Below are 140,322 nucleotides of genomic sequence, written 5' to 3'. Positions count from 1 at the left end.
GACTGGAAAAATAAAGCACATGTGCGTTTAGAGTGGGCATTTACGCTCCCATTAATTTTTTAAAATATAATTTGCGGTTACTGGTAGTTTCACATGGTTTTGTAGTTACAGTCAAGTTCTGATTATATGTGATAATGGCCAGAAGGCAAAAATTGATTGAGTCCCTCATTAATTAATTAATTAAGGATTCATTGAGAGAAATCTCTGTTCACGGACATATACTTGGTGCTAATTGTATCGAATCACTTCCCACCCCTCCCCATCCATACTTTTGCCCGAATTGCCATGAGTATAAGTGTTCATTTGAATTTCATCCCATTACATTTATCACCATCAAAGGACACATCTTTAGAAATAAAAAGGTTAAAAGGAAGGAGAATTGTCGTAGGGATAAGGGAGGAAAACAGCAATTCTAAATTGCTAAACAGTTGACTTCTATATAGGAGGGTTCTGTATTATGGTTCAAAGTATCTGATGTTGAAAACTATTTGAAAAGTGACAAGAAAATTGACATTTTGCTTTACCTAATGACTCGAATTGATAAGGTTTCATCATAAATATCACCGTATATGACACAGATCATTATCAATATCTTGGCTTTTCATTTTCTATTTTGAAAGTTAAATCCACTTATCACAATTACAACTCTGTACAATCAATTAAAAATTACCTGTCAGAGATTATCTGAAGTCCAGATTATCTGTGTAGGGTCAGAATTTATCCTGTTCTATAAAGAGCAGGCTCAAAGGATCACATTTCACCTTTGTGCCAGTGTTGGTTTTAGCTACCTTCAAGAAGCCCTGAGTGATCATGGTTTACTTCAGAAAAAATTAAGGGGAAACTACCATGAACCTCATGACATTAGGTTGGTTGGAAAGAAAATATCATCTGAGTTATTAAAGTACTAATTGTGTACTTTAAAGTTGATTTCATTAATTTTAACTATTTTAATAATATACTTGATAGTCACAAACTTGATTTACTCAACATTGTTGCCTGGTAAAAGTCCTATGAAGATGTAATACAAAGATAAGACTTGATCCAGAATTTGCAAATCTAAGTTCTATATGGTCTAGATGTCCAAATCATCATTTTCTTGGAGATCAGTAATTCAGTTGAACCCATGCATACTTTTTTAATTGAAATGAAATAAAGTTCCCGAGAAGAGTTGCTTAACCGTTTCAGTTCCCTGATCAATTTAGCACATTAACTTGTATAGTTGATGAAAAAAATTTTGCTGAAAAAGTTAAATTTTAGGCAATCTGGGGAAATTATATAAATTTGAAATTTAATTCAAATTATTAACAAGAAAACCTTATATTCGTTTTCCCCTTTAATGTGAATAAATGCTTTCACATAGTGTAATTCTCTTTATTTCTCTTTTGGTAATATTTTCCTTATAATATTCTGCTGTGGCTATAATCACGCTGATGGGAACTTCACACACAATTAGTTCAAATTAGGGGAGGCTTTAGGGTAAATTGAGCAGATCACCAAAACTTTAGGAATCGGAGGACACCATGAATGGCTTATTTAGCTGTGCTTGGTGGTGTTTCATACTGTAATCATTTAGCTATTTGGTTGTATGTCTCATTTCTTAACAAGATAAAAATTGTATCTTTTCCTCAGGAAGGCAAAACAGTGATATAAAGAGTTTACAGGGTAACACTTCACTCTACTACAAATAGGTATCTCCATTTTGTGTCAACATATATCTGAAAAATGACAAATATTCTTAGCTGCTGCTTCTACTAACCCACAGTCGCCTCCTTAAGTAACGTAAACTTGGGATATGTCAGGAGATCAGGATGTACACGATGGGCACAGAGCGCCCTAAAGAGCAGCTGGTATGGAACCAGGCTTCTGGACCATCATACCCAAGGTCATTTTCTATACACACTGAGCCTAAGAAATGTGTGCAGCTCCTCACTTTGATTTCACAAAGCAGACAAGCTGCTGTAGAAATTGTCAGTCATCATCTGTTTCTGCCCATTTTCCACATTCCTGTGCCAGTCATCAGAAAGAAAATTACATATACACTTTATGACTCCTGAACTGACAAAAATTTGCTGCTCTTGAAATACTTGCATGGTTCTGTAACAGTGAGTAAACCCAGAAGTAGAAGTATATTTTAAAGAAAAAAAAAAGCAGTTATCAGTGAGTTGCCAATTTCATGACCACCACTTTGACTTAACTTTTTTGGTCCTGGGGCATTCTTTCCATTTTCCAAAACATTTCTCATTACTCATTAGGAGGGTTTAGCCAGAAACTCAGAAGGCATAAGCTGTTCAAAAAGATCACAGTATGTTTTTCTTGAGTTTCATTCAGCAGCAAGGAATTTTCTGGTTGTTTTAATTGGTAGCTGGCTTCCCAGTAGTTTTCCAATGCAGTCATACTACTTCACTCCACTTAATTTAAAAGACATCCATTTCTGTGTCTCTCACACATCTACTGAATCTCTCCTACTTACCTTAATGAGTAAGTATGGTGGCCACTGTGTCTCCAGACCTTAGTCCTTTGTGTTATTAGCTCTCTGTGCTCTTTCATTCCATTGGCCCAAGACCGATGAGATGCGCAAAAAGGCTAGATTTGCAGCATTCATTCCTTAAACCAACAGGTCTCACCAATCTTTTTTTTTTTTAATTTTATTTGGTAATATAATGTAGCTTCTTTTTTTTAACATCTTTATTGGAGTATAATTGCTTTACAATGGTGTGTTAGTTTCTGCTTTACAACAAAATGAATCAGTTATATATATATATATATTCCCATATCTCTTCCCTCTTGCGTCTCCCTCCCTCCCACCCTCCCTATCCCACCCCTCCAGGCGATCACAAAGCACCGAGCTAATCTCCCTGTGCTATGCAGCTGCTTCCCACTAGCTATCTACCTTACGTTTGATAGTGTATATATGTTCATGCCTCTCTCTCGCTTTGTCACAGCTTACCCTTCCCCCTCCCTATATCCTCAAGTCCATTCTCTAGTAGGTCTGTGTCTTTATTCCTGTCTTACGCCTGGGCTCTTCATGACATTTTTTTTTCTTAAATTCCATATATGTGTGTTAGGATACAGTATTTGTTTTTCTCTTTCTGACTTACTTCACTCTGTATGACAGACTCTATAGGTCTATCCACCTCATTACAAATAGCTCAGTTTCGTTTCTTTTTATGGCTGAGTAATATTCCATTGTATATATGTGCCACATCTTCTTTATCCATTCATCTGATGATGGACACTTAGGTTGTTTCCATCTCCGGGCTATTGTAAATAGAGCTGCAATGAACATTTTGGTACATGACTGTTTTTGAATTATGGTTTTCTCAGTGTATATGCCCACTAGTGGGATTGCTGGGTCATATGGTAGTTCTATTTATAGTTTTTTAAGGAACCTCCATACTGTTCTCCACAGTGGCTGTATCAATTTACATTCCCACCAACAGTGCAAGAGGGTTCCCTTTTCTCCACACCCTCTCCAGCATTTATTGTTTCTGGATATTTTGATGATGGCCATTCTGACTGGTGTGAGATGATATCGCATTGTAGTTTTGATTTGCATTTCTCTAATGATTAGTGATGTTGAGCGTTCTTTTATGTGTTTGTTGGCAGTCTGTATATCTTCTTTGGAGAAATGTCTATTTAGGTCTTCTGCCCATTTTTGGATTGGGTTGTTTGTTTTTTTCTTATTGAGCTGCATGAGCTGTTTATATATTTTGCAGATTAATCTTTTGTCAGTTGCTTCATTTGCAAATACTTTCTCTCATTCTGAGGGTTGTCTTTTGGTCTTGTTTATGGTTTCCTTAGCTGTGCAAAAGCTCTGAAGTTTCATTAGGTCCCATTTGTTTATTTTTGTTTTTATTTCCATTTCTCTAGGAGGTGGGTCAAAAAGGATCTTGCTGTGATTTATGTCATAGAGTGTCCTGCCTATGTTTTCCTCTAAGAGTTTGATAGTTTCTGGCCTTACATTTAGGTCTTTAATCCATTTTGAGCTTTCTTTTGTGTATGGTGTCAGGGAGTGATCTAATTTCATACTTTTGCATGTAGCTGTCCAGTTTTCCCAGCACCACTTATTGAAGAGGCTGTCCTTTCTCCACTGTACATTCCTGCCTCCTTTATCAAAGATAAGGTGACCATATATGCGTGGGTTTATCTCTGGGCTTTCTATCCTGTTCCATTGATCTATATTTCTGTTTTTGTGCCAGTACCATACTGTCTTGATTACTGTAGCTTTGTAGTATAGTCTGAAGTCAGGGAGCCTGATTCCTCCAGCTCCGTTTTTCGTTCTCAAGATTGCTTTGGCTATTCGGGGTCTTTTGTGTTTCCATACAAATTGTGAAATTTTTTGTTCTAGTTCTGTGAAAAATGCCAGTGGTAGTTTGATAGGGATTGCATTGAATCTGTAGATTGCTTTGGGTAGTAGAGTCATTTTCACAATGTTGATTCTTCCAATCCAAGAACTTGGTATATCTCTCCATCTATTTGTATCATCTTTAATTCCTTTCATCAGTGTCTTATAATTTTCTGCATACAGGTCTTTTGTCTCCTTAGGTAGGTTTATTCCTAGATATTTTATCTTTTTGTTGCAATGGTAAATGGGAGTGTTTTCTTGATTTCACTTACAGATTTTTCATCATTAGTGCATAGGAATGCCAGAGATTTCTGTGCATTAATTTTGTATCCTGCTACTTTACCAAATTCATTGATTAGCTCTAGTAGTTTTCTGGTAGCATCTTTAGGATTCTCTATGTATAGTATCATGTCATCTGCAAACAGTGACAGCTTTACTTGTTCTTTTCCGATTTGGATTCCTTTTCTTCTCTGATCGCTGTGGCTAAAACTTCCAAAACTATGTTGAATAAGAGTGGTGAGAGTGGGCAACCTTGTCTTGTTCCTGATCTTAGTGGAAATGCTTTCAGTTTTTCACCATTGTGGACGATGTTGGCTGTGGGTTTGTCATATATGGCCTTTATTATATTGAGGAAAGTTCCCTCTTTGCCTACTTTCTGCAGGGTTTTTATCATAAATGGGTGTTGAATTTCGTCGAAAGCTTTCTCTGCATCTATTGAGTTGATCATATGGTTTTTCTCCTTCAGTTTGTTAATATGGTGTATCACGTTGATTGATTTGCGTATGTTGAGGAATCCTTGCATTCCTGAAATAAACCCCACTTGATCATGGTGTATGATCCGTTTAATGTGCTGTTGGATTCTGTTTGCTAGTATTTTGTTGAGGATTTTTGCACCTATGTTCATCAGTGATATTGGCCTGTAGTTTTCTTTCTTTGTGACATCCTTGTCTGGTTTTGGTATCAGGGTGATGGTGGCCTCGTAGAATGAGTTTGAGAATGTCCCTCCCTCTGCTATATTTTGGAAGAGTCTGAGAAGGGTAGGTGTTAGCTCTTCTCTAAATGTTTGATAGAATTCACCTGTGAAGCCATCTGGTCCTGGGCTTTTGTTTGTTGGAAGATTTTTAATCACAGTTTCAATTTCAGTGCTTGTGATTGGCCTGTTCATATTTTCTTTTCTTCTTGATTCAATCTTGGCAGGTTGTGCATTTCTAAGAATTTTTCCATTTCTTCCAGGTTGTCCATTTTATTGGCATATAGTTGCTTGTAGTAATCTCTCATGATCTTTTTTATTTCTGCAGTGTCAGTTGTTACTTCTCCTTTTTCATTTCTAATTCTATTGATTTGAGTCTTTTCCCTTTTTTTCTTGATGAGTCTGGCTAATGGTTTATCAATTTTGTTTATCTTCTCAGAAAACCAGCATTTAGTTTTATAGATCTTTGCTATCGTTTCCTTCATTTCTTTTTCATTTATTTCTGATCTGATTTCTTTTCTTCTGCTAACTTTGGGGGGTTTTTTTTGTTCTTCTTTCTCTAATTGCTTTAGGTGCAAGGTTAGGTTGTTTATTCGAGATGTTTCCTGTTTCTTAGGGTAGGATTGTATTGCTATAAACTTCCCTCTTAGAACTGCTTTTGCTTCATCCCATAGATTTTGGATCGTCGTGTCTCCATTGTCATTTGTTTCTAGGTATTTTTTAATTTCCTCTTTGATTTCTTCAGTGATCACTTCATTATTAAGTAGTGTATTGTTTAGCCTCCATGTGTTTGTATTTTTTACAGATCTTTTCCTGTAATTGATATCTAATCTCATAGCGTTGTGGTCAGAAAACATACTTGATACAATTTTGATTTTCTTAAATTTACCAAGGCTTGATTTGTGACCCAAGGTATGATCTATCCCGGAGAATGTTCCATGCGCACATGAGAAAAATGTGTATTCTGTTGTTTTGGGATGGCATATCAGTAAAGTCCATCTTGTTTAATGTATCATTTAAAGCTTGTGTTTCCTTATTTATTTTCATTTTGGATGATCTGTCCATTGGTGAAAGTGGGGTGTTAAAGTCCCCTACTATGAATGTGTTACTGTCGATTTCCCCTTTTATGGCTGTTAGTATTTGCCTTATGTATTGAGGTGCTCCTATGTTGGGTGCATAAATATTTACAATTGTTATATCTTCTTCTTGGATCGATCCCTTGATCATTATGTAGTGTCCTTCTTTGTCTCTTCTAATAGTCTTTATTTTAAAGTCTATTTTATCTGATATGAGAATTGCTACTGCAGCTTTCTTTTGGTTTCCATTTGCCTGAAATGTCTTTTTCCATCCCCTTACTTTCAGTCTCTATTGTGTCTCTAGGTGTGAAGTGGGTCTCTTGTAGACAGCAAATATATGGGTCTTGTTTTTGTATCCATTCAGCCAATCTGTGTCCATTGGTGGGAGCATTTAGTCCATTTACATTTAAGGTAATTATCGATATGTATGTTCCTATTCCCATTTTCTTAATTGTTTTGGGTTCGTTATTGTAGGTCTTTTCCTTCTCTTGTGCTTCTTGCCTAGAGGAGCTCCTTTAGCAGTTGTTGTAGAGCCGGTTTTGTAGTGCTGAACTCTCTCAGGTTTTGCTTGTCTGTAAAGGTTTTAATTTCTCCATCAAATCTGAATGAGATCCTTGCTGGGTAGAGTAATCTTGGTTGCAGGTTTTTCTCCTTCATCACTTTAAATATGTCCTGCCACTCCCTTCTGGCTTGCAGAGTTTCTGCCGAAAGATCAGCTGTTAACCTTATGGGGATTTCCTTGTGTGTTATTTGTTGTTTTTCCCTTGCTGCTTTTAATATGTTTTCTTTGTATTTAATTTTTGACAGTTTGATTAATATGTGTCTTGGCGTATTTCTCCTTGGATTTATCCTGTATGGGACTCTGTGTGCTTCCTGGACTTGATTAACTATTTCCTTTCCCATATTAGGGAAGTTTTCAACTATAATCTCTTCAAATATTTTCTCAGTCCCTTTCTTTTTCTCTTCTTCTTCTGGAACCCCTATAATTCGAATGTTGGTGCGTTTGATGTTGTCCCAGAGGTCTCTGAGACTGTCCTCAGTTCTTTTCAATCTTTTTTCTTTATTCTGCTCTGCAGTAGTTTTTTCCACTATTTTATCTTCCAGGTCACTTATCCATTCTTCTGCCTTAGTTATTCTGCTATTGAACACTACTAGAGTATTTTTCATTTCATTTATTGTGTTGTTCATCATTGTTTGTTTCATCTTTAGTTCTTCTAGGTCCTTGTTAAATGTTTCTTTCTTTTTGTCTATTCTATTTCCAAGATTTGGAATCATCTTTACTATCATTATTCTGAATTCTTTTTCAGGTAGACTATTTCCTCTTCATTTGTTAGGTCTGGTGGGTTTTTATCTTGCTCTTTCATCTGCTGTGTGTTTTTCTGTCTTCTCATTTTGCTTATCTTACTGTGTTTGGGGTCTCCTTTTCGCAGGCTGCAGGTTCGTAGTTTCCGTTGTTTTTGGTGTCTGTCCCCAGTGGCTAAGGTTGGTTCAGTGGGTTGTGTAGGCTTCCTGGTGGAGGGGACTAGTGCCTGTGTTCTGGTGGATGAGGCTGGGTCTTGTCTTTTTGGTGGGCAGGTCCACGTCTGGTGGTGTGTTTTGGGGTGTCTGTGGACTTACTATGATTTTAGGCAGCCTCTCTGCTAATGGGTGGGGTTGTGTTCCTGTCTCGCTAGTTGTTTGGCATAGGATGTTCAGTACTGTAGCTTGCTGGTCGTTGAGTGAAGCTGGGTGTTGGTGTTGAGATGGAGATCTCTGCGGGATTTTCGCTGTTTGATATTATGTGGAGCTGGGAGGTCTCTTGTGGACCAGTGTCCTGAAGTTTGCTCTCCCACCCCAGAGGCACAGCACTGACTCCTGGCTGCAGCACCAAGAGCCTTTCATCCACACGGCTCAGAATAAAAGGGAGAAAAAGTAGAAAGAAAGAAGTAGTAGAAGTAGAAACAAAGAAAGAAAGAAAGGAGGGAGGGAATGAGGGAGGGAGGGAGGAAGGAAGGAAGGAAAAAAAGAAAGAAAAGATAAACTAAAATAAAGTAAGATAAAATATAATAAAGTTATTAAAATAAAAGAATAATTATTAAGAGAGGAAAAAAAAAAGGACGGATAGAGCCCTAGGGCAAATGGTGGAAGCAAAGCTATACAGAAAAAATCTCACACAGAAGCATATGCATACACCCTCACAAAAGGAGGAAAAGGGGAAAATATCATAAATCTTGCTCTCAAAATCCACCTCCTCAATTTGGGATGATTCGTTGTCTAAAGGAGGGAAGGAAGGAAAGAAAGAACGAAGATAAAGTAAAATAAAGTTATTAAAATAAAAAGTAATTATTAAGAAAAAAAAATTAAAAAACCCCCAGAAAAACGGACAGATAGAACCCTAGGACAAATGGTGGAAGCAAAGCTATACAGACAGAATCTCACACAGAAGCATACACATACACACAAAAAAAGGAGAAGGGGAAAAAATCATAGATCTTGCTCTCAGAGTCCACCTCCTTAAGTTGGGATGATTGGTTGTCTATTCATGTATTCCACAGATGCAGGGTACATCAAGTTGATTGTGGAGCTTTAATCCGTTGTTTCTGAGGCTGCTGGGAGAGATTTCCCTTTCTCTTGTTTGTTCTCACAGCTCCCAGGGGCTCGGCTTTGAATTTGGCCCCGCCTCTATGTGTAGGTCGCCGGAGGGCGTCTGTTCTGTTCTTCGCTCAGACAGGGTGGGGTTAAAGGATCAGCTGATTGGGGGCTCTGGCTCACTCAGGCGGGGGGGGGGGGGGGGAGGTAGGGGCACGGAGTGCGGGGGGGGCGGGGGGAGGGAGGGGCACGGAGTGTGGGGCGGGCCTGCGGCAGCAGAGACCAGCGTGACGTTGCACCAGCCTGAGGCGCACCGTGCGTTCTCCGGGGGAGTTGTCCCTGGATCCCGGGACCCTGGCAGTGGCGGGCTGCACAGGTTCATGGGAGCGGGGTGTGGATAGTGACCTGTGCTCGCACACAGGCTTCTTGGTGGCCGCAGCAGCAGCCTTAGCGTCTCATGCCCGTCTCTGGGATCCGCGCTTTTAGCCGCGGCTCGCGCCCGTCTCTGGAGCTCCTTGAAGCGGAGCTGTTAATCCCCTCTCCTCGCGCACCAGGAAACAAAGAGGGAAGAAAAAGTCTCTTGCCTCTTCGGCAGCTCCAGACTTTTACCCGGACTCCCTCCCGGCCAGCCGTGGTGCACTAACCCCTTCAGGCTGTGTTCACGCCGCCAACCCCAGTCGTCTCCCGGAGCTCCGACCGAAGCCCGAGCCTCAGCTCCCAGCCCCGCCCGCCTCGGCGGGTGAGCAGACAAGCCTCTCGGCCTGGTGAGTGCCGGTCGGCCCTGATCCTCTGTGCGGCAGTCTCTCTGCCTTCCCCCCCGCACCCCTGTTGCTGTACTCTCCTCCGCGGCTCCGAAGCTTTCCCCGTCTGCCACCCGCAGTCTCCGCCCGCGAAGGGGCTTCCTAGTGTGTGGAAACCTTTCCTCCTTCATAGCTCCCTCCCACTGGTGCAGGTACCGTCCCTATCCTTTTGTTTCAGTTTATTCTTTTTTCTTTTGCCCTACCCAGGTACGTGGGGGATTTCTTTACTTTTGGGAGGTCTGAGGTCTTCTGCCAGCGTTCAGTAGGTGTTCTGTAGGAGATGTTCCACATGTAGATGTATTTCTGGTGTATCTGTGAGGAGGAAGGTGATCTCCATGTCTTACTCTTACGCCATCTTCCCGGAAAAACCTCTCACCAATCTTTTATCTTACTATGTAAGCCCTCCAGTGTCAATCCACCCGTGGAATAATAAGAATATCTCTTCTCTTGTTGCCTTCTGCCTTCCCCTCCCCGCCCCTGCGTCTTCTCCTGGGACCTAAGAGGGTGTTTCCCAATGGCTATAATAATAATAGGCAGTATTTATTGAGCATTCTCAAGCATTTCCCAGACAATTCAAGAACTTTACACGTAGAGCAGGCCTAGGTATTGACACCTCTGCTGCCGCTTCTATGCCATCACTCCCATGCCATCAGGGGCTGAGACCCCAAACCAAAAGTTCTCCTGGGGAAGAACTTTTAATTGCCAGACTTAGCAAGTAGAATTACAGAAATGCCAGTGAAACTTGAATTTCAGATAAACAATGGGAAAAAATTTAGTGTAAGCATGTCCCAAATATTGCATGAGAGGTACTTATATTTGAAAATGATGTATTGTTTATATATCCTTGCTTCTCCCAAACCAGGTCACTGGCTCTACCTCACTCTCGAACTTTTTGTGATAACTCATTCCCAAAACATGGGGAAGTGAGTGTTCAAAAAGCTCTCCTTGGAATAAACAATATAAAAATTCCTTGATTGTACAATTCTAGGTGTGTCCAGGAAGCCCATGTGCAAACGTAGGTTTGGAGGCAGCATGTTATAGCAACAAGCACGTGGGCTTTGGAATAAAACAGATCTGTGTTGCCTGACAGCCCTAATACTACTGCCTGTAGGACTCTGGGTAAGGGCTTTAATCCTCCTATGATGCAGTGTCCTCCTTTATAGTAAAAAGAGAATAAGACTTAAATTGTAAGGTTGTGCATTAGTTTTCTAGGGCTGCTGTAACAAAGTACCACAAACTGGGTGTCTTAAACAACAGAAATGAGTTGTCTCACAGTCTGGAGGCTGGAAGTTTGGAATCAAGGTGTTGGCAGGGCTGATTCCTCCTGAGGCTGTGAGGGAAGGGTTTGCTCCAGGTCTCTGTCCTCAGATAGTAGACAGCTGTCTTTATATTCACATGGCATTCTTCCTGTGTGTGTCTCCGTGTCCAAATTTCCCTTTTTTTTAATAAGGATATCAGTCATCATGGATGAGGGTCTTCCCTGATACATCACCTTGACCTAATTACCTTTGTAAAGACTATCTCCAAATAAGGTCCCACTTTGAGGTACTGTGAGTCTGGGCTCCAATGTGTCTTTTTGGGGGAGCAAAATTCGACTCATAACAGGTTGCCAAAAGAATGGAATATGGTAATTTACATGAGGCACCTAACAGAAACTCTGGATTATAATACTTAAGAAATAGCAGCTTTTATAGTTATTATTAACAGTTCTGTGTTCTGTTGTTTTGTAATGATCTTATGAATACACAGTTACTCTCTGGGATTAACGGACACATATATAGAAGGTCTAGGTGGGGAAAATGTGTAAGTATCTGGAAAATGTTAGACGTAAGAATCAAATATTGAGGACTTCCCTGGTAGTGCAGTGGTTAAGAATCCGCCTGCCAATGCAGGAGACACAGGTTCGAGCCCTCGTCCAGGAAGATCCCACATACCATGGAGCAACTAAGCTTGTGAGCCACAACTACTGAGCCTGTGCTCTAGAGCCTGCGAACCACAACTACTGAGCCCACGCACATAGAGCCCATGCTCCGCAACAAGAGAAGCCTCCGCAGTGAGAAGCCCATGCACCGCAATGAAGAGTAGCCCCTGCTTGCCACAACTAGAGAAAGCCTGCACGCAGCAATGAAGACCCAACGCGGCCAAAAATAAATAGATAAATTTATTTTAAAAAAAGAATCAGGACTTCCCTGGTGGCACAGTGGTTGGGACTCCGCCTGCCGATGCAGGGGACACGGGTTCGTGCCCCGGTCCGGGAAGGTCCCACATGCTGCGGAGCGGCTGGGCCCGTGAGCCATGACCGTTGAGCCTGCGTGTCTGGAGCCCGTGCTCCGCAACGGGAGAGGCCGCAGCAGTGAGGCCCACATACTGCAGGGAAAAAAAAAAAAAAAAAAGGAATCAAATATTGAGAATAAAGGACTTTATGTTTCTGTATGTGTTTGGGGTAGAGGGGAGAGAAAGAGCAGGGACATAAGATAGATGGTGAATACAGGTGATAGGATTTAACTGTCCAGACTGACACATGTTGAATTAACACTCCATTTTACTTCACTTTGAAAACAGAGTCAGTGAGAGACAGAATCAAAGTTTACCCTTGAAAAATACAATCTGCCAGAAACAGAATCATTGTGTTTTTTAGAGCAAAAAACAAAGTCATCAGAGAACCAGTCACTCGATTCTGATGACAGAAAAAGTCAGACTGTAATTATTCTACAAACAGCATTACTTGGAAAATGTTTACTAAAGCAACAGTTTCAAGCCTCTGTGGGATTTAAAAGTGGTGCATTTTCTGTGGCACCTTTCATTTCAATGTATTATTTGAACAGAGATTCTCACTGCTAATAAAACTAGAAAGAAGAAAATTGCATTTGTTAGTTTGTGAAGAGAGACACCCCATTTGATCTTGGACATTTCCCTCCAGGATACCCTCTGTGCGGCTGGGTTACTAAGACAACGGAGTGGAATGTGTGGCAGGGAGATTGGGTCTTCAGTACCATGAAGAAGGGTGATTATTTAAGGAGTCTGGCCTCCGTTAAGAATAGAACAAGAGGGGGCTTCCCTGGTGGCACAGTGGTTAAGAATCCGCCTGCCAATTCAGGGGACATGGGTTCAAGCCCTGGGCCGGGAAGGTCCCACATGCTGCGGAGCAGCTAAGCCCGTGCGCCACAACTGCTGAGCCTGCGCTCTAGACCCTGCGAGCCACAACTACTGAGCCCACATGCCAAAACTACTGAAGCCCGTGCACCTGAGAGCCTTGCTCCACAACAACAGAAGCCACTGCAATGAGAAACCCACGCACCGCAATGAAGAGTAGCCCCTGCTCACCACAACTAGAGAAAGCCCGCGTGCAGCAGCAAAGACCCAACACAGCCAAAAATAAATAAATTAATTTTTTAAAAAAGAAAAAGAATAGAAGAGGAAATATGTTTGCTTTGCAGAAGAAAGGATTTAGGCTGGATCCAAATACTGTCTGTATTGGTAATCAGTAAAACAGATGCCCAAGAGGGGCTAAGTAATACCAGTCCTAAGAAGATCTATAAAATTATGATAGAAATTGCATTTTAGTAGTATTTGAAAATCGTATTGCCTTATGAATCTTCTATCCAGCATATGAGATTTGCATAGGGTAATGCAGCCTGAGGCTCTCATGTGTTTGCAGATTCTCAGGGTTTTACTTCCCATCTCCTTTCTCCCATAGGTCAGGCTAAACAGAAGAGTTTCCTTTAAGTCTCACTTTGGGAGGGGATAAATGTTTTCAGTTCTCCCCTTTCACAGATGTATAGTAATTCAAGGGTTCTTTATTTGAGGGTGTTAGGTCCAAATTTCTGCCCCTCGTGGACCCCAAAATTTGCCTCTTGTACTTTCATAGACATTAAAACTCAAACCCATTGTTAAACCCAGAACAGTCAAAATATCAGTTTCTGGAGTATTTCCCTTACTTTACTATTAGCGCTTAAAAGCATACTTGTTATATTTTTGTCCAGTACATCTCAGTGATCTGTAGTAAGAGGGTTTTCAGGTTATCTAATCAGCACTATTGCTAGCAGTGAAAGTCCTGTGTTGTTTTTCATGTATTTATACTTTGAACATTTCCTTCTTATTTTTTGTCCAGATTCCTTTGTGTATATAGTCAGTTCTGAATATGAAATTGCTTGATAACCACTTCTGATCCTATATAGACTTACACTGAAAATACCTTCTTAGGCAAAGTGTAAAGAAGATTTGTGCAAGGTCAGCTTCAGGTTGCCCTCCCTCTGGTTTAAGGTTTGAATTTGGACTGTCTGGAGGGCCTAGATTCCCTAACAAAATAGTTTGAAATGCAGTCTCAGGCCGATAACAATCCTGGAGTCTTCAATAAAAGTTATTAAAAGCCTTCTCTAGAAAGGTGTATTTTCAGCTCTACACAGAATTCCTATAGACAGTCTCACCAAAATGAACTTGCAATTCTAAATTACAAAATACATGAAAGAAACAATCCAGAATCATCAGTAATAACAACCTGTATAATTAGACCTTAAGAACTTCAGGAAAAATATTTTAAGTACATTTAAAATTGTTAAAGAGAAAAAGCAAACGCTGAAATATTTACAAGGAGTAGTTTTTCAAGCCTACATAGGGGTTAACTTGTAGGCTCTCCCATAGGTCATTTTACTCAGGGCCAGAGTTCCGCTTATGGGCAGGAGGGCACCCTGTTATTTTCAGAGTGAACCCTGCACATGCTAGGGTTCAGTAAGCAGAACTAAACTTGGGAACGGGAGCCACTGCTGGCCTTCAGTCGTGGGCCTCTGAGCAAAGGGAAATTTAAATTTGTATTCCAGCTGAAGTCAAGTTTGGAAAGCAAACTGATTAATTCCAAAAGGGTAGAAAGAGTGAGAATCAAGCGAACAAGAAGCAAGACAAAAGCCAGCGAATTTAGGAGGTGGACAAGGTGCTGTTCCTTCAGTCAAAAGCATACAAGTGGAAGCAACCTTCATAGGTCACCTTCACAGGAGGCTGTGGTTGGGAACTAGCTTGGGGGATATTCAGAAGTGTTGTTTTGACTGTGAAGTAAGGCCGGATCTGCTGAAAGAAATCTAATTTCAGAAAGAGACTGTGTCTGCTAGGGTGTTAATAGGAGATTCTAATCCCTGGAACTATACATATTTAACTGGGCTTGGTTTCTCCTGTCTCTGCCCCAGGAACTTTTGTCCTTTGTTATGTGGGTGCTGGACACAAAGCTACCAGAGACTCTGTCTCAACTGATCAGCTTCCAGATGAATGGGACAGAAATGTTTCTCAGAACTAGAATTGGGCCAGAATGTTTTAATATGAATCTAGTGCCACGTCAGGTCTGTAGATAGCAAGTCATGATGAAAAGAAATAGGCTGGGGCTTCCCTGGTGGCGCAGTGGCTGAGAGTCTGCCTGCCAATGCAGGGGACACAGGTTTGTGCCCTGGTCTGGGAAGATCCCATGTGCCGCAGAGCGGCTGGGCCCGTGAGCCATGGCCGCTGAGCCTGTGCGTCCGGAGCCTGTGCTCTGCAGCGGGAGAGACCACGGCAGTGAGAGGCCCACGTACCGCAAAAAAAAAAAAAAAAAGAAATAGGCTGAAGTCATGTGATAGCTACTTGCATCCACATTTAAGTGTTTGGAATTTTTGGTACCTGTTTTTAGGGTACAGAATGGAATAAATAGGATACAGTTAAATAAATAAAATCAATTCAAACTGCTTTTGCGTAAGAAATTTCCAGATTTCCAGAGAGGAAAGAGCTGTCTTCATGAATGAAATCCAGCTCAAAAGTAAAAGCCAGATTAGCATAACTTGATGTGTGTGGGGGATATGTCTATGAGTTGGAAACATTCTAGTTGAACAGGGATAATTTAGAGCCAGTTTCCAGGGGGTCTAGAAAATCATCAAGCAGCTGTTTTTTCTTCCTTCCCTCCACCCTCTTCCCCTCCCTCCCCTCTCCGTCTTCCCTGTCACCTCCCCCTCTCTCCGTCCTGGTTGCTCCTTTTCTCTCAGCATCTGCCTTTGCAGACAACCTCTCAACCCCAACGTCTGCATCTGCCACAGAGAGTTTTGCTGCCCTGCACCCTCTGTTTCCGGGTCAGCCTGTGTCAGGTGTTAAATCAGATGCCTCTTCCAGCCTGAGGCAGGGATGGAGGAGGTTGAAATAATCAAGAGTCCTAAAAGTGATGGAAAGGTAGAGAGTGGAGTTGCCTTTTACTTCCTTGAATAAAAGTGGAGCTGCACTTCGCCCCATGGGGTAATTGTCAAGCTACTCTGTGTGTTTAAGGGCAGTGGGAACCCAGGTCTCTCTGTGATGCTCTGTGCAGTTCCATGGAACACTTCCCCATTTCTCTCAGATTATGTCGAGGCTGGTGGTCTTTGTTATGGCTCATGGTTAGTGATTCTTCTGGAGGTTGAGTAAGGAATTCTTTTCCTCACAGCATGGTGAAGGGCAGGGGGGATGTCCCCTTTATAGATAAGAGGAACCATGAAAGTGAAATAGTTAGACTCAATACTTTGCAGATGGAATTCTGTTTTTCTTCCTGTTTCACTTCTATATGTTATTTTTTTCCAGCTCCAGAAGGTAACAGATAAAAAAGCAGTTTGCGCTGAGGTGTAGTGCATTATTTAGAATGGCATTTACAACACAGTTCGCGTGCTCTAAGGAATATTATATCCAAAAAAATAAGGAATTCATACTAAATAAATTTGAGAAATAATTAACAAAGTAAAGCAGGATCCTTTACTGTAGGACTTCTCAGATCCTTCAATATGCTAATGGCATTGGTTTTCCCAAATTCATTTGACCATCAGAAAAGCAGCCGCAGGGACTTCCCTGGTGGTCTAGTGGTTAAGACTCCACGCTTCCAATGCAGGGGGTGCAGGTTCAATCCCTGGTCAGGGCACTAAGAGCCCACATGCTGTAGGGTGCAGCCAAAAAAAAAGTAAAAAAAAAAAGCAGCCGCAGAAACAAAAGCTTTTAACCTTGTTTCTGCCAATGCAGTCATCCCTGCTCTCTTGACCCAAAGGTTCATCTGATGCTGTGCTTGACCAAGACACTGCCCACCCAGCCCCCATCCCTCTCCAGACCTTCCCTTCTCTACTCTGTTTTGTGACACAGGGGCCAAGACTCTGGAGACCATCCTTTGTGCTGGTCAGGTGGCTTCCTACTGATGCACCCAAGACGGAGACTGGGCAGCGGAAGGGAGAGGGGTTTTCCTTCTTCCCTTTTGTTTGCTGCTTCTGAGTGTCAGCCTATCAATGGCTCTTTACCAGGCAGCAGTGGCTGGTTGCTGTCTTCAACCTCTCTCCATGGTCCCAGAACCTCACTGCGATCCATCTGAGTAGCAGTGGTCCCAGGGAGTCAGAGCCCCAGATCCAAGAGGCCTCTCCTCCCACCTCCTGAGGTACCAGTGTTACTGAACTCAGGTTCAGCTGCTCGCTGCTCAAAAGCCAATCATTGGAGAGGCAAGTGTCAGTAGAGGGGAAAGGTGCTTTAATCAGAAAAGCTGGCAATCTGGGGAGAAGGTGGACTTGTGTCCAGAGACCAGCTCTGAAGATTCTGCTCAGCCATGACAGTTTTTCCAGGAGAAAAGGGGGAAGAATCTCAGGGAATCATCAAGGCAGGAGGCTGGGTTCTGCATCTCCATTGCGTGCAGACTGGCTGAGTCTCTCTTCAGATGGCATCTTGTCTGAGTGATCTGCCAGCAGGATGGCTAAGGGGGCTACTGCGGGTAGACAGCTAGTCATTCTTTAACTACTTCATTCTTCATTCTTCTTTTTATCTAGGAAAAGAATCAACAGGTCAGGCAAATCATGGTGTGCATTCAGGAGAGCATAAGTCAGGGTGTAGTTTCTATTGGTTAGTGACCTCATTCCTATAATTCGGTTTTTAAGGTTAAAGAGGGACAGAAATGAGTAAACAGGAAAGGGGCAAAAGAGCTGCTTTCAGTTCCCCACTGTTAAACATCATCCCATTTCTGTGGAATTAGGGGCGAATGTCCATCTTCTGTAACTGCTTCATGCTGACACTGGGCGCCTTCTCAGAGTGGAAGATGTCAACATGGGTATGTAGCATCTCTTTGCTGACAATTCTAGTTGCCCGTTTACATGTACGGGTAGAGCAAGCTATAATTATTTTGATGCCACAAAGGTACAGATTATTATGAGCAATAATATTAATGCCATTCTCTTGAGGCCAGTGCTTGGAACTGTGCTAGCCACAGATTCAGTGCTGCTCAGGGTGGAGCAGCTTGTGTCGTGCCCTCTGGTGGCTGTTACAGTATCTGTAAAACAGCTCAGGAATACCCATCAGACACTGAGTCTGTGACTCTGTTGTCCTAATCATTAACTACTGGAGCCTACGCTTTTGTGACTCAGGGAAGCCTGGGAGATGAGCTTTTCCACAAACAAGAGGCAGGGGACATGAGGGGCGTTTGTACTTGTGGGGATGGGGCTGCGGGGTTCTCTGCATTCCACCAGCAGTGGCTCAGCCAGGCCCTACCCTGAGACTTGGGTTCCAGCCCTATGTGGCCCTCAGTCAACTTCCAGGTCTGGTGACTCCAACTCTTCCCCAGGAGTGGAAGCTGCTTCCTACCTGTCTCTGTATCCTAGTGTCCTGTTTTGCTTTTTTCGTCTTCTAACGTCTGTAACAGACTTCCTGTATCAAATCCCCTCTGTTGGAATACCTAGTGTGGTGTCTGTCTTCCTGACTGGACCTCGATGGAAAAAGAATGCACATGAGAGCTTCCTCTGCAGAGGAGTGTCTTTGGAGACGGAAGGAGGGTGGGAGAGTGGATAGAGGGGGCAGGGAGGAAACTCCTGGAATTCTTTCCTTGAATCTAAAGCAGTGTTTTCCAAACCTTACAGGTTTAAGTGAACTCAAATGAATTTAATCTAGGAAATTTCACAGCATGCCTTGAGATAGTAGGAGACATTCTGGGGTGCTATTAAAATAGAATTATTAATTGCTTTCTCATCTCTTAAGTTACTCAGCAATTTTAGTAAAAGTGGAATGAAATGTCTCTTTCTGCACGACTGTATCTGCCACACCTATAAACTGCGAATCAGTCATTCCAAGACAGTGGAAGAAGACACTTAGTAGAGGGTTGGAATTGGGAGTAAAACACAAGCAGTACCTTCCAAATGGAACCTCCAAAGATACATTTTTAAATATTTGGTTTTTAAAAATAACTAAACTAGGGCTTCCCTGGTGGCGCAGAGGATAAGAATCCGCCTGCCAATGCAAGGGACACAGGTTCAGTCCCTGGTCCGGGAAGATCCCACATGCCGCAGAGCAACTAAGCCCGTGCGCCACAACTACTGAGCCTGTGCTCTAGAGCCCACGAGCCACAACTACTGAAGCCCACGCGCCTAGAGCCTGTGCTCTGCAACAAGAGAAGCCACCGCAATGAGAAGCCCGCACACCACAACCAAGAGTAGCCCCCGCTCGCCACAACTAGAGAAAGCACACACGCAGCAATGAAGACCCAACACAGCCAAAAGTAAATAAATGAAAAACAAAACAAAACAAAAAACACTAAACTAAGTTCTAGTTCTCAAATATGGATGATCATTAGAATTATCTGGGGGAGGATTAAAAATACAGAGTGTAGAAACTGACCCTATGACCAGGATTCAGACTCTCCCAGTTTGGGGCCCCGGAACTGGTATTTTTTGAAACCTCATGTGAACAAGGGGTTCTGATAATCAACAGGTTTAGGATCCATTATTATATAGAATTTAAAATTTTCTATTTTTGTTTTTTTAACACTTAGATTCAGAATTCAGTCTTTTGGGATTTTTTCCACTAAAGGTCTGAGCGAGGAGCAGAGCTGACATTCTCTGTCCTGGCGGGGCAGCTGGAGGAGACAGAAGGCAGCGGAGCTCCCCTCTGAGACTGGCTTTTGAAGGGCTTTTGATCATCTCCACCCCCTGCCAGAGCCAATCACGGATGTCAGAGCCCAGGCAGCTGTGGCAGCTCAGTTTCCATGGCAACACCACCTCTGTCAGGAAGCTGGGATTCCCTGATCCCTGGGCCTTTCCCCCATCAGCGCTGAGCTTTTCCCAACTGTGGGATCCTAAGAATGACCAGGCATCTGGCTCCTTCAAGAAACAGCCTCAAATGTCCATAGATCCTTCCAGGAGCTTATCAAGTCCCTGGAAAAGGAAATAAAGGAAAGAACATAGCCAGGGTCAGCAGCAAGAAGGAGTCTCATTTACCTGTAGCCGGGTCAGTTTTCTTGCTTGGTGACTTTGAAATGAAATACAGAGCAGAGGAGAGCCTCAGTATGAAAAACAAACCAACAAGCAAACAAACACCTACCGTTTATGAAAAGAGTGCAGAAGGGTGTCCCCTCTTCCTGCTGCCTCCTGGCCACCTGTTGCAGCATTGAGGAAGTCAGGAACTTTCTGCTCACAGCCAGAGGAAAGGACACCAGGTCTGTTAAGATCAAGAAAAATAAGGATCACGTGAAGGTGGGAGTTGGGTGCAGCGGTGCCCTTTACATGGTGGGTGTCACAGACCAAGGGAAGGCAGAGAAGAGAGGCAGCCCTGACCTAGGGTTGCAGCTGAAGCCACCAGTCCTGCTGATTTAAGTATGTTAGAATTTCAACAGTTCAGACAAGCTAATTTTTTAAAGGGATGAAGAGGCTGCTTGTCTTCCAGCTGAGCTGGCCGGTCACCTGTGCCGCCCAGCATGGCTGATGTTGGTGGGGACTTAGAGCGGAAGAGCAGGTCCTGGATGTGATCCGGAAACTCACCAGGCGTGTGGCTTTGCAGTAGTGGAATCTGTCGACATGAACAGTCCTCAGCACGTTGGGTGATTCGAGTGCACTTTCATGATTCCCTCTCATTTTACCCCCTTGCTGTTTCCACACGCCACAGGAATCCCTCACTCCCCTCTGAATTGTGTGCTGCTGGAGATGGATGCTCGGACCTCCCACTCAGACGGGGCAGTCCCAGCGCCACCAACTCACAGGACCTGTTGTTCGTCCATTCCTTACCCAGTGCTGTCACTGCAGCCCGGCGCTGCAGCCCAGCCGGGAGGGCAGGAAACCAGTCCCCCAACAGCCATCCATCACGCTCGTAAACGCTCTGTATTTTACTAAGTTCCATCAAAGTTCACGTATACACCGAAGCAAAACAATCCTCCTCTATGCATTCTTTTTTTCTCAACCTATATGCAGCCCACAGACGCACATGAAATATTCGTGGGTGTGTGCTGGGAGCGCTTGAAGCCCTGCGTGCATCTGTGCAGTGGTGCATGTGCGCACCAGGCCGCGTGCCGGGGCGCACAGGACACCTGGTGCTGGGCGGGACCGCCTCCTGCACAGGCTGCACATGGAGGCCGAGCTGCTCCTAGGCTTGGATCCTCATGAATCACTCTTTGGCACTTTCCTCCCCAGCGTGCCATGTGTTGGTTTTTTGTTTGTTTGTCTTTTTCCTTTTAATAACCATTTCTTTAAAACTGAAGTGTAGTTAATGTACAATGTTATGTTAGTTTCAGGTGTACAGCAAAGTGGTTCAGTGATACATATATATGTATAATAATATAAATATATTACATATATATAATTTTTCAGATTATTTTCCATTATAGCTTATTGCAAGATACTGACGGTACTTCCCTGTGCTATACAGTAGGTCCTTGTTGGTTATCTGTTCTGTATACAGTAGCGGGCACATCCCATGTGTTGGTTTTAACTGTCTCACTCATCTTAGCATCTCCAAAGACTGTGTGATCAGTTGGTGTCCCAGCCTGCTGCTGGCTCTCTTCTCCCCCTCTTCTGCTCCCACGTTTATCGCTCAGTAAATGATAAGGGATTCCTTCCGCGAGTCCAGGAAGACACGAAAGGCAGCTGTCTTTTGTGTTAACGTCAACTCCGGCTCTCCTCACCATCTTCTTTCTACTTGTAGGCCCTCTGCCCACTTACTTTAGAAAAGAAGCAAACGTTACCTGAGCTTCCCAGACCATGCAGTCCTGTTCTTGAATAACAACCTTCCAGTGGTTTACTATGTAAGATACCCAGAGCAACACACACACACACACACACACACACACACACAACGTGTGTCAAAACCAAACAGTTTGGCATCCTCTCCTTGTTTTTAATCAATGGCTGCTTCCCATCTAGTTTTCACCTTGTGAAACTCATGAGAAATCTGAAGTCGTCACCTCAGCTTCAGACTGAGTGTTCTGAGCAGTTCTAGAGGGCAGATGGGACAGGAGTTTGAAGGCTGTTTCTCCATATCCTTGGATCCTTCAGTATGCATCTTTTAGCCCGACGCTTGGTGCATCACAGTACACATCTGAAGCATCAGGTTAGGAAAGTACCAAGAGTGGTAGCTTTGAAGCTAACGAGAAGTACCTGCAGATTCCTTTCTCGTTCAGCTCGAGGATTTTCTAATCTCCTTCAGTGTAAAAATCCTCTTGACTGGAGTGAGGCTTCTAATATTACCTCTTACGATGAGTGCTTTTCAGACCTCTTTGAAGGCATCCTAATAGTCGAGAACAAGAGAGAATTACCACAGAACAGGAGGGAAATGATACAGGACTTGTATCAACAGGGTTGGACAACAATGATGAAATTCCACATTTTTATCTAGAATCATCCTGGAATGATTAAGGCTGAGAAGACATGAGGAAGGCCAGGGGACCGTCCCGTTGCAGCCTGTGGTGCCAGCATCCAGACCAACCTGCATGTGCTGGTCACCTGTCTTTGGAGAGTGAGCCCCCAGATGCAGGGAGGCTGGAGAGAGCAGCGTCTGTTTCTCGTCTCCAGACATCTAGGGGAGAATTCGTGTCCTGGGGTGATGCTTTTGCCTTGCCTTTATTGATGACTTTCTCCTCTGAATTCTCACATTACTTTTTTTAAAATTAATTTTTATTGGAGTATAGTTGCTTTACAATGTTGTTAGTTTCTGCTGTACAGCAAAGTGAATGAGCTATATGTATACATATATCCCCTCCCTTTTAGATTTCCTTCCCATGTAGGTCACCATGGAGCATTGAGTTCCCTGTGCTGTACAGCAGGTTCTCATTAGTTATCTGTTTTATACACAGTAGTGTATATATGTCATTCCCAATCTCCTAATTCATCCCACCTCCCCTTCCCCCTTGGTGTCCATACATTTGTTCTCTACGTCTGTGTCTCTGTTTCTGCTTTAATCTTCATGCATAGTTTATATGATCCGTGCAGTGTGATAATACGCCGTTAGCTTTCTCTCTGCGTTTCGAGGACAGAGTTTGTTTTTAGGGCCACACTGACTTGCAACAGTCATTGTGGGTGATCTGTCTCCATCTATCCCGCCTTAAGCATTCTCTGCATGAGAGGTCGGGAAATATTTTCTGTAACAGGCCAGTGTGTTTGGTTTGAATGTTTGTGTCTCCCCAAAATTCAGATGTTGAAACTTGATGTCCAAGTGATGGTATTTGGAGATGAGAACTCTGGGAGGTGACTGGATCATGAGGGCAGAGCCCTCAGAAGGGGCATTAGGGCCCCCTCAGAGGGCTCCCTTGCCCCTTCTCCACGTGACACACGGCCAAAAGGTGGCCGTCTCTGAACCAGGATATGGGCTCTCTCCAGACACTGAATCTGCCAGCGCCTTGACCTCAGACTCCGCAGCCTCTAGAACTGTGAGAAAGAGATGTCTGTTGTTTGCAAGCCTCCCAGTGTATGGTATCTTATTGAAACAGCCCAGGGGCTTCCCTGGTGGCACAGTGGTTACGAATCCGCCTGCCAATGCAGGGCACACGGGTCCGATCCCTGGTCTGGGAAGATCCCACATGCCACAGAGCAGCTAAGCCCGTGCGCCACAACTACTGAGCCTGCACTCTAGAGCCCGCGTGCAGCAGCTACTGAGCCTGTGTGCTACAGCTGCTGAAGCCCGCACGCCTAGAGCCTGTGCTCTACAACAAGAGAAGCCACCACAATGAGAAGCCCACACACCGCAACAAAGTGTAGCCCCCGCTCGCCACAACTAGAGAAAACCTGCGTGCAGCAACAAAGACCCAGTGCAGCCAAAAATAAATTAAAAAAAAAAAAAAAAAAGCACCCCAAACAAACTAAGACAGCCAGACAGGACACATTTAGGCTTTGTGAAGCACATGGTCTCTGTTGTAACAGCTCTGCTCTGCGAGAAAGCAGCCAGACACAATCATATGTAAATGAGCAAGGCTGTGTTACAATAAAACTTTATTGACAAAACAGGCTGAGGGCCAGAAGCGGTCCTTGGCAATAGTTTGATGATTGCTGGTCTAAGTCAATGCCAGTTATACCATTTCCCTTATTAGTGATCAGACCAGGCAGGCATGTGTGTGTATGACCTTATACTAGTCAGGAAACAGGAGGGAACATCTGGTGCGGGCCTCTGGAAAAGGCTTCCTTGATTCTAAGACCTCGTCCCTTATTTCCCTCTGGACCTTGCTGTGTTGGGAGCAGCCATCATACTCCCCGGCTGAGGATGGCCCAACACTGGAAGGAGGACAAGGCTGAGAGGAGCACAAAGAGGAGAGAGACCCTGACATTCTCACCCAAGCCCGCTCTGCTCTGGTCTCCAAACTATGCAGCTTAATTGATGTCCTTCTTGGCTAAGCCAGTTAGCCTTTTTGTTTGCAAGAAAGCATATTAATTGATACAGCTCTACCCCTGAAATGTTTAAAATGATGTTAAATTCATGTAAATCGAATCTGGCTTCTCCTTGGGGAAAAATTATATACTTCATACTACATTTCTGATAAAGAGCGCAGTGTCCAACTTTTTACAGAAATGATAAAAAATGCCATGTTGAGTCAAACATACATGGCGTGTTTCTAGAAAGTTGTTTTTACAGTGCATATAACTGATGACTAGGACAGAATACAGTGAGTCGCTTCAGATTCAAATTCTCATGAGTGTGTATCACATGAAGTTCTCGTCTTACATCTTCATAATTCCTCCGTCTTAGTGCAGGAAATATAGTAAACACTCAGGTCACAGAATCGACTGGAATTTTTAGGGAACATTTCACAAGACTCTTTGAGGAGAATTTTAAGGATATTTGGTCCACATGATAAATTTAAAGGGTGTAAAGGGGTCCAGGACCACTGACTTGGAAGTATACTTCATGAAACATGAAAATATGGGAAATAGAATGTCGGGGGTAAAAAGTAGAACACTGAAGTGGACACGCAGGGACTCCAACTATGTAAAAAGTATATGTGCACAGAAAAGGAATAGGATGAAACTATAAAATAATAATAATTTAGGTGATTTCAAGTTTTGTTTTCATAAAATTTCCAAGTTTTCTACAATAAAAAAGTTTTGCTTCTGTAATCGGGAAGAATAAAATTTCAGTACCGACCACAGAGCACACATTTGCCTTATGATAGCGGCTGCCACCAAAAGAACATCATTCATTTTATAAGTTGTGTATAAAGATTTAATATGTCTGACTATAAGACAGTGAGATTTTTAAATAAAGGAACTCCAAAATCAAATGAATGTATTTCTTCCTGGTAGTTCCTTTAGGAGACGATATGCTTATTCAAATGACGTTTTTTGGAGCTCCTATGGAAGAACTGTCTGTGAAGAGTCAGCCACGGAAGAAATGGATCTCCTGTCTCTATCAAGGCATAGCATTCTCTCTCCTCCCTCCTCAGCCAGCTTCAGCTAATGGTTTGTGTGCTTGTTGACACTGACCTTCAGCGCCATTGGGAAGGGCTGTGGGGTCATGTGCGCCCTCAGTCTCCATGTAAAAGCAGGTCTCTTTGTGGATTCCAAGATCCTTTAGGAGTTAGCATAGGTTTACTTGGCTGTACCCTATAAAGGTGAATTAAAAGAAAGTGAGGAATTAATTGCACTTCCCTTTTTATTTTATTTATTTTTAATTTTAATTTTTTTAACATCTTTAATGGAGTATAATTGCTTTACAATGGTGTGTTAGTTTCTGCTTTATAACAAAGTGAATCAGCTATACATATACATATATCCCCATATCTCTTCCCTCTTGTGTCTCCCTCCCTCCCACCCTCCCTATCCCACCCCTCCAGGCGGTCACAAAGCACCGAGCTGATCTCCCTGTGCTATGCGGCTGCTTCCCACTAGCTATCTATTTTACGTTTGGTAGTATATATGTCATTGCCACTCTCTCACTTCATGCCAGCTTACCCCTCCCCATGTCCTCAAGTCCATTCTCTACATCTGTGTCTTTATTCCTGTCCTGCCCCTAGGTTCTTCAGAACCATATTTTTTCTTTAGATTCCATATATATGTGTTAGCATACGGTATTTGTTTTTCTCTTTCTGACTTACTTCACTCTGTATGACTCTAGGACCATCCACCTCACTACAAATAACTCAATTTTGTTTCTTTTTATGGCTGAGTAATATTCCATTGTATATATATGCCACATCTTCTTTATCCATTTATCTGTCGATGGACACTTAGGTTGCTTCCATGTCCTGGCTATTGTAAATAGAGCTGCAATGAACATTTTGGTACATGACTCGTTTTGAATTATGGTTTTCTCAGGGTATATACCCAGTAGTGGGATTGCTGGGTCATATGATAGTTCTATTCTTACTTTTTTAAGGAACCTCCACACTGTTCTCCATAGTGGCTGTATCAGTTTACATTCCCACCAACAGTGCAAGAGGGTTCCCTTTTCTCCACACCCTCTCCAGCATTTGTTGTTTGTAGACTTTTTGATGATGGCCATTCTGACTGGTGTGAGGTGATACCTCATTGTAGTTTTGATTTGCATTTCTCTAATGATTAATGATGTTGAGCATTCTTTCATATGTTTGTTGGCAGTCTGTATATCTTCTTTGGAGAAATGTCTATTTAGGTCTTCTGCCCATTTTTGGATTGGGTTGTTTGGTTTTTTTTGTTATTGAGTTGCATGAGCTGCTTGTAAATTTTGGACATTAATCCTTTGTCAGTTGCTTCATTTGCAAATATTTTCTCCCATTCTGAGGGCTGTCTTTTCGTCTTGTTTATGGTTTTCTTTGCTTTGCAAAAGCTTTGAAGTTTCATTAGGTCCCATTTGTTTATTTTTGGTTTTATTTCCATTTCTCTAGGAGGTGGGTCAAAAAGGATCTTGAAGTGATTTATGTCATAGAGTGTTCTGCCTCTGTTTTCCTCTAAGAGTTTGATAGTGTGTGGCCTTACATTTAGGTCTTTAATCCATTTTGAGTTCATTTTTGTGTATGGTGTTAGGGAGTGTTCTAGTTTCATTCTTTGCACTTGCCTTTTTATCCCTACTCAGTACACAGCGCCATGCTGAGCACAAAGCAAAGGCTCAGTTAATTGATGTTAATTGGCACATCTGTGACACTCTGCGGAGTCATCTAGCTGGGGACTGGATTGTCTGTGTTGACATCACTCAGCTAAAGAGAAGCTGAGAGTTATCAGCTTGTTTAGACTCATAGATGATTCAGTTTTCCCAAATAGCCTAAAACTCGGTCACTTACTGAGGTGACAAACTCTGCCCAGTTTGCCAAGGATATTTCTCATTTTAGCACCAAAACTCGTTCATCTCAGGAACCCCCTCAGATGCAGGCTGACTGAGGTGGTTGGTCACTCTATCCACTGGTGACCCAACTTTATAATGATGCAACTTCCCTTCGTTTTAGTCTTGGCTTCTCCAGCCAAGCCATTCACCCAAGGCTGGATGGAGGCATCCAGTGGCCCAGCCATCTGACCTCTGCTGTGTGTTGTTGTCCTGCAGACGAACAAGCCAGAACAAAGGGATGAACTGCAAAGAGACAGGGCCCTACACATATAATCTGGTTATAATTTTCCTGGGAGAGTTTGGGTTCCTGGCTTATCCATCCATTCCTTAGTTATGTATGTATGTATGTATGTATATATTTATGGCTGCATTGGGTCCCTGGCGTATCTGTCCACTCCTTATTCATTCATTTATTTGTTTGTTTATTTTTGGCTGCCTTGGGACTTCGTTGCTGCGTGCAGGCTTTCTTTAGCTGTAGTGAGCAGGGGCTACTCATCATTGCAGTGCACGGGCTTCTCATTGCGGTGGCTTCTCTTGTTGTGGAGCATGGACTCCAGGCATGCAGGCTTCAGTAGCTGTGGCACACGGGCTTAGTTGCTCCACGGCATGTGGGATCTTCCCCAACTGGGGCTTGAACCCATGTCCCTGGCATTGGCAGGTGGATTCTCAACCACTGCGCCACCAGGGAAGCCCCCGTCCACTCCTTGTAAAGAACAACTGCCTCTCAGGTTGGCTCATCACTTCTGTTTTGCCTGCGACATACAGAAAGGCAAACCAACCAGCCCAGCATGACCCTGCTCAGAACAAGGTTTTCTGCCAGGTTTTCACATGCTGGAAAACTTGTGCCCCTCGGAAAGAAACCCCAGCAAAATGAAGCCTAATTTTTATTTATTTTTGCATTCAGAGAGGAATGGCGATGTCGTCCATGTCCTAGACACATCTTAATTTGTGGTTTTTTTCTTATTTGACTCTCTTAATAGGAGGAAAGTATGCCAGGGCTGATTTATGGATCTCCAGTGGTGCCAGGCATCATTTCACATGTGCACAGCTGCTCCACAGTAGTTTAACTTGGCGGATAGCATTAAACCCTGGAATTGTGTCATCTATTTGTACACGCGTACAATAGCCTCCTTGTGCAGGTTCTTCAAGAATCCTTGCAGGCATGGTTGAGACTGGGCGTTTACGGAGTCTCACAGAGTGATTTATTCTGTTGGAAGCCTTTCAGCGTTTCAGAATGAAGGATGAGATAGCATTTTGTGCCATCGATTAAGTTCCCTGGGGAATTAGAGTTGGGCTAACGTGGAGACGCCTCAAGCCCACGGTGGGAACTCCCGTTTCAGTGGTCATCCAGGCGATGTGGGACATGTGACTGCTGACAGCAGGCTGGCTTTCATTCTGACATGTCGCAGGGAAGCAGCTAAAAGTGGGGGGGCGGGGTGATCTAATGCAAGTCGCCGCGGGTGTAAATAACTTGAGAAGCTCTGTTGACAGCAGAAAGTCCGGCCTCCGCAGTAGTTAACAAGGCTATCTTCAAATTCAAAGGGCCCTGACATTTGTCACAGTTGTCCTTTGTAGTCAAGGGTGCTACTGCGGACACCGTGTTTATCCCTGCAGCCGAGTGTGGCTGAAAATACCCGTGTGTGACAGGTGATAAGGCCTTTCTGTGGAGGGGGACAGGGCGGACGTGAGAGCCTGGCTAGGGTTTGTGTGCGGGCCTCCCAGCACACAGCTTGGCATGTCACAGAGCATCTTGTCTCCATCTGCAGCGACCTGGCCGCTCTGGCCTCGGCCCCTCGGCTCCAGCGGCCCGCAAGTGTCTCCATTCTTGAGCGGCTTTCCCTGGGTCTTGCTTGCTGTCTCCCTTGCCCGCACAGGGCAGGTAGGCTGGTGCCAGGCTCCTTCCTACACCCTGGCTCAGGGGAGAAGGCCTTTGGGGTGGGCTGGGTCCCTCGACACTTTTGTCGATGGGTGATTTTATTTTGCTACTTCAGCACTGTTTTCAACTGGAAAGACCTTTGAGGCTGAAAGGACTTTCCCCCCTTTCTCGGTGTCACCTGTCTTAGGACAGGGAAAGGCAGAGGCAGTGCTTTGGGCTCAGGTGTGCCTCTCCGTCAGTGGACTAGGTGGACACTTACACAGCTTGTTGCCTTAAAAAATGCTACCTCACTAGCCTATTCTCAAAATCCTTTTTTAAGGCTAGAAATTCCTAAAGGCTCATCTTGGAAGTCTAATAGTGGGTTCACAAGCCAGCGACAGGGCTCGGAAAGCCGTCTTGCTCGGGTGTCTTGCTGGGGGCAGCAGTTAAGTTCAGGCCCGGGTGGCGCTGGTGGCCTCAGCCCATGGCCAGCACTGCGTGACTGCTTATTACGTTGCCTCTTTGGCAAATAAAAATCTTTTTACCCGTGGGTTCAAGATGGGGCTTAGGAAAGAGAATAAAAGGGCTTCTTGGTGATGCCTTAGCCTTAAAATCTCCTATGGGAGGAACTGCTAATTGTCTTGAACAGGGAAACCCCAAGAATCTTACGAGCTCCTTAACCACTGAGTGAATCGCCTTATCAGACCTTCTTCTAGAAGAGTCTGGTGCATAAGGAAGTTGTGATGAGGATGACTGAGAGATGAGAGTGTGGTGCCTGAGACCAACCCTGGGCACTGGACTTCCCCGGGAGGGAAAGATGACCTGAGCCTCCATGAGCAGCTAAGGGACACTGGTGTCCAAGAACGGACATCTTCTCGGGAGGGAGAGGGGGTCTGGAATTGGGAGGCAGGGGAACTGAGCACAGCCTTTGTCTGCTTCACAGTTCTGCCTCTGGTTTGAGGTCATCCAGTAGAGTTCCATCCCACACAAGTCTTGAAGTTGTTTCTCCAAGGAACATCTCTGAATCAGCTTTCATCTCTTCTTGACCCTCTAAGGACGCTGGGAGGGAGGCCCAGAGTCCCCAAGGCTTCGGCGCATGTAGCAGTGGTCTCTGATCCTGTAGATATTGTTTTTTTGTTTATTTGTTTGTTTTTTGAGAAACTAGGAGGAATGGTATTGAAAGTAACAAGCATCTAGTATGTTCTGTCATTCCCATTTTATAGATGAGGAAACTGAAGTTCAGTTATGGGACCAGGATTACGTGAAAGCGAATAGCAAAGCTGGGATCTAAACGTAGGCCACCTACCAGAGGTGAGCAGGTTGACAAGTTAGCCCAACTCAGAGAGCCCCCTGCATCTGACTTCTGTGCTCCATCTCAGAACTGTGGGCTTCTCTCTACAGTCCTGACTGAGAACTTCACCAGGAAGACAGCAGGTTCTCCTCATGGTGTTTGAGAAACCACTGACTAAAGAATGAGCCTCGCCTGTATCCCTGATGATCTTTTAAAATAGTGAATAGTAACACTGCTATAATGGTGAATATTGAAATGCCACCATCTGCCCTTGGTCTTTCAGAAGGTACCAGGCAAATCTTGCTGTTCTGAGACCGATATCTAAATTCTTTTAATTAACTCATTTATTGACCAGGGGATTTTTTCAGAATCTAACGCCTGTGGCTGGTGATTTGTTATGTAAATCAATATTGAAACATCTCTGGTCAATAACGTTTGGGTAACAAAAGACGTATTAATAAGTCTCTGGTCAATATTAATAAACCTTATTTGGTTTGATGAGTTAAAGCAATACCCTTAGCCTCCACTGTGTATGTTGGAAAGAGGGCAGAAGGAAACAGTTTCTCTGAGATAACTCTCCAAAGAAGGTCCTAATAGGTTTGGGTTGATAGACATCCAAGAAGTTACAGATGATAGGGGTTGACACCCTTGCAAAATTAATATATGCCCAGTAGGCTAAGTCCATGGTTTCCTTCCTTTTCCATTGGATTTCTAAATGTCAGAAGTCCCCATCTTCATGGTCTGTGACGTGATGGGGCCCTTCTAGTTACAGAGCTCTTCCTCATGAATTGCTCTGTGAAACCTCAAAGACTGCTTCATTCCTTTTCTGTCAGGTGAGGACACAGAGACTGAACGCCCATGCATTCCTGACGGCAGCACAACTGGTACACCACGGAGCTGGGGCGAGAATCGAGACCATGAGTGCTTTTAGCATTGCCCCGCCGTGTTCCCTCTCCACATTCCACAGAAGGGTTTATTAAGGATCGCATTTTGCATAAGGCAGCCGATGGTAGCAATGGTCACCTGAAGCCAAGGTCCCAGGCTGTGGAGCTGGTAGGGCTGGGGCGTCTCTTGCCTTGGCTTGGGGTTGGCCCAAGGGATTAAAATCACTAGGGTACAAGAGGAAGGATGCCAAGGTTGGAAGCCAGGCCCAGCCTGAATTGGGCTGTGCCGGTGGCATGCGAAGTTACGAAGCATTTTCAAAGTACCTATGACATTTTATTTTAGGTAGTAAAATCTTTACGTTCAAGCTGTTAGAAAATATTTGAAACAAGCCATTCCTAAATATGTTTATGTAAGTATTCCTAAGACACACTACACACATGTGTGAGTCAGACTAAGTTCTTCATAAAATAGAATTGAATTCAGTTGTTTAAAATGGGTTTGCTGTTGGGTTGCATGGAGACATGTACGTGGTTTGATCGTAGCCCTCACTTTTCAATGTTTTGAGTGTCAAAAGGACATAGGATGGCACCTTTCTTAGGAAGTGTGATTTATAATATACTCCACACTCAGTGAAAATTGAGTTTGTGTAGTAGTTAGGATTAGGTTGCTAGAAGATCCAAAATAACAGTGGCTTAAAGAAAATAGAAGTTTCTTTTTCTCTCATGAACGAAGTCAGGAGTCAGTTCACAGATGGTTTGGTGGCTTCATGGTATCAGGGGCTCATGCTCCTCCTGTCTTGTTACTCACTATGCATGAATTCTATTTCCAAATTCACCTCATGGGCCAACATGGCTGCTGGAGTGCCAGCAATTATATTTGCAATCCAGGCAGTAGGAAGAAAAAAGGAGTGAAAATGAGGGCACACTCTCTTCCACTTCCACTATGTCTCCTCGGCTAGAACTCTGTGATACGCCAGATCTGGCTATAAAGCAGACTGAGAAATGTATGATTTTAGCTAGCCATGATGTTCTCAGCTAAAACAATAATTAGGATTATTTTTACAAGGAAAAAAAAGGAAGAATGAATATTGAGTGGCAATTAGGAATCTCTGCCACAGCTTGGTTATGGAACCTATTCCCTTCATCTTATTCCCTAGGCTCCCCACACTTGCTCCTTGCCCATCCCCTCTTGCACATGTGCAATTAAAAAACGACCCTATTGCTTGAGAGACCCAGAGCCATGCAGAACAGAAAAGATCATTATGGGTGGAAACTGAGTCAAACTAGGGAGCTTCTTGCTATGATTATTTGCCTTTATTATCAATATCATTTATTTCATCATCAAAAAACCTTACTGTGCACTAGAATGTGTAGGGGAAAACATCAGAGGTGTTAGGAAATATAATACAGGATTCCTGTCTCTACCCTTGACTTTCTTATTTGGGGGAGATGAGACTCCCAGAGTAAGGTCCTGTCAAGAGCTGTGAAAGGGCTGAGATTTTCCCCCATTTGTAAGTGAGGAGCTAGCCCACCAGTGTCCTGGGTGCTGGCAGGAGACACAGGACCCTGGGTCAGAGATAAAGGACTTAAATTATATCAGTAGTCTGGGTGCCAGTCTTTTCTTGTGCTAGTTCCCCAGTTCCTGCAGGGTGACTCAGGTGGCCACATGGTGACTGCATGGCAGCGGGTGGCATTACAGGAGAGGAACCTGGAGCCCAAGGCAGGCAAGGCTTGTACGATGGGAAGCACGGCTGCCACCCCTTCTCCAGAGGGAACCTCCATCTCCGAGGTTCCAGGCTGTCCACCGTGTAAGCATGCTTGTAAAGACGGTCCATCCAGAACAGAGGTGTCAGCGTCTCCGCCTGCAAGATGTCAGACACAGGAGAGGCCCTTGGAGAACTGTCTCCCGCCCGACATGACACAGCGCACGCCAAGCACGGCACCAGGACAGAAGCACCCTGGTCCCCTGTGAGTGAGCAGAGCGCGCTGGGGGCTGCACAATCAGGGGCCTGGAAGGGAGGGCGAGGCTGGACCAAGAGCGGGGAGAGGGCTCCACCCGCTGTGCAGGTGCGCAGACATGGTACGAGGCGTTTGTAGACCTACCAAAGAGCAGTTTGGTGGAAGGGAGAGTGTTATAGGAAAGCCGTGGGGTCTGGACGTCCCGGGAGGGCCTGGGATGCCTGAGGAACTTCCCGCAGCGAGGAGGAGGGTCGGTAATGGTGCCGCCAGCGACATGGCTGGGGATGGCCGGAGCGGAGGAGACGGGAGGCGAGGCAGGGACGGGTCTGGGCATCAAGTGCTGGGTACGTGAGCGCTTCCCACATGGCAGGGCAGCGCACCCGTATTTATTGTTTCGCTTCCTTTACTATGCAGCAGGCAGGAAAGCTTGCAGGGAACTTCATGTCTGTAAGGATGAAGGGGTAGCACCATTGATAGACCCGTTACCTCAAGTGGCATTTCCTAAATTTCTCACGAGGGCATCACCCAGGTGTTCAGTGCTGGATCCTCTCATGTATTTTAGGATCAGGCCCTTCCCTGCAGGTATCAGTGTCAGGTTCTAAAGGACCCCAGGGGCCCTTACTGCCCAGGATAAGGGAGGGCTTTGGTGTGGGGCAGATAGATAGAAATACCCGTGTCGTACCTGGGTGACCAGTCATGATAGCAGCTCTGAAAGTGAGAAAACTAGTGTAAAGGACACATCCGCAGGGAAACCCGGATACTAACAGGCAAATGGCTTCAACAGAGGAGCCCCTGACAAAGAAGATGCTGGACATCCCTGTCCTTAACCCTCAGACTGGAGACGGAAATTCTACGTGTCCTCGAGTGGCTTCCTACTCTTCTCACAGAACAGTCCTGGCTCCTTGACCTGGTGTGAGAAGCAGCAGCACGCCCCTGGCCCCCGCACCTCCACAGTGAGTGAAGTGCCCCCGACTCGGCTTCCGCCATCCATCATGGAAGGCTTTGGCAGACCGCTGTGGAAACCAACTCCTAAATATTTTAAGCAGAGACCATGGCTGACAGGAGTCAAACTTTCTGTATTAATGGAGGATTAAAACCTCAGCTGTTTCCAGTAATTTATTATGCACCCGCTTATAAACACATTGCACTGGTCATGGAATGTATACGTGTAGCAGGCCCTCCAGAGATGGATGAAGAACACTTCAAGGGCATCAAGGGCACCCAGGTTCCAGCATGGAAGCACAATCACAGTTGGCAACCTTTGCATGGGAAGTCCCCTGACCGTTGGTGACCTGTGTCCTGTGGCCACTGTCTGGGAACCACTGCACGTGACAAAGGAGCAAGACCCTCTGGCCTTACTCAGACCCATCATTACACTGTCCCCAGAAGTGACCCATGTCAGCCTTCAAGGGCTCATGTTGCGAAAGGCAATCATCTGTCTCGTGAGAAAAGCCATCGAAGTGCCAAATTATTGATGGACAAATCACCACACCCAGTGTGCTGTGTCTGACTGTGGGCACCACACCTCAGGGGCAACATTAGCCCCAAACGTGACACATGCAGGGCAGAAGCGTTCAGACCAGAAGGGGACACAAACCATGCGATGCTGGGACAAAGGAACAGGATTCACATGGATAGAAGGGGTGGGGGGGCACGCTTGCTGTCCGAATGCTCTGGAGGTTGTGGAGAGGAAGGTTTTCCCAGGGTGGGGGCGGAAACCAATGGCAAAGGCTGGTTGCTGTGAAAACAGATTTATGCTAAAAAACCCAGGGGTGTGGGGGGAGTACTTCCTAACAGTTTGTGAGAACGGGCTGAGCTCTCTGTCACTGGAGATGCTCAGTCCTTGGCTGCATGGCCATGCTGGAAGAAACACTGCAGAAAAACTCCAGCGTCGGATCACTGAAGGAAGGGACTAAGTTTCCCCCGCAGGACCTTGTGATGCCATGCATGGGGGACTTGAATCTGAAGTTGGGGTGTGTGTGGTCTTGTAATAGGGAAGAATAAATCTGACTCCATATTGGATCTATTTCTTTAGCTCCAACCTTTGTGCCCTGTTGCCTCTGCTTAAGTCATGCTGGCTCTGCACCTTTTGTAAAAGAATGTTGCCTATGGCTTGAAATATACAGGATAGCCTGACCTTGACCTGACCTGAACACAGAATAACAGAAACCTGGCCTACAGGGACAGCTACAAGAACAAAGGATCTGACACCAAGAAGTTTGCAACAATTCACACACCCCCTCACCTTGCCTTTAAAAAGGGCTTTGCTGAAAGCTTTTCGGAGTTTGGCCTTTTTAAGGCATGAGCCACCTGTCTCCTTGCCTGGCCCCACAATTAACCTCTCTGCTTCAAACTCTAATGTTTCAGTATTGTTCAGTCTCACTGTGTTATTAGGCACAGACTTGCGTTCAGTACAATTATGGTGAGCCAGCCAGGAATCTGTGCCTGTGGCGGGTGGACCCCGGCCAGGGACAGCCCCTTCCCAAGTTCCCAGCAGCTGCTGGAGCTCATTTTGCATCCAGGAACTGTGAGGGACTCTCCCTGAGAGGCGTCAGCTGCCCCAGTGCACAAGGTCATTTGGAGCAGAGAAATGTCCAGAGCTGTGGTCCACATTTGGTGTCACTTGGGGGTAAGTCGCTCCATCTTGCACAGGCTGGGAATTCTCTCCACTCCATTTGGGTTACTTCCCTTGTAGGAAGTGAGACACTCTGGGTCTGTTCTCTTTTGAGAGCTAAGCCAGTCTGTTTGGAGACCTCCATCTGGGAGTAGAAATGGAATTTTAGACTACACCTCCACAGATTTCTGTGTGACCGTAGTTTGTGTTTTTTTGTGTGTGTATTGTTTTGGGGTGAGCCACTCCAGCTTGTGCCTTTGTTAGTGGGACCATTCGTTTGTTGTTTGTATGTGTGTGTATCAGTATGCACTGGTCAGTTGAGACGTCTTCGGTAACAGGGCTTGCGTGTGACGGCACCAGGGTGTCCTTCCCTATTGTGTTGGGTTTTGCCTGTGGTCGAGCATTAGTTGGGATTTTCCTTTTGCAATGAATGGGTATTTCCCTTTTTGGCACTGGGGAACTGTGATCCTGAAAGACCATTTTGCATTGCATTTGTTTGCTTTATTAATATTAGATGACACCAGCCATGAATAATTAAGTATGGATAATCAGAGCTCTGTTCCATCTTGTAGTCCCCCTAGCATGTATTTTGCAAAACTGGGAGATCTTCAGTATGCTCCTAGAAAGGGAGAGAAAGAAGATTTTTTTTAAACATTTCACCACCACTACATTCTTTAGACTCTGGACTAAATTACTTAAGATGAAACTCTCTTAAAATTCCAAAACTGGTTCTTTTTGCATATGCAGTTAAGAGAAAGCTGGCTTGATAAAATACCTTTTATTCAGAATTCTGACCCCAAGAGAACGAAAATATTCTGAGGAGCAAGCTTGAAGGTAACTAAGTAAGTTCAACCTATTCCAACTGTTATTTTTGGTTTGCATTTGCCAGGTGAATTGCCATGACATGTGTGGTAATGATTCCTTATCTTTACATTTGCATGTTGTTTGCTGTTAAAAAGTAGGATCCTTGTTTGAAAAAGTTGAGGAAATTGTTGGACTTCACCCTTTTGTTTTTGTTCTGCAGGAATTAGATTTTGTTCTGTGTGTATGTTTACATTTGTCTTGCATATAAGTTTGCTGGCTATGAGATCTATCTGGATGTATGTGTTTCATTATGATTAGGTGTCTTTGTCTTTGGATAGTATTGCTGAGGTTAACTTGTAAATGAGCTCTATTTAATAGACTTAAAAGTAAATGCTTACAAATTAAATACTTACTACTATTTAGAAAACAGGCCAAAATGAACTTCAGGTCCTCATGATCTGGGAAATATTCAGTATGGAATTGATATCTGGTATTGAAGCTAGCTTAAGCTTGTTGGTTTGACTAATACAGACATGTCTTTTAGAAAATTCAAACTATTTAGGATAAACCTTATAACCAGCAATAGAAATTTCTAGTAAGAGTTTCCGAAAAGTAAGTATAAATTGTGAGAGATGCCTTTAACATTACTTACTTAGGATGCTTTTAAATGCTTGTAATAGAAAACACAACTAAAAGTATCTTAAACAATTACGACTAATTCCTAATGGTTCCAGCATAGATTGAGTCAGTGAATCAGTGACATCAAGGATCCAGGTTCTTGCCATATTTTCCTCTGCCATTTTTACATGTCAGTTTTGTCCTTGGATTTGTTCCCTCATGATCCTAAGACAGCTTCCACGGCACCAGTCCTCATCCAACAATGACCAGATTCAGGAAAGTATGAACCTTTTGTCCCTTTCAAGAGCAAAGGAAACCCAAAAGTTCCCTTATTTGCCTTCACAGTTCTTAAGCAAGGTTGCACCTGTATTAAATCAAATATTGCCAAGAAGAAAAGGAATTACACCAGGATTGCTTTAACCTAATCCTCATTCACCCACTGGGGCTAAGGAGGGACCAATGAAAATCATGGGCCTAATAACTGAACAGTATTGGGGTTCTCTTGGCAAGGAAGTATGAAGGCAATTGTTGGTGTGGTCAATACAGACATGTCTTTTATTGTGCCTGGGTTTACTGAGGGTGAATGGGTTTATGTTGTTTCTGTTGCAGTTTGTCAACAGAAAAAAAAATTAGCTTGGTATGATGAAATTCTTATAAGTAAATTAGATGCAAATAGGATGAGAGCTTTTGGGTGACCTCTTTAGAAATGGCTATGATTTGGGAATGTCTGCTTAAGGGTGGTCCCTCCAGATATTTGGTAACTTAAATTTTAGAGTTGTGCTAGTTTGGGTTGGATGACGGGGGATACTGAATAGCTAGGTCATTCCCAGGCAGGGTACTGAAACATTAAGTACTGAATATAGAAGCTAAAGGTGTCTGGGACTATGTTTGGTACCACACTATTTTCTATAAAAAGCAGATGTTTTAAAAAATTATTATTGAGCTTCCCTGGTGGCCAGTGGTTGAGAGTCCGCCTGCCGATGCAGGGGACACGGGTTCGTGCCCTGGTCCGGGGAGATCCCACATGCCGCGGAGTGGCTGGGCCCGTGAGCCATGGCCGCTGAGCCTGCGCGTCTGGAGCCTGTGCTCCGCAACGGGAGAGGCCACAACAGTGAGAGGCCCGCGTACCGCAAAAAAAAAAAAAAATTATTGTTGTTTGCCAACCTACAGAATGCTAAAGGACAGTTAATAATTGATCGCTTCTTGGATTTCACTAGAAATTAAGGGTTTTTTAGAGCTTTGGATTCAAATTTAAATATGTAATTAAAGCTACTAAAATAATAAAGGAAACATTTCAGTATACAGCAGGAAAGTAGGATATATGTTTTTTTTAAAGGGAGTTTTACACATGGTTGGGCTGAGATTAGGTTAAACTTAAGTAAGTAAATGGATTTTGTTATTAAAAATAGGCTGGTGCAAGACTCGATTTGGTCCCTCTCTACTAAGGGAACAAGTTTACTTAGAATGCTTTTTTTTTTAATTTTTATTTATTTTTGGCCGTGTTGGGTCTTCATTGCTGCGCGTGGGCTTTTCTCTAGTTGCGGTGAGCAGGGGCTACTCTTCATTTGGTGCTGTGGCTTCTCTTATCGCGGAGCCTGGGCTCTAGAGCACAGGCTCAGTAGTTGTGGCGCACGGGCCCAGTTACTCCATGGCATGTGGGATCCTCCCGGACCAGGGCTCGAACCCGTGTCCCCTGCATTGGCAGGCGGATTCCCAACCACTGTGCCACCAGGGAAGTCCCTAGAATGCTGCTTTTGATAACAGATTATGTGAACTTCCTTGCCTGTAAGTGATCTATATTTGTTTCTGAGATCTCTTCTCACTTTGGTTAAGAAACAAGTGTTGTCTTACAGTGACCTGTGATCTTATTTGACCAAGTGTTTTGAAACTTTCTGACGAACTTCCCAAATACCAAATTTTAATTAAAATTCTTTTGCCCTCCAGCTAACTTCGGGATGCTTTAGCGGGCCCTTGATGCATCTTAGAGAGCAGTATTTAACGCGTATTATTTGGTATGTTGAATTACATGGGAAGCATCGTCAAGTGGGTGATAAGCCTCCTCAGATTATACAGTACAGATAAATGTTATTATAATATATTCTAGAAATTATGTAAAGTTTCTGAAATGTAGATATGTCCTGGTATAATGCTATCAGTCATAATTCTGGTTATCTTAAAATGTATATCGCAGCAACTTGACTAAGCTTTTTTGTTAACACACTGTAATCAGATCTTTAACCTTGCCTTTTAAGTCTTTGGTAGACAGTTAAGCTGATGCTTTGCAAACTTGCTTCATCTTCAAGAAGATTCATAGGAAGGACTAATAAATTTTAGATAATACTTTTTTTTCTTTTTTTTTTTTTGCTGCACGACATGGCAAAATTAAGTCGCAATCTTAATTCCCCGACCGGGGATTGAACCCATGCCCCCTGCAGTGGAAGTGCAGAGTCTTAACCACTGGATCGCCAGGGAAGTCCCTCAGATTATACTGCTGAACTGGGTAAGAAAGACATTTAAAACCCTAATGGAAATCCTGATGGCTTCATAAAACGTTAACAAAAGGATTGGTTACTAAGTGAACTGGTAAATACGGTTATAATGTTTATGGGTTTTGTCTGGAATATTACTGATTCTGATTTGTGTTTTCCAGATATAGGGAAGCACTTCCCCTCAAGGTACTCATGACTTACAGAAATTTGGTAAATTATACCTTACTGAGTAAAACTGAAATATTTTTCTTTTCTCTCTGGCTGGTCCCTCCAGAAACTGGAGATCCATGGGTTCTGAGCAGCCTTATCAGGTGAATGGGCAAGACTGTCTCCTGGCATGTACAGGAATCTTGGTATTTTGGGGACCAAGAATGCCACCGAGGCAGAATCTGATGGCAGGCCTTTGGCATGGATTTCCTGGCCTTGAGAGGCCTTTGGGAATTCAGTCTAAGACTCCTGAGGAGTTCCACCACAGCCAGTTTGGGAAAGCCTATGTAGTCAGTTGACCAGACTTAATTTACGTGTTTGTGGAGAACACTGCCTGCTTATAAGTCTACTGCTAAAAGCACATGTACAATGCTTGTGTGGCAATTGGGTATAAGTGATAAAATGTATGGCCTATAAAGTGTATACCATTAACATACCTCTGAGCCTGTTCACAATATTTGATCAGTTTTCCCCCATCATGAGTATCTAGGCAAATATAAAGGAGGTCTAGCACCAAAGGACATGATCTAGACTTGGGGCAAGAAGCTAAATCACCCTGGCATCAAGGGACATGTTTTGGTCTGTTGAAGAATTTGCAGTTAACAAGGGAGATGATGGGGAATCTGTACATATTTTGAGGTCTGGGGAAGTCATTCTAGCTGATACATGATTTAACTTAAACTTTATTGACCAGAGCAGCCTGTTGTTTTGTGGCCTTTCGGACATGCATTGTACATCTGCCTTGGCCATTGAGGAGTGGAATACATTTGAAAGTTGAAACTGGAGTAGATGTGGTTCAGACATTCAAGGTAAAACTAGTGGCCATTGTGCATGTGATTTCAGGCACATTCCTATATTGCTGAAAACTTGAATTTTCTGAGCTCTGTCATACTTGAGATGCCACCAGCCATTCTCAAAGTAGTGTCTGCTGGCAGATGGCAGCTGCAACTATATGACCTCAGGATCTCTTGTAACTATTACATTTTTAGACAATAAAATTGTTTTAGTCAGATGTCAGCAGAAAAAGGAGACATGCAGTGGTCAAATTGCCCCTGTTATATATGTTAACTCCACATCAGAAGTTAAAACCTACTTAGATAAAAGTACACAACTGGCTACCTACCTACAAGTTTCCCCCAAAGTGCCAGGTCCAGACTGCTTTTCAGGCTTATTCTCCTGAATTCCTCAGGGAATGAGATTTTTATTATACAAGACCCAGATCCAGGACTTTGAACTCAAGAATATTTCCAGCTCTGTGTCCATTCCCCAAATCAAGGTAGGACTATGTCCCATTTCAGGAGGAAGTAGCCAGAGTGGTAATCACCCCATTCCCTGAAAGAATTGGGGAAAGATGAAACAGGATTGGAGTTGGAAACCAAATCACTGTGAAATGGAGTTCCTCTGCTGAGTTTATGATTAACTTCTCTATCCAAAACACCGTTCCCCTCTTGTTGTCCAACACCTTCTCCTCAAGATTGAGGAGTATCAAAGAAAAGGGAAGAATTGTAATATGGAGGAACAAATCCGACTCCATATTAGATCTGCTCCTTTTACTTTAACCTTATTTAACCTTTGTGTTCTATTGCCTGTGCTTAGTCATGCTGGCTCTGCATCTTTTGTAAAAGAATGCTGCCTATAGCCTGAAATATACAGGATAACCTAACCTTGACCTGACCAGAGAATAACAGGAACATCAGGACCTTACTGACCTGGCCTAGGTAGACAGCTACATACAACACAAAGAAGTGTGCAACAACTAACCACGCCCCTCCCTCATCTTGCTTTTAAAGGGCTTTGCTAAAAGCCTTTCAGGAGTTGCAGCTTTTTAAGGCATAAGCCACCCATCTCCTTGCCTGGCCCTGCAATAAACATTTCTCTGCTCCAAACTCCGATGTTTCAGTATTGTTTGGCCTCACTGTGCATCGAGCACACAATGTGTGTGTGCTGTATGTTGTTATGTGTAGAATGTGTGTGTGGTATGCATGATGTGGTGTGTGTGTGGTATGTGAGGGGTGTGTGTGATAAGTGTGCGTGGTATATGTATGTGTGTGGTCTGTGTGTATGGGGGGGTATTTCCAGTGTGTGGTCTGTGTGTTTGTGTGCTGTCTGTGGTGTGTTGTATGTGTGTGGTGTGTGTTGCATGTAATCTGTGTGTGGTCTGTGTCTGTGGGGTGCATGTAGTGTGTGTGTGGTATATGTGTCTGTAATTTATGTGGTGTCCGTGGTGTGGGGTGTATGTCTGTGGTTAGTGTAGTGTGTGTCATGTGTTTGGTGTATGTGTGTGTATGGTGTGTGTATGTGGTGTTTCTATCTTCTGTGCTGTGTTTACAGGTGTGTTTGGTGTGTGGTATATCTGTGGAGTGCATAGTGTATGTGTGCGGTCTGTGTGTATAAGAAGTATGTGTGGTCTGTGTGTCTGTGTGATGTGCATGTGTGTGTGTGGTATGTGTATCTTTGGTTTGTGTGGTGTCTGGTGTGTGTCGTGTTTGGTGTATGTGTGATATATGTATGTGTGGTGTTTGTGATGTGGTTTGTGCGTCTGATCTGTGTTGGGAACGTGTCTGTGGTGTGGGGGGTGTGGTGTCCATGATGTATGTGTTGTGTGTGTGGGATGTGTGTGGTGTATGTTTGTGTCTGATATATGTGTATGTGCAGGTGTGGCATATGTGGTGTATGTGTGTAGTGTATCTGGTGTGTGTGGTCTGTATGTGGGTTTTGTGGTGTCTGTGGTATATGTGTTGTGTGTGTGTGAGGTCTGTGTATGTGCTATATGTGTGTGGTGTGCATGGTGTGTGTGTGGTGTATGTTTATGTGTATGTGTGGTGTGCTGTGTGTGTGGTGTGTGGGTGAGGCATGTGGTATATGTGTGGTGTATATGTGTCTGAATGTGTTGTGATATTTGGGTGGTGTACGTCTTTGCTTGTGGTGTGTATTTGTGTGTGTGATGTATGTGTGGTGTGTTTGTGGCATGTGTGGTGTTTGTGTGTGGTCTCTGTGTGGTATGTTGTGTTTGTGTATGGTGTGTGTCTGTGGTTTGTGTTGTATGTGTAGTGCGTGTGTGTGGTCTGTGTGGTGTGTGTTTTGTGTGTGTGTGTGCTTTGCATGGTGTGTGTGGTGTGGTGTTTTTGGTGTGTGTTTTGTGTGTGTGATGTCTGTGCGTGGTTTGTGCCGTGTGTAGTGTACATGGTGCGTGTGTGTGGTGGTAGTGGTGCTTGTACACAGACAGTACCCGTAATGTCCTGACATTGTCCTCTGTATGGGATGAGTGTTCCGTCTTCCCAGGTGTGACAGGGGTGTCCTTTTCTTTTCCTCACACCTTCCTTTACACACACAGGAAAACCAATGACGGGGAGACTTGGCAGTAGCTTAGAGCCAGGCCCACTTCCGATTAGTTCAAAGAACATTTACGGATGAAATGGCCAATCTGAAGTAAAAAACAAAAAGAGGTTGTGGGGAGGGAGACAGGTTAAAAAGAGGAAGCCGGAGGAGGAGAAAACCGTGTGAACTTCAGCACACTATACTTGTGGTCACACAGAACAAATTCCTTTTTACTCGGTACATAAACTTGTCCTAAGCAATGTGCTCGAAGGGAAAATTCCCAAGCTGCAGTGCTAGGTTCAGAGTCATCTATCAAGTTAATCATGATCTATTTTCTTGCCCTGAATAGCGTCAGCTGGAATGTGTTACATTCCATCCCAGGAAGGGAATCCAAGGGAACAATTCCCAGCAAGCAACTGTTCAGTCTGCAGAGTGAAAACCTCCAAGTCCTTTCATTACTGTTCACAATATTTTTCCATCATCTTCCAATTGGGGAGATATAGTCAAATGAGAAAATAAGGATTGCAACATACATTATACAGTTTTGGAACCAACACGGTGTTGGTGTCAGGAGAGACCAAGATTCCAATCAGAAGGCAAGGAGAGGTTTGGTACAAGATATTCACTTATGGAGGGTGGAAAAAATAAGGTGGGCCTGGTACATACAAGTTTGGCACAAGTTTGGCACAAACTTATAAGAGTACAAATGCTTAACTCAGTTCCTTTCACAAGTACCTGAAATAAGTGGTTGGCCTAATGATATTTTAGCATTCAGCTATGTAATATTTGACAGAATAATGGAATATGCAAAACTATAAAAACGTAGTAAATTGTACACTGTGAATTGTAAAAATGAATATCAATTTGAGGGATACAACAGATTTAAAATGTAAATTTTTATAATTCTGAAGTATTATATTCATTTACTTCATTTGAGATAAAAAATGCCAATATTCTATTTGCTCACAGACCTGATGTAGCCACCTTAACCATGAATGTCCACAGGAAAAAAAATGAATTGGGCTATAAACTAGTTTCTCTAGTTTATGAATTATTGTCAGCCATGAGTTCTCTCCCTCTTCCAAATTTGGGCCTGATATTAATAGTACAAAGGACATATGTATATATACATGAAAAGGAGGAAGCTGGGAATTTTCTGGATCACATGGGCTAACAAAAAATTTCTCATGGAATACACAATGAATTGAAGCAATATTTTAAAAGAAAATTTACTTAATTATAATTTATCAAGTTAATTTCTTCTATTCTTCCTAATTTGGATGTGAGTAAATAGTCTACCGACAAAAGATATTTTCCTATTGGACTAAAGAATCACATTATCCAGTTTTTGGCATTGGTCTACAGTCTAGACATTGTTATATCAATATTATACAAAAAAATCACTAGAATTTAACCTAATTGACTACTCAAGGCACTAGATTAAAAGTCAGTGAACCCACCCAGGAGACAAGCAAGCACAGGTGCACAGCAGTTGATCCCTGGCATGCCAGCTGTTGCCTTTTGGGTTCATGTGAATGTGGGGAGGGTGGAAAAAAGTGAATTTGTTGACAAAATTTGCTAGTCACCCAAGGCCAGATTTTTTGCCTTGTTTTGGGAGAACCCTGCCAACATTTAGTGAAAGATGATAACTTGGACATTTGCCTATAATTCCTGTAACCCCTCCCAGCTGGAGCTAAGTATTAGCATGAAAACACTCACGTTAAAATGGTCCTCCAAGGTTCAGCACCTCTAGGCTGCCTTAATCTGCTCCCCGTTCCATTTCACCTCAATTCTAAAAGTTCCATGTGTTCTTCTATCCCAGCGATGCTGAGTTGCATCAAGTTGGCCGAGCCAGCAAGCTTTGGAAGTTGGTGGAGGAGAACATTTTGAAATCATCTAAAAAGAACATGCTTTTTAATTACAAGAGGGTGGGGAGTGAGGAGACTTCTCCCCAGATAATTGGACCCAAATGGAAATAAGGCTTTGCAAAAATGGAGTTATTGAAAAATATCAGTAACAGTGATGTCTAGATGGTAACTCAAACAGTGGCTCCCTAACAAAATCCACCGATTTATCCATTCCCTGATGAAGACCTTTACTCAGTGTTTCCTCTGAGAAACACTGCCAAGCACGTGGGTGGGTGTTAGACAACACTCATGTGTAAGGGAGATGGCCCTGCTCGGAGAGCCATTCTCAGAGCTCCAAACGGACAAGGACAGCTGCCTGATGCCCTTAGTCTCTCTACCACTGACATTTCCTCACATAAGCCAAAAGGAGTCTGTGACTCAAAAGGTCCTTAGAAGTATTTCATGGCTCCACCCTTTTCAACTGACAGGCATCAGAGAAAGATCCTGACAAGGGATAGCTGAGCACACTAATGACACAAAGCATGGCTTAAGTGAACTCATCCTTGTTTTGAAACCCACTGATAAACACAAACTTTTTGCAGATAAAACAACAGAGGCAGAGAACAGAAGGTGGTTGCCAGGGGTCAGTGGGGGAGGAGGGAGCTTTCTGTGGGAGGGAGTGGCTGGTTCTGTGTCCTGATTGTGGTACATCTACGACTCTGTACATTTCTCAAAGTTTACAGAAATGTACATACACAAAAGTGAATTGTACTGTATGCCCATTCACAGTAAACTTAAAGAAAAGGGGACCCTCATGCACTGTTGGTGGGAATGTAAATTGGTGCAGCCACTATGGAAAATAGTACGGAGATTCCTTAAAAAACTCCAAATAGAGCTACCATACGATCCAGCAATCCCACTCCTGAGCATATATCAGAAGAAAATGTGTATTTGAAAAGATACATGCACCCCAATGTTCACAGCAGCACTATTTACACAAGCCAAGACGTGGAAGCAACCTAATGTCCATCAACAGAGAAATGGATAAAGATGTGGTATATATACACAATGGAATATTACTCAGCCATAAAAAGGAATGAAATAATGCCATTTGCAGCAACATGGATGGACCTGGAGATGGTCATACTAAGTGAAGCCGGACAGACAAAGACAAATACCGTATCACTTATATGTACAATCTAAAATATGACACAAATGAACTTACTTACAAAACAGAAATAGACTCACAGACACAGAAAACAAACTTACAATTATCAAAGGGAAAAGGGGGTGGGGAGGGATAAATTAGGGGTTTTGGATTAGCAGGTACACACTACTATATATAAAACAGATAGACAACAAGGTCCCACTGTATAGCACAGGGAACTATATTTAATATCTTGTAGTAAACCATAATGGAAAAGAATGAAAAAGAATATAAACACGCACACACATATCTGAATCACTATGCTGTACAACAGAAACTAATACAACATTGTAAGTCAACTATACTTAAACAAAACTTTTTTAAAGTGAACTCAAAAATTATATACATAACACTATCTTTAGTCAAGTGTGGAAACAGAGACCATAAAATAACCCATTGGAAATATACAGCACTTTCCAGGTCAAAACTCCTCAATGTAATTTAAACTGTATACTCCCATTTGTCTTGATTTTATAAGATTAGGAGACATGTTGATATGAAGATAAATGTTTAATAGATGTATCGGACAAGAATAAAACTCTGTCTCCTAACAAACAGCCAGAGCAAGAACTTTTTGTCCCCAGAGACAGAGTGTGCAGTGACAGCACAGTTCAAGACCCCATTCCAACCGCGTCCATCAAATTGGGCACTGAGCCTGATCCACCTTTGTATTTTCAGCACTGTTTTGCTCAGAGTAGGTGCTCAAAAACTCGTTTTACCTGAAGTGAGGAGAAGGCTTCTGGCGGGTACATCCAGAGCAGAAGCTCCGAAGTATCCCCAGTGTGGGATCCATGTAACTTCAAGTTAATTTTGCCACCGTGTGTAAACCAAGACTGCCCAAGGTATTTTCATTTCATTTAGTTTGGAAGTTACTCAAGGTGGAGTTCAGAATTAAGAAATTGGATGCTATCTTGGATATTGGTGATGGGCCATGAAAAATAAATTAGGTCCTTTAAATACTAAGTACTGTATAAAACAACCCAGGAGTTAGCCAGAGAAAAAAATGGCAAAGCCAATTTTTAAGTAAACTTTTCTGTAATCAATCAAATCTTTTTAGAATTCAGATACTATAACAGACTCAGAATTCGGTCATAAAAAGAAAGCTGCCAAAATAACAACATAAAATAAATGTAGAACACTTCATTTTTACGAATTTGTTTTTTCAAAAGAAAACAGAGATGCTGCCAAGTTATCCCTCAGCAACCTTCCAACTGGGTAAAGCACTAATATATGCTATTTAAGAATTATAAGGAATCCGTTAAATTGCCAAGATCTCAGATTTCATGTATTGAGGATTTTGCTTTGATGGGAAGCAAATGCTATACAGTCCCTATTGGAATTAGGTATTTCTGGATGTGAGCAGCAGTTTTCTTCAAACTGGAAGAAAAACGCTGTATAAATGAGAGTGAATAATAAATACTTGCCTGTGGAGTCCTCTCTCAGCGTCAGACACCAACAAAGCAGCCTGCAGGAAGGAGGAAGAAACTGGCCTGGGCTCGTGGATCCCCCCTTCCAGGTTTAGACAGGGAACAGTTAGTTGACCTTCAGCTCCTTTGGAGTTCCTGCTACATTGGGGGAGGCTTGTTCCTGCCGCCTTATTGTCTACACGAGGCCACTGACTCTGTCAGAGGCCTCTGTTGTTGCTTATCCTGCTTTGTAGCTACCTAGGCTCTGTGCCTGTGTGCCCGACTCTCTAGTACACCAATGACAGCCTTTCCAGGGGTCTTACCTTCACTGGGAGGCCGAACATCTGGCCCACCCCAGGCAGAGAACCCAGACAGAGTTAGGAACAAGGGCTACAGTTCTGACCCTTTCCTATCTCTTCTTCTCTCTCTCTTTCTCTCTCTCTCTCTCTCACCTGTTTATCATTGGTACGCACCATAATGTGTTTACCAGGTGGTATAAGCTGTTACAGCAGAAGGTTACAAGGCTTTTAATTGGTGCAGAAGCCTGCACTGGGCATCTCTTATAAGCATTCCACCAAGCCAGGCATAGGGAGATGAGAGAGGAGTGGGACCCACTCCCTCTCTCCCTCTTGGCATTCACAGTCCACGCACACTGTTTTATACTCAAATGAGTATATAATTCAATTAAAAATTTTTAATGCATTTTGAGCTTATTTTTGTGTATGGTGTTAGGAAGTGATCTAATCTCATGCTTTTACATGTACCTGTCCAGTTTTCCCAGCACCACTTATTGAAGAGGCTGTCCTTTCTCCACTATACATTCCTGCCTCCTTTATCAAAGATGAGGTGACCATATGCGCGTGGGTTTATCTCTGGGCTTTCTATCCTGTTCCATTGACCTATCTTTCTGTTTCTGTGCCAGTACCATACTGTCTTGATTACGGTAGCTTTGTAGTATAGTCTGAAGTCAGGGAGCCTGATTCCTCCAGCTTCGTTTTTCGTTCTCAAGATTGCTTTGGCTATTCGGGGTCTTCTGTGTTTCCATACAAATTGTGAAATTTTTTGTTCTAGTTCTGTGAAAAATACCACTGGTAGTTTGATAGAGATTGCATTGAATCTGTAGATTGCTTTGGGTAGTAGAGTCATTTTCACAATGTTGATTCTTCCAATCCAAGAACTTGGTATATCTCTCCATCTATTTTGTATCATCTTTAATTTCTTTCATCAGTGTCTTATAATTTTCTGCATACAGGTCTTTTGTCTCCTTAGGTAGGTTTATTCCTAGATATTTTATTCGTTTTGTTGCAATGGTAAATGGGAGTGATTTCTTGATTTCACTTTCAGATTTTTCATCCTTAGTGTATAGGAATGCCAGAGATTTCTGTGCATTAATTTTGTATCCTGCAGCTTTACCAAATTCATTGATTAGCTCTAGTAGTTTTCTGGTAGCAACTTTAGGATTCTCTATGTATAGCATCATGTCATCTGCAAACAGTGACAGCTTTACTTCTTTTCCGATTTGGATTCCTTTTATTTCCTTTTCTTCTCTGATCGCTGTGGCTAAAACTTCCAAAACTATGTTGAAGAAGAGTGGTGAGAGTGGGCAACCTTGTCTTGTTCCTGATCTTAGTGGAAATGCTTTCAGTTTTTCACCATTGAGGATGATGTTGGCTGTGGGTTTGTCATATATGGTCTATATTATGTTGAGGAAAGTTCCCTCTATGGTTTTTATCATAAATGGGTGTTGAATTTTGTCGAAAGCTTTCTCTGCATCTATTGAGATGATCATATGGTTTTTCTCCTTCAATTTGTTAATGTGGTTTATCACATTAATTGTTTTGCGTATATTGAAGAATCCTTGCATTCCTGGAATAAACCCCAGTTGATCATGGTGTACGATCCTTTTAATGTACTGTTGGATTCTGTTTGCTAGTATATTGTTGAGGATTTTTGCATCTATGTCCATCAGTGATATTGGCCTGTAGTTTTCTTTCTTTGTGACATCCTTGTCTGGTTTTGGTATCAAGGTGATGATGGCCTCGTAGAATGAGTTTGGGAGTGTTCCTCCCTCTGCTATATTTTGGAAGAGTTTGAGAAGGATGCAGAGGACACGGGTTCGTGCCCCGGTCCAGGAAGATCCCACATGCCGTGGAGCGGCTGGGTCAGTGAGCCATGGCTGCTAAGCCTGCGCATCCGGAGCCTGTGCTCTGCAACGGGAGAGGCCACAACAGTGAGAAGCCCACGTACCGCAAAAAAATAAATAAATAAATTAAAAAAAAAAAACAAAAAAACCCCCATGAATCTCATTCACAACACCCCTCAGAGACACACACCCAGAATTATGTTTGACCAAATGTCTGGGCACCGCTTGGTCCAGTCAAGTTAACACATACAAATTAACCTTCACACCAGGTGAGACTCAACTATACGACTAAACGAGTGCTGATAAGTTTACATGCAAAAAATTATGCTTTTATCATAAGTTCAAGTTTTGGTTACAGAACATTTGAAGATTTAATGAACCATTTTAAGGGGAAATTAGTTAGCCTTTGCAGTGTTACCAGGAAACTATTGTTTAACCAAAACCAATTCTACAAATATTAGCCACTATTTAATTAGTTCATTAGTTCATCTATCAATCATGCATGTGTTCAGCAGACCTCAGTTGGGTATTATTTTGTGCCAGGCACTGTGCCAGACACAGGGTGTTCAGATGCCAAAGGAGAGAAACCCATTCCTGTCAGCCAGGAACTTACTGTCTAGTAGGTGAGACAGCCAAATAAATTAGGAAGTAAAGTGGGTTACTGAATATGCTTTTTTTTGAGATATAATTGACATATAACATTATATTAGTTTCAGATTGGAGGTAGAGACAAGATAGTGGAGTGGAAGGACTTGAGCTCACCTCCTTTCATGAAAACTCCAAAATCACAACTAACTGCTCACAACCAGTGATAACAAAGACTGCAACCTACCCCAAAAGATATTCTACACCTAAAGACAAAGAAGAGGCCACAAGATGGTAGGAGGGGCACTTTCACGATATAACCAAATCCCATACCCACTGGGTGGGCAACTCACAAACTGGAAAATAATTATATTGCAGAGGTTCTCTCACAGGAGTGAGAGTTCTGAGCCCCATGTCAGGCTCCCCAGCTTGGGAGGAGCCCCTAGAGCATTTGGCTTTGAAGGCCAACAGGGCTTGAGTGCAGGAGCTCCACAGGACTGGGGGAAACAGAGACTCCTCTCTTGGAGGGCGCACACAGGGTTTCACGTGCACTGGGATCCAGGACAAAGCAGTGACTCCATAGGAGCCTGGGCCAGACCTACCTGTGGGTCCTGGAGGCAGGGATCGGCTGTGGCTTACTGCGGGGGGGAGGACACTGGTGGTGGAGGCCCCAGGGAATATTCATACGCGTGAGCTCTCCTGGAGGTCACCATTTTTGCACCGAGACCTGGCCCCACCCAACAGCCTGCACGCTCCAGTGCTGGGATGCCTCAGGCGGTGGGGGGACACAGCCCCACCCATCAACAGACAGGATGCCTAAAGTCGTGTCCTGAGCCCACAGCCACCCCTAAACACACCCTTGACACGGCCCTGCCCACCAGAGGGACAAGACCTACCTCTACCCACTAGTGGGCAGGCATCAGTCCCTCACACCAGGAAGCCTACAAAAGCCCCTGGACAAACCTCACCACCAGGGGACATACACCAGAAGCAAGAGGAACTACAATCCTGAAACATGCAGACTGGAGACCACACAGAAAGTTAGACAAAAGGAGATGGCAGAGAAATATGTTCCACATGAAGGAACAAGATAAAATGCCAGAAGAACAATGAAGTGGAGATAGGCAATCTGTCTGAAAAAGAATTCAGAATAATGATGGTAAAGGTGATCCAAGATCTTGAAAAAAGAATGGAGGCACAGACCAAGAAGATACAAGAAATGTTTAACAAAGAGCAAGAACATATAAAGAACAAACAGATGAACAATACGATATCTGAAATGAAAAATATACCAGAAGGAATCAACAGCAGAATTAATGAGGCAGAAGAATGAATAAGTGAGCTGTAAGACAGATTGGTGGAAATCACTACTGTGGAACAGAATAAAGAAAAAAGAATGAAAGGAAATGAGGACAGTCTAAGAGACCACCAACATTTGCATTATAGGGGTCCCAGAAGGAGGAAAGAGAGAGAAAGGGCATGAGAAAATATTTGAAGAGATTATAGCCAAAAACTTCCCTAACATGAGAAAGGAAACACTCAAGTCCAGGAAGCACAGACAGTCCCATACAGGATAAATCCAAGGAGGAACATGCCGACACACATATTAATCAAAAATAACAAAATAAACGACAAAGAGAAAATATTAAAATCAACAAGGGAAAAGCAACAAATAACATACAAGGGAATCCCCATAAGGTTATCAGCTGACTTTTCAGCAGAAACTCTGCAGGCCAGAAGGGAGTAGCAGGATGTATTTAAAGTGATGAAAGAGAAAAACCTACAATGAAGAATATTCAGCAAGGCTCTTGTTCAGATTCAATGGAGAAATCAAAAGCTTTACAGAAAAGCAAAAGCTAAGGAACAGTAAATGCTAAAGGAACTTCTCTAGGTGGAAAAGAAAAGGCTACAAGTAGAAACAAGAAAATTACGAATGGGAAAGCTCACCAGTAAAGGCAAACACACCGTAAAGGTAGGAAATCATCCACAAACAAATATGATCTCAAAAGCAGCAATCGTGAGGGCAGTACAAACGCAGGATATTGGAAATGCATTTGAAATTAAGAGACGAGTAACTTAAAACAATCTTGTATATATAAAGACTGCTATATCAAACCTCATGGTAACTGCAAACCAAAAATCTACAACAGATACCCACACAAAAAAGAAAAAACGATCCAAACACTAAAGATACTCATCAAATCACAAATGAAGAGAAGAAAAGAGGAAGGGAAGAAAAGAGACCTACAAAACAAATCCAAAACAATTAAGAGAATGGTGATAAGAACATACATACCGGTAATTATCTTAAATGTAAACAGATTAAATGCTCCAACTAAAAAATACAGACTGGCTAAATGGATACAAAAACAAGACCCATGTATATATGCTGTCTACAAGAGACCCACTTCAGATCTAGGGATACATACACAGTGAAAGTGAAAAGATGGGAAAAGGTATTCCATGCAAATGGAAATCAAAAGAAATCTGGGATAGCAATATTCATATAAGACAATATATACTTTAAAATAAAGACTATTACAAGAGACAAAGAAGGACACTTCATAATGATCAAGGGATCAATCCAAGAAGATATAACAATTGTCAATATATATGCATCCAACATAGGAGCACCTCAATATATAAGGCAAATATTAACAGCCATAAAAGGAGAAATTGACAGTAACACAATAATACTGGGGGACTTTAACAGCCCACTTACATCAATGGACAGATCATCCAGACAGAAAATCAATAAGGAAACACGGGCCTTAAATGACACATTAGACCAGATGGACTTAATTATGGAGCATTCCATTAGAAAGCAGCAGAATACACATTCTTCTCAAGTGCACATAGAACATTCTCCAGAATAGATCACATGCTGGGCCACAAATCAAGCCTCAATAAATTTAAGAAAACTGAAATCATATCAAGCATCTTTTCCAACAGCAACACTATGAGATTCAAAATCAACTACAAAAATAAAACTGTAAAAAAACACAAACCCGTGGAGGCTAAACAATATGTTACTAAACAACAAATGGATCACTGAAGAAATCAAAGAGGAAATCAAACAATATCTAGAGTCAAATGAAAATGAAAAAAAGATAATCTAAAACCTATGGTGTGCAGCAAAAGCTGTTCAGGGAAGTTTATAGCAATACAATCTTACCTTAGGAAACAAGAAAAATCTCAAATAAACAACCTAATCTTACACCTAAAGCCACCAGAGAAAAAACAACAAAGCCCAAAGTTAGTAGAAGGAAAGAAATGATAAAGATCGGAGCAGAAATAAATGAAATTGAGACAAAATAGAAAAGATCAATGAAACTAAAAGCTGGTTCTTTGAAAAGATAAACAAAATTCATAAACCTTCAGCCAGACCCATCAAGAAAAAGAGGGAGATGGCTCAAATCAGTAAAATTAGAAATGAAAAAGAAGTTACAACAGACATTACAGCAATACAAAGGATCATAAGGGAGTACTACAAGTACCTATACTCCAATAAAATGGACAACCTAGATGGACAAATTCTTAGAAAGGTACAACCTTCTAAGACTGAACCAGGAAGAAGTGGAATATATGAACAGACCAATCACAAATACTGAAATTGAAACTGTGATTAGAAACTCCCAACAAATGAAAGTCCAGGCCCAGATGGCTTCACAGGCGAATTCTATCAAACACTTAGAGAAGAGTTAACACCTACCCTTCCAAGACTCTTCCAAAAAATTGAAGAGGAAGGAACACTCCCAAGCTCATTCTACGAGGCCACCATTACCCTGATACCAAAACCAGACAAAGAAACCACAAAAAAAGAAAATTACAGGCCAATATCACTGATGAACATAGACGCAAAAATCCTCAACAAAATACTAGCAAACAGAATCCAACAGCACATTAAAAGGATCATACACCATGACCAAGTGGGATTTATCTCAGGGATGCAAGGATTCTTCAATATCTGCAAATCAATCAGTGTGATACACCACACTAACAAAATGAAGAATAAGAAACTTATGATCATCTCAATAGATGCAGAAAAAGCTTTTGACAAAATTCAACACCATTTATGATAAAAATGCCTCAACATAATAAAGGCCATATATGACAAACCCAGAGCAAACATCATACTCAACAATGAAAAGCTGAAAACATTTCCTCTAAGATCAGGAACAAGATAAGGATGTCCACTCTCACCACTTTTATTGAACATAGTTTTGGAAGTCCTAGCCATGGCAATCAGAGAAGAAAAAGAAATAAAAGAATCCAAACTGGAAAGTAAGAAGTAAAACTGTCAGTTTGCAGATGACATGATAGTATACATAGAAAATCTTAATGACGCTACCATAAAACTACTAGAGCTCAGCAATGAATTCAGTGAAGTTGCAGGATAGAAAATTAATACACAGAAATCTCTTGCATTTCTATACACTAACAATAAGAGATCAGAAAGAGAAATTAAGGAAACAATGCCATTTACGATCGCATCAAAAAGCAAAAAATACCTAGAACAAACATACCTAAGGAGGCAACAGACCTGTACATGGAAAACTATAAGACACTGATGAAAGAAATTGAAGATGACATAAACAGATGGAAAGATATACCACATGGTGTGATTGAAAGAATGCCGTCAAAATGAATATACTACCCAAGGCAATCTAAAGATTCAATGCAATCCCTATCAAATTACCAATGACAACTTTCACAGAACTAGAACAAAAACGTTTAATACTGGTATGGAAACAGAAAAGACCCAGAATAGCCAAAGCAATCCTGACAGAGAAAAATGGAGCTGAAGGACTCTGACTCCCTGACTTCAGACTATACTACAAAGCTACAGTAATCAAAACAGTATAGTACTGGCACCAAAACAGAAACATACATCAATAGGACAAGATAGTAAGCCCAGAAATAAACCCAGCACCATGGTCAATTAATCTATGACAAAGGAGGCAAGAATATACAATGGATGTAAGACAGTCTCTCTTTAGTAAGTGCTGCTGAGAAAACTGAACAGCCACATGTAAAAGAATGAAATTACAATACTCTCTGACCAGCATAAACACACACAAAAAAACTCAAAATGGATTAAAGACCTAAATGTAAGACCATATACTATAAAACTCTTAGAGGAAAACATAGGCAGAACACCCTAGGACATAAGTTGCAGCAATATCTTTTTGGGTCCACCTCCTACAGTAATGAAAATGAAAACAAAAATAAATGGGACCTAATTAAACTTACAAGCTTTTGCACAGCAAAAGAAACCATAAACAAAATGAAAAGTCAACAAACAGAATGGGAGAAAATATTTGCCAGAAAATATTTGCCAATGAAGTGACCGACAAGGGATTAATCTCCAAAATATACAAACAGCTCATACAGCTCAATGTCAAAAAAACAAACCACCCAATCAAAAAGTGGACAGAAGATCTAAATAGACATTTCTCCAAAGAAGACAAACAGATGGCCCAAAAGCACATGAAAAAATGCTTAACATCACTAATACAATGAGGTATCACCTCATACGAGTTAGAATAGCCATCATCAAAAATTCTACAGGGAGTGGAGTCAAGATGGCGGACTAGGAGGACACAGAATTCGCGTCTCCTCACAACTAGGGCACCTACCAGGCACCAGTGGGGGACCACAGATACCTAAGGGGACAGGAGGAACCCCCAGGGACCGGGTAGGACGTGGGGTGTGGGGGGAGTGTAAGGGGAGTAGAAGTGGAGGCAGGACCGAACTGCTGCCCCTGAGGGGTGGCTGTGGGAGGGGAAAGGATCCATGCCGAAGTGGGAAATTGGGGGACCACTGGGAGGACAGAGGATCAAAAGGGAGTGTGGCCAAGTTTCCCTTGCCCACTTGGGCCCCTGAAAGCCTGCTGAGATTCTGGGCCTGATCCTCTGCCCACCAAGGCCCCCTCTAGCCACACAGGCCCTGACAGAGTGGGAAGAAGGGAAGGGGGAGCAAAAGTAAACGTCGGACCTCTGGGACTGGTACCCCTGAGGGAAGTGGCTGGGGGAGGGGAAGAGTTCCTACACCCAACAGGACCCACCCACAGTTAGAGATCCAGCAGCAATGGAGGAGACCCTGGGGCTGCTGGGGGAGGGGCACAGAGGAACAGAAGGGAATGTGGCCAATGCCTTCCCTGTCCACTTAGGCACCAGGGAGCTTGTTGGGCCCCCAGGCCTAATCCTCTGCCCTCGGAGCCTCCCTCCTGCTGCGCAGAGCCCAAGCACCACCCCTACACCCCCACCCAGGGCCACACCTCTACACTCGGAGGACCCCTCTGAGACCCCCTCCAATGCGCTGGGCCTAAACCCCACCAACATACCCTCACCCAGGGCCCTACCTCCAAACTCCGGAACGTCACACTCCAGAGACCCTCCTTCCAATGTGCAGTCTCTCTCCTTCTGCACGCAGGTCCTAAGCACAGGCCCCACCCCACGCATAAACGCTGCCCCCCCACCAACCTAGGTACCGTCCCACCTTAAGCCCCGAACCTAAGTTCCAACCCCGCCTAAACTCCACCCCCATAGGCAAGGCTTTTTTTTTTTTTCTTTTTTTCTCTTTTAGATTGGGGCTCTGTTTTACCCTGTTGATTCACTGCTTTCATTCTTTAATATTTTTATTTTTCCTAACCTTTTATTTTTCTAATTTTATTTTATTCTTTATACTTTCTTATTGCTCTGTCTGGCTTGTTCCCCACACACACACCTCCCTTTTTTTTTCTTTTTTCGATTGTGGTTTTATTTTACCCTGTTGCACTGGTTTCAATTATATTTTTATTTTTCCTAATATATTTTTTATCTTTCTAATTTTATTTTGTTTTTATTCCTTGATATTGTACTGCTCCTTTTTTTCTTATTTTTTTGCCACACCATGCAGCTTGCAGGATCTTGGTTCCCAGGACAGAGGTCGGGCCTGAGCTCCTGTGGTGGGAGCTCCAAGCCCAAAGAGCTGGGCTAACAGAGAACCTCAGACCACAGGGAATATTAATCAGAGTGAGATCTCCCAAAGGTCCTAATCTCAGAACCAAGACCTGGTTCTATCCAACTACCTGCAAACTCCAGTGCTGAACTCCTCAGGCCAAACACCCAGTAAGACAGGCATACAGCCTCATCCATCAATAAACAAAAAGAAAAGAAAGAAACAACAAACAAATATGTTACAGACAAAGAAGCAAGGTAAAAACCTATAAGACCAAATAAATGTACATGAAATACACAACCTACCTAAAAAAGAATTCAAAGTAATGACAGTAAAGATGATCCAAAATATCAGAAACGGGATGGAGAAAATACAAGAAATATTTAACAAGGATCTAGAAGAACTAAAGAGCAAACAAACAGTGATGAAAAATACAATAACTGAAATTAAATATACACTAGAAGGAATCAATAGCAGAAGAACTGAGGCAGAAGAATGGATAAGTGATCTGTAACAAAAAATGGTGCAAATAACTGTCAGGGAGTAGAATAAAGAAAAAAGAATGAAAAAAATTGAGGAGAGTCTCAGAGACCTCTGGGACAACATCAAAGGCACCAACATACGAATTATAGGGGTCCAAAAAGAAGAAGAGAAAAAGAAAGGGTCTGAGAAAATATTCCAAAAGATTACAGTCAAAAACTTCCGTAACATGGGAAAGGAGATAGTCAATCAAGTCCAGGAAGTGCAGAGACTCCCATAAAGGATAAACCCAAAGAGAAACATGCCAAGACACATATTATACAAACTATCAAAAATGAAATACAAAGAAAAAAATTAAAAGCAGCAAAGTAAAATCAACAAAAACATAAGGCTAACAGCTCATCTTTCACCAGAAACTCTGCAAGCCAGAAGGGACTGGCAGGGCATATTTAAAGTGGTGAAACGGAAAAACCTCCAACCAAGATTACTCTATCCAGCAAGGATCTCATTCAGATACGACAGAGAAATTAAATCTTTTACAGACAAGAAAAGGTTAAGAGAATTCAGCAACACCACACCAGCTTTACAACAAATGCTAAAGGAACTTGTCTAGGCAGGAAACACAAGAGAAGGAAAAGACCTACAAAAACAAACCCAAGACAATTAAGAAAATGGTAACAGGAATATACATATCGATAACTACCTTAAATGTAAATGGATTAAATGCTCCAAGAAAAAAGCACAGACTGGCTGAATGGATACAGAAACAAGACACGTATACATGCTGTCTACAAGAGACCCACTTCCGACCTAGGGACACATACAGACAGAAAGTGAGGGGATGGAAAGAGATATTCCATGCAAGTGGAAATCAAAAGAAAGCTGGCGAAGCAATTCTCGTATCAGACAGAATAGACTTTAAAACAAAGACTATTACAAGAGACAGAGAAGGACACTACATAATGATCAAGGGATCGATCCAAGAAGAATCTATAACAATTGTAACTATTTATGCCCCCAACATAGGAGCACCTCAACACATAAGGCAAAGGCTAACTGCCATAAAAGGTGAAATCGACAGTAACACAACCATACTAGGGGACTTTAACTCCCCACCTTCACCAATGGACAGATCATCGAAAATGAAGATAAATACGGAAACACAAGCTTTAAATGACACATTAGACAAGATGGGCCTAATTGATATTTATACGACCTTCCATCCAAAAACAACAGAATACACTTTCTTCTCAAGTGCTCACAGAACATTCTCCAGGATAGACCGTATCTTGGGTCACAAATCAAGCCTTGGTAAATTTAAGAAAACTGAAATCATATCAAGTATCTTTTCCGACCACATCACTATGAGACTAGATATCGATTACAGGAAAAAAAACTGTAAAAAATACACACACACGGAGGCTAAACAATACGTTACTAAATAACCAAGAGATCACTGAAGAAATCAAAGAGGAAATCAAAACATACCTAGAAACAGGGTTTCCCCGGTGGCGCAGTGGTTGAGAGTCCGCCTGCCGACGCAGGGGACACGGGTTCATGCCCCGGTCCGGGAAGATCCCACATGCCGCAGAGCAGCTGGGCCCATGAGCCTGTGCGTCTGGAGCCTGTGCTCCGTAACGGGAGAGGCCACAACAGTGAGAGGCCCGCGTATCGCAAAAAAACAAAAACAAAAAACAGAAAAACAAAACAACAAAACAAAACAAAACCCCTAGAAACAAATGACAATGAAAATACGACGACCCAAAACCTATGGGATGCGGCAAAAGCAGTTCTAAGAGGCAAGTTTATAGCAATACAATCCTACCTCAAGAAACAAGAAAAATCTCAAATAACCTAACCTTACACCTAAAGTAATCAGGAAAGAAATTATAAAGATCAGATCAGAAATAAATGAAAAAGAAAAGAAGGAAACAACAGCAAAGATCAATAAAACTAAAAGTTGGTTCCTTGAGAAGATAAACGAAATCCATATAAGCATTACCCAGACTCATCAAGAAGAAAAGGGAGAAGACTCATATCAACAGAATGAGAAATGAAAACGAAGTAACAACTGACATTGCAGAAATACAAAGGATCATGAGAGATTACTACAAGCAACTATATGCCAATAAAATGGACAACCTGGAAGAAATGGGCAAATTCTTAGGAAAGTATAACCTTCCAGGACTGAACCAGGAAGAAATAAAAAATATAAACACACCAATCACAAGCACTGAAACTGAAACTGTGATTAAAAATCTTCCAACAAACAAAAGCCCAGGACCAGATGGCTTCACAGGCGAATTCTATCAAAGATTTAGAGAAGAGCTAACACCTAGCCTTCTCAAACTCTTCCAAAATATAGCAGAGGGAGTAACACTCCCAAATTCATTCTACGAGGCCACCACCATCACCTTGATACCAAAGCCAGACAAGGATGTCACAAAGAAAGAAGACTACAGGCCAACATCACTGATGAACACAGATGCAAAAATCCTCAACAAAATACTAGCAAACAGAATCCAACAGCACATTAAAAGGATCATACACCATGATCAACTGGGGTTTATTCCAGGAATGCAAGGATTCTTCAATGTACGCAAATCCATCAATGTGATAAACCATATCAACAAACTGAAGGAGAAAAACCATATGATCATCTCAATGGATGCAGAGAAAGCTTTCGACAAAATTCAACACCCATTTATGATAAAAACCCTGCAGAAAGTAGGCATAGAGGGAACTTCCCTCAACGTAATACAGGCCATATATGACAAACCCACAGCCAGCATCATCCTCAATGGTGAAAAACTGAAAGCATTTCCACTAAGATCAGGAACAAGACAAGATTGCCCACTCTCACCACTCTTCTTCAACATAGTTTTGGAAGTTTTAGCCACAGCGATCAGAGAAGAAAAGGAAATAAAAGGAATCCAAATCGGAAAAGAAGAAGTAAAGCTGTCACTGTTTGCAGATGACATGATACTATACATAGAGAATCCTAAAGATGCTACCAGAAAACTACTAGAGCTAATCAATGAATTTGGTAGAGTAGCAAGCAGGATGCAAAAAAAAATACGACGCGCAGAATGCACAGAAATCTCTGGCATTCCTATACACTAATGATGAAAAATCTGAAAGTGAAATCAAGAAAACACTCCCATTTACCATTGCAACAAAAAGATAAAATATCTAGGAATAAACCTACCTAAGGAGACAAAAGACCTGTATGCAGAAAATTATAAGACACTGATGAAAGGAATTAAAGATGATACAAATAGATGGAGAGATATAGCATGTTCTTGGATTGGAAGAATCAACATTGTGAAAATGACTCTACTACCCAAAGCAATCTACAGATTCAATGAAATCTCTATCAAACTACCACCGGCATTTTTCACAGAACTAGAACAAAAAATTTCACAATTTGTATGGAAACACAGAAGACCCCGAATAGCCAAAGCAATCTTGAGAACGAAAAACGGAGCTGGAGGAATCAGGCTCCCTGACTTCAAACTATACTACAAAGCTACCGTAATCAAGACAGTATGGTACTGGCACAGAAACAGAAAGATAGATCAATGGAACAGGATAGAAAGCCCAGAGATAAACCCACGCACATATGGTCACCTTATCTTTGATAAAGGAGGCAGGAATGTACAGTGGAGAGAGGACAGCCTCTTTAATAAGTGGTGCTGGGAAAACTGGACAGCTACATGTAAAAGTATGAGATTAGATCACTCCCTACCACCATACACAAAAATAAGCTCAAAATGGATTAAAGACCTAAATGTAAGACCAGAAACTATCAAACCCTTAGAGGAAAACATAGGCAGGACACTCTATGACATAAATCACAGCAAGATCCTTTTTGACCCACCTCCTAGAGAAATGGAAATAAAACCAAAAATAAACAAATGGGACCTAATGAAACTTCAAAGCTTTTGCACAGCAGAGGAAACCATAAACAAGACCAAAAGACAACCCTCAGAATGGGAGAAAGTATTTGCAAATGAAGCAACTGATAAAAGATTAATCTGCAAAATATATAAACAGCTCATGCAGCTCAATAAGAAAAAAACAAACAACCCAATCCAAAAATGGGCAGAAGACCTAAATAGACATTTCTCCAAAGAAGATATACAGACTGCCAACAAACACATGAAAGAACACTCAACATCACTAATCATTAGAGAAATGCAAATCAAAACTACAATGAGATATCATCTCACACCAGTCAGAATGGCCATCATCAAAATATCCAGAAACAATAAATGCTGGAGAGGGTGTGGAGAAAAGGGAACCTTTTTGCACTGTTGGTGGGAATGTAAATTGATACAGCCACTGTGGAGAACAGTATGGAGGTTCCTTAAAAAACTATAAATAGAACTACCATATGACCCAGCAATCCCACTAGTGGGCATATACACTGAGAAAACCATAATTCAAAAACAGTCATGTACCAAAATGTTCATTGCAGCTCTATTTACAATAGCCCGGAGATGGAAACAACCTAAGTGTCCATCATCAGATGAATGGATAAAGAAGATGTGGCACATATATACAATGGAATAGTACTCAGCCATAAAAAGAAACGAAATTGAGCTATTTGTAATGAGGTGCATAGACCTAGAGTCTGTCATACAGAGTGAAGTAAGTCAGAAACAGAAAGACAAATACTGTATGCTAACACATATATATGGAATTTAAGAAAAAAAAATGTCATGAAGAGCCCAGGGGTAAGACAGGAATAAAGACACAGACCTACTAGAAAATGGACTTGAGGATATGGGGAGGGGGAAGGGTAAGCTGTGACAAAGCGAGAGAGAGGCATGGACATATAACACTATCAAACGTAAGGTAGATAGCTAGTGGGAAGCAGCCGCATAGCACAGGGAGATCAGCTCGGTGCTTTGTGACCGCCTGGAGGGGTGGGATAGGGAGGGTTGGAGGGAGGTAGACACTTGAGGAAAGAGATACCGGAACGTGTGTGTATTTATAGCTGATTCACTTTGTTGTGGGGCAGAAACTAACACACTGTTGTAAAGCAATTATACCCCAATAAAGATGTTAAAAAAAAATATTTGGGGACACTTCCCTGGCAGTCCAGTGGTTAAGACTCCATGCTAGCAATGCACAGGATATAGGTTCAATCCCTGGATGGGGGACTAAGATTCCACATGCCGTACTGTGTGGCCAAAAAAAAAAAAAAAAAAAAGAATTAAAATATTTGGATATTATATCATAGAACTTTAGAAGTGTGAACAGAAACCATGTTTTATACATCTTTTGTGTTCTGCACAGGGCCTCTCAAAGGGGCTGGGCATTGTTTCAAGTGTTAAGTTGAGCTATCTCTTTGATTCCATGTTCAAGTTTGCTACATCTTCTTCATTCTTCTTTTAAAAATAATTGGCAAACTTTATATGCCACACACCTTTTCCCAGCATAAAGATAAGGATACAAAAAGAAATGGACCTAGATTTTATTTTCCTATGAATATATAGGAACCTACAATAATTGTTAAGAATGTCCAAATATTTGTAATACAGAACATTATCCTTTATCATAAAAAATTTTCTTATAGTGAAAAAAAAAAAAATCTTCGAACAAACAAAAGCCCAGGACTAGATGGCTTCACAGGTGAATTCTATCAAGCATTTAGAGAACACCTATCCCTCCCAAACTTTTCCAAAATACAGCAGAGGGAGGAACACTTCCATACTCATTCTATGAGGCCACCATCACCCTGATACCAAAACCAGACAAAGATGTCACAAAAAAAGAAAACTACAGGCCAGTATCACTGATGAACATAGATGCAAAAATCCTCAACAAAATAGTAGCAAACAGAATCCAACAGCACATTAAAAGGATCATACCCAATGATCAAGTGGGGGTATATCCCAGGAATGCAGGGATTCTTCAATATATGCAAATCAATCAATGTGATACACCATATTAACAAACTGAAGGAGAACAAATATATGATCATCTCAACAGATGCAGAAAAAGCTTTCGACAAAATTCAACACCCATTTATGATAAAAAATCCTCCGGAAAGTAGGCAGAGAGGGAAGCTACCTCAACACAGTAAGGCCATATATGACAAACATCGTTCTCAATGGTGAAAAACCGAAACCATTTTCTCTAAGATCAGGAACAACACAAGGCTACCAAGTCTCACCACTATGATTCAACATAGTTTTGAAGTTTTAGCCACAGCAATCAGAGAAGCAAAAGAAATAACAGGAATCGAAGTAGGAAAAGAAGTAAAACTGTCACTGTTTGCAGAAGACATGACGCTATACACAGAGGATCCTAAAGATGCTACCAGAAAACTACAAGAGCTAATCAATGAATTTGGTAGAGTAGCAAGCAGGATACAAAATTAATGTACAGAAATCTCTTGCATTCCTATATATACTAATGGTGAAAAATCTGAAAGAGAAATTAAGGAAACACCCCCATTTACCATTGCAACAAAAACAATAAATTACCTAGGAATAAACCTATCTAAGGAGACAAAAGACCTGTATGCAGAAAACTATAAGACACTGATGAAAGAAATTAAAGATGATACAAACAGATGGAGAGATATACCAAGTTCTTGGACTGGAAGAATCAACACTGTGAAAATGACTCTACTACCCAAAGCAATCTACAGATTCAATGCAATCTCTATCAAACTACCACTGGCATTTTTCACACAACTAGAACAAAAAATTTCATAATTTGTACGGAAGCACAAAAGACCCTGAATAGCCAGGCAATCTTGAGAAAGAAACACAGAGCTGGAGGAATCAGGCTCCCTGACTTCAGACTATACTACAAAGCTACAGTAATCAAGACAGTAGGGTATTGGCACAAAAACAGAAATACAGATGAAAGGAACAGGATAGACAGCCCAGAGACAAACCCATGCACATATTATCACCTTATCTTTGATAAAGGAGGCAAGAGTATACAATGGAGAAAAGACAGACAATTCAATAAGTGCTGCTGGGAAAACTGGACAGCTACATGTAAAAGAATGAAATTAGAACACTTCCTGACACCATACACAAAAATAAACTCAAAATGGATTAAAGACCTAAATGTAAGGCCAGAAACTATCAAACTCTTCGAGGAAAACATAGGCAGAACACTATGACATACATCACAGCAAGATCCTTTTTGACACACCTCCTAGAGAAATGGAAATAAAAACAAAAATAAACAAATGGGACCTAATGAAACTTCAAAGCTTTTGCACAACAAAGGAAACCATGAACAAGATGAAAAGACAACCCTCAGAATGGGAGAAAATATTTGTAAACGAAGCAACTGGCAAAGGATTAATCTACAAAATATACAAGCAGCTCATGGAGCTCAATATCAAAAAAACAATCCAATCCAAAAATAGGCAGAAGACCTAAATAGACATTTCTCCAAAGAAGATATACAGATTGCCAACAAACATATGAAAGGATGCTCAACATCACTTACCATTAAAGAAATGCAAATCAAAACTACAATGAGATATCATCTCACACCAGTCAGAATGGCCATCATCAAAAAATCTAGAAACAATAAATGCTGGAGAGGGTGTGGAGAAAAGGGAACCGTCTTGCACTGTTGGTGGGAATGTAAATTGGTACAACCACTATGGAGAACAGTATGGAGGTTCCTTAAAATACTACCATATGATCCAGCAATCCCACTCCTGGGCATATATCTGGCAAAACGTAGAATTTGAAAGGATACATGCACCCCAGTGTTCACAGCAGCTCTATTTACAACAGCCAAGATATGGAAGCAACCTACATGTCCATCAACAAAGGAATGGATAAAGAAGATGTGGTACATATATACAATGGAATATTACTCAGCCATAGAAAAACAATGAAAAAATGCCATGTGCAGGGCTTCCCTGGTGGCACAGTGGTTGAGAGTCCTCCTGCCAATGCAAGGGACGCAGGTTCGTGCCCCGGTCCGGGAAGATCCCACATGCCATGGAGCAGCTGGGCCCGTGAGCCATGGTCGCTGGGCCTGCGCGTCCGGAGCCTGTGCTCCACAACGGGAGAGGCCGCAGCGGTGAGGCCCGCGTACCACAATAAATAAATAAATAAATAAATAAATGCTGTTTGCAGCAACATGCATGGACCTAGAGATTGTCATACTAAGTGAAGTCAGACAGAGAAAGACAAATATGGTATCACTTATATATGGAATCTAAAAAAAATAATACAAATGAGCTTATTTACAAAACAGAAATGGACTCACAAACTTCGTAACTTATGGTTACCAAAGGGGAAAGGCTGGGGGTGGGGAGGGATAAATTAGGATTTTAGGATTAACATATACACACTATTATATATAAAATAGATAATCAACAAGGACCTACTGTATAGCACAGAGAACTCTACTCAATATTCTGTAATAACCTATATGGGATAAGAATCTGAAAAAGAATGGATATATGTATAACTGAGTCACTTTGCTGTACACCTGAAACTAACACAACATTGTAACTCAACTATACTCCAATATAAAATAAAAATTAAATTTAAAACACTGTACTAGTTTCAGGTGTGCAACATAATGATTCAATACACGCATGCATGAAATAGTGTTAATGGTAAGATGACCACACACGCTACTAGCGTAGAGCAGACCCCTTTACACCTGTAGTCCCAATGAACTAATTAAAAGCTCCCTATTGTTTGCAAAAGTGTCCTTATTTGGACAATAAATTTTGCAGCCACCTAGCTAGAAGAGATGAGAGACAAGTTTCTATAAGATACAGGAGGGATGCCCATGAGGAAGAGGCTGAGCTACCTGCAGGCAGGGACATGAGGGCTCTCAACAGATCCTGGGATTGATCCTGAGAATGAGGCAGAGTGTTTACTGGGCAGAGAGAGAAAGGGAAAGGGCGCTCTGTGTGTGATGGCCAAGGGGCAGGGTTCAGCAGGGGCACCGGACCACGGAAGATTCTGATATGTCTGGGCATCAGGGGAGGGGTGAGGGTTGGAGAAGGCAGTCAGGGGGTTCCTGACTGAATCAGGGGCGTTCACGGTAGCTGAATCCTAAAGGCTTCTGTGTGTTGGGCTGGGGAGTCTGAACACATCCTGCTGGTAATGACGACATCACAGCAGATAGTTTAGGTTAGATTTGTGATTTAGAAAAACAAACATGTCTGTTAAAACTTGAAGTTCTGAGTATTTACCGATTTGAACCAACTTTTAAAAAATTACATCAAAAAAAAATTACATCAGTGTTAGAATTATTGGCACCATTATCTTCACCATCACAATTCTAGAGCTTTTTATTGGATGGTTATTTAGTTCTGGCATTAGGCAAGGCAGGTTACATACACTGCCTCAATTAATCCTCACAACAGCCTTTTGAAGTTAGCCTTAGATCTGATTCCCATGCACGCGAAATTCTGAGTGGGGGAATCACCAAGAAATGTTCAACCTTCGAAAATAAATAAGCAGTAATTTCAGGTTAGCACATTTAATAACGTTTGCAGAAATGTTTTGATTTTCTCACTAGTCCTTCCGAAGCCCGGCCAGGAGTCAGGGTTTTCACAGACGGTTGCCACCTGTCTGTTGACACCACGGTTATCCTGATAGCCTGCGAGTAGGCTCTATGGATTCCTGTGCTTCCTCAGGAGCTACTTATTCTGTAATTTTAGATGAAACCAGGAGTAAGAAACGTTGTTTAATAACTGAGGATCCCACAGATAAAGAAGTGAAAGTTTATGCAAAGAACAAAGGAGCCAAATGGAGGTTCAGTTGGACAGGGATGCCCGGCTCCTCTCTCAGTAACTGCTCGTAAACAATACAGAGCAAGGCCCCCAAGTTAAAGAATGTTTTGGTGCAGGGACTTTGCAGGCAAGGACTCTTGTAAGGAAGCTCTAAAATAATGGGGCTGGGCTAATGTCACCTGTGACTCCACCTGGCATTGTTAGTGACTTCAAAATTTTTTATTTTATAAATTTTAAAAAATTTATAAACTGAACTGTTACGTATTTTCACTTAGACTGTTGCCTAACTGTTCATGTAATACCCCAAGGTAGGGAGGCATAGCTAACATTTTTCCTCTCGACTGGAATGCATCTTTTGCTTTGTCTTTTTTCCTTAGAAGAAAATTATTTTAATCTAAGCATTATTTAATTACATTCAGATGGCCAATAGACACATGAAAAGATGCTCAACATCACTAATTATTAGAGAAATGCAAATCAAAACTACAATGAGGTATCACCTCACACTGGTCAGGATGGCCATTATTAAAAAGTCTACAAATAATAAATGCTGGAGAGGGTGTGGAGAAAAGGGAACCCTCCTGCACTGTTGGTGGGAATGTAAGCTGATACAGCCACTATGGAGAACAGTATGGAGGTTCCTCAGAAAGCTAAAAATAGAATTACCATATGATCCAGCAATCCCATTGCTGGGCATATATCCGGACAAAACTATAACTCAAAAAGATACATGCACCCTAGTATTCACAGCAGCACTATTCACAATAGCCAGGACATGGAAATGACCTAAATGTCCATCAACAGATGAATGGATAAAGAAGATGTGGTGCATATATACAATGGAATACTACTCAACCATAAAAAAGAATGAAATAATGCCATTTGCAGCAACATAGATGGACCAAGAGATTATACTAAGTTAGACAGAAAGAGAAAACAAATACCATATGATATCACTTATATGTGGAATCTAAAATATGACACAAATGAACTTATCTATGAAACAGAAACAGACTCAAAGACACAGAGAACAGACTTGTGGCTGCCAAGGGGAAGGGAGGGTGATGGAGGGATGCAGTGGGAGTATGGGGTTGGTAGATGCAAACTAGTAGATACAGGATGGATAAACAACGAGGTCCTACTGTATAGCACAGGGAACTATATTCAACAGACAAACCGTAACAGAAAAGAGAAGAAAAATAAAGAGTATTTGATTTTACCTTACATAATTCCTTATTTAATGCTCTTCCTTTCTTTATATAAATCTAAGTTGCACCTTATCATATTCCTTCTCCCAGAAGAACTTTTAACATTTCTTGCAGAGTCAGCTGTTTTTGTTTGTCTGATAAAATATTTCTCCTTTTGAGGTATAATTTTTGCTGGATATAGAATTCTACACATTACTCTATATAAAATACATAAACAACAAGGATCTACTCTATAGCACAGGGAACTATATTCAGTATCTTGTAATAACCTATAATGGAAAAGAATCTGAAGCTGTACACCTGAAACTAACACAATATTGTAAATAAACTATAAATATAAAAAAATGTGTAACTATGTATGGTGGTGATGTTAACTAAACTTATTGTGGTGATCATTTTGCAATATATACAAATATTGAATCACTACATGAAACTAATATGCTATATATAAATTATACCTCAATTTAAAAAATAAAGGACAAAATTTTTTTTAATTAAAAAAAGTTACCAGGGCTTCCCTGGTGGCGCAGTGGTTGAGAGTCCGCCTGCCGATGCAGGGGACACGGGTTCGTGCCCCGGTCCAGGAGGATCCCACATGCCGCGGAGCGGCTGGGCCCGTGAGCCATGGCCGCTGAGCCTGCGCGTCCGGAGCCTGTGCTCCGCAACGGGAGAAGCCACAACAGTGAGAGGCCCGCGTACCACAAAAAAAAAAAAAAAAAAAAAAAGTTACCAGTTTTAAGGAACTGAACCACTGCGTAAATCCAGAGATTTGTGGATGAGGAGGCAGACTCAGAAAGTAAATCCCTTGGTCTGAAAGCAGCCAGGTCTCTGACTTCAAAGCCCTTAACCACTTAAGGAAGCAGGTCACTTGAACATTAGAAAGTAGGAAAATAAAAACAAAGTTTAAGGTAAAAACATAAAGGTTAAGTGAAGAGGAACAAGAGTCAGAAATTCTTTACATTTTAGAATATCTAGTAGCTCCTCCACATGATGATACGTGAATTCTTATGATTATTTACTGGTCACGGTCTACAATTACACTGTTTTTAAGGGATGCCACTTAATGATCATTTAATTGAAAGTCCCTGGAGTTACCTGTGGTCATGAGGTGTCAACAGACTTGACAGGTCACAGCTGTCTGCAGATCACTCGTCTGTGGGTAAGCTACAGCTAGAGACGAGTCACTAGACCAGTATCACGTCCCAGGAAAGAGCGGTGGGATATTGTGATTTATAATAAGAGAGGGGCTGGGGGTCGAATCAATCACCAGCGGTCAGTGATTTAATCAATTGTGCCTATGTGGTGGGGCCTCCAAAACACCCCAAGGAGGGTGTTGGGAGAGCTGCTGAGTTGAGGGATATGTGGACATGCTGGGAGAGGGGTCACTCTGAGAGGGACGGAAGCTCCTCGCCCCCCCCAGGCCTTGTCCTACTCACCTCTTCCATCTGGCTGCTCCTGAGTTATACCCTTTTATGCTAGATTACCAAATCTAGTTAAGTAAAATCCTTCTCTGAGTCCTGTAAGCCACTCCAGAAAATTAATTGAACTCAAGGAGGGGGTTGTGGGCACCTCTGATTTATGGCTGGTTTGTCAAAAGCACAGGTGACAACCTGCACTTATGATTGGCATCTGAAGTGGAGGGGGCAGTCTAGCAGGACTGAACCCTTAACCTGTGGGATCTGATGCTCTCTCCAGCTAGGCAGTTATCATAATTGAGTTAGAGTGTAGGAACCCAGCAGGTGTTGCAGAATTGCTTGATGGGTGGAAAACCCACCTGCCTGGTGTCAAAGTGAAGTAGTATAACAGAGCATGTTAAAGTAAGGAGACACTGCATTCATTGCATTAATACAGTTCACATGCTTTTTTGAAGGACATGTATGACAAGTCTAGGGCCTTTTGGAAAATCTAAATTGATCAGACAAGAAAATAAAGATCACAAACATTTGTAGTTATTAAAGAGAAGAAAGTAAACAAGATGAGAAATCCTTGTGTAGTGAGTCAATATTTTGAAATAGTAATCTCTCTTTCCTCCCTCCTCCTCTTGTCCCTTCCTTTCAATTAAATTACCTCATTCTTTACTAATTGAATCAAGGAAGGGATGTGACAGCAAGACAGAGAAAAAAGAGCCTCTTCCAGGTTTCTGAGTTTCCAGAAACAAAGCTTTCAGGCATCGCACCAGGGGTTCTAACTATGCAGCTTCTTCTCACCCCTTAGGGGATATTTGAAAGGCGTTGTATACTAGTTGGGGGGTAGGTGTTTTTCACAACAACCGGGGACATTATTCCATCATCTAAAAATAGTGGGTGAGGCCAGGGATGCTAAAGAGCGGGGAAAATCCTGCAGGACAAGGAAGGGCTGACCCCAAGTGCCAAGAGCACCTCTCTTAGAACTCACTGACAGGCAAGGATATGGAGAAACTGGAACCCTGTGCATTCAGCCACTCTGGAAAACAATATAGCAGTGCCTCAAAAATTAAACTTAGAATTACCACATGACCCAGCAATTTTACCTCTGGGTATAGACCCCTCCAAAAATTGAAAGCAGGGACCCAAATAGATACTTGTACAACAGTGTTCATAGCAGAATTATTCATGATAGCCAAAAGGCGGAAACAACCAAAATGTCCATTGTCGCACAAACGTGTTCCATCCATACAATGGAATATTATTCAGCCTTAAAAAGGAAGGACATTCTGACACAGGCTACGACACGGATAAACACTGAAGACATTATGCTGAGTGAAATAAGCCAGACACAAAAGGACACATATTGTACAGTTCCACTTGTATGACGTACTTAAGTCAAATTCATAGCGACACAAAGCAGAATGCCGATTCCCAGGGGCTGGGGGTGGGGAATGGGGAGTTAGTGTTTAACGAGGACAGAATTTCAGTTTGGGAAGATGAAAAAGTTCTGGAAATGGAGAGCAGTGATGGTCACACAACAATCGGAATGTACTTAATGCCACTTAAAATTGGTTAAAATGATAAATTTTACGTTATATGTATTTTACCACAATTAAAACAAAACAAAACTCACTCAGTGGCAGAGGAGACCTTGAAAGCAAGTCTTTTCTGCCCTGAGGCCCATAAAAAGATTCCTAGGCTGGGAGAAGCGGCAAGGGAGGCCAGGAGGAGAGGCAGGCAGTGATGGGTTTCTGAGAAAGGCCCTGCTCGCTGTTCTTGGGGAATGGTCAAAACCTTCACAGATCTCAGAAGGGGAAACTTGGACCACGCTTCCTGGTACAGCCCTGAGAATGGCAAGAATTTGGAAGAGGGACAAATATGGCTCTGTGCCATGTCTTGGCCACCCCAGGTCTTAGCCTCACAAAATCCCCAGGCCCCAGTGAGTGTACGAGCAGAAGAACAACTGCTGAGTGCCCAAGAGTGGTGGGGAAGTGGCAGAAAGAGGCACAGGAGCTGAGGGCAGGCAGAGGGAGCTGAAGCAACCTCACAGGATTGAATTTATGACCATGAACAGCCCAGGCTGATGGGCAACTCAGTGTCCCCCGAGCACACAGACACTATGGAGGATCAGATGAGTCCCTCCAGTGCTTGGCTCTGTGTAAGCCTCCCCGGAATCTGCGTGTGACACCAGAAACCAAGAAAGGTCTTGAAGTGACTGAATGAGGGTTTGAAACAGAACCACAGTTGCACCACAAGGTTACATTTATTGCAGCTGAACCTCCAGCCCCACATGCAAAGCCATCCTCACTCCCTTCAGCTCTCTAAAGGTTACGGAGCCACTGGGGGCCTTCAGCAGAACATCCTAATTTTCCACTCGTATGAGGACCTCCACCATTAGTGAGTTCAATCGCTATCACTGTGCTTTTCCTCTGTTCACAAAATGTTTCTGCACCGTGTTGGGTGGAGGTGCTTCAGCAGAGCACCCCCAGCCCTTGTCCAAGGCAGCACAGCCCGCCCGGAAGCAGTTTTCCACTGTAGGTGCCTATTTTCTATTTGGGCATGGAGCAAGGAAGTGAGCTGAATGAGTATGATTAAGCTCCTGGCCTGCAATGCTCCCCACATGGTCTTGCTTTTGTTTTTCTTTAAAGGAATGATGTTAAACCCTAGTGGCTCCCCCAAACACCTGGATTTTAGTATCTGAAAATTTAAGATAATTACCAAAACATAATTCCTAATTAATATAGCTTTCATCTGCTCATATCAATTTAATATTATTCCCAGTGTTAATTTCAAGTTCTAAATACAGTCTCCTGTAACAGGCAGCTCACATAGAATCCCATCTCTTCATTTCACTAATTCTACTGCAGATAAGTGTTCCCTTGGCTATTCAGGCAAATCCTTGTAATCCTGGGAATGTGGTCATTAAGTAACTAACCTCTGGTTGGAAAAAACAAATACCAGTCCTGGTCTTCATCACATTTCGATCCTCTATGGAGCCCAGGTTTGGGCAGTTTCCAGTTTTCTGTGTCTCGAGACTTCAGTTGCCTGTAAGGCTTCTGAATTCCGTCCTCCCGGCATGTCTGCTGTGGGGCGTCTCACAGCGCTAGCTCAGCCCACCCCGGCACACTCTCAGGCTTGCTCCCTCTCCCTCGCCCTCTCACCCTGGGAATTAAAGGTATGTGCTCTGCAGTCTCAGTAACCTGGCTTTTAAGTGAGACCACAGTACAAAATAATAAATGAGATTTTAAACAATGTTTGAAGTGGGTGCAAGCCACACTGTAGGTTTCCAGACGGATATTCTTGCAGAAGCCATTGTGGAAGATGACAAAAGGCAAATGAATCACAGATGAGGGCGAAACAAAAACAAATGAAGTAAGGAAAATGAACAGACACAGATTTTAGAAGTGATTTTCTATTCCTAATTAGGCTTGATACACCATGCTTGGTTACTAGTATGTCTTCATTCATGTCTTTCGACCTTCTTAAAAAAAGAAACAAAGAAGTTACTTCAAGGGACCCCCCGTTTCAGTTCCGGTGTGTGGCTCAATACATTTACGGCCAGAGTCCGGCAGCCATCACACACCTGCAGTAATGCCCGCCTTCTTGGTCACGGGGTGCTGCCTGGATCTCATTTCATTACTCAGGACAATATGACATTCATGTCCACAGCACTCTATGTTGCTCCAGGTCTGAACACGGGCATGGAGTAACCATAAAAGGAATGGATAAGGGGACTACAACACATAGCTCTGGGAACCCACTGACGGCCAATTTACTAGCCCAGGTAGGCACGACCACTGTAAGCTAGAATAGTACCCCAAATGACAAAGACAGGAGCAAGAGAATGAATAATTACCTAATGGCTGACTGCAGACGCTGATTTGTTTTCATACTTTTAGGCTGAATATACCAGCTTGATGAAAGCTTTGAAAAACCAAGTATAATTCTTTATTAAAATAAAAAGCACAGTGAGTTATGCTTTTAAAAAAGATTAACTTTAGGGAACTAGATATTTTCATGGCTCCACTGATGACATGCTAATTGACAAAGGGAAAATGCATCTGGCGAGTTCAGCAAGCTGGGGCTGCAACTAGTCTGCTTATTTTAACCAGTCTACTTTCCTATCTGGATGTATGTGTAGAATATGCAAATCAAATAAAATACTTATATTTTACTGTATACATCTGAGTTAAATTGTCCAGATTTGGTTGTCAAAAGTTGACTTTGGAAACTGCTAAAATCCACTTCCGATAATAATGAGGTGATTATCAATTGGGCATGATGAAAACAGCACAGGATTGGGAGCTGTGACACCTATGTGAGAGCCCACTCTCCTATGCTTGTATACTCAACAAACAGTCCTTAGTGTCTTTGGACCTCAATTTCCTTGCTTAAATATGCCAATGGTTAGAATAAAGACTCTTAACTTGGGTTGAAAGGGTCCATGAATCCCCTGAAATTAAACTATTTCATGTGTATTAGTGTAGAGCCTTTCTCTGAGGGGAGGTGTGGTAGATTAGACACACAAGCAGCAACAATTCTCATCTAAAGGTATTATGTGATTCCCTGTCCCTGGGTATGTGGTGGCCTTGCAACTTGCCCTGACCAACAGGATGAGGCAGAAGTGATAAGTGATGTTATGTGACTTCTAAACCTTGACCTTGCTGCTTCTGCCCTCGTTCTCCTGGAAGGCTGCCCACCATGTAAACAAGCCCTGGCACCCCAGCTGGCAGCCAGCAACAACCATTGGGCATGTGGCTGAGGAGGTCCTGGACCATCCAGTCTCAGTTAAGCTAAGGATGACTGAAGCTGCCTGAGGGATCCCAGATGAAACCAGCCAGCTGGGCCCAGGAAAACAGAATTGTGAGCAAATTAATAGTAGCTGCTTTAAGCCACTAAGTTCTGGAGTGGTCAGTTACACTGTATTATTTAACTATTCCAAGAGTGTATTAAGCTTTTATCGAATTCTCAAGGGTTATGACTTTCTGAATTTGAATTAGATTATTTCAAAGGTTATGCTTCCTTGTCTCTGCTCTCTTTGTTAATTATGTCATAGGTATAATTTAACGTGGCAGTCTTGCATTCAAACTGCATTTTAAAGTAAATTTTAGAATTTTTGAACTGAAGAATCAGCAGGTCATTGAGTCTACAGTTCAAAGACATTTTCTACTTCCCTCTTAAAAAAAAATGTGGAACAGTCCTCAGGCACATCTTACAATCTTCATATTTTTAATGATTAAAGCAATTTCATCTGAAAATTCTATTAATATTTCGGTTTGTTATTTCCAGACCAATGTTTCAACTTATTTAGGACAGCGAGCATTTGCTCCTAAGTGATCTTATTCTTCAATCCCTCTTACCAAACTTTGTCCCATCCTTTCTAAAGTGTAACATAGAGTCTGAGGGAGTGGTCACCTTGTATCTTTACTACTGACATAACATGGATGAAACGCCATCCCAGCCATGCATGGATTCTACACTTGCTTTTGTTTCTGACAGCCCTCTTCATCATTGGGAATGTTAGCCTCCTTCTGGATTTAGTCTTTCTGACTCTTTTCTCACATGTTCTTGGCAGTTTTTTTATATCCATCCTTGTTTTCCCAGATCATCATTCACACTTTACATACACCATTTAAAAATATATCTGATCTCAACAAACAGCTTCCTGCACAAAGAGAGTAAATCTTCTTGGCTACCTCCTTCCTTTTTCTTCTTCTCCTCCCCACCCCGACCCACCCTCGCTTTGGACCATTTACAACTGTAGCATCAGAAGTTCATTTTGAGGACTCTCCCCTGATTCTTTTTGGAATCTCAGACCAGGGGGTCAAAGTCAAGCTTTTATAATTTCCTGAGATAATTAAAAACTCAAACTAACCGACTGTATGTCTGGCAGTGACCACATCTCTCTGGAATTTTCTGATGGCCAGGTGGCCCTCTTCCAGGATTCCTGTCACTTCTGATTTTCCGTGCAGAGCCTCTGAGGTGGCCAGAATTAGAAGCAGGGTGTTAATCCTCTTCATCACTTCCTCTCCCTTCTGAAAGATGAAATTATCATGTGGGTTAGCGATTCTCAACCTGGCTGCACGCTGGAATCACTAGGGGGCGGGGGCACTTAACAAACAAATAAACTAAAGTCTGGGGCCCTACCCTGAGAGATTCTGCTCTCAGCGTAGAATGGGTGGAGCCTGCCTATCCATTTTTTAAAAAAGAAGTCTGGGATTATTCTAACGTGCAGCCGGGGCTGAGAGCACTAATTGAGGTAAATCATGAATTTATCAGAGGTTCTGAGTTTAGAAAATGAGACATCTGGCAGATGGCAGGATAGCTGAAGCCCCCATCATTGAGAGTCCGAATGCTTCTCTTCCCTAATCCATTAATTTTTAACACAGGCAATCTAGTTCTAGCATGTCTATACAGGACAATGACAACCAGACTATGATATTACTTTCTGATTGCTGATATTAATCTCAACACAGCTCTAACATCTTTAAACAAGATGAAGCTAGACAGCAAAAAGTCCTTTGAAAAGTTCAGAAAATAGTTGGGGACAGTAGCTTTTCTGAAATTCAAATAAAGATGAGCTACACTGCTGTGGATGGTTTTCCTTATTAGTTAAGAGAGTAGTTTGACAAAGGAAGTGTATTGCAAATGAAAAAATAAAGCAAAATTTTTTCCTCCTTCTTTGATCAATTTTCAGGATGCTAATTCTGTGTTAGTCAAAAGGCAATTGAGATGTCAAATACATTATATTTTTGAAAAAATCTCTCACCATACATCACATATATTACATACTTAGGCTTTAAAATTTTTTTAAAAAATTCTAATTGTTATTATCACCAAGTATGCAAATGCAACTTTTCATGAGGCTATTACTCTTTCACAATGGAAACGGCCTTGTTTCTAGTTAGTGGCAGAACTGATTTTGGTGTCATTCGCAGAAGTAGGCTAAGTGTCAGCCAAGCTGGGATGCTGAGGCGTGAACAGCAAATCAATTCTGAAGGAGCATCTTTTCAAAGGACCTACTGAGGGCACAGCTGCATCTTGGCGACCACAGCACACGCTGGGATGGCACAAGCATGATTACGCCAAGTAGGTGGTGTTAGACACTAGAGGCAGGCAGGGGAATTCAGCCTCCTATGAACTAGAGATGACCAGGGAAGAGCAGTTTTCCTGAATGCTTACTGCAGGAATAGAAGCTGTAGAGTCTAGCTCTAACCTGTTCCAAGTTAGCTGTGTAGAAACTGCTTTCTGCGGACAGAAGTCCAGAGGTATGCTCTGTAGAATCTAAAAACAGAAAGGATGAGCAATATTCTCATGCTGAAATACTGCAACTGCTTTCAATCAAGCAGGCCCTTTTGGAATCACATGCATTTTGTCAATATTTCAGTTTTGCAAACATTTTGCAATATGGTATCATCTGACAAACTCTCAACAATGTATATTTCCACTTTCTAAAGAAAGCACATGTAGAAAATGGTGTCAAATAACATGAAAGGGTGTGTTTTGAAACTGTGGACACTAAGAAAACTAGTGTTGCTTCTCTTTCCAACTCTAACTCATGCCACATTGAGCTAGGATTACAGGAGGTGAAAATAATGCATGAGAAGATGGTGGAATGAAAAAGAAATCTTGACAAAACAAGACAGAGCTAACAACATGGTGAAAGCAACTGCTACAGGGTTTCCTAAAATTGGTGCATGTAACTCAGACCGAGAGTTATTTTAACATCTCTCTCATTTTACTTAGACATACCCAAATACACACAAATATTTCACCATCTACTGCCAAATATCAACAATGAAAACGATGTATACTTTTGTTCTGTAACAGGGCAAGAACTGCAGATACATGCATAAGTGTTTACAGAAGTTTTAAAAACTCTTAAGTTATATTTCTCCTCCTACCGAAATTGTACAGTCTTTCTAAACAACTCTATTGACTTTCCTGGAGAAAAGAGAAGATTCCCACTGCTTCAAATTAAGGTCCACATATTAGCAGAGGAATTACTGGTTATGACCAATGGAAGACAGATTGGCTGTTCCTTCAATTAGAAGTATGTACATTCACTTTATAAATAGTTTGCCATTGGGAGGCAAGCACTTCAGATCTCAGGTGTGTATCCATGATTAATTTTTCCACCTCTTTCCTTAGTAGGACAGGAAAAAACATACTTAGTACCCTAATGTTTTGATTTTGCAAGGAATATAACCAACCTCCCGATTTCATGGTAAACCAGGAGGCCTTCCTACTTTGGCACAGTTCAGCCAGGACTGCACAAATGACTGGGATCAAAAGAAGACATTCTGCTTCTTCACTTGAACTGAGTGTGAATTAATTTAAAATGTCAAACTTGATTTCAATAAAAGAGACTTGAAAAACAATACTGTTTGGTTAAGAAAGAGGTTAATGAGGAAAATGTAATCCCCACTCAAATGCCATTGGAATGCAAAGCCACATTTATTTGCATGTGTGGTAGCTGTAAAAGGTCCAAGGAATTTTGTTTTCAGTGTTTTGAATTGTTTATAATGTATTCTCTTTTTATTCCATCTACTAACAATTCCCAGAAATGATGGAAATCAAAAGATGGAAAAACATAATGGCACTTGGATTCTAAGAAAATTACCAGTTGCAACATCTGTTCTAGCCACAGTTCATGAAGCAGGTGATTATGGAGACAATAAAGAAAAATGTTATTAAGTCAGTAAAAATCCCTTGAACCTTGCCAATTCTGTGATAGCGCCTTGAAGTCTGACACTCCAAAACAGTCCATGAAAAATTTTGCAACAAAATTTTCACTACTAATGATGCTCATTTGCAAGCACAGAGTTCAGATATTCCAGGCTGTGGGACATAAAACACACTGTACAATTTCTTTGACCTTGTTACGTTTTATTAAAGCATTTACCAAAGTGTCAAATAAAACAAATCTATTATTTAAAAATCAACCCTGGAAAGTCACTGGCTTTTCAACAGACGAGTTTTTCATCGCACTTTTAAGTATTTTTCTGCACATTTCAGGGCCAGGAACTGCTTCATTAAGAGCACTGGGTTTCAAAACAATGCCATTTCCCCAGGATCAGCAGCCAGAGCAGAGCACTGTGCTGGGAGCACCGGCCATCAGTTAACGAGGAGCCAGGCCCTCGCAGACTTGGCAGAAAGTCTGCCCTGTTAATGTTCAGGCCACAGTTCACCTACTATGGAGCTGCTGCTCTATCGGTTAGGATTACCGTTGCTTAAAGTTTTATTTAATGCCTTGATCCATCAATTGAATGGCCTCCTTAGGCTTTCAAATATGGAAGAATGAAAATGAGACAAGAATTAACGTTTTTATGGCCTCTCCTAATATTTCTATTTCCAGAAAATTCTTTCAGATACAGAGAGTGATACAATTCTACAGTGATGAAATCCCTTCAGAAACCTCTCCTATTTCCCTCCCCCGAAGTTTTCAGGGGACAGGACCGCCTGTAGAGTAACTCCCTGCACCCCTTCCTGACCTTGCCCGTTGGTGCATTTGGAAGAACCACCAGCCTTTTTGGACTAAACCTGGGCTGGGGTGAGAGGTGCAATGTATTAGGCCTCTAAAGTCCCAACCACTTCACAGAAATCAATAAACTAATACAGAATTAATACTTTTTGAAAGTTTTAGCACCATGTCCCTCCTGGGTTCCTGCAGCCAGTCATCACTGCGGCGCTGCCTCTATCTACATCATTGCTGGCGTGTAGCAAGAGGGACTGAAGACCAAGTGCAGACCAAGGGCAGTCATTTCCACTCCCACTTCATTGGCCAGAGCAAGTTCACATGATCACACCCAAGTGCAGCAGACGTCTCCTCCTGCAGGGAGGGGTACCGCGCCCGAGAGCAGTGAGACCAGAGCAACCAAGTCCTCCTGGACAACAATCAGTAAGGGACATATATTCAGTCTTGTCTCTGCTCAGGAAGAACTGCTGAGCCAGAGAATCAGCTCCGGAATAAGAGCTGCAGTTCAGGGCGTTAAGGTGGGGCCAGGCAGCAAGGCAGACGGAGGAAGTGGCCCCGGAGTCTAGCCACAGTCCGCCACTGTGGCCGGGATCGGCAGCGCCCATCCAGCACTGCGTTCACACTGAGCCAGGCTGACTTGCTCAAGTCACTTGCTGTTCAGTCTCGGGCTGGAAACCAAAAACTCGCTCTCTTCCCTTAACTAGGGTAAAGGCTCACTGGGAGTGAATGCCCAGAAATCAGAGCACAGGACAGGACAATATTCAATTAACTAACAAAATGGGCAGAGCAGACAGTCATGGAGCCCTCGCGAAAACGTGTGCCTACACTCTCAAAAAAATTGCTGGTTTTCCTGCTTTGCTGCAAAATCCAGAGAGGGAAGCTGGGAGAAGGGAGGCTTTGTGGTGAGAGAGGCAGAACAAGCTGCAGGTTTCAGGACAGCAGGCAAGCTCTCCTGGCCCTGGCTCATCACCCCCAAAGGTCCTCCCGCCCAGGACGGTCACCTCACCAGCTGCAGGGTCTACGCCATACTCTATGCCCAGACCGTCCTCTCCCAATGTCAGTCAGGGCTCAATACAGGAAACGGAAAACACCCCAGATCTTTCAAGCTCAGAGGGATTTAATACAAGCTATCACATGGAAGGGCTGGAGGAGCAGCCGTGAGAGCCCCCATACCCTCTAAGCTGGGGACCAGGCAGTGGGCCATGGGATGCAGCCACTGCCCACACTCATGCCTTCCAGAGCCTTCTTGGGCACCTACACAGCTGAGGAAAGACAGCGTCCTCCTCTTTTCTGCCTTTCAAATCTTATGTGACTGCATTTCATTATCAGAACCTGCCCTGCATCCTGCCTCTGGCTGCAGAAGTTACTGGGAATTCTAGCTTGTGTACCCCAGGCCCTGCAGCACAAGGAGTTCCATCGGCAAGAGCATGGCTCTCCTCCAGGGACAGGCAACCACAGTCCTCAGTGGCTGCCAAGAGTAAGGTGCCCTGGACCCCTCCTCTCCTGAGTCCCCTCAAGATGGAGAGTCCCCAAACTAACCAGTCAGAGCCGCTGTTACTGAGTCACCCTCCTCCAGATGTGATCCCCTGGCAGCCTTGACTGTCAGGGGACTGGCTTGGGGTAGGGGCAGGCAGCCTTCATGGAATTAAGGTGGTATTAAGGCCAAGATCTTAGGAGGGCTCTCCTCTTGCCCTGCCAGTCACCTTCTCCCCCAACACCCTTCTCAAAACAGACCGCTGGTTCTCAAGGTCTGGTCCTGGGCCAGCAGCACCGGCATCACTTGGGAATGTGTTAGAAACGCACCCCAGCCTGGGTGCATCAAAGCTGGCGGGTGGTAGAGCCAAGCAATCTGTAGCTTAACAAGCCCTCTGGCTGATTCTGCTGCACGCCAAAGTTTGAGAACCCCTGCAGTTGGGAATTAGACATTTCTGGAACAAGAGAAAGTGGAAACAATGCCCACCTGATTACTAAGGGTGAACATGGCATACATCTCAGCAGAGGTCTGGTCAGGCTAAGATGGAGCCTGGGCTAGGTCCATTGCCCCAAAGTCCAAATCTACGTCTCCTTTCCCTCTGGTTGACCACGTGGGACAGGGTCAAAGCAATGACCAGCGTGTTTGCAGGGGAAGAGAGAGAAGGGAGGCCATACCCAGTCTGGATCTGGCTCAGGTAACCAATCCCAGTATCTGGAGTGGAAAAAAGACAGGCCTGGCTGACATTCCTGAGGACAGGCTCCTATACCAGGAAATAGGAGCAAAAGCCAAAGGGAGCCATCTACTCTTAAAACAAAAAACCTACCCCTCTAGTAAACACGGTTTAATCAAAGTCTTGTAGTATCTGCTCCCCTTAGACACTGGGGCAGAGAGGAAGATGAGGGACAGAAGCATTCCTCGTGCCCCGTGTCAATCCCTGAGCTCCTAAATTGGTCTAAGACTATTCTACCTGCCCCTGCTAAGATAAGCTAAGACAAAGACTCCCCGTTCCAAGACTTCTGACTCCAGCTGCCCCTCCCCCTGCACACCCAGGTTGAAGAAGCAGAATTCTTCTTTGGACTTTGCTGCAGAGGTTCTGTTCCCATCTTCCTGTTGCCACCTTCCTCTCTGAGGCCTGGGGCTCCATCTCATTCTTCCATGCCCATCTTTTTCCCGGGGTCTGAGGCCTGATGTGATCTCTTATCAAGCATTACTTTTGTAACCAGGAAAGAACCCACTGTGCTGAGATTTTAAAAACTGAATACCCACCTCCCGATCTCATTTCCCTGAGGGTCATGCTCAGTGTCAGGTCTACAAGGGGGCATATACCCTCTAGTTCACTGCAGAGCACCAGGAGGCGGCAGGAGCCCCAACCCTGCACCCCAAACTTCAAGAGCGTAACATGGATGGGAACCTTGTTAGATTTGTCTACAACCATAGCTTTCAAACTTCTTTTTACTGTAATCCATGATAAGAAATACATTTTGCACTGCGACTCAGTACACACGTATATATACACGAGAAGAAAGACTTATGAAAGAATATCCTTAACATCCTTCTAATATTTTCTATTCCACTTTAAAAATGCTAGTCAAATCCCATGTTACTGAGTTACTAATGGTTGGCAACCTGTGGTATGAAAAACACTGAAGTCCACACTGTAATAAACTCACCAGCGGCACCCCAGAGAAGGCAGCATTAATAGCACACTCTCACTGTGACCAGCATTGCTGAGAGCTCTATGTGTTTGTATGTTACTGTCATTTCAATTAAAATCCTAAAATCGCTACACGCCATAATTCCAACGTTATGCTCCTAGTATTCCAACAAATACAAAAAAATTACTTTTACTGGATTCATCTTAACTTCGAATTTGGTGATGATTTGAAATAGCAGCACGTGTGGATGGCTAAACTCTCATTACCAGATAAGCAGTTATTTTCTAAGTTTCAACAAACATTTTTGTTCAATGTAGTTTGGTTTAATCAAGTAAATGGATATAATCGCATAATCGAGTTTCTCTCTTCTCCCTGTTAAATAAAAGCAGTTCAAAGACTGGAAACATTTCAAGGATAAAAAACGGAGTTTGAAAGCTGAAACGTGTGCCTTTCCTAATAGATTCAGACCCTCAGCTGTCATATGAGGGCAGCTGGAAGCCCTCCTTTCACAGCTGGGCCAGTTCTGCCTCTTTCGGACCTGCACCGACTCTGTCCCTCATCTCAGGTAGGCCCAGCACACGACACCGGGGCCTCTCCTGTCCCCGCAGTGCGGGCCCGCGCGTCATCTGCAGCGCAGACAGGCAGACACAGGATGTTGGCAGATTGGAACAGGCTTGCCCCGCTCCGCGCCCTCCTTCCCCAAATCAAAACCCACCGAAAACACCGCAAAGAGCCAGGAAACCTCATGGCGTTAATTGCTTCCATTCCCCAAGCTGCATGTGGCACACAGGACACCTCGTATCCCTCCAGGGGTACGCAGGGGAGGGCGGAGGGTGCAGGGAGGGAGCGCCAGCCCGGCCCACCCTTCCTCCCGGCTCTGCGCCCTGGGCTCGGGCCTGGCTTGAGGGTTGGCGCCACCTGGCTTTTTCGAGGAGAGGCAGAAAGTCGAGTAAGTGGGCGAGGTGCTACGGGCACTGCGGAGGGAAGGCGCCCCCCCTTCAAAGCCCTGGGGCGGCCGGGCAGTTGGCAACCGCGCACCGCGGAAGGACAGGCAATTACCCTCCGGGGAACCGAAAACCAAGGAATTTCCCTCGCTACTGATGTTAGAAGAGCAGATTCCACATTTAGGGCAGGCCCGAAGCGCAGAAATAACTGTGGCAACTCAAAGCATTATCAGCACTGGTCAATTTACGCCTTGATGGGCTCTGGCTGGTTTTACCGATCAGCTATTTTGCGCAAACTTCCTACACTGACCTGCGGGAAAAGAAAGGAGACAGGAGAAGGGGCTCTGATCTCCACGCAGGTGCAGCACTGGAAAGGGGGCAGCTTGTTAAAGGAACCCCCTGTGCCTGGGTTTGTTCACATGCAAAATGGGGAAAACCACATGTTCAGTAACTGCTACAAGTGACCTTTGTGAAAACAAAACTAAAGCCCACCGGGAGGTGCTTTCGACGTTACAGCTTTAGTAGAAAAGTACAATCACAGTCGTAATAAAAATGGTAATGGACTCTAACACCCATTCAGAGCTCTATAAATCTGCACTGTTTGTGTGCATGGATGTGAGGAACTCACAGAAGGACAATGGAGGACACTACTACTAACCTGAACTAGTTATCTAAAGTAATTACCTATCCACCTATTTCAGCTGGCCTTTTAAAGGGGGGAGGATCTAGAGAAAGGTACGTTTGGAAGCTGCTTTTCCATGTAACCATGAAGGTGCACCAACAGACACATGGATGCATGTAACAGGCACACATTACGTGCGTGAATGGAAATGTGTACATGCACGGGAAATGTGGGTTTGCATTTATTATAATAATGACTCAGGTACGGTGCTACACAGTTTACTGGAGACTTTGCCATTCACTTTTCATTTAACCCTCACAACATTAGGGGGCGTCATTAATCCCCACTTTACAGGTGAAAAAACTGCAGTTCAGAAAAAAATAACTTGCCCCAAATCTTGATGATGAGAAGCTATAATACCAAAGATATTCATTCTAATTCTGGGCCATTCTCATATTCAGCAAACACGTGATGGACACCCACTGTATGCCAGTAAAGCATTGTGGCCACAAAGATTAAAGACCTATTCTACTGCCTTCGGGAACTCACACCTAGTGGAAAAGAGAAATGACACGCCTGTAGAATATAAACTGTAGTCAGCCTGAGCCCAAAAAGAGCAGACACCCAGGTGGAATCTTGAAGGACAAGGAGAATGACATCCTTCTACCTTATGGATGAGGAGGAAGGTGTGCAGCAGGCAGAGGGACAACACGTGCAGAGACATGAAGGCAAAAGAAACTGGGCTCTTCAGCACAGTTCAGCAGAGCCAGGGCTCAGCGTGTGTGAAGGGAAAGTGGTGAGAACAGAGATGTTATGTGAGGAGCATCACATGCTCGCATTTGGGTTTTCCTGAAGTCTATGCAGAGTGAATGAAAGATTTAGAGTAGGGGCATGACATGATCAAACTGCATTATATAAAGATGACACCGGCTGCTGGGAGCACAGACTGGAGAGCACACTGGCAGTAGGAGCAATAATGGAATGACGCAAACTCAGTACCTGTCATCACTGAGGCAGGAGGTAGAGAGGGTGGATTTGAAAGATAATAGGAGGACCTGGGGGGAGTTGCCAGGTTACGGCCTAGCTCCTGACTGATGGTGGTGCCATTCATAGAGCCTAGGAGAACAGACTATGAGTGTGCAACAGGGACTAAAAACACATTCCGTTCTGAGCGTGACGAGTTTTCAAAATCTAAGTACATCTACTTAGGACGTGAAAATGTCCTCCAGCAAGGGGTGGGATATTTGGGTCTAGCACTCCTAGAAGAGGTCTGAATTGTAGAAAAATATGCCATCAACGTCACGTGAAACCATAGAATGGCTAATAAAAACAATAACGGTAATAACGATAATCATTGCTAACACGCATCTAGTACTTACTACATATGTAGCACTGTGAAAAGCACGTTTAGTAGATTTTCTCATTTAATCCTTATAACCATCTCAGGAAGTATTTGGATTGACTATAGCCCAGGGAGAGGTTTTCATATAGGAAGAGAAATGGTCCAGAACAGGACCCTGAGGATGAGGTTTAGGAGGAATGGGCAGAGAGCTCTTTGTACTCTATTGCACAGCTAGAGTTGCAACGAACACCTTACATAATCGCCCAGATTCAAAGGTGGAAGGTGGGTATCCTTGCTCCGGTCCTACCTAGGGCAACAGCTTGGAGTGGCTGTCTGGGCTGGGTGGCCCATTGCCACAGGCCTAAGCTCCCTGCTGAGGGAGACCCCCTCAGCCCTGGTGCTATGTGGGGTTCTTTTAGCCTCCAAGTTGTCAAGGTCCCCCAGCCTGCAGGTGAGAGAGGAAGAGGCTGCTTCAGTGCAGAGAAACTGCCTGTTGCGCTACACACCCATGGGAAACACATTACAACTGTTCCTCTGAAACACTCTGGATTCCAGCCAGGCAGCATCAACAGGCTCATCAAGGTCGACCAAGACAGGAGAAAGCACCCACACTTAACATCCAACATGGCAGACAGTTCCCCACATCCTTATCTCACATCAAGAAGGTGCTTCCCCAAAGCAAGCAAGAGCAGCTTTACCATCTTACTATTAATGCTGGATAATTGCTTTGTTAGCTCTTCCACCTGCACCCAATGTTGATAATTTGGGAGTGTGTTGTGTGAGGGAAAAGGATCAGTGAAATATTAGTCTGAACACTGGCTTTACTTTATAAATTTGTTAATTATTGTTTTGCCTCTTTATTAAGTTTGATCATGGATTTCTACCTCTAAAGAGACTCTAAAGACATGTGAGACTTGTGGCTGTATCCTCATTAGAGGACCTGTAACCTTGGCCCAAAGCTCCTTGTGGGCTCACAGTCCACACAATAGAGCAGGAATGTTTAAAGAAGCGTAGCACAAGTGACACGGTGCTGACTTCGAGTTTTGCCTTAAATTTGTACTCCTGAATCCAAGACTATTATGTTCTGGTCTGGGTATTGCTGTTCTGAATGAGAAGTGGGGTGAGGAATGTGGATGGCTGGGTGGTAGAAGGAAATATCCTAGAGACTTGACCCATGCTCACCTGGCCCGTCTCTCCAATAATTTTCACAGAGTACGGCACTGAGCAAGAAGCCATCCTGGGCTCTCTAGCTGTGCAACCGGGGGAAATCAGCTCTCTGGGCTCGTGTGCTCATCTGCAAGAAGAAGGGGCAGAAGCAGCTCTAAAGAACTATGCAGGTTTAACATTCATTGATTAACTTATTAACTTAATACAGGAATAAGCAGGGTGTCGGTGTTGGCTCTGTTGCTTCTTCATCTGGTAGGGGTAAGGGACTCACTGTATGTTGATACATACAACAGCATCAGAGAATATAAAAACAGAAATTGGGTTTGTGAACCAATAGATTACCAGAATTAAAAATTAATAACATAAGTACATGCGTATGCATACACACAAATATATAATGCACACATATAATAAAAATTAAAAACGTGTATATAGAGAGAGAAATAAATCCAGAGAAATTGACTGGTCGGGACATGCAGCAGGTTGATGGCAAAGCCAGGTGTAAAATCCAGATTTTCTAACTGCTTGTCAGGTAAGTTGCCCACCGGTCTGGGTATATAAGCCACATAAGTCACCAGACACTGGAAGATTTGATGAGATTTATGTTTAACCAGCTCCATGTGCGGCGGTGTTTCCTTCCCCCACTATCATCAGTAGCGCATTAGAAAAAGCTGCATGTTCTGGCGACGGCATGGATCTTTTGTTAAATGGGAGCCCCCAAGAATTTACTCCTACCTTTAATACTAACCCTACGTGTAAATGTGCTGAAGGAGAATAGCCTGAGATCATTTTTCAGAGGAGACAGCAATCCATTTAACAGAAGTGGCGAGAAGAGACGAAATGATCCAGCTTGTCCTTCCACTGAGGGCTGTGAGGGGCAGTGAGCTCTTAGGCATCAGCCTGGGAGAGAGAGCACTTCCCCAGCTCCATCCTAGCCTATGCCCTGGGCTAGTAACTACCTAGTTAGGGCCCAGCTCACCTTTCAGGAAGTTCAGAAGTTGAACCTAGATCATTTTAATGACCCCTCACATTCTGAGATTTCACCTTGAGAAATAAATTCCTGAAGCAAACCGCCTGAACTTTGAGCCAACTGTCCCTTGCCTCTCTCTGCTAGGTTATTTGAAGAACTGCGATACCGGTCTCCTACTGTTTAGCAGTAATAATGATTTTATAGCTGTTAATGAGGAAGAGAAGCTTTGCACCTAAATCTTGTTTAGACTGAAGTAAAAAGTAAACTTAAGCCAGCTTGCAGGCTTTTCCTTCCCTTCAATATTCATTAACTATTGAAGAGCCCTGACCTAAGGAGAGCAAGGCGCTGAGGCCTGAGGACTCAGCTGGTGTAACGTGACGTTAAGGGCTCGCTTACCAGCAGGAAACTTACCTGCTTTTGCAGGTAAAATGCCAAAAGCGACCTGGCGCTTCTGCTCTGGGTCCCGGGCGAGTCACGGCTCTGCGGTCCCCCAGCCCCTTCCCGGGTGAGCATCACATCCCGAAAGGTCGTGGATCGCCTCGCAGCCTCCTCGCGAGCCCGTGGCTCCCTCCCACTGGGGGAGAAGACAAGAAAAGCCTGGGGTGAGGGCGGAGCGGGGATGGACAAAAAGGTAAGGAAGAAAATCCTGCGAAACATGTTTTGGCAGGTCCGGCATTCGGAGACCGCCATGTGCGCTCCATATTGCGCAGCTCCGGTCTTTGATGTTTTTCCTGAAAGTAGAGACATTATTCTTTCTCCAACCGCGCCTGAGCCCCACAGACAGGAAAACAGCGAGGCCAGGGTGCGGGCCCCCAGTAGGCCGGCCACGTGGACCGAGGTGCTGTCCCGACGCCCGCGGCCCCGCGCTCTCCCGTCGCGGACACCGGCCCGGCTGGCCCCGAGGCGTCCTGCCCACGGCGGTTAAGAGTTAGGAGTTACCTCAGGACCCTCGGCTCTTTGGAGTTTACCGAATGGCCCCCCACGGGCCCACTGTCAAGTCCTCCTTCCCTTTGCCTCCCTCTACCCGTGGCCGGACGGCACGGCGGACTTCCGAGGACTCTAAATCCGCTCGGGCTCCTCCCGGGAACGGGGAGGTAACGGCCGCCAACAGCCGCCAACGGCCGGCACCCAGAAGCGGGAAAGCCCCCGCTGCCGGGCGGGAGGGCGGCGCGGACGCGGTCGCAGGTCTCGCGCGACGCGAGGCTTCGACAACCCCGGCGCCTCGCAAGTGGGCGGGGCGGGAAGGGCTAGCCCGCGAGAGCAGCGACGTCGGAGCTCCCGCCGCTTCCGGGTCTCCACGAGCTCTTCCGGGGTGCGCACCACGCGGACGGAGTCGGCGTCTGTGGGTAGCTACAAATGCGTAAGGGAAGGTTAGCGCCGAAAAAGAGCTGTAACAACTTTAGCCGACAGTAACGTCCGGGTGGGGGACAGCAGGATCCTTCCAGTTAGTCACGATCAAGCTCCAGTGCTCAAGCAAGTCAGCGTCTGCTCTCCGCCCGCCCAGAGAAGCGGAATCCAGGAAGCGGGGGATCAGGGCGCGATCTCAGCATCCCCGCCCCCACCCGTGGTAGCGAGTACTCGGGCACGGCCCGGGCGCCCCATTAGCTAGCGTAAATTCACTGGGCGCAGAAGACACGGCTTTTCTGCACTCTCGCCTCCGGGAAGGTGTCTGCTCCTGGTTGTCTGGAGTGAGGCTGGTCTGAGTGTGAATTCGGTCGGGCGGGCTCAGCTCACCTCGAGCCTCGAGGGTCAGGAGATGAACACTGTCGGCAGAAGTCATAATGATGCCCTGTCCGTTCAATGGGTCAGCTGAAGCGGGCTCCCTCGTGTTTGGTCAATGTGTTGAAAGTGGGAGTAGATCCTCCTGAGGTGATCTCCTTTGTGAGCCTGAAATTAACTGGACACACCTGGCGCCTTTACTTACAGTTGCTCTCAAACAATTGCTCCTTTTCCTTCAGAGCATCCGTCTGTCAACCAGGATCAGTTGTCTCAGGGCCTACTGTGTGCTCAGATCTTGACCAGCCCCTTCTGGGGATACCAGGCCACAGAAGGCCAGGTTCCTGCCCGTGAACCTGGCTCAGAACTTGGGAGTTAGCGCGTTAGTGGAAGAAAGGGAGGGGGCCCATTAAGATTACTTATTTTGTTGCACTTTTTTTCTGGAATGACTCAAAGTCACCCGGAGAAGAATATAATATTGCACGCCTGGCCTTAGGCTCGGCTTCCTTTTTCTGACCCTTTCTCAACCCGGCTTTCCCTCCTCAGGAGATTTGGAATTCCCCCTGCGGAGGGTGGGTGGGGAAAGAGCCCGCCCAGGTAAGTATGGGAACCACATGGTATCGGGAATGGACAAAAGGAAATCATCGCCAAATGCAACCAGGCAGGTGGGGGTAGATTGAAGCAGAAAGGGAATAGGAAATGTGAATAACCCCCAAGGCAGCAGACTCCGGTGGTGAGGTGTGAGAAACAGTCAACATTTGGAGCTCTGGAGTCAGAAGATTTTTGGCAGCTGTTAGATAACTTCCTGATCTGCAGTAAAGTTCACGTGACCCAGAGGAAGTTTCCGCAATTCCGTTGCCTGGCTACCTTCCTCCCTTTCCAAGTCTGCAAGCTTAAGAGATTTTACTGGGTCCCAGTTGAATGGTGGTGCTGGCCAAATACGAGCCCAGGAAGGAGTCCTGACCTCCTACAGGGGCAGCCCCAATCTCACTCACCTGTTGCCTACCCAGCTCTCAACTGCAAGGTGACATAGAAGCCCCCGTTTCCAGCCGCCAACTTGTCGGTTCCGGACACTCCACAAACGGTCCAAACTGAATATTTTTTTTTTCTATTTATGTATAGTTCCAAGAGTCTTCCACTGCCCCGGCACCCTCCTGCCCCATCAGCAGGAGGAACGCGATTTTCCATAATTAGGGCGTGACCAGTATGGAAATATATGCAAGGTGTTTAACTCTCCTTAGTGAAAAAATTTTAAAGGGATCCTGGCCCGCAATGCAGGATTCCCTGGGAAGCAGCGCTCAGTTAGCGGGGCGCAGCACCCGCCAATCCTGAACCCTTCTTTGCGTGGGTGAAGGCGGAGGAGGGGCTGAGGAGCCCAGGCCCACGCGGCTCCCTACGGCCCAAATCCCTGGGTTCTTCCAGGGCCAGTGCAGTTGTCGCCTCTTGGTCCCTGCGGCCAGCTGGCCCTCGCATCGTTCCCACTCCCAGGCCCCCTAGTCACGCGTGTGGGTCCTGGCCCGCCCGGCAGGTGGATAGGAGCTCTTGCTCCACGGGCATCGCGAGTCCGGGTTTTTGCGCAGGTTCCGGCCAGCTTGGAGGGATCATCCTCTGGGGCGTTCTAATGTGGGCTTTCCAGACGTGCAGCGAGAGGGTTATAGAACAGGCTGGAGAGCAGTCGCAAGAAAGCAAGGATCAGACCTCGCCCGCCGGTCGGAGAATGTAAATTACGGGGCAAGGCGCTTGTGAGACCCAAGGGAAGGACCTGGAGACCCCAGAGTCGCGGGTCGGGGGAGGGAGGCCGTTGCTTAGGAAGCCACACCTCGCGGTGGGAAGAGGGGATGGCAGTTCCGTCACGTTTCCCGCGTTTCTAGGAAGAAAGTGCGGTGATTTCCCCGAAGATGAATAAATACGCAGCGATGAGGATCACCAGGGCTAGGAGGTAGGAACTTTCAAACCCTTATTGGGCATATGTCCCCATTTTTCAAACGCGAAAACAACCCCGGCGAGGCCAAGACGCTGGCTCAAGATCATAAAGCCAGTAAGTCCAGAAGCCAGGATCCAGCCCAGGTGCACCTGGCCCCGAAATGCATTAAGGCATTTGCCACTCAGCCTCTGGCAAGGGGCTCAATCTGGATCGTCGCTACATTCCTGATTCTACAAGAGTCGCAGATCTGTCCGAACTCTTGAATGCTTTGGGGGGCGGGGGGCGGTGTCATCCTTAGCAAAGGAGAGATTTACTTTAAACCTGCCTCTTGGAGGAAGTGGGGGGGGGGGTAGTAAGTCTTCTTAAGTATGCCAGGGATGTCTTCTATTTCCGCCGACCATAAGCACGGTGTGGTCGAATTGTTTCACGTAACTGCCTTCCAGCCCCGCACCACTGCACACTCAGCAGCTCACAGCCCGCCGCCGTCGTGCGCCTCTCCGCCGGCACGGAGTGATACCGAAGCAGCAGCTGGGGACGTTGTCGCTGGTGCCAGCCCCACTCACAGCCACCGCGCAGAGCGCAGCTGCACTGGCGTGCTCGCTTGGAGCCATTTATTTTTGGTCTTGGCTTAAGAAATCATCCTGACCATGAATAACTGTAATAAGATCACTCTGGCCCCAGCTGTCCGGAACGGTGAGCAGCCCAGAGGCTCCCCTGGGACGGCCGGCGCGGGCACCCCTCCGGTACCTGGTCGGTGAGGGCCTCGCCCGGACCTGCCCGCACCACCCCCCCCCGGGGCTTCCCCCCACCACCAGTCCGCGACCCCAGCTTTCCTACCACCGCCCGTGGGCAGAGCCCTCCAGGAAGCCAGCCGCGCTGGAAAGCGCCCTTCCCACGCAAAGAACCCCAGAGATACTGAGCAAGGGAACTGCGCGCTAGAAACCGCGTGGAGAAACGCAGCGAAGTGGAGACAAACAAGCTTTAACTCGGGTTGTTGGAAACGCAGGCAGAATTCCGAAAGCCCTTCGATTTTTGTGCACAATTGTTTTCCTTTTGCTTTCCCTCTCTTACTACAGTTTCTGGTTCTTTTCATCTCCTTCTTGAATTTCTTGATTTTTAGAGTTTCCAGACTGCCAGAATCCCTGACAGGCGAGGAGATATCACTTCCGGGTCGCGGCATCCTGCTTGGAGGCGGGAAGATCAAGTTCAACTCAAATTGGCAACCTAGTCTCAGTCTCTGCTCAGCCTCTTGGACTTGGGGTTCCTAAAGTTGAGTGTGGCCCACCAGCCACAAGTAGGGGCAGAAACTATACCAGAGGATGATAGAGGAGAAATACACCAGCGCACTGCGGCTTTCTAACTTGGTTTGTACTTGTCTATCAGCCTTGTTTGTCACCAGAGTCAGATCATCAATCATTGTTTATTAAACGCAATGGTGGGATAGAGGGGTTACTTACTAATTGGCGTTTAGGAAATCATCATAGTCACTCCCTCTCTCCCACTCCCCCCATGACTGTAAAATGAATTAATATACCCTGCAGGGTTAAAAAATAAGGACCACTCATTTGGCTGCCTCTAAGCTTGGAACACTGCTCCAGGGGAAATGAGGGTCCAGAGCTCTTAGATTAACCAGAAGTTCAGGAACTGCCCCAGAACTTCCCCACCGTGCCCAAAGGGAAGAGAGGGCTCAACAGGGATGAGTATGGCTGCAGGGACTCTTTAAAACAATTTGTCCTGTGTGCACCTGGAGTCGCTACTGTGTGCAGCAGACTGCCCTGAGGAGAAGGATGTGGGTTCCTGCTCCATGATTCTTCCTGCCCAGGCTCATCATCAGGAGAGTAAAGAAAGAGGGAAAGGAGAAAGTAACTAGAGGATGGAGAGGATCTGGGCTGGGACTGTCTTTGTCGGAGAAGAGGAAACAAAAAGAAATGCTTCCCTAAGCAACTCCCAATCCACAGTTGCCTCCTGCCACAGGCCCGCACACCCTCCTCCCTTGCCTTCTGGCTTTGCCTTTTCTCTCTCGCTCTCTCATCCTACCTTCCGCACAACGCCTCAAATCCAAACTCTAGGCATTTTCTCAAGCAGTGACCAGACCGCCTCTCTGTAGATGGAAGGGGAGTCCAGGACACCACGAGGCAATGAGTGCTGGGAGGTGGAGGGACGCAAGTAACAATGTTTGGGAGCTGGAGCTCCTGGGGTTTCACTGCCAAAAGTTGACAGGTGGGTTTCCAGAGCCCCACGGTCAAGTCCTCCCCCCAGCTTAGGGGTGGGTGGTCCCTTTTGCTCACTGGACAGACTCTAACCTCTGGCCCTGACAAGTGGAGAAAGGGCAGAGGTGGCCCTTGGAAGTTAGGAACCGTGTTAATCCCTTCCCAGGCCTCCCCAGGCTGAAGGGGAGAGCTCTGGATTCAGCTGAGATATTAGTGGTAAAGCAGAAACAAGTCCAGTGAATTTGAGTTTAAATCTTCTCAATGCCGGTGTGGTGGGGCAAGAAAAGTGACACTGAGGGACATGTGTGGTGGACTCTGGGCTCCCCTGGCTGAGTAAGGGAGTCTGGTAACTTTGGCTCTCATGGGTATTTTGGAGGAATAGGTATAAAGGCCCTACAGCTTGTACAGTGCCCAAAGCTTCAAGTCCCTGCTCCCGAAGTTCCCATGGCCTCAATCACCCTCTAGGAGTGCATGTTAGAGGCCCATGGAAGGCAGCTCAACTCCCTCTCAAGGTCACCGGGAGACCTGGCCAGGCTGCAGGACCCCTCAGTGTGTCATCAGCTCCCAGGATATTGCTAGAAGCACAGCATGGTAGTGAGGGCACCTGGAGTTTGTTTGCAGGCACAGATTTGTGGCTCTGGCCAGGTCCCTCCTCTCTGCACTTCAGCTTCCTTGCAGTCACACAGGGTTTGGAAATACTCCTCTTACAGTTTGTGAAGATTAAACAATATGCAGCCTGCAAAACGCTCCACACATAACAGGCTCTCCTTAGAAGTTAGTTCCTCCCCTCACCCCACCCACCCCGTCTCCCTAGGTAGAGGGCAGGCAGATTTCATTACCCCCCTTGATGGAAGAACTGAGGTGGGGTCCTGGAGGAGAGGCAGAGAATCACTCTTACCTTCCCTTAACTTTTCAGATTGAAGCCCCAGGGCCACTGGCCTCAGTCCTGCTCAGGTGGCAAACCAGGCCCCTCCCGGCTCCGCAGCACCCTATAGGAACGCAGGCTCAGGAGAGGGCTGGGACCATGATCTTCACCGCGCCAATCAGGGTCCAGTGCACTGTACCTGGACTCTGAGACCCCTGCAGCCCTCTGTCTGGGAGCGAGTGCCACTCAACAGAGTGCACTCAACAGCCAAAGAGCTAGCGACTCTTGGTGCGGGGAGCTGTGGCTTCCACGCCGGCCTGACTTGCTTTCTCCTCTGCTCTGAGGCGCTCCTGCCTGGGCGCTTGGCTCTAACTCCTCTACCCCAGTGCCCAGATGCTACGCCTTGGGTCCGGTGCTCCTGAAGGGAAGGCAGGACTTACGATGCAGGCCAGGTCCTACTTCTTGTCTTGCTGGAGGCCCGGAGCGAGGCCTTGTTCATTGAAAAATCGCCCGTTTAGTCGCACATAATTTACCAAAAGTCGGGACAGTCCCCGCAGGCTTTTTGTTCCCACAACCGCTCCCTCCACCCTGCTTGAAGGCCAGGGTTAAGACCTCCTCCACACCTGTGCGCCTCTACCCAGGAGCCACCACCGGCACCGCCTTCCTGGGGTCTGGAGATAGATCCCAGGAGAGGAGAGAAGAAGGAAGCCAACGAGGCCTCATGCTGAGAAGGCCGGCATTGTTCCCATCACCAAGAGAAGGCCGGTGAAGGCCGTGGTCCTTGGAGGGCTGGCTTGGTGCATGGAAGTATTTAGCAGGTCCAGTGCTATCACTGCCTAACAGGGTGTGAAAAGTAATATGAACGTGAAATACTGTGGGAAAACGGAGAGTTTCCTAAGCAGGCAGCGAGGCCCCTCTGCGGCCTGGCCTGCAAGGCCCAGAGCCTCGGCTGCCCCACACGTGGCGCCAGGAGGCACTGCTGCGGGCAGGGACCGCAAAGGGGACTTGGGGGGAGGGAGGAGGGACCGGAGCGGGCGTAGGGTGCGCATCGAGACGTCGGGAGGGGCCGGGGGAGGGCAAGCTGACAGCACCCCGGGGAACCTGGGTAAAGCACCCACTCGTGACCGCCCAGGTTGACACAGGACAGCTTCACTACCTCCGCCCTAAATGTACAGAGGAAGACCTGGGGTTTTAAAATAGGTAACCATAGGTTAGGTTAGTAAACAAGATTTTACTGATTTTATGAGACAACCTATCCATCCACTGGGTAGAGATGCCAGGAGGTATGCGGGTGCTTTCTGCAGGAGGTGGATGGAGGTGAAAAGGCGAGGTCTTACTTGACTGATGCAAATTTCTCCAATCGATTCCAGATCTACAGCACATAAACCCGACCAGCGTTCCCACACGGTGCCCTGCAGACAAGGACCCGTCCTCACGGCCTGACCATAACCCTTACGCCCGACCCACAGAGGCCTTCGGACTCTCCCAGCTCCCAGGCCTCCCCAATCCCTAACTGTCTGACGCCCGAACCACGGGCCGGCCTCACCGGGAGCCAGGCCACGGGCCGAGCCCCCGCGCGGCGTCGGCGCCCAGGCACCTTCTCCTCGGGCGAGGGCAGGGCCCTCCAGCGAGGCCTGGAGAAAGCCCGGGGCTGGGGTCTGCCTGCAGAGCCTAGAGCTACATCCCCTCCCCACGCCACCCCCTGCCCCGAGCCGGGTTCCGGACCGACGCAACGCGACCGGTCTGGCTGGAGCAGCATCGCGGCCCGGGAGGCCGAGGTGCAGAAGGCTCCCTTTGGCCAGGTGTCCCTGCGTCGTCAGGCGCCTCGTCAGTTTGGAAACGCTCGTACCGCTCGCTCCCGTTTTCTGTTTTCGGGGCCTCGTGCAGGGCGAGACAGCCAGCCTCGCTCTATCAACCTTTCCCAGACAGGACTGCAGTGGAGCCGCGGGGTGACGGCGCGGGCGGTGGCAGACGGTACAGGTTTGGAGACAGACCCGCAGCTCACTATTCTGAAGCACGAGGACTGAGCGTATTCACGAGGGGGTGTCCGCGGTCGCCCTGGTTAGCTCCTGCAAACAGCTCCACGTTCGGAGGGTAAACCCGAGCTCCAGGACCCGGCGTTGGCAGGGGCGCGGACGCAAGCGGAGGGGAGGTGGACGCGGGCGCGCGCTGGAGGGCCGGGGGCGCGCTCACGCGACGGGAGGGTGGGGCAGCTGGGCCGGGGCCGCGACCCTGGGAACCCGGAGCTCGCCGGGCCCCAGCCTCCGGATTCTGTCCTGGAAGCCCGAGCCTCGCGAGTCCCGCCCCTCGGCGAGTGCGCGGCCGAGAGCGAGGCGAGTCCCACGGCCCCGGCCTCCTCCCCGGTATCCCCAAGCCTGCCGGCGCCGCGCCGCGAGCCTGCCTTCCCCGTGAGCTCACTTCCTCCCCGGCGGCTCCCGGAACCGCTCCCGGCCGGCGCGCGGGCCTGGGCCGCTGGGCCTGCTCCGAGCTCCTGAGCTCTGCTCGGGCTGAAGTCAGCGAGCTACGAGGGGGTTGGCCGGGAGGAGAGGAGAAGTCGAAACTTCTGGAAAGAGAGGAAACGGCTTCATTCGTGGCCCAACTCAGAGCGCGGGCCGAGGCCGCCCGCTGCCCCTGACTCGGCCCGGAAGCCTCTCTCCGTCCTTCTTTCTTTCTTTTTATTCTTTTCTTCTTTCTCCTCCGCCCCTGGTCCCCTAGTTTCTCCTTTAGTTTTAACCTGTGTTTTAAAAACTCATAGGCAGGCACGTTAAAAAAGTAATTTCGCATGTTAAAAGTCGGCAGCGGCGGAGGGAGAATTACAGATAGGCTTGGATTTAATTAGCTGGTAATTCTCCTCTCCTGCCCCCTTAATTAAACGGAGATTCTAGTGGTGCTTCAGGGCCCACAAGCGACTATGACAAGCATATTTTACCTTGACATTAAAATTCTGTCCCCGGGGCGTAATCCAAGACCGGGCTCCATTTATTCGGATTTCGAACCTGAGCTCTGAGGCCTGAACACTGCTCCCCAGCCCTGGAAGGATGGCTTGTGGGCGCTGTTTAGTTTCTCTGCTGATTTTTCATTTTGTCCGGTTCTGTTTCTGAGGCTTCAGGAAGGACTGCCCATGGCTCCCAAGGACTCTCAGTATCCGACCGGACCGCCTCCAGCCTCAGACCCCACCGAGACCCACGCCCAGAGAATGAAAGAATATTTTTAAAAGCGTGAATGTGGGCAGAACCAAGAGCCACCTCTTGGTTCCGCCACGCAGAGGGGAGCCCGAACAGAATCTTCAGGCGGGACAGCTGACCGCATCTGGCGGCGGTGCGGGTGGACTGTTTCCCTGTAGAATCCAGCAGCCCGGTTTCGTGTTTCGTGACCGCGCCATGTCTCTCCTCCCGCGCTCTCCTCTCCCCCACCTCGCCTTTCTCTGTCGCAGTGATCGACCAGCCTCCCTTCCTCTGGGATTCCCTACGAATCGTTACTAGTCCCCTGGCCCGACCACAGCCCCTCTCCGGCCCAGGGGTGCAGCCGCCCGGAACCCGGTACCCTCCTGACAACTTCCAGGCTCTAAGAGAATCGCGTGTCCGTGTTGTCACCAGGTCCACCAGCGCTTTTGATGAGAGCTGCTTCGCTTTTGGAAACATCACTCCCTCTTTTTTCCCAAGACAGAAGAATTTCTTCTCCTGGACTGGCTTAAACACAGACACACGGACACAGACAGACACACACACACACATGACAAAGTATCTGTGTTGTGAAAACATCAGCATCTAACAGCTGTCTTGGAGTCCAGTAAAGACTTTCAAGAAATATGAAGATAGGCCTCCAGTAACCCACCCCCAGATTATCATTTCTCTGGCAACCTTTCTTCCCTCCTGGTCCTCTACATCATTTTTTTTTCCTTCAAAACTTTTCCTACCACCACCACCTCCTTATTTATACCTTCATCTTTCTTAAAGGAGAGATCCCTGGAAATAACTATCTAAGGAGAGCAGAGGAACCCACCACCCCCAGTTTCACTCATTAGTGGCACATGCTGGCCAGGAACCAGCAGCATCTTTGAGTCTGAGTCTTCTCATCTGTAAGAAGGGGTTAGAACTCCCAAGACCCATTTCCATTCTTAAATGCTATACTGTTAAGACAAAACTTTTTTCTGTATTTCTGAACGATTGAAGATTATATATATATATATATAATGCATACACACATATTCCAATAATGTCCTGTGTCAAGAAGAGGAGGACATTTTAAACTTCTGCCAGTGTCCTCTTTGGCCCTCCCAGACCAGCCTTCCCTGCAGGCATGAAAAGACCCTCAGGGTGGAGAACACCAGGGGTAGGTCTCCTGATCACAGCCACCATCCAAGACCACTTATGGTCACATGACTCATTAGGACCCTTAATCCTCATCTGACCTGCCGATTCAAGCACCACCAGTGAAACCTCATAAAACTGGTCAAGAGGCTGGCCAACATATGCACACATTAATTAGAGTTTTGTGAGCCTTAGGATTCCAGTCTGATGAACAGCTCCAGAGCTGTAGAGGGCAGGGGTTTGGGGTCCTTTTTGCCTACCAATGCCCTTTGGTCTTACCAGGACATCATTTGAACTCAGTGGGTGATCTGAAAGCTACCCCCCTTCAGAAGGTGGCTTAACCACAGTAACTAAGGCTAAAACCTGGCAGTGGGTCCCTAAGAGGGACAGGCAGGAATCTGTTCAGAGGAGGAAAAGAGAATCAGTAGTGAGCTTTTATTGTTATTATTGCATCTAGTATTACTATGAGAGAGGGGCAGGGAGAATCCCAAAGTGAAAGAAGAGATTTTTGGCATTAATGGAAGGCGTGGATACTTAGCAATCCTGTCCCTGAAAACACACACACACACACACACACACACACACACACACACACTCACAGTAATAGCTATAGATGCTTTCAATCCCACTGACAAGGATAAGGGAAGGCATGGTGGGGAGGAGTTTGGGCTTGAGCCAATTCAGCAACTGCAATTCTGGCCAGGTACCAAGAAGTCACAGAACACCCCAGATAGCAGAACTGGCCCCATCTCTGGCAGAGGCCCCTGTGCATGGCACTTTTCCTACAAGGCATGTCTTCTTCTCCATCTGCATCTGCCTCCTAGATAGACGATGGTCAGGGTCAGTCACTGTTGGACAGCAAGACCACTTGGCCTCTCTGAGAACTGCCCTGATAAAACTGACGTAACTGGAGGTGCCATCTGCTCTGTATAGGGAGCAATTAACCCTGGCTTTATTTTTGTCTCATTGAATTGTAAAGGACAAAACGCCTGAGGTCTATCAAGTCTACATATACTAACTTATTACACTGCAGGATTTATCTCAGCTGTTTTAAAATACAGGTGCATTTCCCAGTCACTTCCCCGCCACCCTCCACTGCATTTATAACCCATACAAAACATCTACAGGCTAGAACATGGCAAAACCTCTCTGAAAGGAGGAAGTTTATTTGTGATTTCCTTGGTGCATAACAGTTTAGTCCTTTTAAATTTGACTGGGTGTGTGTGTGTCACATTTGGGGACACATCAAAAAGGGAGAAGCCACATTCCTACAGTTCTAAATTTGATAACGCCACTCTTTCTGCTTGCTTTTCTTCCTTTCCTTCTTCCCCTTTGTCTTACTCTTCGGATTCAGCAACAGAGAAAAGACAATCCAGTTTGGAGCCTTAGGGATCATTTGTTCTGCATGTGCCCTGTCTTCCCTTTCCCAGATATTTTAAAATTGCAATTGGGAGGCATCTCACACTCTAACCAGATTTGAGCCTCTTCAAGTTCTTCAAAGCTTCCAGGGATCTGCCCCCATCCTCCAATCCCTCCTGATCAGCAGAACAGATACAAATGGAGTAACTTGCAGCCTTCCAGATCCATAGCAGTTCTACTCCTATTTGCTTTCTATGCATTAGGAAGCTCTGGAGGAATATGCAAGAAATTAATAACAATGAGAAAGAAACTGGACAGATAGAGAAAGGCTATTCACACAGACATTTTGTATATTTTTGAACCATGAGAATGGTACTGCGAATTCATGAGAAGTTAACTGATCAGGGCATATATGAGAGACATTAGGTGTTGAGTACACTGAGACATGATATCACATCTTGAGGAGGATCTAGAGGCCATCTACGGAGAATATGGGATTGAAAAACATGTCATAAAACTTTCTGTTTTGCTCAATGGGTCATAAGTTGGAAATCTGACTAGAAAATAATATTTTAATGCAGAAGTATAAAACTTTAGGTGAGGCAGAATGTACACTACTCCTCTCCTGTTCTCAGATGGGAATATTTGCCAATTGAAAGCCATTTGCCCCTCCAGTTAAGCCAGGTTACTAGAAACACTGACTTGCAGGACTGGCCAAACCCTCAATCCTAAGTGGAAAGGCTGAGCTAGAACACAACTGAAGAGGAAAGATTGATGCTTCCTAATAGATGCTTGAAAGTGGACAATTTCTTGTAACGGAGGACAAGACCCTTCCCTAGAAATGGCTGCCTGTCAGCCTACTCCCGCCTTACCCCTCTCAGGGTGGGCTGAACACTTCACCCTAGGACATCTGCCCATTTCCCTAGGCTTTAACCAGCTGCAAAAGTTCTTGTGAGTCAAATTCTACTCAGGAAGCCTAAATCAAAAAGAGAGTAAAAATTCCCTTAGTGATGTTAACTCAGAAACGAACGGATCAACTAAGCAGTGAGTTGAACAATCAACCCACTCCACCCCCAGATCATTAAATGGTCCCTGGATGCCGAAGAAACCTTTAAGTTAGACTGCCTTGCTCTTTAAAAAATATGCAGATACGGATAAACAACAAGCCCCTACTGTATAGCACAGGGAATGCTATTCAATATCCTGTGATAAACCATAATGGAAAAGAATATGAAAAAGAATATATATGTATAACTGACTCACTTTGCTGTACAGCAGAAATTAACACAACATTGTAAATCAACTATACTTCAATAAAAAATTTTAAATATGCAAATAACTGCACGCCCACTGGGGACCCATCCCATCAGCTCACACTAGAGTTTACACCACCTGCAGTTTTTCTGGTGGCATTAGCTCCCGCTAGTAAACAACTTAAACCATTCCTGTGGCAAAGGTCAACTGCAAAATGAAAGGGACTTAGAAAACTTTTATGTAAAGGTATGGTATACGGAAAATCACAAGGGGGATTATCTTCGTTCTACCCACTCGTGTTAATAAACAATCCTCCCCCAAACACAAAATCGGACCCTCTTTTCCTCATGAAAACAGGTGGTTAACTATGTAATTTCTAAGGAGTAAGTCGGTTATATCGAAAAAATGGGAGAGATTTCTGAAGAGGGACTAGTAGAAAGAGCAGGGCAATGTTTTTGAGACCCCCAAAGGTGGTATTTGGGGGAAACGGTAGGGCAGGAAGGAAGGGGAGGGAGTTGAAAGAGTCCTTGGTTTCCCCTTCTGTTTGTGGCCGTTGGAATATATGGAGCCGGGGTTTTCCAAAGATGACAAGGGATAGAAAGTACAATTCTCCCCCCTCCCAGGCAGGCCTTCCCCCAAATGAAGATATATCTTCAGGCTGGAGACTTTTCCTCCTTCCACAGGGAATGAGCCGAGGCCACTTGGAACAAAGTCTCAACATTTAGTTAAAAATAGCAGAGTGATCATGGAAGCAGCAAAAGGAGTCAAGGTATCTGTGCTAAAAACCCCTTCAATCTCAGGTCTGGCCGGCAGTGGGAATATCCAAACGGGTTCTTTATATTTCACGTTTTATAGACAGTCTTTTCCCTAAAGGATATACTTTCATTAGGTCTTAAATGCACCAGCAGATGAGAGAGAGGCAGAAGGTGTGCACGCGCGCGCGCGGATCAGCGGGGTCTTGGTGGGAGGCGGCGTGCCGGCGTGGGGCTCCGTGCCACCCACTCCTGCGGGCGGAGGTCAGGGACCGCGAGTGAAAGCAGCCGTTGGAGACGCTTCCTCTCTGCTGCTTCGCTTTCTTAGTTCTTACGTTTCCGGTGGGTCCACCGAATCTTCTAACTGCCCAAGGTCCAAGCATTTACTCACCACAGGCCACAGAGGGGTGGGGGAAATGACGTGCCTTTTCAAGAGAGTTTGTTAAAATTTTCACTCGGTGAAGTTTACTTGTTGCGGCCTCAGGGCCAGAGCCTAGGAGGGAGGAAAAGGGGTTTTCTGGCGACTTTCACTTCCCACTGGACCGGGTTGGAGAGGTTTACCTCCCCCCAGCATCCAAGGACTGCGACTAGGTGCCCTGCTCCAGACAGGAGAGGGCTCTGCAGACGGGAATCGCCCGTCGCCGACAGCCACTTTGGCTTCTTTCAGCCTATTTCTCTAAGTGAGTCGGAGTTATACGCAACCAGCATCAGTTCACCGCCTATATCGAGTCCCGGAGAATTGAATCCGCAGCACTGATCTCACACTTAGAAGTTGGTACCAGTTTTGAAATTATTGTAAAATGCCACCTGGATGATATATATCGTCTGTCTAGGCCAGATTAGCAAGCCACGAGCGCATACTCTATGTTTAAATCACACCCCGAAACGCGGAGAAAATGTTTCAATAGGGATCTACACGCAACAGAGGGAAACTGGAGCAATAATTATTTCCCTCTTTTTTGATTTCCTGTTTCTAAAGAAAGCATTGGTATCAAGGACGAGTTAGGTAATGTGAACTAAAAGGCTAGCAGGTCGCTGTCGTTTAAGCCCAATCACAGTTCGTAGTTCAAGGAAAACTGCCTTTAATTGACACCGTGTATATATTCCTCTGCTACTCTCGGGCTCCCCAGGCAGGGACGCCCCCAAGAGTATTTATTTCTAGGGCTGGAAACAAAACAACTAACCCGGTCTGCTGCGTAAGAGAGCGTTCCAAGATGGACTGCCGGAGAAAGGCTTTTTGACCCCTGTGGAAATTAGTCATATTGACAGACGCCCGGGGAAGGTAAATTACCCCGCGCGCTGACGTTACGCAGAAGCGCGCCCGGTTGCGCCTCCGCCGCGGCGCCCGCCGGGCCAGAGGCTCTCAGTTGGTTTCTCCAGATTCAGACAAAGCCCCGCTCTGCTTCTCTGGGCCTGGGATTTCAACGTGAAGGCGATGGAGAGAGTGGTAAAAAGATGCTAGAGAGGGCAACAGAAAACCAAAAAAGTGGAGGGGAAGAGAAAATGCTGTGCGCCCGTGGCACGGGCAAGCTGGATGGAGACCCGGAGTAAAGGAGCAGAGTCCGCAGGAGAGGGAGGGAGGAAGGAGGCGGGAGGGAGAGGGCCGCGCGGCTCCCGGCTCCCAGGTCCGCCACTTGGGAGGTCCCGGCCCCAGCGCAGGCCCGGCCAAACGTCCCCCCGGGAGGCTCGCGGATCGGGCGGGGTCGCAATTACACCTCGGCTCCAGGCGAGGACTTAAAAACCAAGTGGCTGGGGCTGCAGTCTGGAAACAAGGCCCTGCGGTCATCGTGGGGGGGGGGGGGCGGGCCCGTGCACTGAAAACTTTTACAGGGCATGTGGGTACAAGAAAAAAAGAAAACCCAAATAAACCACTTTCATCCAGCGTGGGCCGTGAAAATAAAAGCTGCCTTCTGAAGGGGGCGAGCGGGAGTTTTGAAATTCAGTGTGTGTTTTGCTCTTGTATAAAGAGTTTTGTGATTTTACCTGATAACCAGGGGGAATGGTAGGGGAAATAACTGAGAGATTTTTTTTTTTTTCCGGGAGAGGGCTGTAATAGGGGTTCACAGGTTTCTCCCAAATCATCTTGTGTCCCCGGACAGCAAACAACTGCATACATCCATATGGATCATTATACGCAGTGTGGCGGGACCCTGCGAGACCGGGCTATTGTTGACATAAAATAGGATCTAGCGGTCCTACCTCTTTGCTTTCTCAGATTGAGTCTGCAGAGAGGGCAGAATGGAGAACGTGAAAAGCGTGGCATCTGATTTTACCAGAGATTGGACCCGAAGGCTTGGCTACAGAAGGCCCGGGTCAGGGGGCAAAGACAAGGCGAAAGTCGCCCAGAGGCTGCCGGGCGGGCGCCCAACTAAGCTCGAGCCGGGCCCTCGAGGTGCAGAAGGCGGTCCCTCCAGGGCAGGCCGGGGCTGGGGGTGGCCGCCAGCTCTCCCCCACCGCCAGCACCTTGGGCCTCGCGTCTGCGGTATTTTTAGCTCCTCTCTCGGTTCCATAGAGACTCTTTTGAAAGCCAAACTGAGGCTCTCCAAGCTGGGAGGGGTGGTGTGGGAGTACGGGGAGGCGGCTGCATGGGTATTTTGATGGAGAGAGCAGTGTCTCTTTAAATTAAAGCAAAACTCGCTCTCTCCAGGTCTCTGTTCTTCCTTCCTTTTCTCTCTTTCGCCCCCGGCCCAGGCCCGTGGGAACACGCCGAGTGCCCCAGTTAAGAGGATCGTGGGGTAGGGATGGGCGGGGTCTAGAAATCCGAGCAGAATCGGGGTGCCGCACGCGCTCCGCTCCGCCGTTCACCCCCTTCTCCAGGCCTAGGCACCCTCGGGAGGGGCCGGCACCGGGCTAGGAATCTCCATCGTCTCCGAGGAGGTAGCGACGGGGCTGTTTAATTTTTAAATAAAGGTTTAACATAAGTCCAAATGTTTCTGCAACGGAGTTTCCAACCCCATGTGTGTCCAGGAATGAGAAACTTGGGGCCCGGACCTGCAGCCGACCGCTCTCAAGTGGGCGGATGTAGATTGCGCGGAAAGCTGGGACGCGCTGCGCCCCCTCTCACCTGGGAGATGCCCCAGTCCAACTTCCGCCGCCGCATCTCCCCACGCCGGATCACGCGGAGCACCGGAGGCTCGCGAGGCGGCCTGCACGCCCTTCCCGGTCCCGGAGGCAGCCCCCGCCCCCTTCCCGGGCTTGGCGCGGCCCCTGAAATTGCCGGGGCTGGCGGGACGGCGCTCCGCCGGGGAAAACGGGCCAGGGAAGCAGGAGGCCAGGCTGGGTGCTGTCCGCTTCCTCCTAAGGTTCAATCCTCGCGGCCCCCACCCCCCGGCTTTCCCCGTGCCGTCCACCCCGGCTGCCTGGGGCGCTCCGAGTTGCCCCCAAGTTTCAGACGCCGCGCCCCTACCCACCGGATTGCCTTCGGGACCCCTTGGTGCTGAGTCGACGGCGCGGCGCTGGGCCGGGCGAACGGGAACCACCAGGCCCGCCAGGTCTGCGCTCTTAGCAGCCGGGTAGCCCTTCGGGTCGAAGATGCTCAGAGGAGAAGGAAGTGCAGAGAAAAAAGAAGGGGCGGGGGAGCCTAACCTACAGGCACGCACGCGAAACCAACTTTGGGGTTGGACTTTTTCAGTTTCACACGAAGCGACCTGGAGTATCTGGAGAAGGTTTTTGAAGACGTTTAGCAGGGAGGGTGAGTTTTCTGCTGAGAAACTCAATCTGCCATACAGTAGCGGCCCCATCTGGGATCTGTCACTGCTGACAGCACCACAGGGCACAGCCGTGATCTTCTGCATAGCCTGCACTCCCCGAAATACCCTCCTTAATCAAAGGATGTCTGCGCGCCGAGGCTCAGCTGACCGCGCCGGGAGCAGAGCGGCCGGCGAATTCCACCCCCCTCCCCCCGCCCGTCCCCTCCCCACGGACAGAGCCCCGGCCCCTCTGTCTTCCCAGCACATTAATTAAAAGCGGAAAATAGACAGAGGCTGATGTCATTGCTCTCAGAAGATCATAAACGTAAAAGAGTCATCCTGTGAGAATCCCTGAAAATGACTTTAATGAATAATTTCAGAGACAGTTATGGCTTTGGGTGATTACTGAGGGAGAATATGAAAACCAGATTTGCAAAGGGAGGGCGATGGTCAGGCGGCTTGGCGGACACTTTCTCCCAGTAAAACCGCACCAGTTTTCCTTCGTCGCCAAGTTCCTACTTACAGACTTAGCCTCCGTTTTCTTCTTCAAAACTAAAAGGAACAAACACACGGTTTTTGTTTCCTGCGTTTCTGCCTTATCCTAAAGACAAAATGTCAGCTCAAGGCAACAACAACTCACTTTAAGTAGAAGGCAGTCATGCACTGGCCTAGTGGTCACTGGCTTCCATCTTGCCAGAAGGAGGTATTTACTGCCATCTTAATTTAGAATGATACCTTTTTTGGCCTCTTCTCTAGGCAATGTACTTAAGGAAGGTTGAAAACTCTCTTTGCCCGAGTAAGTGCACTGTTTGTTCTGAGTCCTTTCAGCGGGGGGAGCCACAAACAAGCAAGCAGCAAATGACCCCACGTCCTACAGAAAAATCTGCAGGTCTCCCTGACTCTTTAGTCCTTGCTCACCATTGAACGGAAAGATGATTTGGTGCTACAAGGAATGACATTTTGAAACCCTCCATCTGCTCACAGGGAAATATCAGGTTGAGTCTGGTTGTTCAGGATTAGTTGTGCATTAAATATACTATTTGAGAAAACGGGGTTGTAAGTTGGGATGGGGGGGTCTGGTGAGTACCCTATGATCCTTTATATAAATGATTCAGCTGCCTGCAAGCCTGCCTCCTTTGCTTAGAAATATACACAGGGATTCTCTGGGCCTGTGGACCACATCGATTCATTCCATTTAATTCCAGTAAAAGTTCATTTATGCTAAGTGCAAGTGCATGGGAAGAAGCAATGTGGTTTTGTTGTTGTTGCTGTTGTTAGTTTTGTCTGTTTGTTTGTGAGCGGTCTGAATGACTCAGAAAACTGCCTATTTGCCTGAGCGGTCTCCACCATTCAGGCAGAACCTGGAGAAGCCACTAACCAGCGCTGTGGGAAACTACTTCTTGCAGCGATCCCCCCCTCTAGGAGCTCAGATAGGCCCCTCCTCCTCCAGTTATTATGGATTCAGTCTCTAAAAGCCTCATTCTCTATCCCCACCCCGCCCCCATATTTCCTCTCCCCTCTGCTGGGGATAGGGGTGTGTGGGAGGGGATAGGGGGCGCTAAGCTCTCTCAGTGTGATGCTTTCACAGACTTAGGAGGAGATGGTTCTCTTCCCTTCTAGATTACAAGATGACACTTTGGAAGTTGCCGTATTGAGTGGCCTCAAAGAATCGAGGTGGGGTGAACATGTGGGACGTTTTCTCGACCGGATCCCCTGTTTATTTTAGATACTCTTAGCTGCCCAAATAGATCTTATCACTACGCTCAAATCATGGGCTATGACTTCTTTTCCCTCTAGCTAAGTTATCTGTAGCTTCTGAGTAAACAATCAGCTCGGCCTTTACAGCCTGTGCCGAAATAAATAGCAGCTTCTGGCTTTGCTTTGAATCCTTGCCGTTGCCCAGTTAAATCAAGGTGTGGGACTGATCCATGATATGGCCAATTCTCTCCCAGTAGAGACTATAAATAATGCAGGCCTCACCCTCCCCGGAGAAAGCCATCTCCATGCGGACCCATCCATTGTTCCACATGGGCCTTTGAGAGAGTGCCAAGGTCGAGGGGCTGGCTGCAGTGGGTGTGTGTGGCCTCAGGAAGTGGTTCCGGAATCCCGTAGGGGAGTTTTGAAAACTGCAGACTTCAGGTCTCACCCCTCACTGGCTGAATCAGAATTTCTGGTAGAGGTGGGGGCTGAATTTATATCTTTATCAGGTTCTTCGGGGATTTTGGATCACTAGGTAAGTGTGGGAAGCTCCAACCTAAACGGTTCTGGAGTTGGATTCATCCCAAAGACCAGGCCAGTGCCCCAGGGCACAAGAGTTGGAGGTCAGGAGTGTCGTCCTCCCACCCAGTAATTGTACAAATATACCCAGCCTCTGCTCTGGGCACTGAGACATGGTAGGAGACAAAGCTGCCACCGGGCAACCTTGACCTTGCAGGATGTCAGGGTTTGTGTCAAGGACAACTCCTGAGGGGGAGGGGGAGGCAGACGAGGGTCCAGAGCCTCTGCTTCTCAGATCCTTTGGGCTGTAATAGCAGGTGCAAAGACGGAGGCGTGGAGGGACATCCTGTTGCATAACCAGCGTCTGCCCGGCCACCCCGCTAGGCAGAAACTCCCACTATTTTGGCTCGAGGGCTGTAGGGGCCAAGTGGATGCCAGTAGCAGGAGAGCGGCCCTAAGAGCCCCCTGGATCCCTAAGAGCCACCTCCTCCTGGCAGCCCGGCCAGCATGGGCATGGCTGCAGGGGCCGCAGCTGTTGGTGTAGGAGAGCAGTATCCCGGCCCAGGGATAGCAGAGGACCGCAGTTGGTCAGGGCCAGACGTAGGAGCCTTTTCCAGGCCGGATTCACCAGATGCAGTGAGTTGGAAAACTTAAAGTGGGGAGGGGGCCCGTAGAGACGTTCCCCGGCCACACCTCACCTCCAACAAGGAAAACAAAACGTCTTCTGGACTAAAAATACATATTGAGAAAGTCCCCGCGCGCAGGCGGGCGGCGCGTTCCAGCTGCCGGCCTGGCCCGGGAGGACTTGGCCGCGCGGTCGCCGATTACACCCAGCTCGGCTGGGATGGCTCCGAGCCGTCTGCCCTGACGTCAGCCAGGCTCCGGCCCCGCCGCGGCGAGATAGGCAGCGCGGCCGGGCGCGGGCGCGGCGCTAATCACTCCCAGATGGCCCTAATAGCGGAGATAAAGACGGACGGAGCGGCCGGGAATAAATTTGTAATCAGGGCTCTACCATCTGATCATCAAAGCGGCCCAACTGCCGGGAGAATTGGAAGGGAATGCGTGTGTAGGGGGGTCGGTTCTGGGGAGAGGCGGGGGGCGCGCTCCAGCAGGGAGCTGGCTTGGGCAGGGTGGCGGGGACAGGAGAGGAGGCTCGTCGGTGCGCCTGTGAGTCAGTGCCCCGCGCCCCTGGACCGCCACCAGCCGACCGGCCGCCGCCGGGGAGCTGAGTCTGGCCGGGCGGCACCCGCGGACCCGCTGCGGGCAGTGCCTGCTTCCAGCCGTCCGCCCCCAAACGTGGGATGGGTTCCTCTCCTGGAGTTGCCCCTCTCCCCTCCTCTCTTGGCAAAGTGTTAAACAACACTTGGTCCCCCATCCCCCCGTGGACGTAAACCCGACAGCACAACTGGGCTTCCGGGGAAGAGGGCTTCTGGGGCCTCGGGGCCGCTCCAGGGTCTCTGACTCCGAGGGATGCGCGGGCTCCCACAGGCCCGAGGAGTCAGGCCCGGTCGAACGAAAGGGTCCCCTCAGGTCAACAGATCCGAAAGAGACAGGCGGCGCCTAGGGTCCAGATGCAGCCCTCCCCGGGGCACACGCCCCAAGCCTCCTTTCCTCATCGTCTCCGCTTGGCACCTACCACCAGTCTGGTCTCCAAATCCAGGCGCGTGGGTGGGACTCGCGGGCAGGGAGCACGCAGGACAGCCGTGGGGGAGAAAACCGCCGGCCACACGCGCAGCGGGAGACGCGCAGTTTCCTTAAAGCTACAGGAAGATCTGAGCCGTTTCCTGCGCTCTGTAGAGCCGCTGTACAAATGCAGTGCCGGCTGTTGTGGCATCCTGTGCCCAGTTTACGGCCCCCCGCACACACACCTGAGGCCCTCGCAGCCGGCTCGGGCTCTCGCTGCAAAACTAGTCTCGGAAGCAGCTCGCAGGCCTCCTCGGGCTGCCTGTGGCTTTGCCTCGAGATCACTCACCCGCAGCCCCCCTTCCTGCGAAATCCGCGTGCACGCAACTCACTCCTCTTGCCACCTTAACAACGGGGTGTGGGATACCAGCCCCGGACGGCGGCCAGCAGCGGCCCAGGTGAGGGGGCAGGGATGCAGCCACCCTCCTGTCCCGACTCTTGCACACTCGGTTTCCAAGGGGCCCGAAGGTTGTCGTCCCTGGCGCCACTGCTGCACTCACCTCACCGCGGAGACGACCAGGACGCCTGGTCCTGCCGCCCCTGACTAGGGCAGCCTAGGTGAGAGGCCCACCTTTCCTAGATGCCCGCACCTACTGGCTAACCGACTGGGAGGATGGAGCTTCCCACCGTGCCCCCAGAGTGTGGCCCCGGGATTTAGAAGGCAAGAAGAACTCCAAGTGATCTTGCTGTCATCTCCTTGGCACGTCGACCTGAAAAAAAAGAAAAAGAAAAAAGAAAAAAAAACCCAAACAACTCTGAAAGCCACAGTAAGTGTCCTGCCTGGGGGGCGAAAAGTCCTGGAAAATTGGGGTTGGGAGAAGGGAGTGCTCGGGTCTCCCTCTGTCGAGTTTCCCAAATTACTTCCCAAGAAGGTGAGAATGGGTCTGTTGGAACACACACACACACACACACACACACACACACACACACACACACACACACACACACACACACACACACACACACACACACACACACACACGGCGGCGAGCCCTCGCCCCGCCGGTGCTCCAGGGTTATCAGGCTCTCGCCCCGCGCGGCGGTCTGGGGCCGGGCCCTGACAACCAGATCCACCATCAATTTACCTTCCGCCGCCCCAGCTTCCCATTTAGCTTTTAACGTCAAATCCTGCATTTTTGTCGGCTCCGGCCTGTCTAGAGAGCTTGTGATTTCGCTGCAGGAGTGATTGCTTTTAACAAAATGGCAGCAACTGCATTATCCGAGCAATTAAAACAGAGGCCTTTTAGCCGGTCCCACAAGGCAGGAGCTTGGAAACTTTTTTTTTTTTAAAGCAAAGAAGAAAGGGAGTTAAAAGAGAAAGAAACGTGTAGAAGAGAAAAGCATGGAAGCGTGGAAGAAACGCCTGCCTCGCCCACCACTCAGTGCCCTGGGTGGGACATGACGACGTGGGGCGGGAGGTGGGGTGGCACTGCGCACTGGGAGGGTGGGGACGTGCGGCGGCGGGAGTGACCGACAATCTGGGGTGTCTTGCTGCTGAAGCGTTCGGCCGGGTAGTGCGCTCGCCCAGTTAGGGGGTTCGGCACCCTGGCGTGTCGGGTCTGCCGGATGTCTGGCCCGTTGAGGTGGCCGCTGGGTTGGAACGTCCAGGTGGTGGAGGTGTCGGGGCTGGGTGCTGCGGAGCCCAAGGAAGCGGCGCGGCGGGCGGGCAGGAGAGCGGGCGAGCAGCGCAGGGCCCAGGCCAGACAAAGAGGCCAGACCCGCGTTTCTGGAGCGCAGGTTTAAAAGCATGTGCAGCAGCCGGCGGCCTCGTAGCGACGGTGCTGCCAGGGTCTTCTGGCTCCCTTTTGCTGGTGCTTAACAAACCAGAAAAAGTGTTAAAGCGGCAGCAATGCATTAAGGCCCAGGTGGCGAGGAAGACCACAGCCAAGCCAGGCCCGCACCAGCCAACACAGGCACGTGAAGATAACTGCTCTGGGGCTCCTGTTTTGAAAACCTCACCGCCTCCACCACCGTGCACGCCACTACCTCGGTAAACTCTATCCCTCCGCCCCTAGGATCTGGAATCTTTCTCTCGAACGGATTAAAGTAAAAGGCGGCTGGAGGCGGGAGAGGGAGGGAGCCCCTCGGTCAAACGGACAGGGATCCCGAGAGTCACAGAAAATCAGGGCGCGCCTCCCTCCGCCCCCCAGCGTTATAAACAAAGGCAAGTGTCTGTAAACACAGCCCCGCGCCCACCATGTCGGCCCAGCGCCGGCTGACCCGAGGGGAGAAAGTTCAGATCGCTTTGGCCGAGTTGTTCTAACCCCGCGCCCTCGAGTCGGCGGCCGCCCGCAGCAGAACCCCGCAGCGCCGCTCGCCCGCCTCCCGCCCGGCGCTAGCGAATTCGCCGGCTGCCGGCGGTGGGCTCAGAGGCGGCACCCGCCAGAGTGGGACCCCTGGGATGGCGGGGGAGGGTCAGTGCCCGAGGCCGAGGTGAGAACATCACCCCGAGGATGGGTTCCAAGGTGGAAACCCTCTGGCCAGCCTCCCTAGCCCCAGATCTGTACACGCGGCGTTTCCTGAAGCAAACCGCTTTTTAATAAGTTTCGCCCTTCTTCCTCCCCCCTCCGCACCCCCCCACCCCTCCCTCCGCTCCCCCTCCCCGGCCTGCCGAGCCCTTTCCGGCACTCCAGCTTCTCCGACTCTTAGAGCAGAGATTCCGCTCTGGCCAAGCCCACGGGCAAAGGAAGCCTCGGGGACTTCCTTCCGGGATGTGCCTGGGCTCCCGGAGCCCGAACCTCCGACGGGGGTCGGGGGGGAGTCCTGGCGGCTGAGAGCTGGGGACGGAGCCCCGGGCTGGCCTGGCCTGCGGCCGGGAGGACTTCAGACACTGCACAGTTAATATTGAGTTCCCTATAGCTCCTTGTAAATCTAGCGCCCACTCCACCCTCCCTCCCCCTTTAAATCTTCGGTCGCGTTCGCGATTTCTTACTTGACGTAGAATTCCTGGTTACCTAATCACGGACCTTTTTCCGCCGAAGGGCCTCCCCCTCCCCCGGTCTGCTCAGACCAGTCCCCCCTCTCCCCACCTACCCCCCCATCGAGACGACCAGCCAAAACCTCCTTTCTCCTGGTCTTTTCTTCCCTTTCTTGGATGAAAGCCCTATATTTTGAATTAAAAACTCTAGACTAGTTCCTGCGGCTGCAGTAACGCGTGGGTTTCTCCCCAAAACGACTTCAACCGAAAATGGCTCCTCAAACAAAAGCCCCCCACCACCACCACCAATGGCATCTGGTTGATTTCAAGAAAAGAAGGACACCTTTCCACCTTCTGAGCAAACCACCCAGGCCTCTCTCCGGCCAGACCCTCCTTCCACAGCCCACTCAGTGCTTTCCTGGGGGCTAGGGGCAGAGGGAAGGGAGGCAGGACTCGATGGCGCCCAGGCCCTTTGGCAGGATTTTCACCAAGAACACTTCTCTTTAAAGGGCCTCCTCGCCAGCCCTGCGAGGCCGGGAGCTCACGTTGATGACTGGTCCGAACCACTGACTCTATCAAACAAAGTTAGAGGCAATCATGATAATTTAGTTTACTTCTGAATATTTTAAATATAATGAAAACAAGTATAACAGTTTTGTTTTCAAAACTCTTTTGAGGTATCCACCATTAAAAGATTGGGGTTTTGTAAAAAAAAAACACACAGTGGTTTATTGAATACTTACAACGTTTACACCTTCAATATTAATTAAATTCCACTTAGTTTTAGAGGACGGAAGTGCACAAAACAAGTAGCTGTTGGAAACATCTTCACATAGGGAACCACCACAGATGAAACGGCAGCACTAGATACCGACCCCAACGGAAATGTTAGCAGCCCCGTTTTCTGCTTTGAAATAAAACTTTATAATCCCCAGGAATATTTATATCCGAAGGCCAAGTATTAAAGATACACTTCACATACACACTATTGTCCGCTGTCTTTATCTGGAAGGGGTTGGGGAGAGGGCACCGCTGGTGTCTACACAGCCAGGAGGAAACATTCACAAACAGAGAATCTACGAGACGCCGGGATCCCTTACCACGCGGGAGTGTCCTCTTCATATTAAAATATGGAATGCTTTTCTTCAAATATCCACTTTGTTTTTGGAGGGGAAGGTGGGGAGCGGATGCCTCGAAGGGGGGCAAAGAGAGGGAGGCACATTGCACATAAATAAACCGGATGATCCAAATGCAGGAAGTCCTCAGAGCGGAGCGCGCGGAGCTTGCCCGGAGTCCTGGGTCTGCATCCGGCTCCTGGGCCCGGCTCGCACTCTCCTCCTCTGCTTCTCCTTCTTCTTCTCCTCCTCCTCTATCCTCTCCCTCCTCCTTCTCACTGCTTGAGCTCTAGGGCCCAGACGTGCTGCGGCCAGCCCGTCCGGCCTTTGGTTTTCTTGTCGTTGCTGCTTACTGTGCTTTTCAAGATTTCGTTCTGGGCAGAGGGGAGGCGAGGGGGAGAAAAAGAGAAAGAGAGAATCAGAGAGGAGACCCGGTTCCACGCCACCCCCACGCTTCTTCCGGCCAGAGGAGAGAGTAAGAGAGCCAGCCAGGGATGACGTGTGGGATGCTTTCAAGTCCCAGCCCCGGCAGAAGAGCTACGGAGTCTGGCCGCTGCCCTAGCTCCCGCCCGGGGCCTCCAGACGCCGGCCGCGCTCAACTCCCGATCGGCAGGTTTATAAACAACCACCCGTTTTCATGTCGTTTATGGAGGAACCGGGGGCCTTCTCTCTAAATCCAGATGTAGGGGCGCGAGCGGGGGTCATCGCAGCCCCAGCTCCGCGCTCTAGGGAAGATGGGGTGAGGTGCCCCTGCCTTGGCCTGGGCCTGTCCGCATGCAGCTCGGCCTCCGGCTCGGTTCGGCAGTGCCTCTCCTTCCAAGGCCTCTGAAATCCCCGGTTACTTGGGGGACTGAGTAGCGACGAAAGCGCCATAGGCCCCAAAGAAGAAAACCTCGACAAATGGGATAATTTTCCAGGCCCTTCGTGGCAATAGCCCTGCTCTGAACACCACTACCCTCTGGGCACCTGGTAGGAACTTGAGAAAACTAATTTTCAGTTATAATTTCCTGTTACTGTTAACAACAATTACAGTGACCAAGGTAATATTTACTATTTGTCTTAAAACGTACAGGCTCATGCAAACTAAACAAGAAATACGGTGAAGTATGCTCATCCGGGAAGTCACATTTTAGTCTCACTGCCAAAGAGAAACTGCATTTTGAAGTTAAAAGTACTTATTTAATGTTTACCTTGACGTCTTCCCGGCACAGAAATCAGAACAAGCATAAGATTCTTAGGATCAGTGGCTGCCTCATTCTCAAGAGGGGGAAATGCGATCACTAGTGAAATAGTTGGCATCAAGCGCTTCTGAGCAACTTATTTTAGAAATATCTGAAAGCAAGATCGGATTGGAGGCCAAATGAAGGCTCTACAGGACAGGGAATGAGGGGTCCGGGCCAGTGCGATCGGGAGATCAAGCCGGACCCTGAGTCCGCGAGGCCCGCCCTGAGTGCCGGGGGGAGCGGCGATAACCCGCGGGTAAGATCACCAGCGCGAAGCATCCCTCTTAACCTCCTCCGCGTGCTGACACCCTCCCCCACCCCCTCCGCTTCTGCGGGAAACCATCCCGACCAGAACCTGGTGCAAGCAACCTTGGCTCAAGACGCAGCCAAAGAACGCGGAGTGCCGTTGCTCAGCCCAACTTTAAAGAGACCGGAATTCCCGGTCCCCCGTACCCCACTGCCCGCTGCCCCCTGGTACTGACCAGTTCCTTCTTCCTCTTCTCTTCTTTCACATCTGTCTTCTTGATCTCCGCCTTGAAGGCCTCCGCCTCGCCGTTCTGGTCGTCCTTGGCCAGCAGGTCCATGAGGTAGGCGATGTAGCTGGTGGCCAGGCGCAGCGTCTTGATCTTGGAGAGTTTGGTGTCGGCGGGCACGTTGGGGATGCACTCGCGCAGTTCAGCGAAGGCGCTGTTGATGCTCTGAGTCCTGCGCCGCTCCTTGCGGTTGGCGGTGCCCCGGCGCTTCACCGGGCGCGGCCCCCCCAGGCCCGGGGGCCCGGCGCCCGGCGGCACCCCCCCGTAATGGGAGTGGTCCAGACCGGCGGCGCCGCTGGCGTACTCGGGGCTGTAGGACAGGGCCATGCTGTAGTCGGGGGGCGACATCTCGGGGTGGCCGATGAGCCAGCCATGGAAGTAGGGGTTCTCCTCGTGGCTGCAGCGGCTGGCGGCGGCGGCGGCAGCGGCGGCGGCGGCGGCGGCGAACGGATAGCCCTCATGGTGCACCACCGGGTGGTGGGGGAAGCCCCCCACCAGACTCATCTCGCCCTCCGCGCCCCTCCACGCGCCCCAGCGTGCGCACAGTCCCGCCGCGCCCTCGGCCCGGGCCCCCGCTCCGGCGCTCGGCGGCCTCCCCCACCCCCCAGCCCCCAGCCCCCGGGCGCCCCGGCCGGCCCGGCAGCCGCAGAGGGGGCTGCTGCAGCCCGGGCCCCGGCCCCCCGCCTGGCCCGCGGGGCCCGCCTCAGCAGCGCCGCGGCCGCCGGCTCCCCATAGGGCGCGGCGAGGTGGTCCCGGCACCGTGCGCCCCTGGCAGCCGCCGCCGCCGCCGGCTCCCGCCTCGCTCCACGGCCCGCTCGCGGGCTTCTGCTTCCCGGGCGTCTGCGGGCAGGCACAGTCCTCTCGTGCTCATGCAAAGGTGCCCGGGCTCCGGCTGGGCTGCTCGGAGGAGTCGCCGGGCTCCGCGCCCCGGCCGCGCGCCCGGCGCCGCTGCTACTCGGAGTCCCGGGGCGAGTCCAAGCCGCGGCTGGAGGAGCCGGCGGGGTCGACTGCTCACTGTGAAGCTACCTCCATGCGACCCTCCCCTTCCCGCCCTTTCCCCTCCCCCCACCAGCCTGATCTGGGTTCTTGGGCGCTTATTGTTTTAATGAATTTTTGGTTGTTGTTGTTTTGGTCCTTGAATGTGATTTTAGCTGCGAGTAACGTGTCCCGCGCTCCTCTCGGGCTCCCTCGGAGGGTTTTCAGAGAGGTCTCAGTGCATCCATTTTCTCAGATCCTCTCCTTCTTTCGGGGGAAAGGATCTGGGCCCTGCAGGCGCCCTGGAGCGCGAAGGCGGCGGCTGGGGCTCGGAGGGGTCTGCGCGGCGGCCTTGGGAGCTCCCGGGCGGCGGCGGCGGCGGTTCTCCGGGACTGGACACCGTGAGGGGAGCAAGAGGATTTTCCCAGCGAGATCTCCATGTACAGCTACATCTTTAGGGCCGCTCGGGTTAATATATGTCGTCAGAGGCTCCTCACGCCAATCCCGGGGCGGCGGGGGCGGCGCCTCGCGCTCTCTGCAATAAAACTTTTTGATGTTCTCCTTGCTAATTGCCGAGGTCCTCATCCAGGATTGGCTGCCCCTTCATAACCAGAAGATAATTAAAACGAGGGGGGGAGGGTTAAAAAAACTTTTTTATCAGCCGGAGGTTAATGCAAGTGTTTAACAGATGCTTCACTATTAAAATATTTTCCCCCCAAGTCTCAAATATCGAAGAATCTTAAACCAGGTACGGTATCACTCCGCTTTCTTTTCTAGTTAAAAAAAAAAAAAAAAAAAAAAAGGAAGCAGATATTGCTTTTCGAAGTGTTTTGTAGGTAACCGAGGCAAGAAAACCAGAAGGCAGCGGGCGCAGTTCCGTGCGGGGCCGGGAGCTGAGGCGGCGGGCGGTCCCCACGGAGGCGCGTCTCCAGCCCAGGCGGGCGCGGGGCCCGGGGCCCGGGGCACGGGGCGCGGCGGGGCACGGTCTGGAAACGCCCGCCACAGCGTCGCTGGACTTATCCACCATCACGTTACCCAGGCCAGGGCCGTCTTGGGTAGCTCATGTTATTGTGGCTGCTTTTGGAGATCATGGTGGAGACCCCGGGACCGACGGCCAAGCCGATTATAAATACTCTTACTTCCATGTTCTTCAGGGACACCAGCCCCAGCGAAGGAAGACCTTGAGCTATTTCAAAGCGCAGACACCTCGATTCCCCGAATTTGTTGTGTGGCCGGTATCGGTGTTCCCCTGGTTTAACTAGCCAGTCTGGTAAGTAACTGAATATTTTTTACAGCGTGTTCTGAGCTTATTTTCCAGTTTTTATGAACAAACATATAAATACATCTCGACATTCCTGCCTCTCCCATAAAAGCGGGCATCTGTGGAAAGCAGGTTTAGTTATCGGAGGGGAACCATTAAACACCAGTTTAAGAGGCAGGCCGGGAGGACGGCTCGTGGATGTTTAGACTGCTGGCCTTGGTGATCTTGAACGCATTATAACCGAAAATGGATCTCCACTTGTAAGTCACCCGGCCGCGGGGTACCGGGGCCGCGGTGCCCCGAGCGGCGTGAGCGTCTCCAGAAAGCTCGCAGGAGGTTGGGGGTGGTGGTGGTGGTGGTGGTGGACGGTGGCAGGAACTGAAATGATCCCCGGGGCTTGGCCAGGAGCCGCAAGGGGAGGCTGATGTGTAGCTGAGGATTCCGCCCAAAGGGTCGGTGTGGAAAAGGGTGTCTACAGGAGCCCGCGGGCCGTAAATTAGAGGGAGCCCACGCGGAGTGTGCAGGAGCCCGCGCTGAGCCTGGGACTTGCCGCTGGGCCTGGCGAGGGTCGCCCGGGGGAGACCAACTACACTACCTTGGGCGTCGTCTCTGGCAGGCAGGCGGAGTCAGGCCCCAGGCCGCAAAGGGAGTCCCATCCCAAGGACTCAGCGAGCACAGTCCTTTTCTTGCCTGCTGCGTGCGTTTTGCGGGGTACACGGTTGGGGATGGAAGGCCAGGTCAGCACGAATAGAGGGCGGGGTTGGGGGGTACCCAACTCCTGAGCTGCCAGGGATTGGGGCAGCCGCCAGCCACTAACCCCAGAGCCCTGGGCAACAGCTTTGGGAAACATGTTTTAGGTTTTCGGTGGCCGGGCTGCAGGAGAGGGAAAGGAACCCAGGGAGGATCGTAGAAATCCAGTCTGGAAGTCCTCATGACGGCCCATTCAGTCCCTTCAGCAAGGGGTCAGTTTCCCTGGATGCCCCCAGCAGAGGTGTTAAGGCAGAGGACAGGAGGTGGGGAGTGGCTGAAACCAGACTGGTTGGTAAGTGCCCTTTGGGCTCAGAACAAAATAGCCACCTATAGCTTCGAACCCCCACCTTGGGTAGGTCTGCAGTTTTGAGCACAAGGAGAGTCTTTTAAAGACCTTGTTCTTCAAGGAAAGAATATAGGTAGTGTGGTCAGGGTTCTGTTTACATTTTCACCAGGGGAGGCCAACCCTAAATGTGTAAATACTGGTAGTTCAATCCTCTGACATTTGATACATTTTTAAAAAGTCTGTTTATAAAAACACATCTAGGCCTTGGGAGCAGGTAGACAAAGTAAGATGATTGCACCCTGGCTGGGAACGGATAAAAATGCAGGGAAAGTAGATGCAAGCTGCTTTCAGGCCAGGGGGAGTTTGGGGAATTGAAAGGAGGAGGAAGAGGCCAGGCAGAGGGCTGAGCGGGGGACTGGGATGCAGTGTCCACCAGAGGCGAGGAGCCTCCATGGGAAAGGCATCAGAACTTGCCACTTTCAGCCTTTCCCATGCTCTTTTCATTGAAACAAAAAATGGACAAACCCCTTCGTGGTCCCAGAGAGCCTGGCAAGTGATAGAAGAGATGGACAACATGGGACAGAAAAAAGTCATAAAAGATGCTAATCTGAACATCCATTCTCATTGACAGTGTCATTATCAGTTAATTAATGTGATCCGAGGGTCTAGGGCTTCATGAATCTCCGAAGGCCAAAATGCAGAGGCTACAGCCCTAGAAAGGGGGCTTGGAGGCAGGGGACAAATGGGAGAATTCTAGGGTCCCTAACTGGCTGAGTTCCACTCTGATGCACAACCGAGTCCACTTTTTTCTGTTAGTGCTGTCTTTGGGACATTTTGCTCTGGGTCTAGTGGGATGCTGGATTAGTCTGCTACTTTGGAAAGCTGTGAGGCAAAGATGCCGTCTCAGGTTTGCCCCCAGTTTAGGTGGCCTGTGCCTTCTGAGGGGCTACTGATGGAGCTGGTGGTAGTGGTGGTGATGGAGGGGAAAGTGGGAAAAGTAAAGGAGGGGGAAGTTCCTGGCTTAGTTATCAGCCCAGGGACCCCATCCTGGTCTGCAATAGTGTGGCCTCTGGTGTGCTGCTCCCCAAAGGGCATGCATTCCGAGTACTCCAGGGGGAGGTGACACGATTCAGGCTGAGGACCACTGAGCAGCTGAGAAGATGCGGGCTGGGGGCCACCTGGGGTGCCTGCAGGAGGAATCCTGCAAGGGTGAGGGCGTGCTAACATCTTGCCCTTTTCTGAGGCCCTGAGCTGAGCTGCAACCAGTCTTACCTAGGCGGGGAGACTGCTTCACAGGAGGGGGGCTGGGGATGATGTTTGCGATCCTTGTAGCTGATGGTGTACCCACTGTGCTGCACATTACATCTGCCTTTTTCAGCTAAGCAGACAGAACTGGGGTCCAACATTTATTCTGGGCCCGTGTCTCCTGTCTCTTTTCCCTCAATCCTACCCCTTCCCCTGAAAGGGAGTCAAAGGGCACGGGAATGGCTGCACACTCCCTTGCAAACGTTCTGGTCTTGTGAGATATTACTTTTAAAATAAATCTGGTTTAAACTAAATATTTTCTTAAAAACTTCAGTCTGTTTTTAGGGAAAATACAGATCTTTTCGAGGTATTTATTATTTCAAAGGCAAGGGCAGTTTGTATCTTGTGTTTTGCTCATGAGAACTCAAAATAAACTGGACCTGAAAATAACCAGGCCAGAGGGCCATAAACACACATTTTATGTTTACGGGAATTATGGCTCAATTCCCTTCAGCATCTTTCAAATCTCGTTTTCCCTTATTTTCTTAACCCACGTAGTGGAAGTGACTCTGGGCATTCCTTTAAATATCTATAATGCTCTTCTGTGAGGTGAACCCCAGAACGTGCTAAGAGGCCCAGAAAGAACATGAAACCCAGAGAGTGGCAGCAAAAGCAGTGTGTTCTTGAAGATGTCACCCCAGCCTCACCTGCTCCAAGGATGTGCTTCTTGTGACGCCCTAATTGCTCTGCATTTCTGTCTGTCAGAGGGTGGGGTTGAGTCATTGTACCTGCGGGCCACTTAGCCCCAGGACCTCTAGGACAATCTAGAACCAGACATATTGTCTGAAGTGGCAGCAAGAGTCTCCCCTAACTGGGGTTTTGTAGCCCCTCCCTTTCTTGTGTACCTTTTGGCGAGTGACAGTGGCCCCAGAAACGTGGGGGTGCTCGAAGTACACACTACAAAGCAGAATCAAGTTTGATCGGACTCACGTCTGTTTCAGAAACGAAGGGCAGGAAGAGCTGCCCTTGGCTCTTCGGAGGTTTCATTTCTCGTGAGCATTTTCTTGTTGGATTTTGGGGTGGGCCTGGGGTATTTGGTGAGCGAGCCCTTGTCCCTCCTCTTTCCCATCCGAACAGATCTGTGGCGACAGGGTGGGGAGGGGCTGATCCAGTTGCAGTGATCACTCTGGAGGGGCTGATTGCTCCGTGTTGATCAGGAAACAGTTAAGTCAGTGGAGAAAATTGGAACTTGCTGGGTGCTTGTAACACACCCCCCCCCTGCATTTAGTCCCTCTCTCTCTCTTTCTCTCTTCTCTCCTCCCTTTCTACCTTCCTTTCCCTCTCTACCTCCTTCCCCTTTCTCTCCTTCCCTTGCTTCTAATTTGCCTTCCAGCAATGTTTGGATTTATAGGGGTTTTGGTGTCATAGAACCTGAAAGTGGTGAATAAGACACTGGCTCATCCTTAAATAAAGTCCTTTAGAAAAATATTTTTAAAAATTGAAATATGACTGACATATAACATTGTGTACAATAATTAAGGTGTACACTGTACAAGAAACATCTTAATGTCCACTATGATGGGTGGTGGGAATTTGCATTTTCTCCAAATAATCAATGACTAGATCTTCATATTAACTGGCAAATGTGCTGCTGCTCTGGAAGGTCTTTATTGATAAGGGGGAACCTTTGCCAGGTATCCACATGTGTCTGTAAAGCTAAAATCCTTACTCAGACTGAAGGGAACAAAAGATAATGCACATGAAGGGGCCTCACTCTGGGCGGCATGATGTATATATACATGGGAAGTGTTACTAATGTAATTATGGTGGTCCTAAGAGGTATGATAAATCTGATCTTCGCTACTTTGTAGTAAAATATAGATGGAGTTTAGAGCAGAAGTGGTGTAAGAAAATACACCTCACAGGATTTATGTCAACTACTCACTCACATTCTTGTTTCAATCAAATCACCTACACACACAAGCAATATTTTCTTCCAAGCCGGGAGGAGAGCATTCAACATGCAGAAGAGGAAGTAATTGTAATTTTGCATACACGCTCTAAGGAAATGGTAAGGAATAGACTTCAACTAGTCTGCAGTACCGTCTGCGGTTCAGAATAAAATATGAAAGCAAATGGCAGCTTGAAGTGCAGGGCTTTGGACAAACCACTCAAGGGACTGAAGGGTCTGTTTGTGTCTGGAAGCCCCGGTGCCTTCCCAGTTCTAACTGCAGTGTGGCTCGCATTCCTGTTCTGAAGCCTCCTTTGCAAATTCACAGAGATAGATTTCTCTAGCCCTGGCAGTTGCTTCCAAACCCTTGCTAGTTTCTTCCGGGGCCTTTGCTTCTAGACGAGGGCTCGCCATGATGGCTGGGTTTCAGGTTAACAAAAAGAAACCGTTTTATTGTCGATATTAATGGCAAACCTCGATGTTTACAAGGCTTGGGTTCAGCAGATCAAAAGCAGCTTGGCTTGACTTCTCAATATTCTCTGGAGCTTAGACAATTAACTGCAATTTTGCTCCTAACGAAACAACACAGGGAAGTTCGTTCCAGAAACGCTGAAGGTAGTCTTTCAGCAGAGTTTTTTTTTTTAACCTGTGTACAACCTGTCAGAATCTAAAACATTTATCCACTGAAGCTGAGCTGAGTTTTGAAGGAAACCTCCTTAAGAAAATGTGTTGGCAAAGTGTCTTCGTTTGCAACGCCACGAGCCTGTTCAGCCCTGCATTCCAGCTTGCCTTTCTGGATCCGGCAGACTGAGGTCTCCCTGGTAATTTGGGTACACCGAGTCTCCAGTTAATGACAGATAATCAGCCTTTGGGTCATTCGGTCATTCTCTTATTACAAACCCCTCCTGCTCTCTCTGATCTCCTTTCAAACTATATTTCACACAAACAAATAAAGCAAGACAGGGACAAGTTCTTAAAAGAGAGAGAGAGAGAAATATTAGAAACTCCCGATACAGAATGCTACACAAGGAAAGGCAAGCTAAAAGAGGATAGGAAAGGACATCTTATCCAAATGAACATGTTGTGTACAAAACATTAAAGGAAAAGGCTCTGGATTCTGTTAAAGTGACAGAAAATTAAAATAAAAATAATTGCAGGCAGAAAAGTTATAACATAAACAGAGAAGGCAGGATGCTTGCTGGAAATGCGCAGCACCAGGAGGCGAATTTGTTGTTACAGATTATATATCTGCAGTGTGATTGGACAGGCGAGACTTTGTTTCATTTTCCAGGAGAGAATGGATTTCCTTTTAATACTTGTGTGAGTGCCCACTTAAGTTAACACAGGCCAAAACCTCGAGGAACAAAAAATGGATTGCATTCTTATTGCAAAGCATCCAACTTCAAACGAAGGAATTGGTTGCATACAGAAAAAGCAGAATTCCATTCAAAACACATTGAGAGACTCCACTAGACGCGGATGACTGATGCTTTTTTTGTTTTGCTGACAGAAGGCACAGATCATTCTTGGGGAAGTACCAACGGAGCCAGTTCTCCCCCCCCCCCCCACGGGGTCTCCATTTGCCCAGTCTACCTTTGGCTGTGACTCCAGAAAGACAAACTTCTGATTGGCCAAGGTACATCTCTGACCACATCCCTCTGGGAAAAGCCTGGGAACGTGTAGCTCTAATAAGAGCCCTGGGGAGAGTGCCCCAGTGCCATTTTCCTGCCCCTGCCTGCCCTTAACAGTCCCTTTTGGCCCAAGTCCAGGGCTCCTGAAAGGTCAAAGTCTAGCCACTGGTGTCATCTGCAAGCCCTAGGTTTTCAGTCCTAAGAGAGACTGGAACTTATTGCTCAGGACTCGATCGGCTCAAGTTCTCCAAGTCAGAGGGGCAGCTGGGGGATCAGCAGGTGACGAAAGTGTGGCCCCTACATTGTCCTCAGCTGTGTGTCTGGCACCCCTCGGCTTGCCAGCGGAGCTGGCAAACAACCCATGTCTCTCCCATGTTAAAGAATCCACACTTCTCGGTTTCTTCTAGGCCCAGAGTAAATGCCACCTCCTCCAGGAAGCCTTTCCAGGTACGGCTTTCCTTCTCTCTGCTCCCGCAAATCAGGCCTCCCTTCTTCTGAACTCCGTTCTGATGCCCTCTCCCCCACCCCCATCTGCTCTCCGGTCGATCTCTGGGCACACATCTTTCCCCTCCTGTGACTGTGGGTTCCCTGAGAGCCCAATCGAGGCATTGTACCCAGTAGGTGCTTAAACAACTTGTATAAAGGATGACAGAGAAATCTGGTGAATTCTGCGTATCCCAGTTGCAATCGGATTGCAATTTTCTTTGTTTTGAAAGCGACCAAAACAGCGGTGGAGGCGGACGTCGTCCCGAAGGGCACAGACCTTCATCTCCAAGCCCTCGGGAGAAGCAGGGGAAGGCTCCTCGGCTGGACCGCGCGTCCGAGGGCTCCGCATCGCCGGCGTGGGATGGAGAGCGGGGACCCAGCCCGGCCTGGTCTCCCCTGGCCCCTCCGCCTCCTGAGCTGTGGAGCAACAGCTGGCCGGGCGGACGCCGCGGACTGGTCTCTCTAAGCCTTGGTTTCCGCATCTGAGCAATGGGGTAACGACGCCGGCCGCGAGGATGCGCATGAAAGATGAATGAGATCAAGGCGCGCGTGGGGATGGACGCCGGACGCACAGGCTGCGCGCAATAAATGTGTTTTCTCTTCCTTCCTCTTGCGTGTCTCGCCTTGACTTCCAGCCGTCGCGACCCCCAGCCCGACAACCAGGGCCGGGTCGCGCCGGAGGGCGCCACCGGGCCTCGGGGCCCCAACCGCGCGGGCCGCGGGCGCGGGGGGGAGATGCGAGCGCGGGCGGAGTTTAGGCCGCGGCAGGCGGGAGGTCACAGCGCGGGGCGGGACGGGACGGACCTCTGCTCCCCCTTCTAACCCCGCTCGGCTCCGGGGCTTTTCGCCCGAGGCGGGCAGGAAGGGGTTAACGGCGCCCCTCCCCCCCCAGCTTCCCTCCCGAGGTCTCATTAGGGAACCCTCCCCGCTATTTTCAACATTTCCTCAATCAAGGGCCTTTAAATAGAGCTGCACAAACAAATTGGCGGCAAAAGCGTAGATCTTGTCACGATTGAGACCAATCCAATATTTCAGCCTTGTTTGCTTTGCAATTACGGGCAGGCTTGTGGCTTCGGTGCCACCGGGGCAAATCTGCCGCCGCCCGCTTTCTCTCCGCACCGGGCGGCGGAGGAAGGACCCGCGGAGCCGGCGCGGGGAGGGGCGGGGGGGGTGGGTGGAGAGGAGGCGGGTAGGGGGCCGGGCCGGGGGCCTTTCCTGCACCCGGTGCGGAGGCGCGCGGAGCCGAGTTGAAGGGCTTCTCCTTCCCTGCCGAGCGGCTGGGGCGCACCTAGTGGTAACGCACCGTGCAGCGCGCACGTGGAGTCCAGGGTGTGCCCTTGCCCAGCTTCCTTTCTCCCCTCTTCCGTTCCCCTCTCGTCCATCCCATCCCATTTTCCTCCAGTACTTCCAGGCGGTTCCTGGATTTCCCGCTCTCTCGCTGTTAAACCTACTAGCCGGCTCCGTGCCGTTTTCCATGGCTGCTTATTCTTGTTTGACTTTTTGTGCAAAGTAACTTTAACTCGGTTGCAGGAGGATAAAGCTCCAAGGCGTCTGGCCCGGCTCCCGCGGCCGCCCAGTCCTCCTTGAACCTGCTCCTTCGGCCACTGCGGGCTAGCCTAGTTGGTCTCAGCAGAACAGTAGTTAACTCGAACCAGGTCCTAAGCCTTATATTTCACAGATAATTATATCTTGGCTGCTGTTTCACAAAATTGTAATATTTGCTTTATACCGAGGAGCATTTTTAAAGTCAAAAACAAATACTACTTTTCAAAAAGAAAATATGATAATAAATCTCTTTTTATGGATTTTCTCTGTATATGTGGAAACCACATGATTTAACTCCTCGACCCCCGCCCCTTCAGGCGGAGCTGAAGTTATACAGATACCGGCTTTTAATACACAGTCTCCGTGTCTGGGGGGAGGCACCTGCATTTGTCACGTTCAGTATAATTTCCAAGATTTCCCACCCCACCCTGACCTGTGTAGCTGAGTGCAACAAGGATTATAATATAATTAGGTCTGAGATGTGAGGTCCATTTTCATACGAATTCAAGAAAGATGGGCAAAATGGGTAATTAATCCACAGTTTCATATTATTTTCTAAATGACTACCCATTTTCCTCTCCTGTCCAGATGGGAAAGTTGAGGCAAAGAAATATTTTTATGAGACTCTGGGGTGCATATTAAAATATGCTTCTAATGCATTAAGGATCTACATTTCTTTGCTGGTGGTTATAAAAGAAATCCGTAGCTGTTCTTGCCCATTAGCAATCTCTTTTAGCATTTTTTTTTTTTATAATCCCACCTTCATTCTTCTAGATTGTCATGTTATGGTTCTCAATTTTATTTAAAGCGAACTTCAGAAATGATGGTTTCATGAAATTGTGCGATGACAAAGACACAGAATAATATTTCAAGTCCGTGAGTCGTGCACACCTATGTGTATCTCTCATGCAGTTTTCTAGCTGATTGCTTTAGTATGTCTATAAGAAATACAAAGCAGTAGCTAGAAAGAATTCTCTCTTCACCAAAAGAATTGGCTTGACATATTATTCAGTGCACAAATTATATTACTTTCATGTGTGTTAATCTGTTTGGTATTAAAACTGCTAGAGTGTTTTAACCATTAACATGTTTTACCACGCCACTTTCAAATGCGTGATCTCAAATAATTATAAAGGTTTTGATGTTAATCCCACGTTAAGTGAACAACTATGAAAATACCCTGAAAGCATTATTATGCTTATATAAATGCCAACAAACACAACTGTACGGGGAACACGATTACTTTTTATCTGACATTATCGTATAGGGCTACACATTCATTTCTTTTTAAATCAGAGCAGTTTTCAATTACTTTTTAACAGATTTTTTTTCAACACAGCATTTTGCAGTGCCTACAAACCACAGCAACTTTGTCCTGACAGATACATATTTTTCCTTCATTGTTATTCATTAGCTTCTTTGCAAACTCACTATAATAGAATAATATCAAAATATCAAAATATAGAAAACAATTATTAGACTCTACATATTTATTTCAGTAAGCTAATGATATTAAAATTAAAAACATGTGCCTGGCATATAAATGTTTCTCTAAGAATTCTTTTTTGGATGCATAGTTATTATTTTTTAAACCAACTCAGATTTTCAAGTACTGATTTTTTCCCTCTAAACAGGCATTGCATTGTTTTAAACAGTAGCTCCTGGAACAGTACCACCCTTAGTATTTTAGACTTTCAAACGACAATTGGAATTGGATAAATACTTTCAGCTGGGAGCACTTTCCTAATACCTTTGTAGGTAATAGGAGTCCCTACTTGTGCTGGGTGACAAACAGACAGTGCACTGGACATTCAGATTCTACCCTTTGTAGAACCTACCAGAAAATGGAGTTTTCCTATGAGATTGCTGTGGTCCAACTAAAAAAAATTCTGTGAAGATGTAAAATCAGAGAAAATGAGTGAATGCTTTTTCTCATGACAGTTATGAAATGATGGCTGAAAGAGGGATGCAAAATATGACACAGGAGGAATGCAGAAACATAAAATCTAAAAAAGCAAGTTTCCTTAGGCAGCATCTGGCTCTTTGTGTAAAACAGGAGAGGCATGGGTTGGATCTGCAAAACCAAATAGATTGAGTTTGTTTGTTTCAATTCAGTGATTTTTAAAATAGATTTTTCACTGCGTGAAGAATTCCCATCAAGGAAATATATACAAATTCTTGTATATAGAAAATACTAGCTACCTTGACTTTTCATATTGGGTTAAAATATAAGGACCTTTAACCTACTATACCACTGTTCTTTCTAAATGAATGCATGTTGTCATAACTGGTGTCAAAAAGCATTGATTTTTTTTTCAAATTGGTGTTGAACTGGAGTAATAAAGTATATCCATGAGAGGATTTCCATAAACTCCAACTTGTGGAGAAAACGGTGAAAAAACTTTTTCAGGAAGAAACCAGGCAACTTTAACTGTTATTAATCTGGGATAAATAAAGTGAGAAACTGCCTCCTTACATTCCTAGTAATTCTTTCTGCTTTTCCAAACATTGTTAAGTTCTCTGAATCTTGTGCTAGTCAAGTCAAGATGATGTTAGCAATAAAATTACATAATCTAATCAAGCGGCTATTTTTGCTTTATTACAAATACGAATTATATGTGGGCTGTTGAAGTGCTTTTTCTTTGAAAGCTGAATTTTTCCTTTTTCAGATACAGTGATATTTAAAGAAGTGTTCATAAGGATAAATATGATGGTTCGTCAAGGTTAAAATAGCTATGTCAAAAAAGTGGCATTTGAGTCCACTTGGTGTGGGCTGTGCTTTGTAAATTATAGTGCTTTTAAAATCACGACCTAGGTATTTGTAATGAGAACATCTGAGAAGAGAACTCAAGTGTCCTCAGTGTGCACAGGCAAGAACATCTGAATATGAGGAAATAACTAGATCACACGCTGAATTTTTCTCATTGCCTTGGATGCTAGGAGTTTTAAATTATAACCTCAGATACATCTGAACAAATAGTAAGCCAGATACATTTTATTGTATTATTGTTTATACCCTGCTTCATGTTAGAAATAATTTACAGCAGTTTTTTTCAAGGATTGGTAAGATAAATTTAAAAAAATCTGTTTGTAAGAACAATTCCTGTAAATATAATTGTAATTTATTTTGTTTATTACAAGATCAGTGATGTGCTCTGGTAAATATTTGATCCCAAGATGAAGCAACATCACATTTGGAATGAGACAAATTTGAGAAATTAATTTTGAGTACATTCTAAAGAAATCTTAGTACATACAAATAAAGCTATTATTATGCATGGTGAGTAGCATAACACAGTGATTAAGAACACGTCTCTGGAGTAGGAGGCACAATTTTGAATCTTGCCTAGAGCAGCTATCAGCATGTGATCTTGGGAGAATTACTTAACCATCCTTAGCTTCAGTTACACTTCTGTACGAGGTGGATAATAATCGTCTATCACAATGTCATGATGAACCTGTGGTGAGATGATTCACATGAGGCTCTTAATTGAGGGTCTGGCATACAGTAAGTGCTTAATAAACACTAGCTCTTCTCTTTGGCATAGCTGTACAATGTTAAAGACTGGCATGCCAGGTACATTCCTGAAAGCTGCGGAATGTGGGGATGTTGACAGCCCATGGACTTCATAGAGATTTGTATGAGGAGATTGACTTCCAGACCTCAGTGTTGACAGGGTGAAGGAAGAGTCTCCTGTTTGTCTTTGGAGGCTCTAGAAAGGTATGGGGAGGTGGTCTTAGTGAGAGCAACCTGCTAAACTGGCAGAGGAAATCTACCTGCATGCCATCTTGGCCATGTGTGGTGGTCTGTTGGTGTCTAACACAAAGGTCTAAACTAGGAGAAATGACATGTAAAAGAAATAGGATACCCTAGGTCAGTGGTCTCCTCATTGTTTTAATTGTGCACCCCAAGAGTAAAACATTTAAAGGATATTTATTGGCAAATTATATACCTGCACTACTTTACTGATATATTATGTACATTATATACCTATGCAAAAGCGAAACTACAAAAGGGCAAGATAAAGAAAAATTAAATAATAGGTTTAAATATTTAAAGGTGAGATTCAGCCTTATCAGGTGTGGATGCAAATCCACACTTTAAATAGCCTCGGTCACTTAAAAATACTTTAGTTGACTTACTGTTGGATTCATGTTGTCTGTGTTTCTGCCTTTTTTCATGGCTTTAGGACTAAAGTGCTTAACGTGGAGCAGGAAGAGTATCAATTCTGTCATTTTCTTTTTGATGGTTTCTGCCTGTATTCTTTCAATTATCTTCAATATAAGGTTCTTTGCAGGAATCTTTTAAAGCCCTTTGTCCATTTGGTGAAGGTTAGTTTAGTTGCCACTGGATTGTACAATTTGCTTCCACCTAACTGAGTCAGATAAACCATAACACGTCTCAGTCAAGCTCATCTCTGTGAGCTCGTGGTGGTGTTACTGAGTCCAAGCTGATACTGCTTACTGCACAACAGGCCGATAAATCAAGAGATGAGGTGTTGGGGCAAAGAATAGTGACTTTATTTGGAAAGCCAGCAGCCCAAGAAGATGGTGGACTAGTGTCCCAAAGAGCCATCTTACCCCGAGTTAGATTTCAGGCTTCTTTTACTAAAAGGGAAGGGGGGTGTGGCTGGTTGTTGCAGACTTCTTGGTGCCTGGAATCCTTTGTTCTTGCAGCTGTCCAGTTAGGTCTGGTCACAATGTTTCAATAAACCTCCAACAAGACAAATGCTATTCTCTGTTCTGCAACTTTTTATCTCTATATGAATAAGAAAATGTTATACCTTTAAAGGTCAGAGCCTTGAGAATGGGCTATCCTGTATATTTCAGGCAACAGGCAACATTCTCTTGTGATTAACTTGTAGCAAAAGCAACAGAATACAAAGGTTAAAGTAAAAGAAACAGATCCAGTATGGAGTCAGATTTGTTCTTCCCTATTACAGTTGGGGGCACTGTTAGCCCCTCTGCCCTTCAGATCTCCCCCACCCCTGGGTGCCTGGGTCACCTGTTGATGAAGATCAAGTAAGGGTGTTGGTGAACTCATTTCTAATTGTTTATATAAAAACAAAAGAGAATTTGTACTCTGGTCTTCTTGCACCCCATCCTCTGGGGCGTCACCATCCTAGACTCAGAAGTCATTGTGGTTGCCGCCATTTTTCTACCTTGACATTCTATGGCAGAATGAATGAGACCCTTTGGTGCCCTGGACTTTGTTTTCTATAACTTGCCTTATTCTGCTAGCCATGTAGTTGTGTAGCTCTTCACTGTTTACAAGTTGCTTTCACATAGTTCTTTCATTTGAACTCAGCACCTCTGGAGGGCAGGTAAAGCAGGTCTGATTCTGTCCATTCTAAAGATGAAGAGATGAACCATCAGTGGTGTTGACTGGAGATGTGAAATAATGGCCCAAGTTCACACAGTCAGTAGGCGGTTGATCTGGGTTTGAACTTGTTTCCTGAAAGCAGTATCATGCTGTTTCTGTTCCATCATCTTAACTGAGTTTTAAACTATTTTCATATTCGTCTGAATTGAGGTGAGACAGAGCTATAAAACTGAACAGAAGCAGTGGTTCTAAGTGGTTCTGGGAACCGATTGAGAGGAAGCATGTAGGTTAGAATATATGAGGATCAAACGGAGTGATGTAGAGGAGAGGAATTAGCATTCACTGAACACTTATTTTATCCTATGTTCTATATACACATTATTACTTTAATATAGTTCTTTACCTGGCAGGAGTAGTTTTTACATATCAGGAAATTGAGGTTCAGAGATGTTAAGTAATTTGTCTAAAGTGCAGAGCTTTTAAGTTGTAGAGTTTAAACCAAAGCAAGCTAATGTTTATATATAAATATATAAATTATATACGTATTTAATCGCTGTGTAGTGTTAAAAATACCAAAATATGTTAAATTTGGAAGTCTTGCTAGCAGTTTTTGTCCTAAACTGGATTTCTGGCTTTGGCTAAAAATAAACCATGACAACATCGCATGCTAATGAGGATGCAGAAAAAATGGATCACTCATACACTGCTGGTGGGGAGAAAAATTGGACAGCCAGTCTGGAAGACAGTTTGACAATTTCTTAAAAAGTAAACGTGTAACTACCGTATGACTCAGCAGCTGCACTCCAGAGAATTTATCCCAGCTCAGACTTAAGTTCACACAGAAACCTGTGCATGAATGTTTATAGCAGCCTTATTCATAATAGCTCCAAACTGGACACAACTCAGATGTCTTTCAAACTGTTCACCATTTTGTTAACAGTTAAGCATGTACTGTTAATTATAGTACATCCATACCCTGGAATACTACTCAGCAATAAAAAGGAATAAATTATTGATAAGCTCAACAACGCAAATGAATCTCTGGGTAGAAAAGCCAACCCCAAATTGTTGTACACCGTCTGGTTCCATTATGTAACATTTCTAAATGGCAAAATTATAGAAATAGGAAAAAGATTAGTGGTGACTATGGGTTAAGGAGCCTGAGAGGGTGGAGGGAAAGTGGGCGTGGCTATAAAAGGGCAACAAGAGGGATCCTGGTGATGGAAAAGTCCTGTGTCTTGACTGTATTGATGTCAGCATCATGATTGGGACATTGCACTATAATTTTGCAAGATTAGGAAAAACTGGGTAAAGCGTGCATGGGATCTCTATCATTTCTCACAACTGCGTGAGAATCTACAAGTACCTCAACATAGAAAGCTTAATAAAAAAGTGGGCTGCCCTTCAGTGAATTCAATCCCGTGCCTTCCAGATCACCTGCAGATTGAGGAAGGTTGAGATTATGAGTTGGAGGCGCGAACTTTAAGGATGATGATGTGATACCACACACACTCTTCCAAATCTATTCCCTCCGATGATTTTTATTACTGATTGTAGTGCATTCTTACTGCTTTTTTAGGGAAGCATAAAAATGCCACCTCTCTTGTCATGGGACTTCTGCTTTATAAACCGTGGTGTTTTTTTTTAATCCATCAGGATTTACACATTAGAAGAAGAAACGAGACCACATCGGATCTGATTGTCTCAATCTATTTTTAAGTGAATCAGAGAAGAGTTTTTATTACCCTTTTCCCCTTTTCTACTTCTTTTTCTTCTTTTTCCCTTCTTCTATTCGAATCCCTATTTCCCCATATCATACTATGTAATCTGAGACAAAATGTGTGCATATTACACATTGGAATAGTAATATTGGACTTAGTAATGTCCTTCCTAAAATGGGAAATATAAAGATATACTGAATCTCTGAGAGTAACTTACCATTTGCACTATGCCTGGGTGTTCTTTCTTTTGGAGAGGAGTAGTGGAGATTATAAGTGTAACTAAAAAAAAAAAAAAAATCTATTGATGATTTGTTGAGAAAATAAAGTAACAGCAATATTTCAGGGGGCTGGTCTTGCTTTCCCAGGCCACCAGAACAGCCCCAGGGCCTCTGCTAACACCTGACAATGCCGGAGAGTGATTTAGTCACTGCAGAGGAGCTGCCTTCAATGACAAATAGGGGTTAAATTGTGAGAATTTCAGGACACATTTTGGGGAAGGATTAAATAAATCAGGGGACTTGCTGACAGCAAATAGTATCTTTGAGAGGCTGATTTGAAACACAGAATCAGAGAATTAAGATGAATCCCAGGTGGTCGCTGGGAGCTGGAAAAAGTCCCAATGAGCTGGCTGACTTAAGTCTTGTCTTCGTCTCAGCATCATTATATAGTCTTTAAGTGATGCCTTATTAATTATCACCTTAAGAAAAGATGATGCAAATACAGTGGTGGAGTTAAGGTATGTTAATCGAGGGAATGATATTTGTAGTTCATTTAAATGATTTCCCTCACGGTAAAGTTAAAAGGCCCTAGAACTGCCTCTTTATAATCTTTCCAATTCTATCACTGTTTGTGTTACTATAGCACATCTTTTCCGAGGAACTTAAACGTGCATTCAATTTTTAACTGTCAGAATGCAAAAGAGTTTTTCATTCTGACAATGCATTAAAACATTTATTCTCTTCAATGGTGAATAACAAACTTTACTCAAGGATGCCACTGTTGGATGTTAAAATGAAGCCTTTTACCTCAACTAGCTCGCCGTGGAATAAGAGATGCCAAGGAAGGCGATTGGTAGCACACAGTCTGAAAAAAAAAAAGGGCATTTCCAGCTGCTTACTGGGAGGAAATGGCACGGTGGAAGGGGAAGAAGCTGTGAGACAGGTGAATACCAGGGAACAAAAATTCCTAGTTCCACATCTATTCAAGACACTTTAGAATGGCTGGGCTGACTCACCTCATAGTTTTCCCAGATCAAATAGACAAAGGAAAAACAAACAAAAAACCCGAAAACAAGCAAAATCCTGAAAGCAACAACAAAACAACGAAAACTTTAATTCGAGCCAAAACAAAAAATTGGGCTTTTATGAGGTTGACTTGAGGTCAGGAAAAGAATGATAAACTTTGGAGAGGAAGAAAGAAATCATCAAAGCCAAAAGAAGCTCAAAGTGGAGTTTAATAGCAGCTATCGTATTGCGCCCAAGCCTGGACCACTCCTGCTGCAGCTGTTTCATTTTAAGATGCTCCGGTTCTTGATCCCACTCACACAGCCCTCCACGGTGACCTGGGCGCACACACCCAGGCACCCGGGCTGTCCTAGATGACAGAAACCCCCCGGAGGATGACTGCAGGGACAGTGTGAGTGGAAACAAGGAAACCCAATATAGCAGCTTACTGAATCACATCTGAGGCCAAGCCCAGTAAACAATTAGCAATATTGGGGATCTCCTGGTACCTGTCAAAATTGCACTGATGGTATTTTGTGCAACTTATGCCCATGTGAGGAAGTTATTTTTCCTGTTTAATATCAATGGACCTTGGGTAGTAACTTGGATACAACTTAAAAAAAAAAATTACTTAAGGACAGAAGTGGTTATAAGCTTCTCACTCTGGAGGATCGCTTTATTCTTAAAATTTATTTATTTATTTATTTAACTTTTAATTTTATATTGGAGTATAGTTGATTAACAATGTTGCATTAGTTTCAGGTGTACAGCAAAGTGATTCAGTTATACATATATCTATTCTTTTTCAAATTCTTTTCCCAATTAGGTTGTTACAGAATATTGAGCAGAGGATCTTTTTAAACACTGCAAGACATTAGACCTTTTGCAGAGTTCATATTATTGAGGGGCAAGCTTTGTCTTCCTCTTCACAAAAGGAGGATGATTTACTGTAGGTGTGACTGTTCCCACAGGGCAGTGAACACCTCCAGGACAGCATGAAATCCTAGAAGTTGGGCAGGGCCACCCTACTCCAGGAATTAGAGGTCGGAATAATTAAGAAGAATAATAATAATGATAGAAAATATAATAATGCTATGTGCCAGGTCCTGTTCTAAGTGCGTTTCCCATATTAACTCATTTATTTTTCATAGTTACCAACTAAGGTACAGTCATTATCCCTATTTTACAGCTGAGAAGCTGCAGCACCAAAGTGTTCCACGTCACACAGCTAGTGAGCTACAGGCAGGAGGGAAACCCACTCTTATCCACTGCCGTTCACTCAGGCGCTCAATAATGAGCAGCTAATGTATGACAGGTATTGGGTTCTCTGCAGGTAAACTAGTGAATCTAGATGGATGTCTCTGTCTTCTTTTAGCTTATCACCTATTGGGCATAAAGGCTAATGACTTACTGTGTTGTGAGAAGTTATTAGTCCATGTTTGTATGGCATGGTGATTTTGATCTAAGCTCCTTGATAAACACAGGGAGCCCAACTCCTTCTCACACACCATGGCTGTCTTCTTCCTTTTGCTCCCCACCGGCATGGTTCCTTTCCATGGACCACGATGTGTGTCTCAGGCTAGGCGGGCAGGCTCCCCACCTGGATATGACTGCACTGGTAACAGTGGCAGTAGGGGTAGGAGGTAGGAGGTGGCGGTAGGGTGATCTTTGAATGCATTGCTTTTTTTTTTTTTTTTTTTTTGGCCATGTCACGCGGCTTGTGGGATCTTAGTTGCCCCACCAGGGATCGAACCCGGGCCACGGCAGTGAGAGCACCGAGTCTTAACCACTGGACAGCCAGGGAATTCCCTGAATGCATTACTCTTAACTCAAAACTTTGTTTTGATGTCTAGCCATACAGCTCTGGAATGTGACTCTGGGATCCCCCACTCAGCAATGGCCCCTTGAGGGGGTTTCGAGAAACTCCAAGGGCTCTCTTTTATACAAAGGAAGGTCCAAGCTACTTCTGAAGTATAGTCACATTTATTTTCTTGGACCTCTGCCTAAACAATTCTGTTTGGATCTTTTGGAAACCTTAAGATGATTCAAACTCCGAATTAAGCAGAATCAATTACAGGAGGTAGATCTGAGCCTAGTTTTTGAGACTTTTATCTTGAATTCCATCTGGAATCTGCTCCAGGATATAGGCCTTTGTGATTATGGGTTGGGTTCCCAAGTTCAGGTGGTTGGAATTTATTCATTCATTCTTCAGTCGCTGTCTAATTGAGTCCCTATTTTATACAAGACCTAAAATAAATCAAACTTGAGGTCCTAGACTTCATTGGTTTTCTTAAAGATTCTAAAAACATAAATGCTATCTTTAGATTCACATGAGTATTTAGGATGAAAAGGAAATAAGTCGCAGATTGTTCCGAAAACAATGGTTCATCTGCTGTGGAGGAGCATCTTCAATTATAAAACATACTGATACGTATAAACACATTTGGTAGTGAGACAATATAATTTTATAATATAATCACTACCACTGAGACCCAGCCTCTTCCAAATGTGTAAAATAAGTTAGGGTTTTAGTCACACTAATGAAAATGGGAGTGACATATGTGCATGGAGTAAGTCTTTGGTTGAAGGCCCAACTGATTAGGAGCTCTGTTCTGTGGGTTTTGCCACTTGTGTGTGATTAAACCCTACAGAATAGAGTCTGTCCCCATGCATAGCTTATGAAGAAAACTAGTAATGTGATATTGAATTAATGATCCAGCTTCTCAAAAGGAGAGGCTATTGGCCTAACGCCTTCCTAAGTTGGAGCTGTCGACACGTTTAGTTTGCTTCTAATGGGAGCGAGGCTGGAGAAAGGAAAAGCTTTGTAGGAAAGGTTATGTGATATTAATAAGAACCACATTCTGTTTGATGTTCTCTCAAATTGTATGTGCTTTATCTTACTAAAAATTGAACCGTTCAAAAATAATAAATCCTCCTTTTCTACGGCCCACAAATGATCAACATTTTGGATGATCCAAAAACTTTTGTCCCAAAGATATCTCCACTTCTAGCCCATCTTTATTTGCTGGTGCTGATTTACAGCTGAAAGCACCACTTCCTATTTTTTTCTAAGCATAAAAGTCATAATGTGTTTTACAAATACTCAAAAGAGCTTAAAATCCATGAACCTCTGTGTTTCTATTTTTTTATTCTTCTGTAAGAATGTGTTCAAATTTGTTAAACAGATGTTAAACTTTCTGTTTTTGAAAAAAAAAAACTGCTAAAAATATTCACCTCAAGATGGAGAACTCGTAGGTTAAATTTCATTCTGGAGTGCACTTTTACAACCAAGTAATTAACCTTTCAATATGAGGGTATTTGAAGGAAACAAGAAAAATCTTAACAAGAGGATCTCACAAACACTGGTATGGAAGCCATCCCAGAGATGCTCCAGAAAGTTAATAATTGAAGACTTTAAAATAGTTTACAAACATTGTTTCATTTTCCAAGTTTTCCTGTTTTCTCTCTTTATTACAATAACCTTAAGAGATAAATATCAATACTCCAAGGAGTGCATAACAATAGAAATTGGCACAAAATTCTTAGTGGGAGGATGGAGCTGCTGACATTCATTGTTTTTAGTCAGTTACATTTTTTGGGTACTTACCACATGTGGAAGTGTCTTCCATGCTTGTGAAGGGATACAGCACATTACAGCATGTAGAAGATGCTCTTTGAACCTATAATTTAGTGAGGCTGAGAAGAAATGGATTAAAGAAGAGTTAAAAGGACAAATAGAAAGGAATAATAAGTGGAGAGCTGAGGTAGTCCATGATTGTTGTCTGAGACATTTTGTTAATAACACGAAGTTAAAAGAATGAGAGACCATTATGGGATGGAGTGCACTGGAAAGAGCTCCTCTGCTTACAGCTTGCTCTCCACCTTGAGAGTCAGATCTATTTTGGAAAAGCAGAATTTGGGTACATGGGGGTGGGGTTGAGAGAATACTCTAGAAGGGAGAAGAGTTTCATTTTGGAGACAGAGAGATCTGAGTACAAATCTTGGTTCCAGGGGCTTCCCTGGGGGTCCAGTGGTTAAGACTCCCCGCTCCCAACGCAGCGGGCCCAGGTTTGATCCCTGGTCAGGGAACTAGATCCCGCATGCTGCAACTAAGAGCCCACACAGGGCAACGAGGATCCTGTATGCCACAATTAAGACCCAGCACAGCCAAAATAAGTAAACAAACAAAAGCAAAACAAAACAAATGTTGGTTCCATTGCTCTCCAGCTGTAGAGTCTCGGCAAGTTACTCTACTTTTCTGAGTACCTTGTAGAAAATGGGTATAGTAGTGACTGCTTAATTTTGTTTTAGAATTAAAGGAGATAACATATACAGAGTGATACACAGTAAGCACTCAACACATGCTAATATCCTTAGTTGGAGGGAACGTCCTGAACAGGCATGGAGTGAGAAGAGAGCTGGCCATGTCCATGGGGCAATGGGAAGAAATGAGTCGGATTCTCGCCGCCCCATGGACAATGAAAATGGAGGGGAGGATTAAGTAAGAGCAGCAAAGTGAGACAAAGTGGAAAGATAAAATAGGATCAGAGGGCTTCCCTGGTGGTGCAGTGGTTGAGAGCCCGCCTGCCGATGCAGGGGACACGGGTTCGTGCCCCGGTCCGGGAGGATCCCACATGCCGCGGCTGGGCCCGTGAGCCGCGTCCGGAACCTGTGCTCCGCAACGGGAGAGGCCGCAGCAGTGAGAGGCCTGCGTACCGCAAAAAAAAAAAAAAAAAAAAAAAGGATCAGAGATGTTCACTTGTCTCCTCATTCAACATGGATTGAACTCCTTTTATGCGGGAAGCCTCCTGCTAAGCATGGGGATGCAAAGAAGAAAAGACTGAGCCATGCATTTCTATTGGGCATCAACCTAAGCAATTGGAACTTTATCTCGAGGGGAACTTTCAAGAGGGGAGGTGCTTGAACGTGGTAGTTTTGGATGGTTAACTGGAATATATTTCTCGAGCCCCAAGATGATAAGTTCAACTGTTGTCTTCTAGTGGTTGGGGGTTAATGAGCCTGCAATCCCGTTGACCAGGGTCCTGTGATGGAGAGTCCATGCAGATGGAAGACGGGGAAGGGCCAAAGGGTGGAACTTCATCTCATCCCTTGAAATATAATCTTGGCACTGAAACTACTCATATTGCACTTGTGGTGATGTTTCTCACCTAATCTCACCTGATTATTGCGTTGGGCCTGCAGTCATGATGACCCTTAGAGGTTGGCACCAGAGTCACTGTCTATTCAGGGCGAAGGACAATGTGAGAATGCAGACGTCGGTGACTTTCTCCATGATTCTGTGTTCTGTGAGCCGAACTCCCCTCCCTGTTGGTAGATCTCAGAGGCCCCGTGACACACCAAACACACGATACTCAACCAAAAGTTGTGGATTGAGCACAGACATTTCTTCATGAAGCTTTGCCTGGATGAACAGCTTCTATGTCTTCTACTCACGAATTCTTGACTCTTGTTCTTACCTCTGCTTCTGTCAACTACCATTTTTATCTCTCCTTCCCTTTTTAAAACCCAAGGCTCAGGAGAACACAGATCAAATGAGATGTAGAATCTATTACTTTCTGGGATCTCCTAATCCATCCTAGTTAACTACTATTTCAATGGCCATTGTCTTTATTTCAGGGTGGGGACCATATTGAGTTGTGGTATAGAACTAAAATATAATTCTTTTTAAGATGATCATGTTTTTGTTCTCAGCTTGGAAAATGCCACTGGGGTGTGGGTTACAAGACACACAGTTTATAGGAGGACAAGACACCCTCTTTTAATACCTAAACACCAGCATTATGTCCAGTATTGTGTATTGTTTTATACCCGGCTTTGACACCCCTCTGCACAGACATCTATCAACCCAGCATTCAATCTACACGTTTTTTTGTGGCTGTTTAACTCAGGTGGTTAGGGCATTGAGCTAATGAGAACAAGGTCACAGGTTCAACCTTTGTGTGGGCCAGCAAGGTTTGCTTTGTTCAGTGGTCACAGACCTGGTCCAGCCAGCTGTCTAGCATATGTCTGCCCCAGGTCATAAGAGGACATGGCAGGAGTGTGTGGATGGACAAGAGAAAATCCATCACCACCATTAGAGAAAGCCACGGCGAGCACGTGTCCTACTAATGGGGGTCAATAATGTCTCATTCAAATGAGGCTGACATTTTAATACCTCTCGCTGAGAGGGACTTTTGAACACCACGTTTAAACATTGTTGCTTTTTTGTGTGAATTCATCTCTCTAATAAATGGA

At 45.7% G+C, this 140,322-nt stretch overlaps 2 protein-coding genes and 1 long non-coding RNA gene across 3 annotated transcripts; 1 reads left to right on the top strand and 2 right to left on the bottom strand.

Moving 5' to 3' along the window:
* Positions 1-26,530: 26,530 nt before the first annotated feature.
* On the bottom strand, positions 26,531-91,092 carry LOC132427733 (uncharacterized). Its single transcript, XM_060015378.1, has 6 exons — positions 90,943-91,092; positions 89,466-89,692; positions 88,843-89,124; positions 88,315-88,477; positions 76,127-76,286; positions 26,531-36,462 (listed from the first exon to the last, which is right to left on the bottom strand). The coding sequence occupies exons 1-6, from the start codon at positions 91,090-91,092 to the stop codon at positions 36,452-36,454; spliced, it is 993 nt and encodes a 330-aa protein (XP_059871361.1). The 3' UTR covers positions 26,531-36,451.
* Positions 91,093-113,400: 22,308 nt separating this feature from the next.
* On the bottom strand, positions 113,401-116,174 carry HAND2 (heart and neural crest derivatives expressed 2). The gene is made up of 2 exons (XM_060015286.1): positions 115,620-116,174; positions 113,401-114,288 (listed from the first exon to the last, which is right to left on the bottom strand). The coding sequence occupies exons 1-2, from the start codon at positions 116,172-116,174 to the stop codon at positions 114,190-114,192; spliced, it is 654 nt and encodes a 217-aa protein (XP_059871269.1). The 3' UTR covers positions 113,401-114,189.
* Positions 116,175-117,252: 1,078 nt separating this feature from the next.
* LOC132427606 (uncharacterized) lies at positions 117,253-124,856 on the top strand. The gene is made up of 5 exons (XR_009519945.1): positions 117,253-117,393; positions 117,800-117,915; positions 123,649-123,774; positions 124,177-124,216; positions 124,486-124,856. It is a non-coding gene; the product is annotated as an uncharacterized lncRNA (long non-coding RNA).
* Positions 124,857-140,322: the final 15,466 nt, after the last annotated feature.

Source organism: Delphinus delphis, chromosome 6, assembly GCF_949987515.2.
Source record: "Delphinus delphis chromosome 6, mDelDel1.2, whole genome shotgun sequence".
NCBI classification, from domain to species: Eukaryota; Metazoa; Chordata; class Mammalia; order Artiodactyla; family Delphinidae; genus Delphinus; species Delphinus delphis.
This window is presented reverse-complemented; position numbering and strand designations above follow the sequence as displayed.

Bases quoted from the DNA above. Each gene is read 5' to 3' on its own strand.
- LOC132427733 (XM_060015378.1), bottom strand. From the start codon at position 91,092: ATGCGAGGGCCAGCTGGCCGCAGGGACCAAGAGGCGACAACTGCACTG. The intron at 89,693-90,942 runs GCGGGTGCTGCG...TTGAACGGACAG, and splicing joins CAAAGAAGGGTTCAGGATTG to GGCATCATTATGACTTCTGC. The intron at 89,125-89,465 runs GTGGGGGCGGGG...CCCACTTGCGAG, and splicing joins CCGAGTACTCGCTACCACGG to GCGCCGGGGTTGTCGAAGCC.
- HAND2 (XM_060015286.1), bottom strand. From the start codon at position 116,174: ATGAGTCTGGTGGGGGGCTTCCCCCACCACCCGGTGGTGCACCATGAG. The intron at 114,289-115,619 runs GTCAGTACCAGG...CCCTCTGCCCAG, and splicing joins AGAAGAGGAAGAAGGAACTG to AACGAAATCTTGAAAAGCAC.